The sequence below is a fragment of the Schistocerca americana genome, chromosome 5, assembly GCF_021461395.2.
Source record: "Schistocerca americana isolate TAMUIC-IGC-003095 chromosome 5, iqSchAmer2.1, whole genome shotgun sequence".
Classification (NCBI taxonomy): Eukaryota; Metazoa; Arthropoda; class Insecta; order Orthoptera; family Acrididae; genus Schistocerca; species Schistocerca americana.
The window spans coordinates 62,902,967-63,047,145 of record NC_060123.1 but is presented as its reverse complement, the minus strand read 5'-3'; the positions used below and the strand labels follow the sequence as shown (position 1 = coordinate 63,047,145).

At 42.6% G+C, this 144,179-nt stretch overlaps 1 pseudogene; it reads right to left on the bottom strand.

The window, feature by feature from the left end:
- Positions 1 to 110,526: 110,526 nt before the first annotated feature.
- On the bottom strand, positions 110,527 to 110,644 carry LOC124617137 (annotated as a pseudogene).
- Positions 110,645 to 144,179: the final 33,535 nt, after the last annotated feature.

Sequence of the window (144,179 nt, the reverse complement as noted above, 5' to 3'; positions counted from 1 at the left end):
TAATAACAACGCTCTGCGCTACTAAATATTTTATACGTACATATATTTTGTAAACTAAATACCTGATCTGTTAGCTGATAAGGCAATTGGTTTGAAACTTTTTTTTAAAGAAACAAGTGGACTTGATGGTCAGTGACTGGTTATTCTGTGTTTTTCAGTTATTTATTACTAATGGTGTTGAGACTTTGGTTTGGATGTGGATGAAATACTGAAGCATTTTATGTAAAAGTTGTGACAACGATTACCAAAATACAAAGAGCATCCAATTTACAAGTTTTGTAAACTAGATGTAAAGACAGTAATGCCATACCTCAAGTAGGAACTCTAAACAGTTAGCTATGGGGTGGAATATTTGAACGAACTGAGACTGAGGTTTATAAAAATAGTTGACTAATCAGTGGAAATGGAAGGGACTTTCCAATATTTAACGTCGCTTTAAAGAAACTTCTAAGGAAACAACTGTGGCGTACTAGTTGCAATACAAAGCTTATGGCTGTAGAGAGAGAAACCTACATGAAGCATGTTTGGCTGTCAAAATGGTGGTGCGTAAAGCTTTCGGTAACTAGCGTAACAGACTCAAAAAACCCAAAGGAATTCTGGCCATACGTAAAGGCTGTCAGTGGCGCTATATGTACTGTATATACGGTCATGATTGACACAAGAACTGAAAAGAAAGATACAGGAGTACTGCAACAGATTGTCTTACCACTGGAAAGATGAATTATGCTGTAGAGATACTGGTACCAGTGGCGTTGGAATACAGCTGAAATCACTAAGTTAAAGCAGGCTCCAGATTTCGAAGGAATCCCTGTCAGATTCTACGCGGACTATACAGGGTGGTCCATTGATCGTGACCGGGCCAAATATCTCACGAAATAAGCGTCAAACGGAAAAACTACAAAGTACGAAACTTGTCTAACTAGAAGGGGGAAACCAGATGGCGCTATGGTTGGCCCGCTAGATGGCACTGCCATAGGTCAAACGGATATCAACTGCGTTTTTTAAATAGGAACCCCCATTTTTATTACATATTCGTGTAGTACGTAAAGGAATATGAATGTTTTAGGGGGACCACTTTTTTCGCTTTGTCATAGATGGCGCTGTAATAGTCAAAAAATATGGCTCACAATTTTAGACTAACAGTTGGTAACAGGTAGGTTTTTTAAATTAAAATTCAGAACGTAGGTCCTTTTGAACATTTTATTTCGGTTGTTCCAATGTGATACATGTACCTTTGTGAACATATCATTTCTGAGAAGGCATACTGTTACAGCGTGATCACCTGTAAATACCACACTAATGGAATAAATGCTCAGAATGATGTCCGTCAACCTCAATGCATTTGGCAATACGTGTAACGACATTCCTCTCAACAGCGAGTAGTTCGCCTTCCGTAATGTTCGCACATGCATTGACAATGCGCTGACGCATGTTGTCAGGCGTTGTCGGTGGATCACGATAGTAAATATCCTTCAACTTTCCCCACAGAAAGGAATCCGGGGACGTCAGATCCGGTGAACGTGCGGGCCACCTGCCATGAAACATGCTATTCAATACCGCTTCAACCGCACGCGAGCTATGTGCCGGACATCCATCATGTTGGAAGTACATCGCCATCCTCTCATGCAGTGAAACATCTTGTAGAACATTACGTAGGAAATCAGCATACATTGCATCATTTAGATTGCTATCGATAAAATGGGGGCCAATTATCCTCCCTCCCATAATGCCGCGCCATACATTAACCTGACAAGCTCGCTGATGTTCCACTTGTCGCAGCCATCGTGGATTTTCCGTTGCCCAATAGTGCATATTACGCTGGTTTACGTTACCGCTGTTGGTGAATGACGCTTCGTCGATAAAGAGAACGCGTGCAAAAAATCTGTCATCATCCCGTAATTTCTTTTGTGCCCAGTGGCAGAACTGAACACGACGTTCAAAGTCGTCGCCATGCAATTCCTGGTGCATAGAAATATGGTACGGGTGCAATCGATGTTGATGTAGCATTCCCAACACCGACGTTTTTGAGATTCCCGATTCTCGCGCAATTTGTCTACTACCGATGTGCGGATTAGCCGCGACAGCATCTAAAACACCTACTTGGGCATCATATTTTGTTGCAGGTCGTTGTTGACGTTTCATACGTGGCAGAACACTTCCTGTTTTCTTAAATAACGTAACTATCCGGCGAACGGTCCGGACACTTGGATGATGTCGTCCAGGATACCGAGCAGCACACTTAGCAAACGCCCGCTGGGCATTTCGATCACAATAGCCATACATCAACACGATATCGACCTTCTGCGCAATTGGTAAACGGTCCATTTTAACACGGGTAATGTATCACGAACCAAATACCGTCCACACTGGAAGAATGTTGCGTGATACCACGTACTTATACGTTTGCGACTATTACAGCGTCATCTATCGCAAAGCGAAAAAGTGGTTAAACTAAAACATTCATATTTCTTTACGTACTAGACGAATATGTAATAGAAATGGGGTTTCCTATTTTAAAAAAAACGCAGTTGATGTCCGTTTGACCTATGGCAGCGCCATCTAGCGGGCCAACCATAGTGCCATCTGGTTTCCCCCTTCAAGCTAGGCGAGTTTCGTTCTTTGTAGTTTTTTCGTTCGACGCTTTTTTCGTGAGATATTTGTCCCGGTCACTATCAATGGACCACCGTGTATATTTCAATGAGCCCCCATTTTAGCTACAATATGCGAAAAAAAACCTGTTTCACAGTGAGTGTAAGGAAGTGTAAGTAACAGCTATTTGTAAGTCTATAAGGAGAGTAACAGAAGTGTTCAACAAAGCTACCATCCAGTATAAACTGACATCGGTGTCTTGTAGAGTCTTCGAACATATTCTGAGCTTGAATGTAATGTCTCTGAAACTAAATGAGCTCGTGTATGGCAATCAACACGCACTGCGGAAAAATCGGCCTTTCGAAACCCAACTCACACATGTTTCACATGACATCCTGAAAACAATCTATCAGTGGAATCAAATGGATTCCAAAGTGCATTCGGCTCAGTGCCAAACCTACGTTAATTAACAAAAGTTCGATAGTGTGGGATATTAAGCAATATGTGACACTGGACGGAGGCTTTCATGGTAGAGAAGACACAACCGGTTATATTGAAAGAAGAGTCATTGACTAAAGTAGAAGGAGTGCCCCTGGGAAGTGTATTGGAAGCAAGGAAGGAAGAAAGGGACACTAGAGTTGAGCAGCCCTTCGACGTCGTGGTCATTAGAGGCGGAGCACAAGCACGGAATGTGTCAAGACGGGTGAAGGGATTAGGAATTCGGCTGTGCCCTTTCAAAGAAACCGTCCCGCCATTTGCCTGGAGACATCTGGGAAATAACGGAAAACCTAGACGAGGTGGCCGTACGTGGATCTGAACAGTGGTCCTCCCGAATCTGAGTCCAGTATACTAACACTACGACACCTCGCTCGGTAAGTGTAGTTCGATTGGTTTTCGTACAGTATATTATTGACCTGACATACATTATTAATAACTTCAGACTTTATGCAGAATGTACATTTTCTATGATAAATTACTATCTAAAAAATGCCATATACATACCCAGGAGGATCTTAATAATTTTTAAAGTGATGCAGATATTAGCAACGTGCTTTAAATACTCAGAAATGTAAAATTGTGCAATTCGCAAAACACAGAAACTGATTGCCTTTGACTATTATGTCAATGAATCACATCTGGAAACACTCAACTTACACAGAAACGTGGGTGTCAGCAAGCCAGATGGGACAGTGTTTTCACTCTGGACTCGCTTTCTGAAGGACTGTGGTTCAAATCCTCCCTTAGGCTTGCCATGGTTTTTCTAAATTGGTCCAGGAAAATGCCGGGATGGTTCCTTTGAAAGGGAACGGCCGATTTTCTTCCCCATCCTATCATAATCCGAGCATGTTCTCCCCCTCTAAGGACCTAGATGTCGACGGGGCGTTAAACTTTAATCTTCTTCATTTTTACTTGGGTGTAACGATTTGTGGGGGGTATGAAACAGAATGGTCACTTGGAACCAATCGTTAGTTAAGCATGTAGCAGGCTTGGTTTCATTGGTAGGATACTGAGAAAATGTCATCGGTCAACAAAGGAGATTACATCAGTCTCCCGTCGTAGAATGTTGTTGAAGTACGTGGGACCCATACCAGTTAGTGCTAATAAGGTATAATGAACGAATACAAAGAAGCGCAACACGAATAACCAAACTTTTGTTTCACTAATGGAAGAATGTCACGAAAATTCTGACAAACCTGAATTCGCTATCGCCGGAAGATAGAAGCCAGTGTTAACTGCAGAATGTAGTAACATACTTCAGCCTTGGACGTACCACTTACGTAGCGACTGCGACGACAAGATTAGAATGCAGTGTGCACGGAGGCATTCAGTCATTCTTCCGCCATCCATACGAGAATGGAATGGGAATAAACCAGAATATGTGGCAGAATGGAAAGTACCATCTGCTAAACACTTCACAGTGGTTCGCATAATATAACGTAGCTGTTTGGACATTAATTTTAAATCCCTAGATGAGACTATCCTCTTATCAATTCGAAAACGTAATCGTCCATCGCAGGAAGATGCCTGTTTGTGTGGTCATGCTAGGAACTTGAAGAGAAAATTTACCAAATGAACGAAGTGCATTTCTCACCAGTTTAGTGACTTTCGAATCGGCGTTATTGGTGAAAATCTATGTACAAAGCAAATGTGATGTCAGTTACACATCAAGAAAAAAAAAACACCATGAAGGAATTATCCGAATGGGACGGAGATCAGTAGACCTGATGTAGCTGTACAGACAAATAGATGATTACTGTTTCAGAAAAACTGGATGGTTTAGTCAAGAGAAAGAGCTACAGAAATTGAGCAAATCAGTAACGCGTTGGTCCTCTTCTGGCCGATTTTCAATCAGGTATTCGATTTGGCATTGATTGTTAGAGTGACAGGATGTCGTCCTGAGACATATCGTACCAAATTCTGTCCAACAATCGCGATACATCGTCAAGATGCCGAGCTGGTTGAACGCCCCTGTCCGTAATGCTTCAAACGCTCTCGACTGGGGAGAGATCTGGCGACCATTCCGGCCAAGGAAGGGTTTAGCAAGCACGAAGACAACCAGTAGAAGCTCTCGCCGCTGTGAACGGGCATTATCTTGCTGAAATGTAAGCCCAGGATGGCTTGCCATGAAGGCTAACAAAACGGAGCATAGAATACTATCGACGTGCCACTCTGCTGTAAGGGTGCAGCGGATGACAACCAAAGGGGTCCTACTATGAAAAGACATGGCATCCCAGACCATCATCACTCGTGGTTGTCGGGCACTATGACAGGCGACAGTCTGGTTGCCGGCCGCTGTGGCCGAGCGGTTCTTGGCGCTTCAGTCCGGAATCGCGCTGCTGCTGCAGTCGCAGGTTCGAATGCTGCCTCGGACATGGCTGTGTGTGATGTCCATTGGTTTAAGTAGTTCTAAGTCTACGGGACTGATGACCTCAGATGTTAAGTCCCATAGTGCTCAGAGCCATTCGAACCATTTTGACAGTCGGGTTAGTATCCCGCTGCTGTGTGTGCCGTCTCCAGACACATCTTCGCTGGTTATCGGGGTCCATTTCGAAGCTGGTGTCATTAGCGAAGGAGAATCTATTCCAGTTAATGACATTCCAGGCCAACTACGTGTCTGATGACGCCTGTGACAGCGGCAGGATACCAATTTGACCGTCGGCCGGTATACGGCCCGACAGCCACGTGTGATGGTCTGGGACGCCATTTCTTTCCATAGCAGGACCCCTTTGGTTGTCATAGGCGGCATCCTTACAGCAGAGCGGCACGTCGAAGGTGTTCTATGCTCCGTTTTGTTAACCTCCATGGCAAGCCATCCTGGGCTTACATTTCAGCAAGATAATTCCCATTCACACCGGCGAGGGTCTCTACACATAGTCTTCGTGCTTGGAAAACCCTACTTCTAGAAAGTCTGGAGCACTATGAGCAGGGCTTTCCATCATCTCGGGATACTGACGACGCAACGTGCCAATTGGACAGAATTTGGCACGATACCGCTCAGCAGGACATCCAACAGTTCTATCAATGCCCAACCGAATAACTGCTTGCGTAAGGCCGGGGCCTGAGGTGGATCAATGCGCTGTTGACTTGCTCAATTTGTGAAGCTCTTTGTCTTCAATAAATCATCCATTTCTTCTGAAAATTTAATCGTTTGTTTTCCCTTACATCTACAGTAGAGCTGCCGATTTCCATCCCATTTGGGTCATTCCTTCGTAGTGTGACAATAGCGTTGATTTATGCAGCTATAAGAGGTTTTGAGACTCTAGTTATCTCTAGACTGCCTTGTCTTTCATCTCTAAAATTCCTTGATCCGTCCAGAGAATTCGCTTTCTAAAGGTGCCACAAAACGACTCTGAAGTTGCTAGTCATATACGAATTCGTATTACGTTATCTGAAGATGATGTACCGTCGAAAAGCCTCGAGATAAAAAGAAAAAAAAAAAAAAGATTTCATTCCGACTTAAAGACACTGGTATTGGGATGTAAACATCTGAACACCAGGGACGGAAGTAATGACAGAAATTCTTTCTTATTAATAGCTGAATAATTGGTACAGCATAACAAATGTATCAGATACCCACATGTTAGGACACGCACCTTTCTACTGCAGTTTTGTGCTTTCTATTTCTCTTACTCACAGCTTGGTGGAACTTTACTGCCACAAGCTGCAAGAAAACATTCATCTCCGTCCAGAAGATAACAGTTGTCTCCATGTTGAAATATTTATCAGAACGTTTTTTACGGCAAGCGGCGGCGCAACTTACCTTTGCTTATTACTCACATATTTTAGTAAGAGCAACAAACACGCTACCTTGTTTAGGAGAACGATCAATGTAACTCTTTCAAGAAATGATGAAAAAATTTTCCATCACGGCTCTCTGATGACTGTTAGACGTGAAGTGTAAAACAAACAACAACAACAACGATCTAAGTTCACTAACTAAAGGAGTTAAGCTCTTTGAGGAATAAGTGTGTTCGGTTTACATACCAAAAGATCAGACACTGCCATTAAATCCGTCCAAATGGACTTAGAAATTTCTCTAAAAAATGATGTTTTATGAATACTGCATTGGACAGTAATAATTATTAGTTTAATACTTTTATCCATTCTGGATTTTGATCATTATTATTAGTTTTATTATTTTTCCCAAACATGAATTGGAACTCCCTGAAAATAAAAGGAAGGATGTGACTGATCTAGTATCAGTGAACTATGTAACATCTTTCATGGACGATATGAAGCTACCACCGACTATTGTTCTCTCCCCTTCGGCATCTTGAGCCAAGCATGTGAGCATCTGCTTTAATCCACTAGTGTACTTCCATTAGTTAATAATAATTAGTTCATATAATAACTTGTTTTATTTCAAGGAGAATGACACTGCATCCTATTGATAAATGTTAACAAGGACCTGTTTTTAGCTCCTCAGTATTTGGTAGTATTACGGTGACTGGAACCTTTGCTCAGAAGACAAGTCACAGATCGAATCTTCACAGAACGTGGGGTTCGAAGGATTGTCTGCTCTGTAAAATAATATAGATGGTGATCTGTGGCATCTGTGCCGAAAAAGCACAATGCTGGTGCACGCACAAGTGTTTCGGAGCACACCGTTCATTGTACATTGTTGAACATGGAGCTCCTCAGCTGACCATCCCTACGTGTTCACATGTTGACCCAACGACATAGTCAATTGCGATTGCAACGGGCAAGGGACCATCGCGATTTGACCTTCGATCAATCGAAACAAGTCGTGTCTTCGGGTGAATCGCATTTTTGCTACACTAGGTCGCCAGTCGTCTCCACAAACGGCGTCGTCGAGGTGAACGGCGGCTGGAAACGTGCAGCGCACCACGGCTGCAGGCTGGTGGGAGCAGAATTACGCTACGGGAGTCATTCTCCTGCGCTTCCATGGGACCTGTGGCAGTAATCGAAGACACGCTGGCAGCTTCGAACCACCTGCATCCCTTCATGTTTGATGTCTTTCTCGATAACGATGCCATGTTTCAGCAGTTCGTGTCTCGGAGCAGGAACCTTGCTACAGTGGTTTGAGGAGCATTGTAGTGAACTCACGTTGATGTCTCAGCGACCAAATTCGCCTGATATAAGTCGTGGGAAACCCATCTGTGTCGATATCGGCCGCCATCTCGGAGTACGCAGGTCAGCGGCCCGTTATTTACGCGAATTACATGACCTGTGCGTAGACATCTAATGCCACATGCCTCCACAAACCTGGAAACAATCTGTCGGACCCCTGATACGCAGAATCAGTGATATATTTAGTTCCAAAGACGGACACGCCTTGAAACAGGTGGTCATAATGTTTTGGCTCATTTGTTTTCAGTCACTTTGCTTTTACAGCCAACAGCCTTTCACGCTTCGCAGTTGAAAGCTGGCAGTGGAGGTTCGAATCCTCCCTCGGGCATGGGTGTGTGTGTTGTCCTTAGCGTAAGTTAGTTTAAGTTAGATTAAGTAGTGTTTAACAGGCTGCGTGGTTCTGGGCTAAAAATGGAATACCGTGAAGATAGAAGAGATAATAGGCATTGGGGTTGAGGATAATGGTGAGATAAGGCGAAGAGGCGAGCAGTTGTGGTAAGAATTATGGGAAGCAGAAGAAACAGGTCGCAGAACATTAGAACTTCTTCCTAACGTCAGGGCACGACTGGGCATGAAATACTTTGAACCTACCAGAAGATTGATCCATTTTCTCACTGGTCATGGGCCATATCCGACATATTTATGTCGGTTCGGGAAAAGGGCCACACCCGCGTGTGAATGTGGTGTATCAGAGGGTACTCCCGATCATGTGGTCTACGAGTGCCCCCTTTTCAAAGATGTAGCATCCACATTACGTGACCAATTACCGGACCATGACACCTACCACTTACTTGGACAAGAAGATACTTTTCAAACTCTTAACCAATTGGAGTATCAGGTACCACGAAATGTGTTAAAAGAATACATTAGAGACATAAATTAACAATTTGAGACACACCAAACACTAGCTGAATCTAGCACCCTATTCCCATACCGCCTGTGCGTGGACAGGCCGACTTTCCTCATAGTGTGGAATCCGCCGCGTACTGGACTAGGGGGGGGGGGGGGATACGAAACCCCCGATACAGGACAAAGCAGCGGACTTGACTTAGATCAGAACTAGTTAGTAGGACTTAAATTAGGAAATTAGCTATTTAGGAACCTGCAGCGATTACATCCTTGGCCTGCCCAGTGTCAGGGGCACGCTCATCTGGATTAGCTCGATTAGCAAGGCTCTAAAAAGTAGGTTTATAAACTACTGACACAACTGTGACGCTGCAGGCAGTAGAGTTTAGTTAAGCGTAGGTCATATAAAGTTAACATTAATAATAATAAATAAATTAGTTGCCCATTGTTATCTAGCTATAGCTGTAGCACACTAATTAATTAAAATTGTATCTAGTTGCAATTACTGTTGGATAAAATTAGGACCCACTAATCATTTAAGATAATGATGATGAAAAAATTGATGAAATGTATGATGAGATAAAAGAAATTATTCAGGTAGTGAAGGGCGACGAAAATTTAATATTCATGGGTGACTGGAATTCGAGAGTAGGAAAAGGGAGAGAAGGAAACATAGTAGGTGAATATGGAGTGGGGGTAAGAAATGAAAGAGGAAGCCGTCTGGTAGAATTTTGCACAGAACATAACTTAATCATAGCTAACACTTGGTTCAAGAATCATAAAAGAAGGATGTATACATGGAAGAATCCCGGAGATACTAAGAGGTATCAGATAGATTATATAATGGTAAGACAGAGATTCAGGAACCAGGTTTTAAATTGTAAGACATTTCCAGCGGCAGATGTGGATTCTGACCACAATATATTGGTTATGAACTGTAGATTGAAACTGAAGAAACTGCAAAAAGGTGGGAATTTATGGAGACGGGATCTGGATAAACTGACTAAACCAGAGGTTGTACAGAGTTTCAGGGAGAGCGTAAGGGAACAAATGGCAGGAATGGGGGAAAGAAATACAGTAGAAGAAGAATGGGTGGCTTTGAGGGATGAAGTAGTGAAGGCAGCAGAGGATCAAGTAGGTAAAATGCCGAGGGCTAGTAGAAATCCTTGGGTAGCAGAAGAAATAATGAATTTAACTGATGAAAGGAGAAAATATAAAAATGCAGTGAATGAAGCAGGCAAAAAGGAATAAAAACGTCTCAAAAATGAGATCGACAGGAAGTGCAAAATGGCTAAGCAGGGATGGCTAGAGGACAAATGTAAAGATGTCGAGGCTTATCTCACTAGGGGTAAGATAGATACTGCCCACAGGAAAATTAAAGAGACCTTTGGAAAAAAGAGAACCACTTGTATGAATATCAAGTGCTCAGATGGAAACCCAGTTCCAACCAAAGAAAGGAAAGCAGAAAGGTGGAAGGAGTATATAGAGGGTCTATACAAGGGCGATGTACTTGAGGTCAATATTATGGAAATGGAAGAGGATGTAGACGAAGATGAAATGGGAGATACGATACTGCGTGAAGAGTCTGACAGGGCACTGAAAGATCTGAGTCGAAATAAGGCCCCGGGAGTAGACAACATTCCATTAGAACTACTGACGGCCTTGGGAGAGCCAGTCCTGACAACACTCTACCATCTGGTGAGCAAGATGTATGAGACAGGCGAAATATCCTCAGACTTCAAGAAGAATATAATAATTCCAATCCCAAAGAGAGCAGGTGTTGACAGATGTGAAAATTACCGAACTATCAGTTTAATAAGTCACAGCTGCAAAATACTAACGCGAATTCTTTACAGACGAATCGAAAAACCGGTAGAAGCCGACTTCGGGGAAGATCATTTTGGATTCCGTAGAAATATTGGAACAAGTGAGGCAATACTGACCCTACGACTTATCTTAGAAGAAAGATTAAGGAAAGGCAAACCTACGTTTCTAGCATTTGTAGACTTAGAGAAAGCTTTTGACTATGTTGACTGGAATACTCTCTTTCAAATTCTAGAGGTTTCAAGGGTAAAATGCAGGGAGCGAAAGGCTATTTACAATTTGAACAGAAACCAGATGGCAGTTATAAGAGTCGTGGGGCATGGAAGGGAAGCAGTGGTTGGGAAGGGAGTGAGACAGGGTTGTAGCCTCTCCCCAATGTTATTCAATCTGTGTATTGAGCAAGCAGTAAAGGAAACAAAAGAAAAACTCGGAGTACGTATTAAAATCCATGGAGAAGAAATAAAAACATTGAGGTTCGCCGATGACATTGTAATTCTGTCAGAGACAACAAAGGACTTGGAAGAGCAGTTGAACGGAATGGACAGTGTCTTGAAAGGAGGGTATAAGATGAACAACAACAAAAGCAAAACGAGGATAATGGAATGTAGTCGAATTAAGTCGGGCGATGCTGAGGGAATTAGATTAGGAAATGAGACACTGAAAGTAGTAAAGGAGTTTTGCTATTTGGGGAGCAAAATAACTGATGATGGTCGAAGTAGAGAAGATATAAAATGTAGACTGGCAATGGCAAGGAAATCGTTTCTGATGAAGAGAAATTTGTTAACATCGAGTATAGATTTAAGTGTCAGGAAGTCGTTTCTGAAAGTATTTGTATGGAGTGTAGCCATGTATGGAAGTGAAACATGGACGATAACCAGTTTGGACAAGAAGAGAATAGAAGCTTTCGAAATGTGGTGCTACAGAAGAATGCTGAAGATAAGGTGGGTAGATCACGTAACTAATGAGGAGGTATTGAATAGGATTGGGGAGAAGAGAAGTTTGTGGCACAACTTGACAAGAAGAAGGGACTGGTTGGTAGGGCATGTTCTGAGGCATCAAGGGATCACAAATTTAGCATTCGAGGGCAGCATGGAGGGTAAAAATGGTAGAGGAAGACCAAGAGATGAATACACTAAGCAGATTCAGAAGGATGTAGGTTGCAGTAGGTACTGGGGGCTGAAGAAATTTGCACAGGATAGGGTAGCATGGAGAGCTGCATAAAACCAGTCTCAGGATTGAAGGCTACAACAACAACAATCATTTAAGGAGGTGCGTTCTGTCTTTCTTTCTTCATTTTGCTTGTGCCGTTTGTCCGCGGATATACAGGGTTGGCATGGTTAATCGGATGTGGCAATGTTAGTTTAAGGGGTGGCCAGATGCCCTTCCGGCCACCTCCCTGCACCCCCCCTCCTCCCCCCGGGAAGGAATTAGTGTACCCCAACTGTCTGCGACGAGTGTAATCCATGGAATAGTGCGAAAGTGTTCAGATGTCTGCCAGCCGTGTAACTGAGGCGGGGACGTGGGGGCCAGCGCGGTACTCACCTAGGGGGATGTGGAAAACCGCCTAAAAACCACATCCAGGCTGGCCGGCACACCGGCCCTCGTCGTTAATCCGCCGGGCGGATTCGATCCGGGGCCGGCGCGCCTACCCGAGTGCAGGAAGCAGCGCGTTAGCGCGCTCCGCTAAGATTTAAGGAAGTGCCTTAAGATTGTATAATTATTATAAATTTGTAATTTTTTTAAAAAGTAGTGTTTAAGCTTAGGGACCGATGACCTCAGCAGTTTGGTCCCATAAGACCTTACCACAAATTTTCAATTTCCAACACTGTTGACCATACGCAGCTATACGAAATATTTGCTAAATTAATTCACTGACTCTGAACACCTTGACATCATCTGTATTACGTATAGATCTAGTACCAAACAGTGACATCATTTTTTCCTCGTCATTGGTGTGACCGAACGCGCTGAGCCGGAAACCACTTCGGTTATCCGTGCACGCTCCCTGGACAGACCGTGTCACGTGTCACGGCTTTTGCGTCAGATTCCATGTCCGCCCCGGCAGCTGAATGGTCAGCGCGACGGAATGTCATGCTGAGGGGCCCGGGTTCGATTCACGGTTGGGTCGGAGATTTTCTCCGCTCAGGGATTGGGTGTTGTGTTGTCCTAATCATCATCATCTGATCCTCATCGACACGCAAGTCGCCGAAGTGGCGTCAACTCAAAAGGCTTGCACCAGGCGAATGGTCTACCCGACGGGAGGCCCTAGCCACACGACATTTCATTTCATCAGATTCCGTATCAAACCAACGTTCTTCCGATTAGAAACTGCAACTAAAATCAGTTTACCAGCAAAATAAGCTCACAGCATTCGATGATGAGATTTGTTCCCAAGATATTATAGAGTTACTTACTTCTCTGCGAACAAGTGACTCTAAGCCAACTTTGTACAACCGATAATGCCCCCTCCCCCTCTATTCTTTAAAGAATCGTACGACAAGCATTAAACGTGTCATTACTTTACAAATGTATTAAATATTTGGAGTTAACCATTCAGAACCTTTGCGTATGAAGAAGCAAAATGTGTTGCTAATTGAGTTACTAGTGAAAAAGGAAGAAAGTGAAACTAACATTAGAGTAACGTACAGGTACACATATGTATTTGGTGTTGTATAATACTTGTCATTTTAAAGTTCAGAAATTGTTAAATCTTGCTTGGAGGCTGGTCAAATATGTACTTGCTCGAAAGCAGTTAACATAACAACAAAAAGGCGGCGGGTTTCCGAAGTACTGTCACCCAAGGAACTTCCGCCACAACAGTTAACATCGTATGTACATCACAATGTAATTTTACGTGTGAACAGTTGCCTGAGGACGAACTTGCCGGCGTTCTCGCTTCCCGCGCCCCGGTTCCCGGGTTCGATTCCCGGCGGGGTCAGGGATTTTCTCTGCCTCGTGATGACTGGGTGTTGGGTGATGTCCTTAGGTTAGTTAGGTTTAAGTAGTTCTAAGTGCTAGGGGACTGATGACCATAGATGTTAAGCCCCATAGTGCTCAGAGCCATTTGAACCATTTAAACTTGCCGGTTCAAAACCGGCACTATTTATACGTAATGAATAGCATTATGAACAGTATCTGGTTGTGTTTCTTAGTTTATCGTAAGAGTTAACCTCTATCTTACTATATCGCTACGCCACAAGCAACTCGTTGGAAACCACGGCTCGCGGTGCCACTCCGGCCCGGTCCGCCGTGCCGCTAGATGCGGGTTCACTTTCGCTGCAGGTGGGAAACCCGGTTTCGGCCACTGCGCCACCTCGCTGGACGCGCGTGACGTCACTCTGCTGCAACCTCTGCGATCGACGACCCGGTCCACGCACTCGCAACCTCTCGATATCCATTTGGAGAGTGGGCCTTAAAGAAACATCCGGCGCGGCAGTAAAGTCGGATTCGCAGCGCGTGGCGCCGCTGCCGCCGCCGCTGCCTCCCGTGTCGCCTCCGGTCGATCGGACAGCCGCCTCCACCGCCGCCGCCGCCGCCGCCGCCGCCGCCGCCGGACGCTGTCCGCCATGAATTTATTATCGCAGAGCGCGACGCTGCTCAATGTTTGATGACCCGCACAGGCGCCCACGTTCGCTACAAGCGGTCGCCCGCCCCCGCCCACAGGGTGGGTGGAGGGGGTGGCGGTGTGTCCGTCCTCCTCCCACACGCAACACACGTTTTTGGGACACCGTAACAGGCTGTCGCTATGCGACGACTCTGCTTCCAGAGGTCCGTAAAATGAGGGACGGCGCGAGACTGCTGGGGCGGTCTTGTTGCACTGCAAGATTTAGGGACTCTGGACGAAGTTAACAGCTCCTGTACAGACCGTTAAATCTGCTCTGTTGCAGGTCGCTTTCATGCTAAGCTTTAGAGGGAATTCCCTTTGATGACGTATGCATTCGTCAGCAGGCTTTGATGAACTGTGTCTGGCTACCGGTATGGGATGATGCTCTCTACTCGGTGCGATATCTAAACTTGTGTGAGAGTGTTGTTAATCTACATAAATTTCCCACATACTTCTGTAATATAAGGCCTACATTTTAAGAATACTTTGTAAGTAGGCTGTTTAGGTTTATGTGTTGGTAACGCCACGTAGCGCTCTGTATGAAAATCACTGACTGTGCTGTGTGCAGTCTGTGGCTGGTTGGCATTGTTTGAATATTCACTATTGTAATGTTGGGTTAGTCAGCGTCATTCTTTTTTATGGATTATTGAAAGTCAGACCACGTTGCGCTTAAAAAAGTATTGTGTGTCAGTTTAGTGTTGATCAGAATAAGTGAAGAGAAAAATGTCTAAGTATGTTCAGTTTCGCTCAGCTGTTTGAAAATCAAATAACGTAGAAGCTTTCCAGCACTGTCATTTATAAAATTTTCCAAGGGGACTTTTCATCTTCAGTCAAAAGTCGGGTCTGATGCACCTTTCCATGCCAGTCTATTATCTCAACTCTCTACATCTCAAAATAACTACTGCTTCCTAAATACATTTGAACGCACTTACTGTAGTCAACCCGTCGTCTTTCTCTACAATTTTTACTCTCCACACACCCTACCATTACGAAATTGACGAGTACTTGATATTTCATAACGTATCCAATCAACGGGCCCCTTCTTTTAGTAGAGTATTTCCGTAAATTTGTTTTCTTCTCAATTTGATTCTGTACTTCCTCATCAGTATCTGTACTACCCATCAGATTGTTATGATTTCGGTGCTCGCTTTGTGGTTCTTTAGTGTATGCAGGAGCAAGGAACAGATGCTGTTCATGAACGGAGTATTCACATATTAATTTATTCCAAATGTAACTTTAAACAGTAAAATTTTGTTGCTGTAATTCTAGAGTCAGTTGCGAACAGTAGCTCTCAATGTTGAAATACATATAGACACCGCAGATTTACCAATCAGTCAGTATTCAGTACAGTAACTGTTCAGTAGATTACGAGCTCTGGCCACTATGGAAGTCTGTAAGCCGGCCGGAGTGGCCGAGCGGTTCTAGGAGCTACAGTCTGGAACCGCGACACCACTATGATAGCAGGTTCGAATCCTGCCTCGGGAATGGATGTGTGTGATGTCCTTAGGTTAGTTAGGTTTAAGTGGTTCTAAGTTCTAGGGGACTGATGACCTCAGCAGTTAAGTCCCATAGTGCTCAGAGCCATTTGAACCATTTTGAGCCATTCATAAAAGAGTTTTTAACACTTTAGGTTATACTCTACGCTAAAAAGAAGCCTTTTCTAGAATCGATTTTCTTGCTATTTTTCTGAATTTTATATCCTGTTTACTTCGACCGTCATCAGTTACTTTGCTGTCCAAATAGCTAAACACATGCACTACTTTTAGCGTCTCATTTCCTAATCTGTTTCTATCAGCATCGCTTGATTTAATTCTACCTCCAAAAATGATTCAAATTGCTCTGAGCACTATGGCGCTTAACATCTGTGGTCATCAGTCCCCTAGAACTTAGAACTACTTAAACCTAACTAACCTAAGGACATCACACACATCCATGGCCGAGGCAGGATTCGAACCTGCGACCGTAGCGGTCACACGGTTCCAGACTGAAGAGCTTAGAACTGCACGGCCACACCAGCCGGCAATTCTACTTCCCCCCCCCCCCCCTCCCCCATACCCTTGTTTCAGTTTTGATGACATCCACGTATAATATGACAGAATTATAACGTCTTCGCGAAACCGTGACCAAAATAAAGGACAGGTTAATAGGGCATCCTCTAGGTCATCTAGGAATAGTTAACTTAATACTAGAAGGAGCAGTAGGGAAGAAAAGAAAGTAAGGGCAGACCAAAAGCAGATTATGCAAAATAAGTTATACAAGATGATGGATGCTACGGTAACGTAAGATGAACAGATTACGGTAAGGCTGGAACACAAGTGGAACAGTGTTAAACCAGTGGAAAGTCTTAAGCCCCCCCCCCCCATCCGAAAAATAACTGAGAAGGATTTGATGTAGACTGGAGAACCCAAACATTGTCACCAAGTCCTTAATAGCATTGCTAGTCCACTTTCGAACGCAATATAGAAGCAGTTGTATGTGGTGTAGGTCTGAAAAATCTTTCTTAGATTTCCGGAGGTACGTGGCACCAGATGCAGTTCTTGTGAATTACGGGCCGATGTTTTGTGGGCGGGGGGCAGCGGTCCGATAACCCCTCTACTGTATTTCGTGCGGTTCAGACCAGACGAATTTGGTGGCCTAAACATCAACGTGAGTTGATTCCCCTCAATCCCTTGTAACACGGGCCGTTATGCTACTGGAATAAGCCGTCGCCGACTTGAAAGACATCAGGCGTGAAGGGATGCAGGTGGTCCTCTATAACGTCAACGTGGTCCACAGCTAGCAAGGCGTTTAAAATTACTACCACAGGCCCCGTGGCGGCCAAGATGAATTCCTTACATAACATAATACTCCCTCCCCCCTCCCCCACCCCTCCACAGACCTGTATCCATGACGCGCTTCGTGTTTCGAGCAGCCGTTCATTCGCCTGGATGAGAGGGTATATGGGCACGACCATATCGATCTGGCGTAGCAAGACAGTCATTCATCTGACCGGGCAACGTACACTACTGGCCATTAAAATTGCTACACCACGAAGATGACGTGCTACAGACGCGAAATTTAACCGACAGGAAGAAGATGCTGTTGTATGCCAATGATTAGCTTTTCAGAGCATTCACAGAAGGTTGGCGCCGGTGGTGACACCTACAACATCCAATGACTGTTACCAGAATATGGAATCGGTGGCTTCAGGAGGGTGATACAGAACGCCGCTGGATCCAAACGGCCTCGTATCACTAGCAGTCGAGATCTTATCCGCATGGGTGTAAGGGATCGTGCAGCCACGTCTAAATCCCTGAGTCAACAGATGGGGACATTTGCAAGACAACAACCATCTGCACGAACAGTTCGACGACGTTTGCGGCAGCATGGACTATCAGCTCGGAGACCATGGCTGCGGCTACTTTTGACGCTGCATCACGGACATTAGCACCTGCGATGGTGTACTCAAAGACGAACCTGGATGCACGAATGGCAAAACGTAATTTTTTCGGATGAATCCAGGTTCTGTTTACAGCATCATGATGGTCGCATCCGTGTTTGGCAACATTTCGGTGAACGCACATTGGAAGCGTGTATTCGTCATCGCCATACTGGCGTATCAACCGGCGTGTTGGTATGGGGTGCCATTGGTTACACGTCTCGGTCACCTCTTGTTCGCATTGACGGCACTTTGAACAGTGGACGTTACATTTCAGATGTGTTACGACCCGTGGCTCTACCCTTCATTAGATTCCTGCGAAACCCTACATTTCAGCAGGATAATGCACGACCGCATGTTGCAGGTCCTGTACGGACCTTTATACAGAAAATGATCGACTGCTGTCCTAGCCAGCACATTCTCCAGATCTCTCACCAATTGAAAGCAATTGGTCAATGGTGGCCGAGCAACTGCCTCGTCGCAATACGCCAGTCACTACTCTTGATGAACAGTGGAATCGTGTTGAAGCTGCATGGGTAGCTGTACCTGTACACGCCATCCAAGCTCTGTTTGACTCAATGGTTCAAATAGCTCTGAGCACTATGGGACTCGACTGCTGAGGTCATTAGTCCCGTAGAACTTAGAACTAGTTAAACCTAACTAACCTAAGGACATCACAAACATCCATACCCGAGGCAGGATTCGAACCTGCGACCGTAGCGGTCTTGCGGTTCCAGACTGCAGCGCCTTTAACCGCACGGCCACTTCGGCCGGCTGTTTGACTCAATGCCCAGGCGTATCAAGGCCGTTATTACGACCAGAGGTGGTTGTTCTGGGTACTGATTTCTCAGGATCTATGCACCCAAATTGCGTGAAAATGTAATCCCATGTCAGTTCTAGTATAGTATATTTGTCCAATGAATACCCGTTTGCCATCTGCATTTCTTCTTGGTGTAGCAATTTTAATGGCCAGTCGTGTATTTCAATTGAACCAGGGTCCAACCTCAGTGGTTCTGTGCCCACTGCAGTTGCAATTGATAACGTTGTTGGTTTAACAGAACAACACTTAGGAGTCATCGGCTGCGTAACCTCCAGTTCAACAATGAGCGTTGAACGGTGTGCTCCGTAGCGCTGGCGCCCGCACCAGCAATGAACTCTGTTGTCAGACGTGCCACAAGTAGCCTCCTGTCTTCCTTTGCAGAACGGGCAAACCTTCGACCTTCACGTTTTGCGTTGAGGCGTGGATCTCCGACGTCCTGTCGCCTACTCATGACTTCACTGTCCTTCAAACACTTCCCATGCCCACGGTAGTACCACGCCAACAGCTGACCAGCTTCGCTGGTTCTCGGGCGATGGGTAACGACACCTTGTCCCCGTTTTCAAAGTCACTTATGTAGGAGGATTTCCCAATCTGTAGCTCTTTTCGTCGCTAGGGTGACTCCCCATTCGTCTTCGCCCGGCTTCTATTCTTCCCTTAGCGCTCCACATACTGGGAATGCCACCAGGCAGCATTATGTTGTGCAGTGAGCGGTAGTGATTAGGTTGTGGCTCATCGGTGTATGTTGTGTTGAGGCATGGCTGTCTCTTTCACATCACAATATTCACGAAATTAAGTTAGAGAATTTGTGTATTATCATCTGCCATCCATATTTTTTTTTAGTAATTCTTACTCGTTATGAACTGTATGAACAGATTTCATAATTTTCTTGTAGATGTCGAAGCAAAATTACATGTGCTCTGGTGGTACCGTGTGACCACACTGCCATATAATTTCCTTTTTGTTAATTTTAGTCAGGTCAGAAGGACATGCGGCTAAGTTGAACTACTACGTTTTGACTGAGGCTTTCGTGGCTCGCGGCGTAGTATGCGACCTGATCGACGCAGCGGATGACGCTCTGCTTCTGAAGGCTTTCTCACAAGTGGTGAGCCTACGCAGATTCATATGGACTGCCCTATCTCGCCGCGTGACAAAGGAGCGTGTGCCGAGCTGCACTCTCTGGGCGCAATAAAAGGGCACCTGCGAATTACGAAACACTCTCCTACCTGCGTGATTAAGTTTCTGTTCTCCTAACACCCACCAAACCGTACACCTCACCACTCTTACTTTGGATTTTGTCTTTGGACTGCAACTGGGACGCCTGCTGCTGCGTGGGACGACGCGACTTGGAAGATTGACTCTTATCTTCCGTTTCTCGTTAACATGGTCATAGGCTACGCCCTCAGGGAGCAGTAATAAACCTTGTGGGGACTGGTCTCAAAGTGTCAGCACTGTATTATTACCGCATAGGCTGTTTTACATTTTAAGTCGTAGAGTCATATTTTGTGTTTGATTTTCTGAAATAAAATAGGTTATTTTCACATTCACATGTATTGGAAAATAGCGGTGCATTATTCGGCCCTTTCACTGTTGTTCCAGCTATCCTGTCATTAATTAACTTTCCCGTTCAGGAGCTGCTTCCCATTTTGTTGAGTCATCAGTCCTCTCATCGGTTTGATGCGGCCTGCCACGGATTCCTTTCCCGTGCCAACCTTTTCATCCTTTCCTGTGCCGACCTTTTCATCTCACAGTAGCAACTGCAACCTACCTCCTCAATTATTTGCTGGATGTACTCCAACCTCTCTCCTCCTCAACAGTTTTTACCCTCTGCAGTCCCCTCCAGTATCGTTCGCGTTATTACTTGATGTCTTAACAAATGAACTAGCATCCTGTCCCTTCCCCTTGTCAGTGTTCCTTTCCTACCCGATCATACGGAAAACCTTCTCATTCCAAACCTTATCAGTCCACTTAATTTTCAACGTTCTTCTGTGGCACCACATTTCAAATGCTTCGATTCAGCTCTGTTCCGGTTTTCCCACAGTTCGTATCCCACTTCCAAACAGTGCTGTGTTTCAAACGTAAATTCTCAGAAATTTCTTCCTGAAGTTGAGGACTATATTTGACACTAGTAAACTTTTCTTGCCCATGAATGAATTTTTTGCGAGTACTAGTCTTATTTTTACATTCTCTTTCCTCCGTCCATCATGGGTCATTTTGCTGCCTAGGTTGCAGATACCATAACTTCTACACTACTGGCCATTAAAATTGCTACACCAAGAAGAAATGCAGATGATAAACGGGTATTCATTGGACAAATATACTATACTAAAACTGACATGTGATTACATTTTCACGCAATTTGGGTGCATAGATCCTGAGAAATCAGTACCTAGAACAACCACCTCTGGCCGTAATAACGGCCTTTATATGCCTGGGCATTGAGTCAAACAGAGCTGGGATGGCGTGTACAGCCCATACAGCTTCAACACGATACCACAGTTCATCAAGAGCAGTGACTGGCGTATTGTGACGAGCCAGTTGCTCGGCCACCATTGACGAGACTGTAAGTAGGCTGCTTATGTTTTCTCTATGTAAGTACGCTGTTTATGTTTTCTCTATGTAAGTACGCTGTTTATGTTTTCTCTATGTAAGTAGGCTGTTTATGTTTTCTTTATGTAAGTAGGCTGTTTATGTTTTCTTTATGTAAGTAATCTGTTTAGGTTTTTTTATTGGTAACGCCACCTCTGTATGAAAATCACTGGTTGTGCTGTGTGCAGTCTGTGGCTGTTTTGCATTGTTGTAATACTCGCCATTGTAGTGTTAGGCAGCTGGATGTGAACAACGCGTAGTGTTGCTCAGTTGGAGGTGAGCCGCCAGCAGTGGTGGATGTGGGGAGAGAGATGGCGGAGTTTTGAAATTTGTCATGAACTGCTATATTTATATATGATGATATCAAGGTAAATACGTTGTTTGTTCTCTATTAATATCTTTCATTTGCTAACTATCCCTATCAGTAGTTAGTGCCTTCCATAGTTTGAATCTTTTATTTAGCTGGCAGTAGTGGCGCTCGCTGTATTGCAGTAGCTTGAGCAGCGAAGATTTTTGTGAGGTAAGTGATTTGTGAAAGGTATAGTTTAATGTTAGTCAGGGCCATTCTTTTGTAGGGAATTTTGAAAGTCAGATTGCGTTGCGCTAACAAAATATTGTGTGTCAGTTTAAGCACAGTCTTGTATAAATTTTTTCAAAGGGGCGTTTCATATGTCGACCCTTAGCCGAGGATACCTCACTGGAATCTTCTGATTTTTTGTTGTAGTTTGTGTAATTAGTGTAGATTTTGTTTATTGCTAGCGCGTAATTGTAGAGAAAATCTCCTTTGTAGTTGCAGACTTTCATTGTTGTACAGTAAAACAGTTGTGGCATGCATATAGATTTGTACCAAGTATTTCGCAGCTGCAATTAACTTGATATTATTTTCAATGCTATGTTAATGTGTTCTCTTATTTTTGATCTTCAAATTGTGTTTTTCTGTGTTGTCGTGTGAAATACTGTGACCATAATGGCGTGTGAAAAACGTAATACTAGGCTCCAAAGCAAACTGAGAAATGACAGTGAAAATGAAAGCAGTGTGTTAGCGCCACCGAGTAATGAATTAACTGATGTTCAAAGTAGTAATTTGGTAATTGTGCATGGGGAAATGGAGCGGGCGGCAAACAATGGCGTGGACAGTGAAACAATTAGTGAAGAGGGAAGCATTATCGATCGATCGGTCGGCAACAGCTTGCCTCAGGAATCGGGAATGACAGAACACAATATTGCAAATACTGTAGACTCAGGTTTTGGGTTCTCACCGTTTTCTCAAATGAGTCCAGAAACATTTTCTGCTTGTCAAAATGTGAATGTTGCCGGTGCAACTTCACTGCCGAAAAGCACTGAGGAACATGTTTCAGACACCAGTGCATTGTTATTACAATTAATGCAACAAATGGGACAAAAGCTTCAAAAGTTAGACATAATGGAACAACACCAGAGACAAACACAGCAAAAGTTAGACACAGTGGAACAAAATCTCAAAAAGTTAGACACAATGGAACAAAATCTTCAAAAGTTAGACACTACACTTGAACAAACACGTGAAGGTTTAACCACTGAGTTACATAACATCGAATCGAAATGTCAAAAGGTCTGTAATGACGTAAAAACACAAATTTGTGAGCATTTCCAACCTATTTTTTCGCGTCATGAAAATGTATTACAGAATCACGAAGCAGCCATAAAAGAACTGCAAACTATTGTTCATGAAAATCATGAGACCTTGCAAGCTAAAATTGACTCAGTTGCATCTACCGATTCGGTTACGCAACTTGCAAGAACTCAGGAAAACTTAAAGGACACAGTAGATACCCTGAAAGTTGGTTCAGAAAGACACATGGAGGAAATAAGTACACTATCGGAGAAAGTAGCCGAACTTTCGGATCAGGTCACTAACTTATCTACAAAGGTAGATGATGATCTGAATGACACAAGACCCGTAGCCTTCACTGACACAGAAGAGTATGAACAAATTAGAAAATTCAAACAAAATCAAAATCAAATCAATACACAGTACAAAAGAGAAATCCGGGAAGTACAAGATCAGTTGACGCAGGTAATACAAGAATTACGTATTTCAGAGGACACTCGCGCTCCAATACGGGAAGAGGGACATAGAAATACGGAACAACCAGAAAATAATAACACAGGACACTTCGGAAATTATGAAAGAAATTGGCAATGTGCACCGAATTTTGAGATGGAACGGCCGACACGACCTAACAATGACCGATATGCGACTCGGCGACATGATGATTTTGACTATAAGCTGTTCATTACTACACGTAAATTCAAAACATTTAAGAATTCTGGCAACGACATTCATCCACAAGCATGGCTCCATCAATTCTCTCATTGTTTTCCTCCCAACTGGTCGTTAGAACACAGATTAGAATTTATGTGTGGCTACTTAGAGAATGAACCAGCTGTAAGAATGCGATCGGTCATTCACGATTGCCACAGTGAAGGAGAATTTTACCATGCCTTCCTCTCAGCATATTGGTCTCAAGCCACACAAGACCGAGTAAAACATGGCATCATAATGATGAAACATTTCGAACAATCTAAATTTTCCAGTCTTGTGAAATATTTTGAAGACATGTTCCATAAGAATCAGTATCTTTCAAACCCATACAGCCCCTCAGAACTCATCCGCATTTGCTTACTCAAATTGCCTGAACATTTACGACATATTATTTTAGCAGGACGTTGCAAAGAAGACATTGAGGCTTTTCAGGGACTGTTACAAGAACTGGAAATTGACACAGACAGTCGCGGAATGCGAAAACAGGAAAACAATCACTACAGGTCACATCTGTCACAATTCCGTGACGACAGAAGCAATAACTGGACATGACAAGCCTATTCTCACAACACATATCGCGACCAAAACAGACACCACCCGTATGACAACCGTTGGCAGAGTAATAATAGTTACAGAGAAAGATCGCATTTCCATAGTAATGAATATGACAGAGACAATCATAGAAACAGACAATATGGTAACCAGAACCATTTTTATCAAGGGAGACAGAATAACTTTAGACGCAACGGTCCAGCGCGCAGTTACGATTCAGGGAGAAGTTCTCCTCCACTGAACCGACAAGAAAGAAATTACAGGAACTACCGACATGACGACAGACGATATACTCGTAACGACAGACCTGAATTGCATCAGAACTGGCGGGATTCAAACAGGGCAGGGCCTTCTCGTCAGAGTGAATTTGTAGAAGTTAGGTCTCCTAATCCCAATAGTGATGCGCGCCAACAAAGACAATGACTCGCACCGCAGGTAGCCGCGTGCGCCCGCTGGCTCCGAGAAAAATAACATAAGACTCTAGCCTTGAGAAAAATTTTAGCATTCTTTACCGATGTATACAACATGATAATTGCTTTGAAGTTGAAACCCTGTGCACTAGGAAGAGTAAAGGTTTACACCACATTTCACATGTAAAACCGTTTATTGAAAGATAATCTGCTTTTTAACTTTGTCTTTGCCATAAAACGTTTCACTTCACGTTACTAGTATGCTTTAGAATCTGTTACCATGCAACAATGTTTGAAGTTAAATATCCAGTCAAGAACCAAGATAACTTATTTAAACAGAAATTACGAATCCATTGTTATAGTGAACAGACGACGCAATGTTATTTGTGCATTCTTGCTTGTTAGTTGCACGATTACGTAAGGACTATCAGGCTTACATACTTAGGACATTTACCAGTACTGTTAATGAGATTTTAATGCAACATTTTGGTTACCTGAAAATACATGCTATATTTAAAGTACTTTCTGTGAGATACCAGATGACACAGTGGTTAGTTTATGGGACAGCTACACAATTTATATCACGACGTTACTAATGTGTGACAATTTACATTGTTGCTTTTGCGGAGTATCTGTTTTATATCTGCACAGTTTTTCTGTATTATTCTGGAAAGTAAAACATGTTTTAATAGTAACTTTTGTGGTATAGCAACAATGAGACAGCCTTTTTCGTGGCATAACAATACGTTACTGTACAGTACTTTCTTCATCACGCCAATAAGCATAATAACTACGATATCTATACGCAAAGCATTTCACTTTTGTTTATCATGTGGTAAGTACATTGGCTTCTGCAGAACTTAGCTTTTGGAGGACGATAACTACGACACTTCCACAGAGATTATCTTACAACAAGATGCACATTTAGCGCTACAGGACACGCATTTCAGTGATTAATGTTGTACTTAAAACATTTATTTTTAAAGATTTTTGAATTACAAAGAAAGTTTTCCGTGATACATTTCATTCCATTGCTGTAATCTGTAACACCTGAGGGTATAATTACAATAATCCTCAGGGGGGCACACGCTTACTTTGTGTACCATGTGTGTGGCAACCACAAGGAACCCTAGCTAATATGGTATTTGCTTATACAACTTTACACATCGGTACCATATTTCTCTAACACGGAATTACACAGCTATCTGATTATTTGACAGAGAAACAAACATTCTTTTTACTACATCAGTGACAGATGTTTACGTAATTACACAGTTGGATAACTTCACACTTACGAAATTGTATTTTGTCTGTACTGTGTGAACTCTTCATATTTTTTCGGAACCATTGTGATACTATGAGAGCTTTGAATGATGTATTTGGTATGAGATCATGATTTTTAAAGTACGTTTGAGGTAGGTGACACTATTTAAATGAGCAGAGAATTCTTTTTAGGTTTTGAAATTATTGCAGCAAGCTACGACGATTTTGAGATTTGACTGAGGTCTTATGATGTTATTTTTACGATGACGATATGTATTATGCTGTTGAGGTATGTTTATAATCAATAAGATGATGATACCGTATATGAGGAATTTGATTATGCTACGTATTTCTTATGATGAAATATGGAATAATGGGTTGTGATTAGGGACTCTGATTTGTGAAAAAGGTTTGTTGGAAACCAAGAATCGTACTTTAAGAGTTATGAAATGTGTGTATATGCGTGAATGTATCACAATGCCGGCGAAAATTTTTTGGACACTGTTATATTTATAGGGTTTTGTTTCTACACATTTGCAACGCAAATTCTCGACCCGTGAAATTTTGTATATGAGACTGTGACTGTAGCGGAAACTGCTGTCGTAAATATTTCCGTAAGAAAGTTAAGTGACCACCTGCACGTAATGCGTCGCGGGCACCCACCTGGGCGACAGCCGCCCGAAAAAAAAGCCATTAGCCTTTCAGCGGCACAGGTAGAAAAAACAAAAAGGGGAGGCCATCCTCCTCGCTATTGACGTTCCTTTGTAGAAAGCATCGCAAAAACGACACAGTCGAACTTGAAAACATATGTTTTTATGCTTTGGTTTGCGTAATTGCTTATTTCATTTGACATCTGTTTTCTAGCTGTGTTGCAGCATTGGTTTTATAAAATAAACTTAAATGCATCTGCTAATGTGAACACTTTCTGTCAACAGATTTATTAAATAAGTATTTTCTGATCCACATTCTTCGAAAAAGGAGCTCTTGGAATGGAGAGAACAATAAGGAGGGACTAATAACAGGAACTGCATACATAATTTACTTTTCAAGTACTTGGTAACGTTTTTGGTAGAATAACTTCTTGTGGTGCACCACTTTAATTACTTAGACATTAAGATGTGATTATACATTTCCCTTATCTGCATTGTTATCTTTAGTGTACTATTTTTTCTGCTTGAGCTATGTCATGTTTAGATATAAGCTGCTGTTTGCCAGGCATAGTGCTACTGAACTTTAATTTATGTTACTCTGCTAAGCCAGATTTATTTTTTTTGTTTGCTGCGCATTGCCTCATATTAGTTGTAATGTTGAATTGCTTGGTAATTTAGATTTACTGTAGCTTGCTTTGCGATTTTCCATTTTTTTTCATTGCTGTTTATATTAATTGTTTTATGTGCTGCTGCATTGCCTCGTCCCTTAGTTTAGCATCTGAGCTCAGTAGATTTAAGTTAGCTTAAGAGGGGGTAGACTATATAAGAAACGAACTATGGAGAATAGGGGAAGAATGCTTTGAAAGTTACATGAAAACGGTTTGGGCCTAAATGAGTATTGTACAATGAGCCATATTTATTTTGAAAGAAATATGAATAGAATACAGAAAGCAGGTATAGATAGGACTTTTTGGGAATAATGACGAAAGAAGGGAGATCTCCGAGAAATAAAGAAAGTTTTGTTTGCAAAATACTGCAGTACAACAAACCCTGTCCTTTCCTTTTGTATTATTCTGCTATATGTTTATGTACCCTTGTGTATTTGTCTTTTTCCTGTCTTTATGTGTTTAGCTAATAAGATTTATGTTGTAGAATTTTTCAAATACCATGTTATTTTCTTTGTAAAGATGTTTATACATTATTTATTCTGTTCTGTCTTAATGTTGATGTGTGAAGTTGGTGTTTCGAAAGTTATTCTGATCTTTTATGTATGTACTCATGTCATAATTCCTGGAACACTGACGTATATGTTATTTTGATTCTTTTGTAAAGCTTGTACTACAAATGTTCTCTGTATTGTTATGTTCTTTAATGATATATTTTGTACCTTTGTTATTGTATTTTTATGTTATCAAATTATAATTGTTACCAGTTCTTCAAATTAAGTATCATTTCACTGCACACATTTCTGTTGGCCGTAATATATGCACAGTATGTGAGAAGTTGGGACTGTTAGTGTTTGCACGTGTGTTAATAATTCAGCAAGGGACTGGATAACAGCATTGCTGGTTCTAAGGACAATTTCAAAAACTTTGTGAGTGCACAAGTGGTGGTTTATGGACTTGCTATATTGTCCACAAGACTCTTCGATGGTGATTGTGCACCTGCACATTTGCAACAGATGGCTGCTGGCCGTCTCTACAAGGACTACAGTGGGTCTGTGTCTTTGCTGACTCACCAGTACCATTATTTCTACAAGGACTGCAGTGGGTCTGCACGTCTGGTGGCCCGCCAATACCGTAATCTCTACCAGGACTACAGTGGGTCTGCTCTGTGATGACCTACCCACCAATATTCTTCAAACTTCGACTGACTCTGCTGTGGGTTTGCTCTGTTGTGGCACATTACCTGTCTGCATGTCAAGAGTCAGCACTGTCTTTCCGTTGGAAGGACAACACTACTTCTTCAAGACTGCATGGAAATCCACTACTTCTGTGTGCATTTTCTTTTACTGCTCAGACTTTGAGAAAAACTCTGCATTTTTACTTTGATGAACAATCTGGACTGTCTTTATGGACTGTGAGAAATTTTTAGCTTTTGACCAACATTGTATCAATAAGTGTGTGCATTTGATTTCTTTGTTATTGTAATTATGAAAAATTTTATCAAATCATTATTGGCCACTGCCCAAAAAAAATTTGTAAAATTTTTTGTGGGGAGCATGGGGGCTATGTAAGTAGGCTGTTTATGTTTTCTCTATGTAAGTAGGCTGTTTATGTTTTCTTTATGTAAGTAATCTGTTTAGGTTTTTTTATTGGTAACGCCACCTCTGTATGAAAATCACTGGCTGTGCTGTGTGCAGTCTGTGGCTGCTTTGCATTGTTGTAATACTCGCCATTGTAGTGTTAGGCAGCTGGATGTGAACAGCGCGTAGCGTTGCTCAGTTGGAGGTGAGCCGCCAGCAGTGGTGGATGTGGGGAGAGAGATGGCGGAGTTTTGAAATTTGTCATGAACTGCTATATTTATATATGATGATATCAAGGTAAATACATTGTTTGTTCTCTATTAATATCTTTCATTTGCTAACTATCCCTATCAGTAGTTAGTGCCTTCCATAGTTTGAATCTTTTATTTAGCTGGCAGTAGTGGCGCTCGCTGTATTGCAGTAGCTTGAGCAGCGAAGATTTTTGTGAGGTAAGTGATTTGTGAAAGGTATAGTTTAATGTTAGTCAGGGCCATTCTTTTGTAGGGAATTTTGAAAGTCAGATTGCGTTGCGCTAACAAAATATTGTGTGTCAGTTTAAGCACAGTCACGTGTAATTGTTCAAAAGGGGACGTTTCAAGACGTTTTCAATTGGTGAGAGATTTGGAGAATGGGCTGGCCAGGCCAGCAGTCGAACATTTTCTGTATCCAGAAAGGCCCGTACAGGACCTGCAACATGCGGTCGTGCATTATCCTGCTGAAATGTAGGGTTTCGTGGAGATCGAATGAAGGGTAGAGCCACGGGTCGTAACACATCTGAAATGTAACGTCCACTGTTCAAAATGCCGTCGATGCGAACAAGAGGTGACCGAGACGTGTAGCCAATGGCACCCCATACCATCACGCCGAGTGATACGCCAGTATGGCGATGACGAATACACATATCCAATGTGCGGTCACCGCGATGTCGCCAAACACGGATGCGACCATCATGATGCTGTAAACAGAACCTTGATTCATCCGAAAAAAATTAGTTTTGCCATCCGTGCACCCAGGTTCGTCGTTGAGTACATCGTCGCAGGCGCTCCTGTCTGTGATGCAGCGTCAAGGGTAACCGCACCCATGTTCTCCGAGTTGATAGTCCATGCTGCTGCGAACGTCGTCGAACTGTTCGTGCAGATGGTTGTTGTCTTGCAAACGTCCCCATCTGTTGACTCAGGGATCGAGACGTGGCTGCACGATCCGTTATAGCCATGCTGATAAGATGCCTGTCATCTCGACTCTAGTGATAGGGGGCCGTTGGGATCCAGCACGGCGTTCCGTATTACCCTCCTGAACCCAGCGATTTCATATTCTGCTAACTGTCATTGCATCTGGACCAACGCGAGCAGCAATGTCGCGATACGATAAACCGCAATCGTGATAAGCTACAATCCGACCTTTATCAAAGTCGGAAACGTGATGGTACGCATTTCTCTTCCTTACACGAGGCATCACAACAACGTTTCACCAGGCAACGTCGGTCAACTTCTGTTTGCGTATGAGAAATCGGTTGGAAACTTCCCTCATGTCAGCACGTTGTTGGTGTCGCCACCGGCCCGAACCTTGTGTGAATGCTGTGAAAAGCTAATCATTTGCATATCACAGCATCGTCTTCCTGTCAGTTAAATTTCGCGTGTGTAGCACGTCATCTTCATGGTGTAGCAATTTTAATGGTCAGTACTGTACTTCATGATCCCCAAGTCTAATGTTAAGTTTCTCGTTGTTCTCATTTCTGCTACTTTTCGTTATTTTATCTTTCTTCGATTTACGCCCGATCCATATTATGTAATCATTAGCTTGCTATTTCTGTTCAACAGATGCTGTAATTCTTTTTAACATTCACTGAGGATAGCAATGTCACCAGCGAATCTTACCACTGATATCGTTTCACCTTGAATTTTAATCCCACTCTTGAACCTCTCTTTTTCATTTCCGTCATTGTTTCTTCGATGTACAGATTGACCAGTAACAGCGAAAGACTGCATCCCTGCTTTACATCCTTTTTAATCCGAACTCATCGTTCTTGGTCGTCGACGCTTATTGTCCCCTTTTGGTTCTTGTACGTATTATATACTACCCGTCTTTCCCTATAGCCTACCCCTGTTTTTCTTAGAATTTCGACATCTTGCACCATTTTACATTGTCGAACGCTTTTCCCAGGTCGACAAATCCTATGAATGTGTCGTGATTTTTCTTCAATCTTGCTTCTATTATCAGTCGCAGCATCAGGACTGCCACATCCGTGTCTTAACCTTCCCTTAAGTCAAGCTGACCGTCATCTAACAGATCCTCAATTTTCTTTTCCATTCTTCTGTATATTTTTCTTGTCAGCAACATCAATGCGTGAACTGGTAAGTATGTTGTGCGATAATTCCTGCAAATGTTGACCCTGGCTATCTTCGGAATCGTGTGGACGATGTTTTTACGAATGTCTGATGGTATATCACCGTCTCATACATTCTATACATCAAATTGTGTGGTCGTTTCGTTCCCACTTCACCCAATAATTTTAGAAATTCCGATGGAGTGTCATCTATTCCTTCTGCCTTATTTGATCCTAAGCCGTCTAAGGTTCTCTTTAAATTATGATTCTAGCACTGGATCCCCTATCTTTTCCTTGTCGATTCCTGTTTCTTCTTCCATTACGTCATCAGACAAGCCCTCATCCACATAGAGGAGTTCCGTGTATTCTTTTCGCTTATCCGCTCTCTTGTCTGCATTTAATAGTGGAATTCCCACTGCATTTCTACTGTTGGCGCCCTTACCCTTAAGTTCACCCAAGGTTTTTCGACTTTTCTGTATGCTGAGTAGTCGTTCCGATAATGATTTCTGTTTCGATTTTTCCACTTTTTTCATGCAGCCGTTTCGCCTTTGCTCCCCAGCACTTTCTTTTGTTGTTGTTGCGGTCATCAGTCCTGAGACTGGTTTGATGCAGCTCTCCACGCTACTCTATCCTGTGCAAGCTTCTTCATCTCCCAGTACCCACCGCAACCTACATCCCTCCGAATCTGCTTAGTGTATTCATCTCTTGGTCTCCCTCTACGATTTTTACCCTCCACGCTATCCTCCAATACTAAATTGGTGATCCCTTGATGCCTCAGAACATGTCCTACCAACCGATCCCTTCTTCTGGTCAAGTGTGCCACAAACTTCTCTTCTCCCCAATCCTGTTCAATACTTCCTCATTAGTTATGTGATCTACCCATCAAATCTTCAGCATTCTTCTGTAGCACCACATTTCGAAAGCTTCTATTCTCTTCTTGTCCAAACTATTTATTGTCCATGTTTCACTTCCATACATGGCTACACTCCATATCAACACTTTCAGAAACGACTTCCTGACACTTAAATCTATACTCGATGTTAACAAATTTCTCTTCTTCAGAAACGTTTTCCTTGCCATTGCCAGTCTATATTTTATGTCCTCTCTATTTCGACCATCATCAGTTATTTTGCTCCCCAAATAGCAAAACTCCTTTACTACTTTAAGTGTCTCATTTCCTAATCTAATACCCTCAGCATCACTCGACTTAATTCGACTACATTCCATTATACTCGTTTTGCTTTTGTTGATGTTCATCTTATACCTTCCTTTCAAGACACTGCCCATTCCATTGAACTGCTCTTCCAAGTCCTTTGCTGTCTCTGACAGAATTACAATGTCATCGTCGAACCTCAAAGTTTTTATTTCTTCTCGATGGATTTTAATACCTACTCCGAATTTTTCTTTTGTTTCCTTCACTGCTTGCTCAATATACAGATTGAATAACATCGGGGAGAAACTACAACCCTGTCTCACTCCCTTCCCAACCACTGCTTCCCTTTCATGTTCCTCGACTCTTATAACTGCCATCTGGTTTCTGTACAAATTGTAAATAGCCTTTCACTCCCTGTATTTTACCCCTGCCACCTTCAGAATTTGAAAGAGAGTGTTCCAGTCAACATTGTCAAAAGCTTTCTCTAATTCTACAAACGCTAGCAACGTAGGTTTGCCTATCCTTAATGTAGCTTCTAAGATAATTCCTAGCAACACTTTCTATGTACTTCATTCCTTAGCGACTTGTATTTCTCTATTCCTGAATTTTCCTGCACCTTTTTGTATTTCTTCTTTAGTCGGTCAGCTGAAGTATTTCCTCTGTTATCGATGATTTCTTCGCAGTTATCTTCTTTGTAACCACGTTTTTCTTTCTAACTTCTTTGATCGGCCTTTTTAGAAATGTCCATTCCTCTTCCACTGAACTGCTTACCGAGCTATCGATTGTCGCAGTACCAATAGCGTCGGAAAAATACAAGCGTATCTCTCCATTCCTTGGTACTTCCATATCCCACTTCTTTGCATATTGATTGTCAACTGTGCATCATTACTGAATTGTGATCAGAGTCTATATCTGCCCCTGTGTAAGCCTTACAATCCAGTATCTGATTTCGGAGTCTCTGCCTGACCATGAAATAATCTAACTGGAATCTTCACGCATCTTCTGCCCTCTTCTTGTGAGTTTCGAACAGAGCATTCGCTAATACTGGCTGAAATTTACTGCTCTCTTATTCCTACTACCTAGCCCTTATTTTCCCGAAACCCTTTGTTATATGCCTTTCCCTAAAACTGCATTCCATTCCCCCACGAATATTAGATTTCCATCTCTCTTCACGTATTCAACTACCCGTTCAGTATCTTCATATACTTTCTTTGTCTCTTCATCTTATGCTTGCGATGTCGGGATGTATACCTGAAGTACAGCTGTCCGAAGCGAAAGTTTTATTGGTTTGAGTTGTATTCACTGTATTTTGGTGTGTTCGTATCTTAAATTCAAACAAATGAAACTAACTTCCTGAGATAAACATCTAATGTAATACTTGTTACCTACCTGGGTTGCACTGAAATTAATGCACTCTCAAAGGAAATCACTTAAAAGTGTGTAATTTAGTCACTAATTTGAATGCAATGAACACATCCTTCGAAAAGGTTTAGCTTTAACAGAAGTTTACTGACAGAATTATGCCCCGCAAGTGAAAACGGTTCTTATTTCACCGTAAAAGGTTGTACGCTGTGTAACCCTTTTTTAATTCGGCATGAGTACTGGAATGTCTTTCATTCCAGCGCATAACACGCCACTGTGCCGCCCTCACTATAAGGCACACTTGACTTGGTTGCTGTAAACGAACGCACTCACCCGTCACAGCTGTTTGTGTATGGTTAAAAACCAAGTGCTTAACACAGTGCTTACTTGCGAACAAAGTATGGTAATCGTAACTACACCGCAAACGTTCAGCGTTGTTCAATCTGTGCTCTGTGAAACGTGTACCGGTAATCGTATGAAGACAGTTTTTACGCTGATGGAGTGTGTTGAACTCCATAGCTATGTCACTTTTGGGACAAGAGGCGACTAACGAGAAATAATGGTTTATCATAAAGATTATTAAAAGGCGACAGTATGCATGTTTAGTTTCTCAAAGTCATGAAGAATTTTTAAAGGACATCATATAAGGCCGTTCAGTGTAGAAATGTTTTATTTCACATTTGCAATTTCAGCTTCTGGGCCATTTTGAAGTGGTAGTGAAAAATATTTACTTCAGCACATGTCAGACTTTAAAATCCTCCGACATGTATACATGCCATCGTCAAAAGGCTTCTTTTTGACGATAACATGTATATATATCAGGTTACCCTCCATTCAGAGGCTGCTGCATCCAGCGACTGTTATCTTGACTTGTAAATAATACATTTCATCTATCAGTCGTCCTTTGGAATTTTTATTGGCAGATCTAGATTTCAGCTAGAAACTAGCCATTCTCAATGCTAAGAACACAACATGTACATAGTTAGATGGTGTCATAAAAAAGTTGCAATTAATGGCTTAACTCATATGGTTTATATATTACATACCACTATCAGTTTTGATCAATGCATGTAATGCCTGTTGGTCGAGCTTCATCCACAGTTCATTGAATACTAATGTTTGCGGAAGGCGGGCTGTGTGGAGAACACATAGGTTGGTTACATGGCGCCATCTATGTGCATCTTTGTATACATGTGCCTTTTGACGATGACACGTATTCATGTCGGAGGATTTTAAAGTCTGACACATGGTGAAGCAAAATCTTTCACAGTCCAACCTGAAAATGACCAAACGGTCGAAATTTTAACTGTAAAATAAACAATTTCTATAGTCAACGGTGAATATGATATCCTTTAAAAATATGCGGGTTGCTGTCAGCATGCCGACGTGTTGCATAGCATTTTTGGAAGCATAAGGTTATGCCAGACTGTGGGCGTTAAGGCAACGCCCCACCTCGGTACGCTTGGTGCTCACTTGGATGGAGGTGATGGAAGTAAGTGGCTTTATGACGGCAGTGTAGTTGTGTACAGCTCAGATCGCTTCATTGCGTGGATGTTGGTTGTCAGCAACGTACCGAGAGATGAGCTGTGGTTTCGACTACGGTGTTTTCTCCCATGGTGAGCAGATCTCTACGCTAAGAGAAGTAGACAATAAGCTTTCACGAAAGTTACTGGCTATAATTTGTAAAGGCCTGTGTGCATCTGAGATAAGGAGTTAATACAGGAGCGTAATGCGCCTATTAATCAGAATAAAAGTATCAATATTAACGATTCCGGAGAAGTTATGCTGGGCGTACGTCCTCATGGCGCCAAGTGCGAACGCGTAATGCCCCCAGGAAGACTGTCGCACATAGTGGTATCGATGGTCCAAGTGTCATGGTGTGTGAAGGTACTATGTACACTTGGGCGTAGTGACCTCCAAATATCTGAATACTAGCCACCCATTGCTCACCATTATTGGGAGTCTCTTCAGGAGCGCACTCAGCCGTGCCTTTACAACACCCTCATTGGCATTGTAGCAAGAAGGAAGTACTTCTCTGGGCGGTATCACTAACCTGGCGTCTTCCTGCTTCGGTACGTCACTCGTAGCACAGTAGTAGCGCTCAGTCGCCAGGTTCCATGTAGGTGGTGATTCTGCTGAAGTGGAGTGTCTAGGGATGCCAGTTGTTAATTGTCAACAAAGTTTGTACTATAATTGTTCTAATACAGAAATTTATTTGTCACACACGTCACAGAATCAGCATATGCAATATGGCGGCTCTGGACTACGCCGTTATATTCGACCCTTTACACTCATTAACACAGTTTTCTGACTTTACATAACGATAGACACTGCCCACGACAGGTGGCGTTCTTATAACTAATAAATTCATTTTATACGTTACTTAACATCTGAAATATGCACCGTTCTTTTAGAGCCGCCCCGGTTACTCGACCGTGCGTTTTGAGTGGCTCCTCGCGACTAACTCGCCCTGTCTTCCCGAAGGACCAGAGAGACCACCCTACCTTTCTCTCTCAGCCAGTGAGGACACTTCTCTCGTTTCTTATATATACAGGGTGTTACAAAAAGGTACGGCCAAACTTTCAGGAAACATTCCTCACACGCAAATAAAGAAAAGATGTTATGTGGACATGTGTCCGGAGACACTTAATTTCGATGTTAGAGCTCATTTTAGTTTCGTCAGTATGTACTGTACTTCCTCGATTCACCGTCAGTTGGCCCAACTGAAGGAAGGTAATGTTGACTTCGGTGCTTGTGTTGACATGCGACTCACTGCTCTACAGTACTAGCATCAAGCACATCAGTACGTAGCATCAACATGTTAGTGTTCATCACGAACGTGGTTTTGCAGTCAGTGCAATATTTACAAATGCGGAGTTGGCAGATGCCCATTTGATGTATGGATTAGCACGGGGAAATAGCCGTGGCGCGGTACGTTTGTATCGAGACAGATTTCCAGAACGAAGGTGTCCCGACAGGAAGACGTTCGAAGCGATTGATCGGCGTCTTAGGGATCACGGAACATTCCAGCTTATGACTCGCGACTGGGGAAGACCTAGAACGACGAGGACACCTGCAATGGACGAGGTAATTCCTCGTGCAGTTGGCGATAACCCTAATGTCAGCGTCAGAGAAGTTGCTGCTGTACAAGGTAACGTTGACCACGTCACTGTATGGAGAGTGCTACGATAGAACCAGTCTTTTCCGTATCATGTACAGCGTATGGAGGCACTATCAGCAGCTGACTGGCCTCCACGGGTACACTTTTGCGAATGGTTCATCCAACAATGTGTCAATCCTCATTTCAGTGCAAATGTTCTCTTTACGGATGAGGCTTCATTCCAACGTGATCAAATTGTAAATTTTCACAATCAACATGTGTGGGCTGACGAGAATCCGCACGCAATTGTGCAATCACGTCATCAACACAGATTTTCTGTGAACGTTTGGGCAGGTATTGTTGGTGATGTCTTGATTGGGCCCCATGTTCTTCCACCTACGCTCAATGGAGCACGTTATCATGATTTCATACGGGATACTCTACCTGTGCTGCTAGAACATGCGCCTTTACAACTACGACACAACATGTGGTTCATGCACGAAGGAGCTCCTGCACATTTCAGTCGAAGTGTTCGTACGCTTCTCAACAACAGATTCGGTGACCGATGGATTGGTAGAGGCGGACAAGTTCCATGGCCTCCACGCTCTCCTGACCTCAACCCTCTTGACTTTCATTTATGGGGGTATTTGAAAGCTCTTGTCTACGCAACCCCGGTACCAAATGTAGAGACTCTTCGTGCTCGTATTGTGGACGGCTGTGATACAATACGCCATTCTCCAGGGCTGCATCAGCGCATCAGGAATTCCATGCGACGGAGGGTGGATGCATGTATCCTCGCTAACGGAGGACATTTTGAACATTTCCTCTAACAAAGTGTTTGAAGTCACGCTGGTACGTTCTGTTGCTGTGTGTTTCCATTCCATGATTACTGTGATTTGAAGAGAAGTAATAAAATGACCTCTCTTTCTTTGTGTGTGAGGAATGTTTCCTGAAAGTTTGGCCGTACGTTTTATATATATATATATATATATATATATATATATATATATATATATATATATATATAGGGTGAGTCACCTAACATTACCGCTGGATATATTTCGTAAACCACCTCAAATACTGACGAATCGATTCCACAGACCGAACGTGAGGAGAGGGGCTAGTGTAATTGGTTATTACAAACCATAAAAAAATGCACGAAAGTATGTTTTTTAACACAAACCTACGTTTTTTTAAATGGAACCCCGTTAGTTTTGTTAGCACATCTGAACATATAAACAAATACGTAATCAGTGCCGTTTGTTGCTTGTAAAATGTTAATTACAGCCGGAGATATTGTAACCTAAAGCTGACGCTTGAGTACCACTCCTCCGCTGTTCGATCGTGTGTATCGGAGAGCACCGAATTACGTAGGGATCCAAAGGGACCGGTGATGGACCTTAGGTACAGAAGAGACTGGAACAACACATTACGTCCACATGCTAACACCTTTTTATTGGTCTTTTTCACTGACGCACATGTACATTACCATGAGGAGTGATGTACACGTAAACACGTGGTTTCCGTTTTCAATTACGGAGTGGAGTAGAGTGTGTCCCGACATGTCAGGCCAATAGATGTTCAATGTGGTGGACATCACTTGCTGCACGCAATTGCAATGTCTCTGGCGTAATGAATGTCGTACACGCCGCAGTACATCTAGTGGAATGTCGCCGCAGGCTGCCACAATACGTTTCATATCCTCTGGAGTTGTAGGCACATCACGGTACACATTCTGCTTTAACGTACCCCACAGAAAGAAGTCCAGAGGTGTAAGATCAGGAGAACGGGCTGGCCAATTTATGCGTCCTCCACGTCCTATGAAACGCCCGTCGAACGTGTACCTCACCCCTCATGGTAATGTACATGAGCGTCAGTGAAAAAGACTAATAAAAAGGTGTTAGCATGTGGACGTAATGTGCTGTTCCAGTCTCTTCTGTATCTAAGGTCCATCACCGTTCCCTTGGGATCCCTACGCAATTCGGTGCTCTCCGATACACACGATCGAACAGCGGAGGAGTGGTACTCAAGCGTCAACTTTAGGTTACAATATCTCCGGATGTAATTAACATTTTACAAGCATCAAACGGCACTGATTACGTATTTGTTTATATGTTCAGATGTGCTAACAAAACTAACGGGGTTCCATTTAAAAAAACGTAGGTTTGTGTTAGAAAACATACTTCCGTGCATTTTTTTATGGTTAGTATTAACCAATTACACTAGCCCCTCTCCTCACGTTCGGTCTGTGGAATCGATTCGTCAGTATTTGATGTGGTTTACGAAATATATCCAGCGGTAATGTTAGGTGACTCACTATATATATATATATATATATATATATATATATATATATATATATATATATATACAGGGTGAACTCCACTACGCCGGTCCCAAGCCCGGGGCCTCACCATACAAGAGGTGAGGAAGGAGGAGGGGGAAGAGTAACAACCTCGTTAAAAAACCAAGGTTCACTTGGCCCGGGTGATGATAGCACCTTGTAAGGGCTCCTTGCTAGGATTACAGTGAAGACCTCAACGGTAGTGAAGGCGGAGGGAATAGTTCTCGGTACGGCGGAACTAGCGGAAGAGGCAACCAAAGAAAAAAAACATCCACTTGGCGTCTGTCTTGAAACAAGCGGCTGAGAGGTCAGCGTCTGTCCACCAGTGGTGCGGCTGAAAACGATTCCTCGGAGCTAATAACCTCGAGTAGAATCCTTAGGGGACTTGTTCCCCTAACCCAACAAACAATCAACAATGGATACGCACCTTGTAAGAGATTTTACCCCAGGGAGTAACCAATCTCCAATTTCTAAGGAAATTAAAAGTAGGCATTCGGATTCTGGAGGCCTACAACAATGTGTGAAGGATGAGTCGGAGCATCCTGAAACCTACCTTAAGCAAGCAACAAATAAAATTAAACACATAAATATAAACTACTTGGTAACGTTCAACGTAAACTCACTTCTAAAAAGAGGAAAACTTAAAACGTTAATAAATTTTATAAAACAGAAAAATATAATTATAACTGCACTCCAAGAAACAAGGTATACTGATGAACATTCATTTGATTCAGAGGGATTCAGAATCTTCAAAGGGAAGCCAGGAAAAAGAGTTATGAAGAATGTACCCCAATTTGGAACAGCATTCATTGTAAACCAAAATATATTAAACTCGATAGTAGAATTTAAATCTGTCAATGAAAGGCTTTCAACATTAACCTTCAAATCAGTAGACAAACTGTATACCATTGTAAACTCACACGCACCAACAAATGAGAAAAACAGAACACAAAAAGAACAAACAGAAATTTTTTGGCAGGAACTGTCAAACACCTTAGACCAGATTTCATCCAAAAACACAATAATATTGTTGGGAGACTTTAATGCTCAAATCGGCAAAGAACGTCATCACCAATCCATATTAGGCAAATTCCCTGCACATAAAAGAACCAATGCAAATGGAGAAAGACTTATTAGTTTATGCAGAGAACATGACATAGTTCTAAAGTCTACATATTTCAAAAAACTCCCTAGAAAACAAACTACATGGGTATCCCCGAATCCAGTCTGTGGGGAGAAACAACTTGACCATGTTGCTATAAGCAGACTATCTGCATCAGAGATACTCAATGTAAAAGTTGCTATGAGTGCAAGTTTAGATTCAGATCACTATCTATCTGTCGTTAAATTCAAAATTAGACCAATATATAAAAGAAAGAGCGAATATCAACCTAAAAAGTTTGACACTCAGAAATTAACCAAGGAACACAATTTCAGGACACTTTTGGAAAAGAAAACACCTAAAACATGGGAACAACTTCAAAAAGATATAGCACAGACAGCAGAAGAAACCATTCTCCTTACCAAAAAATGGAAACATGCCTGGTGGAATGATGAGTGTGACAAACTAATCCTAACAAGACAACGAGCTTGGAACATTTGGAATGCCAACAAAAATGATAAAAATAGGAACTCCCTAAAAGAAGCCCGGAAACAAGCTTCAAAAGGCCTTAAAAAGATCAAGTTCAATACATAAAAGACCAACTAGCATCAATAGACTCTAACTTCAAACAGAACAATGCTAGGGACTTTTACAAAACTTTCAAAAGTAACTTAAAGAAATACTCTCCTCCTAGTCTATTTTTCACGGACCCAAAAACGCAGAAAACTGCATACAATAGCATAGAGAACTGTAGAATACTTGCTGAATATTTTGAAGAACTACATAACTGCTATCGACCGAAAGAAAAATTTAATTTCGATATTGTAAACCCAACACCACCAGACTCCAAGCCGCCAACCACAGAAGAAATAAAAGAAATCATAAAAGAGCTTAAAAATAATAAAGCCCCTGAAGAGGATAATATAGTTGCTGAACCATGGAAGTACTCTAGTGACAACATGATACAGTTTCTATCAGAAATACTAAAAGAAATCTGGGCAACACACAGATTACCACCAGACTGGACATCTGCATTAATACATCCACTACATAAAAAAAGGGAAGAAAACAGATCCTAGCAACTATAGGGGAATCTCCCTCTTACCAGTGACCTATAAGATCTTGTCTAAGGCGCTTTTAAAAAGAGCAGAAGAGATACTTGACAAACAGCTAGGAGAGTATCAGGCTGGATTTAGGAAGGGAAGATCATGTGCAGAACAAATACTAAATTTAAAGAACATAATAGAAATGAGGATAATCAGGAACTTAAAATATGTAATTACTTTTGTGGATTTTAAAAAAGCCTATGATTCAATCGACAGAAATACACTGCTTGATATCTTAAAAGAATTGGGACTCGATGCTAAAACAACTGCAATAATTAAAGATACTTTGACAAATACAAAATCGAAAGTAAAATTTAGGGGAGAGCTCTCAAAATCGTTTGAAATAAAGTCAGGTGTTCGACAGGGAGATGGTCTGTCACCTCTGCTTTTCAATTGTGTCTTGGAGAAGGTAGTTCGAGAATGGAGGAAGGCCATCAATACTAAAGGGATTCAACTAGGGAGAAATCCAAACAAGATCACTGTCGACTGTTTAGCCTTCGCAGATGACATGGCATTGATTACAGATTCACTAGACAATGCCCAAGAACAAATAAGAGAACTACAAAAAGAAGCAGCCAAAGTAGGACTACAAATATCCTATGAAAAAACAAAGTTTATGACAAACATCTGTGATGCTCCTCAAAATATTGCAGTTGACAACAACACAATACACAAAACAGATTCCTTTAAATACCTAGGAGAGTGGATTACATACAATGCCAAAGAAAAGATAGCTATAGAAACTAGAGTGCACAAAATGGAAAGAGTGTTTCAAATGACCAAAAACGTTTATAATAAAAAATCCTTGTCCCGGAACACGAAATTTAGACAATACCAAACAGTGGCCAGACCTGAAGCTCTCTATGCGGCAGAAACACTTAAACTAACAAGAAATGGAGATCCTGAGAAACTAGAGAAGGTCGAAAGAAGAATTTTAAGGAAAATACTGGGAGCTAAAAGAAACGATAATGCTGAAAACAGGTTAAGACCAAACAGAGAGCTATATCTGAAAACGGAGAAACTAACTGATGTAATGAGGAAGAGGAGACTACAGTTTTTTGGACATATATTCAGAATGGATAACAACAGACTAACCAAGCGGATATTCACATTACTCAATAGCTACAAATAAGGCGGCTGAAGATCATCTTGGCAGCGTTGCCATGTATGTTGATTTGCCAAAGTCTTTATTTGCATTTTCACATATGTGGAATGTGCGGTAGGCTATGACGTCACGGTCGATGAAGCTTTCCAGTCCCGATACATTGGGTACGCCTGTACCACCTCGTACAATTGCAACGGTTAGCCAGCCGTTGCCATGAGAAAATGTATCATTCAGATCAATACTGAAATTCAGTCTACATCCACAGAAGACAGCAGGTCCATCTAGTAGAGAGTGTGCAGCGACAGATTTTATGGTATTTTTCTTCTTGTCAGCGGCAGATGTTGTCATTTCGACGTCTTCAATTGTTTTATATATTGTCTGTCTTGGACTGTCATAGAGACTGAAAAGGACATTGAAAATGCTGGAGTTACAATAGACACAATAGAAAACAGAACACATTTCAGAAAGGCAGTTCAAAAGGCAGAATTTCAGGAGAGAAGGAAAATAACTAGACGAAAGTGGACTCAAGAAGAAAGGGAACGACACAGTAAATGGATGAAGGAAATTTGGAATTTGGAAACTGAAGAAATCTAATACAATGAAGAGTAGCCAAAGTTGATTCATCGTACCCTCAAAATGGGTTATTCGAAAGAAAATTTGAAACAGAGATCTATATCTGAAAACGGAGAAACTAACTGATGTAATGAGGAAGAGGAGACTACAGTTGAAGGATCCCCGGATCCAAACATATTTCACAAAGATACACAGAGCGTCGAGAATATCGTAGATATATATCGCTGTTGCTAGGCGGATCTGACGTCACGTTTGCGGACATTGCGACGGAAGTTTGTCTCGGAACATTGTCTCAGATCCTACTCCCGAAGAGTGCGATCCTGTCCCTACTAATGTTGGACAACATTGCCTCCTATGATTTCATCACTAATGCTCTTGCTGACGCTTAGTTGTTAAATGTACATGTAGCCTGGCTGCTACTGAGCATTCCCTATTGCATAAATGTGCGTAATACTTGGCTTAAACACGTGAAGGGAATGCATATATGCATTACACCTATATTTTTTATGGGTGACAACGCGCAGCTGCATCGAACAGCATGGGTGGATGTGCTCTTGGATCGAGAGGATGTTCGGCGAATAGGGCGGCCTGTCCGTTACCCGTCAAGCACGTGTGGGATGCTTTGGTCAATCACAATGTAGCAACCCCACATGCCCCAACGAACATCCAGCAGTAAGTTCTCAACAGCGCAGGTGGAGGATTGCACGCCGTATCACGAGAACCCCTTACCAGTCTGGTAGCCAGCATGAGAGCACGCTGCAGGGCATGCTGTGGTGATCACACCGCGTATTAACACTCTGCCGTCCGGCGACACCTCAGTGATGTCCTGCGCGAAATAGCGGTCAACGGCCGGCGACACCACAGTGGTGTCGTGTGCATAGTACCGCTCAGTGGCCAGCGACACCATAGTGGTGTCGTGAGTACAGGGGCCGGCGACTGCACTTCAGTATCTTTTGAATTCTGTTGGTGTTTTGTTTAGGTAACAATAAGTTACAGACGCCAACAAGTTTTTTGGTTTTTATAAGTACTTGTGCTCTTTCATCTTGGCGCACGAAACAGATAATAGGATTACTTACGATGAATGCGCGGACGTCTTGTCTGACGTTCCGGACGACATGGGCGATTGGGAAGAAGACATTGGATATCAAAAACAATGAAAGTGAAGCAGAATCGTAGGAAGATAGTGAAATACGTCCAAGTTGAATTCGGCGAACTCTACGGTTGCCAAATGATTCGGCTGAATCAGATGAAGAAGGCAGTGTACAGTGGTCAGACTCTGATTTATCGAGGACCAATAATAAATTTGAAGGATCAAATGGCTCTGAGCACTATGCGACTCAACTGCTGAGGTCATCAGTCGCCTAGAACTTAGAACTAATTAAACCTAACTAACCTAAGGACAGCACACAACACCCAGCCATCACGAGGCAGAGAAAATCCCTGACCCCGCCGGGAATCGAACCCGGGAACCCGGGCGTGGGAAGCGAGAACGCTACCGCACGACCACGAGATGCGGGCAAATTTGAAGGATCCCCGGATCCAAACATATTTCACAAAGATACACAGAGCGTCGAGAATATCTTAGAATTATACCGGGTGATCAAAAAGTCAGTATAAATTTGAAAACTGAATAAATCACAGAATATTGTAGATAGAGAGGTACAAACTGACACACATGCTTGGAATGATATGGGGTTTTATTAGAACCAAAAAAATACAAAAGTTAAAAAAAATGTCCGACAGATGCCGATTCATCCGATCAGAATAGCAATAATTAGCATAACAAAGTAAGATAAAGCAAAGTTGGTGTTCTTTATAGAAAATGCTCTATATGTCCACCATCATTCCTCAACAATAGCTGTAGTCGAGGAATAATGTTGTGAACAGCACTGCAAAGTATGTCCGGAGTTATGGTGAGGCACTGGCGTCGGATGTTGTCTTTCAGCATCTCTAGAGATGTCGGTCGATCACGATACACTTGCGACTTCAGGTAACCGCGAAGCAAATAATCGCACGGACTCAGGTCTGGGGACCTGGGAGGCCAAGCATGACGAAAGTGGCGGCTGAGCTTACGATCATCACCAAACAATGCGCGCAAGAGATCTTTCACGCGTCTAGCAATATGGGGTGGAGCGCCATCCTGCATTTTGGTTATAACAAAATCCCATCTCATTCCAAGCATGTGTGTCAATTTTTACCTCTCTATCTACATTATTCCGTGGTTTATTAAGTTTTCAAATTTATACTGACTTTTTAATCACCCGGTATATTGCGAATGATCTATTTGAATATATTAGCAACGAAACCAACAAGTACTACAGTCAAAATTTCAATAGAAAGAACCTGGATTAAAAAAAATGCCAAATTTGTCGACGTTACGGGACCTGAACTTAGAAAATAGTTTGGGCTTGCTATCCTTATGGGAACTGTAAAAAAAGCAAGGATCGATGATTATTGGTCAACGAATCCGTTGACAGACACACCGATATAACGCAAAACGATGCCCCGCAACCGATTCAGACAAATATTATCATTATTACATTTTTCCGACAGCAACAATAAACCGGATAATGCCGTCCGGCTTGTCAAAGCGCATTTCATAATTGATTATTTTTCCAAAAAGTTTAAAGAAACGTTTAATCTAAGTCAAACCATCTCAATTGATGAAGGAATGATATCGTGGCGTGGACGATTAAATTTTAAAATTTACAATCCGTCAAAAATTACGAAATACGGCATACTCATTAGGATGCTGTGTGCTTCGATTACGGGATACATTTCCTCATTCAAGATGTATTCCGGCGCTGGACAGCCTTTAGCAAAAACAGTGATGGAACTATTGACACTTTCTGATGGAAAGTGGTATCACCTCTGCATGGATAATTATTATAACAGTGTAGAACTTGCAGAGAAATTACTTGAAAGGAAAATTCGTGTTTGTGGAACGATACGGCAAAATAGAGGATTTCCGAAAAATTAAAGCTCACAAAAGTCAATGTGTTTGAAGCTTGTCATCAACGGAAAGGTGACAAGCGGCCGGCGACAAGCCAAGTAATCCGACTTAGCGATGCCGGCGACAAGAGAATAAATTTGTACGAGACGTGCGGACGGCAAAGTGTTAAGAACCATGCCTCGCCGTTTGTACTGTCGAGGGGACCACCACGAATGGTGATAACTTCAATGTAATTATTGTCTTTGAATAAAAGTTCCATTTCTGTTCGTCTCATTGCATATATCTTCAGTTATCTTCCGAACTATAGAGTAGCAGTCCTTTCTACGTACGGTCCAAATTCCTTCTAGTTAGCTACGTAGACGTGACACATCGTGGTTAAAATTTGCACACCAGTACGATACTGGTGTTACTCATATTCTGTTATTGCAATCGATATTCGATTTTATAGAAATAAACAAGTACTTACTTTTCTCACTTTTCGTCGCTTTTGCTTATTACCTCCTGCCTTATCAACGCATCCTTCACGTACAGTCGTTGGAAGCAAATGGAAGGTGATTTTCTTTTCACAACTTGAACGTCGTCTTCGTTTCGTACTTGCAGCAGATCTTGTCAGTTTGCATAAATCTTGCCAAACATGATGAGTCTTATCGTATTCCAGAAACGATATAGGGTCACGATTAGTGACACTGGATAGTATAAAAAGAACTATTTGCTTGATGTACAGTGACAATTTTGTGTTTATTGCATTATAGCTCTGCGAACTCTGCTGACAGAAGTCTTCAGAATACTGAAGCATGGACTTCTGTCGACCTATGAGACCGAGTGAGGTGCCGTAGTGGTTACCACATTGGACTAGTGTTTGGGAGGACGACGGTTCGATCCGCGTCGGATTATCATTTAGGTTTCCCGTGTTTTCCCTAAATAGCTGAAGGGGGGGGGGGGGGGGTAGGACGTCGAAAATTTAAAAAAAATAATTAGATTTTTCGAAAATATGCCTTTTTGTAGCGCACATCTTCTTGGATCGTTCGATGTATAAAACATATATATTTCAGAGATTATGAGGCACGCTATTTGGTCTCAAGTGTACCAAGATACAGCGCCACACCCATCTGCACAGCATTCTTCTGTCATACGTAAGTAAAGAATATCATCACAGGAATTCTCTACCAACTGCTGTAATGGAAACCATCAAACCTATATTCAGGGACGTTAGAAACGAAAACTTATTGAAGAAATGTCTTCATGGCGGCACCCAAAACCCAAATGAAAGTTTTATCCAATGTGTATGGGAAAGATTGCCAAAAACCATTTTTGAGGGAAGAAATGCACTTGCTATTGGCGTTTATGATGCAGTTTCATGTTTTAATGGTGGTGTGCAAAGCAGGAAATATGTTTTAGAGAAAATTGGAACCAAGCCTAGAGTGAACTACATCATAGCTTTGTATGCGATATACAGAGAGCGTGTAGTGAAAGTAGATAAATCATTTTTGGAGGTGATAAAAGTCAAGAAGAGTGCATCATAGAAACGGGAAAAGGAAGAAAACTGATTTACAAAATTAAAAAGAACCTGCTTATGGTGCTGGACATATCTAAAAGAATGCCAAATACAAGCAGAAACTTTAACAGCCATTTTCTGCAAAACACAAATTTCTGTACTTAGGTACATGTAATATCCATTAGTATCTTATTATTTTCAAACTTGGTATGCTTATTAAACACAAACTCCTTAATGCAAAACTCTAAAATTTTCTAAATATATTTAAAACTGTGATAAAAATTGAGATAATTAACTATTAAATTTGCATTTTTTCTAAAGATGAAGTTTAAAACGTAACAGTTCATTCATTTTACATAAATTAAATAAATTCTAGGGTTTCACACACCTGTAAGTATCTTTTGTATGCTGTGCAAAATTCATCGAAGAATCTTTCTTACTTATGAAGAAAAGTGTACCTATAGCAACAAATGCAGCCAGTAGTAAGTAAAAAAATGATGCCATTTCACTTGTAAAAAAAATTATTTTCTGATGTTTTTGGACTTCCAATGTTATGAGTGTGAATTCGGAATCCTTCCTTGTTATGCTGGCAAAGTTTTAGGAATTTATTTATAAAAATATAGCCAGTGGAAATTAAAATGTGCTGTTGTGCCTCTCCTGCTACAAGTCTGCCCGTTTCACGTCCTACCTCGCTTAGGCAAATGCCAAGATGCTTTCTTTGAAAAAGGCACGACCAATTTCCTTCCCCAGCCTGTCTAATCCGAGCTTGTGCTTCGTCTCTCTTGACCTCGCTGTTGACGAGATGTTAAAATATAACCTTCCTTCGATCTGTAAGTGCATCCAACACACGGAGGTTTAGAAGAGTGAGAGGGTAAATTGTATAGTGTTAGAAATGAGACTTAGAACGGATTGATCGGAAACACAGTGTACATACATCTGAAAATTTAAAAAAAATCTTTGTCAGGAAGTTGATTACATGCTATCAAAGGCATGCAACGCCCTCCTGTTGCTCCTCCCACTCACCCTCCACCCCTACACGCCACCACGGGAGTCACCTGGGATGGGAGCGAGACAGGCATCGACGGCGAACAAGCTTGACAGCTTGATTGATTGTCGGCTAGAAAATAAGTACACAGATAGTGATTTCTTTGGCGGATGGCGGCTCCAATATTTTAGGGAAAAAAGTTTCGAACTCCAGCTCAGGGTCTAAGGACGTCGTCTTCAAAGTGGGTTGCTTCCAATAAATCATGCCACACTAAAGGAAAACCTTTTTTCAGATTCGGAGAGGTGTTTGGCATCGATTTTAACATAGTGACTGTTACTGTTCTCAGCACGCATTAATGTGCGCCTCTGACATTTTTCTGTGTAGTAATTTATCACCAGTGATGTTTGATAACATTTCTAACAAACATTAATAACGTGCGCGTATTTTAGCGTTTTGCACCTCATCTATATTTAGGGCGAAAGATATGGGAATAACTTTTGACGTTTGTGAACTTGCATTCTGCTTTTGCTTCATTTATTACGCTCAGAACACTTAAAAGTCGTGTGAATGTCAGAAGTGGCAAGCAAGTAAGATAAATTTATAAGAAACACGAAGATGGAATAGTGTTGTCTTTCACAAGGTAAACATCAGCACCGTTTTATTTAATTAACTGCCTTTACAGTTTCTGTGTTTACACAATGGTTTAAGAAATAAGCTGCTCGCTTCTTGTGTCCACAAAAAGAGGCTAATTGGCCTAGAAGTTAGGCCTGTGGAAGTTGACATTAATCTCAGCGCGAATTCTCGCTTCAGGGTTTAGAGCTCTCTAACTTCCCAGCCGAAGTTAGGAAGTGAGCTTTTAGGGTGACGCAGTGCGTCACGTTACGGAAAAGAATTTTATGAATGAGACCTTAAAAACAGGATAAATTGTGACACCTAAAAGAAATGGGTGCCTCTTAGATCAATACCGAAAGGATGTGATCAATTATTTCGATCTGTGACAGAGAACAGATTTCAAGAGAGAAACATTGTAATTTTGTTTTACTTATTTATTTTCTCCAGGTAACTGTGGCGAACTATTCTACAAAACATGCTTTTCCTTTCTTCGTGTATCGGGTTTAGTGACTTACAAAAAATAGTTCAAATGGCTCTGAGCACTATGGGACTTCTATGGTCATCAGTTCCCTAGAACTTGGAACTACGTAAACCTATCTAACCTAAGGACAGCACACAACACCCAGTCATCACGAGGCAGAGAAAATCCCTGACCCCGCCGGGAATCGGACCCGGGAACCTGGGTGCGTGAAGCGAGAACGCTACCGCACGACCACGAGCTGCGGACTTAGTGACTTAGCTCATGGGAACGTACACTTCTAGCCTTACGATATTGCAGTGCCTGTGTTATTCTGATTACGATGCAAAGTTCCTTTGGATACCGGGCAAAGTGACTTTCAAATACAACGTCTGACCTGTAAGGGAACAGACATAATGGATGTACCAGTACGGGTCGTAGACGCATGGTTGACGACATATGGAGACTTAGGTCTAGCTATGAGCCGTACACGGATAGCCAAATCGTAAAACGAGCACTCGCAATAAGCGCGAAATTCTGATTCGCGTCCCGGTCTGGCATAAAATTTCATTGTCATCATTCTATTCTGCAGCCAATGGTTGTCCCAATTCGCAACTGAAAATTCATTTAATGTGCATCTAGTGTTGGTTTAAAGCAAAATATCGAAGAAAAGTGTTTACGTAACGAAAGGAAAGTGAGAACTCTGATTCGTTGCTGGCTGTGTATTTAGTTCGGTATGAACAGACTACGCACAAATAGTCCGACTCAGACTGAAGTCATAATGGAGTACATAAGAAAGCATGCATAGTGTAGATACTAATTTTTTACTTCGATGATACTGCGACACTTAGTTCCAGCAAGCGTAGGTTCTTAAATTGAACTTCAGTTGGAACATGTCCATTTGACTTAACTTTGTACCATCAGCAGCGCCCCAGTTGTAGAAAAGAGAGGCACTTAGCACCTCTATTACGTTCGTATATATCATTTTGTTTAGTAGTTTTCTGACGTACGTCTGAGTAGAAGCGAACACTTGATGGTTATTTATGCGATTTCAGTAGTATTATTTATTTTGTAGTTAAACTCTGTGCATTTTGTGATCAATAGCTTACAGTGAGGTAATTTTATAGTGCACATTTTAATTCTAGTTTTCTGGTGGCTCTTGTTTATACTTCGTGTGTATCGTAATTGTAGTAGTTTCACAGCTGTATACACTACTAGCCATTAAAATGGCTACACCACGAAGATGACGTGCTACAAACCTGAAATTTAACCGACAGGAAGAAGATGCTGTGATATGCAAACGATTAGCTTTTCAGAGCATTCACACAAGGTTGGCGCCGGTGGCGATACCTACAACGTGCTGACATGAGGAAAGTTTCCAACCCATTTCTCATACACAAACAGCAGTTCACCGGCGTTGCCAGGTAAAACGTTGTTGTGATGCCTCGTGTAAGGAGGAGAAATACGTGCCATCACGTTTCTGACTTCGATAAAGGTCGGATTGTAGCCTTTCGCGGTTGCGTTTTATCGTATCACGACATTGCTGCTCGCGTTGGTCGAGATCCAATGACTGTTAGCAGAATATGGAATCGGTGGGTTCAGGAGGGTAATACGGAACGCCGTGTTGGATCCCAACGGCATCGTATCAGTAGCTGTCGAGATGACAGGCATCTTATCGCGATCCCTGAGTCAACAGATGGGGACGTTTGCAAGACAACAACCATCTGCACGAACAGTTCGACGACGTTTGCGGCAGCATGGACTATCAGCTTGGAGACCACGCTGCGGCTACCCTTGACGCTGCATCACAGACAGGATCGCCTGCGTTGGTGTACTCAACGACGAACCTGAGTGCACGAACGGCATAAGCTAATTTTTTCGGATGAATCCAGGTTTTGTTTCAGCATCATGATGGTCGCATCCGTGTTTGGCGACATCGCGGTGAAGGCACATTGGAAGCGTGTATTCGTCATCGCCATACTGGCGTATCAACCGGCGTGATGGTATGGGGTGCCATTGATTACACGTCTCGGTCACCTCTTGTTCGCACTGGCGGCACTTTGAACAGTGGACGCTACACTTCAGATGTGTTACGACCCGTGACTCTACCCTTCATTTGATCCCTGAGAAACCCTACATTTCAGCAGGATAATGCACGACCGCTTGTTGCAGGTCCTGTACGGGCCTTTCTGGATACAGGAAATGTTCGACTGCTGCCCTGGCCAGCACATTCTCCAGATCTCTCACCAACTGAAAACGTCTGGTCAATGGTGGCCGAGCAACTGGCTCGTCACAATACGCCAGTCACTACTCTTGATGAACTGTGGTATCGTGTTGAAGCTGCACGGGCAGCTGTACCTGTACATGCCATCCAAGCTCTGTTTGACTCAATGCCCAGGCGTATCAAGGCCGTTATTACGGCCAGAGGTGGTTATTCTGGGTACTGATTTCTCAGGATCTATGCAACCAAATTGCGTGAAAATGTAATCTCATGTCAGTTCTAGTATATTATATTTGTCCAATGAATACGCGTTTATCGTCTACATTTCTTCTTGGTGTAGCAATATTAATGGCCAGTAGTGTAGTTCAGTATGCACAAAATACGTACAAATAGTCTGACTCGAACTGCGGTCATTATGGAGTGTATAAGGAAGCATGCATAAGGTAGACACTAATTTTTTACTTCGATGCTACTGTGGCACTTAGTTCCAGCAAGTGTAGGTTCTTAAATTGAACTTCATAAATACGGAAATGAATTGAGCGGTTGGAACATGTCCCTTTGACTTAACTTTGTACCATCAGCAGAGCTTCAGTTGTAGAACAGACAGACGCTTAGCACATCCATTATGTTCGTATATATAATTTTCTTCAGTAGTTTTCTGACATACTTCTGAGTAGAAGCGAGCTCTTGCTCGTTATTTATGTGTGTTCAGTAGTATTATTTATTTTGTGGTTAAACTCTGTGCATTTTGTGATCGTTAACTTAGGGTGAGGTAGTTTTACAGTGCACATTTTAATGCTAGTTTCCTGATTGTTCTTATTTATACTTCGTGTGCATCGTAAATGTAGTGGTTTCACAGCCGTATAAATTCACATGTTACCGGTTGTTCGTTCACAATTACTCCTTGTTTTTTTTCATTATTTTATGTGGTTTTTACGAGGTGGGAGATAGATACAGATTGTTCTTGTTGGGTGCGGAGGAGAGGTGAATTGAGCGCTGTCTGGAAACAGATGGAAGCTGTGTTGGCCAGGGTTGACAGGCATCAGGCTGCTGTTCTAGACTCCAGGATGTGGCGTCACCACAAAGGCGAGAGTAGCTACACCCTTGGTGTCTCTGGAATCCCCTGGAAACTCCGATGGTACTGAGTGTTTCATTGCCCAACAAATCACCAGTTTGACCTGCTGAACGGCTGATAGTGATGGGTTTGTGTATCTCTGGGTGGAGAACGAATGTATGAAACTGACCGCACGGCTATAGCCTCTGACGTTGGTTACAGGTACCATGTGTGTTGATAACACCTGTGAGCCTGCGGGGTATGCCACATCTTATGGGCTGGTAGCCAGTTTCCCTCATATGTCAGACAAGCATAGGGAATATGCTTCTTGGTCATTGGTCATTAGATGAGTAATAGAGCCCATCAAGGAAATAACTGTCACATTGGGAAAGGAGGCCCATGAGCATTCAATATGATAGCCGGAATGTCTCGTCCAAGACATAAAGGAGACTCTACCGGCTCACTGGCTGTAGCTGTCTGCACGAATGACGCTTGCCGCTTGGGTTCTGAGGCCATCCTTGGTTCCTTTACACCAGGGATGCCCCAGAATTCCGCACATCAGCCGCGCCCTGGCACGGATGTCCCATAGCGCTCAGCGTAGCTGCATACTACCCTCCCCTCCCCCCTTCTTAAACCATGCCAAGGCACGCAGTGAGGCAAAGTTGGAAACTGCAAACGCGCCATATTTCGATGGCAATGCAGATGCACTGCGTCAGACTTCGTTTTATATTTTACGTTTCTCAACGATATAGATGACAAAAAAAAACAAATTTTCAGTATTATTTAGTTATTTTTGGTGCACTGAAGACAGCCAAAAGTGGACAATTTCACAGGTTTTCGCAGTCAGGTTGCCACATAATCGTGGCTATTTAGTTTCACAATGGCCAAAAGAACTTTCACATACATATGTTGAGTCACATATTACAGCACTTTTGCAACCTCATAGTGGAAACATGGCAACTCTAACTCGGGAAAATAAAGTAGATGTCGTCGATGATTTTAACATAAAAAGATTTACTTTTAAAATGGGAATTACACTGGAGATCAATCGGTTGCATTAGCATATACACGGAACGCTTTCAACTAAAACGGCAAAAGGTCTCGAAAACAGATGTCCTCAAAACATTTAGAAACATTTGAAGGCCACAATAAATTCTTAAAAGCTCCCGTTTTCTTTAATGGTAGAGAGCTTAGAGAAATGGACAGTGTTATTTTTATCAGAATTGTCCTTTCCATAAAACGAATTTCTTTTTAATTGCATCCGCAGCCAATCAGAAATTATTTGAAACTTCCTGGCAGATTAAAACTGTGTGCCGGACCGAGACTCGAACTCGGGACCTTTGCCTTTCGCTGGCAAGAGCACTTGTCCGCTAAAGCACTTGCCCGCTATAGGCTCGGTCCGGCACACAGTTTTAATCTGCCAGGAAGTTTCATATCAGCGCACACTCCGATGCGGGGTGAAAATCTCATTCTGGAAACATCCCCCAGGCTGTGGCTAAGCCATGTCTCCGCAATATCCTTTCTTTCAGGAGTGCTAGTTCTGCATGGTTCGCAGGAGAGCTTCTGTAAAGTTCGGGAGGTAGGAGACGAGGTACTGGCAGAAGTAAAGCTCTGAGGACGGGGCCTGAGTCGTGCCTGAGTACTTCAGGTAGTAGAGCACTTGTCCGCGAAAGGCAAAGGTCCCGAGTTCGAGTCTCGGTCCGGCACACAGTTTTAATCTGACAGGAAATTTCATATCAGCGCACACTCTGCTGTAGAGTGAAAATCTCATTCTGCATAAATTAGTTGTTTCTCACCTTGCAGTGTTTAAAGTGGGCAGTGTGCAGTCAAGTCCCCTTAAAATGCGAGTTCTGCAATCAATTCTGGATGTTCTAATTTTCGTTCTCGCACTGCTTTTTAATTCATTAAGTCCAAAAATCGTTCCAGCCACGCGTTCTGAATTTAATCCCGTACTTTGCTGTAAGGACTATTCTTTCGTTTCTATCGAAAACTATTGCAGTTGCCAGTGAATTAATGTATGCGACTTCAGAAATTTTACTGTTCGTGCCACCAATTTCTTCATATGCTCCACGTCTGCAAATTTAGCACGAAGTCCTTCTTAAGGTACAGAACAATGGATCCCATCTAGTGATCATTGTAATTTTTTGCTCTTTCATTATCAACTAAATCATTAATTTTTTTCGGGTTAGCATTGTAATGTAATTTCAAACAAATGTGCAGTGGCCGTCGATTTTACGACACCATAATAGATATTGAGGCTTGTCATCCCTATCTTCTGTCACTACTATTCAGTTTTAAAAGGCTTATGATGATAGATCGCTAGACTGCCTCTTTTTGTGCTAACAGATACTGGATCTGTGAAAGTGCTTCATATCACGAACAAACAGCGAGGGATAAAAACCGCTGACACTACGATTCTGCCGAATTGAAGAGAGTTCTACCGCCTGAAAAATACCACACCCCAATACTAATTGAAATATGGCGTACTGAGTACTTCCTAGAAGGACAGAGAGAAGCCGACACAGGCCGAGATTCGGGCACGCGGAAAGGTTTACTGTTTGCCAAACTGCGATCACTACCTCAGCAAACAGGTCGACTACACACGATGAGGTGTGTTATAAACAGGTCGACAGAGCGCGAATGTTTTCTTTGCTACTTGGTAATGTTTACACTGAATTGTTAACAGCACTGTTATCAATAGTCACTTTCTCCGAGTGTGACAGTTCCTACTCCTCGTAGGTGACTAGTACGTCAGAAACGTTCCGTATCGTTCCAGTGGAGCATATGGCAAATGAGAAAGGCCATACATTAATTTTTGTTGGACGAGACACATTTTGGAAAGACAGAAAAACACAGCGTGGAGTATCGTAAGGTGCACAGTAACAACAAGTAAGTCTTACATGCACTTAAATGATTCATCAACCCACATTCTGTTTACCAATGAAGTCAGTGATAACCATGAAGCCATTTATAACTTAATCAGGCATACAACTTCCAATAGTGTAAAACGGAAAGCTGTTACTGAATTATGCGAAACACATTTGAAATTAATTCGTAAAAAAATTTACCTCCGATGGACTCCATATTTCCAGCCAAGATGTTAGTAATATTAAAAAATGTATCTATCGGGTCAGATGGTCTATTTTGCCGCCATTTTCGAAAACGTTAAACGAAGTTCAAAGAGTTTTGTAGGCTATGTCTTTTTTAAATATAAGAAAAAGGAAATATGCTTCTCATCAGCAGCTCTGACTTTAATATTGCGTGCTTTTCAACTAAAAGTAATTTGTGAGTGCTTTGTGACATTGACTAAATTTTTGTTGACGGTACCTTCGACTACCTCTGCAATATTTTGATCGGTTCTTACGAGTCATGTTTCAAACAATGCTCAGTGCATCCTCATGGTATTTTGTTTGTTGCCTAATAAAACAACATTCACGTACGAAAAGTATTAACTTTAATCGGAAATGGCGGTGACGAAATGAATATTAAATTTCAACCATCAATCATCGTGTCCAATTTTGAAGCAGGTATATACAAAGCAGTTAGTTGGTGTGGCTTTTTCATCAGTAGGATGGTGTACATTTTATTTGACGCAGACCTGGATGAGGAAAATTCAGCGTTAGTGCTATCTTCCGATTGTAAACAAAATAACATTGGTGTAGATAAATAGTTACCCTGGATGTCTGATTTGGCTTTCCTCCCTCCTGAAGAAGTTGTGGGTGCTCTTGTTGAACATTTAATGTGCGTTAAGCCGCAGAGTGAAAACATTACATATTTTTCTGATTATTTGGCAACGCAATTCATAGATTGATTGGCGACTCCATGGAGTGCTGTGTTCACAACGACCATGTATGTTAAATTGAAAGGAAGGTGAGCGTCGGCCGTAAGACATGTAATAAAATTATCTCCTTCATATGAGTATCCAAAACCGTTTGCATGACAGTTTTCATTTCTGTTCTGTGAACTATAAATATATGATGGGTTCTGACCCAGTGCTTGTGCAAAAGGGTACAACTAGAGTGAGATGTATTTTTTTGAGACAAAGCTTTTATACTTTAAAGAGTACACTGTTTCCCTATACTCAAGTTCTGTTTGTATCATATGAGAAATTTTTCTATAAATAATAGGTGCGATAGTGGAGGTATCTACTAAGCTAGCGTATTTCGTACACTTGTCTCTAACCAATATATAATTAATTCTTTGCAATTTGTAACAGTAGTTTTCACTCACGAGGGCGCTAAACGTACTCTGCATCCACAATGTGCTTTTAAAACATTCTGCTTTCACAATTACGATAATTTTTTAAATTTATATAAAGTGTTCACATGTCCCAACGGGACGAATGAGACGTGTGTATCATCACGTCGTTAAATACGATAGAAAATTGTTAGTCTGCACCCTATAAAAAAATTACAACACGTAATGTTTCATGGCATTTTGACCTGCTATATTGTCACATACATTGTATAATTACCACTAGTTATGTGTTTGACATCTTGGTTTCAATGTAATATTTTACGTAAATTAAGAACTTTATATCTCTGACTCCCTACGCCAGATGGCGGTTACTGTGTTATAACAAATTCTGTTATATTTGATGTCATGTTGTTGTTGTTGTGGTCTTCAGTCCTGAGACTGGTTTGATGCAGCTCTCCATGCTACTCTATCCTGTGCAAGCTTCTTCATCTCCCAGCACCTACTGCAACCTACATCCTTTCGAATCTGCTTAGTGTATTCATCTCTTGGTCTCCCCCTACGATTTTTACCCTCCACGCTGCCCTCCAATACTAAATTGGTGATCCCTTGATGCCTCAGAACATGTCCTACCAACCGATCCCGCCTTCTAATCAAGTTGTGCCACAAACTTCTCTTCTCCCCAGTCCTATTCAATACTTCCTCATTAATTATGTGATCTATCCATCTAATCTTCAGCATTCTTCTGTATCACCACATTTCGAAAGCTTCTATTCTCTTCTTGTCCAAACTATTTATCGTCTATGTTTCACTTCCATACATGGTCACACTCCACACAAATACTTTCAGAAATGACTTCCTGACACTTAAATCTATATTCGATGTTAACAAATTTCTCTTCTTCAGAAACGCTTTCCTTGCCATTGCCAGTCTACATTTTATATCCTCTCTACTTCGACCATCATCAGTTATTTTGCTCCCCAAATAGCAAAACTCCTTTACTACTTTAAGTGTCTCATTTCCTAATCTAATTCCCTCAGCAGCACCGGACTTAATTCGACTACATTCCATTATCCTTGTTTTGCTTCTGTTGACGTTCATCTTATATCCTCCTTTCAAAACACTATCCATTCCGTTCAACTGCTCTTCCAAGTCCTTTGCTGTCTCTGACAGAATTACAATGTCATCGGCAAACCTCAAAGTTTTTATTACTTCTCCATGGATTTTAATACCTACTCCGAATTTTTCTTTTGTTTCCTTCACTGCTTGCTCAATATAAAGATTGAATAGCATCGGGGATAGGCTACAGCCCTGTCTCACTCCCTTCCCAACCACTGCTTCCCTTTCATGTCCCTCGACTCTTATAACTGCCATCTGGTTTCTGTACAAATTGTAAATATCTTTTCGCTCCCTGTATTTTACCCCTGCCACCTTCAGAATTTGAAAGAGATTATTCCAGTCAACATTGTCAAACGCTTTCTCTAAGTCTACAAATGCTAGAAACATAGGTTTGCCTTTCCTTAATCTTTCTTCTAAGATAAGTCGTAGGGTCAGTATTGCCTCACGTGTTCCAATATTTCTACGGAATCCAAACTGATCTTCGCCGAGGTCGGCTTCTACCAGTTTTTCCATTCGTCTGTAAAGAATTCGCGATAGTATTTTGCAGCTGTGGCTTATTAAACTGATTGTTCGGTAATTTTCAAATCTGTCAACACCTGCTTTCTTTGGGATTGGAATTATTATATTCTTCTTGAAGTCTGAGGATATTTCGCCTGTCTCATACATCTTGCTCATCAGATGGTAGAGTTTCGTCGGGACTGGTCTGCTGTATAGGTGAATGTAAACAGCTGCTTCAGTTATTGTGATCGTTTCTCAGTTTTGGTTGCTGATAACGTGATACCAGCGCTTATGAGTTTAATATGTACATCACAGGTATGTTCTTTCCAACAATTGGTTTATGCTCAGGTGTATTTGTGGTTTTTGTTTTTTATTCACTGATCGCTACGTGAATTTTTTAACTTCCAGCGCAGAAGATGATCACTATGTGATTGAAAATCGATTTTGCTATCAATAAACCATCAATATTACGGTCAATGCTCGTGAGGCATTTCACAGGATTTTCCGCCTTGATTTTCAAAATGTACATCCACACATATACGTAATTTTGTTGACGCAGTCATTCAAACTCAGTCAACCACCTACATTAAAATGAATGACACAGATAGGCCTCGCCGATCTAACGATACATGTGGAAAAAATGTGCAGTATATATAAGGAATTGATTTTAAAGTACAGATATGGAACTGTGATAAGGTTGAATTTTTTTAAAAGTGTTTCGTATGGAGCGAGGATTTAGGTTGGGCGGTAAGCATCTAGGTCACGCAAATATTTAACAGAACTAAACATTCTCTTTATTGATCCTTGAGAATATTTAATACACCCAGCGCAAGTGAACCAATGAACAAAGAGGACAACATCTCATTATCAAATTTAGCATTTCATAACAGGAAGAACACTTCAAATTTAACAAGTTTGTTTGTGTTGCCTTTTTCCGCAGCAAGCGCAGAAATATTTGCTTTGTAAATAAAAACCGCCTTTTACTTCTGCGCTGTATTTTATTCCTCCCAGACGCGTTTCGCCTTTTTTATTTTAAGATATCTTCAATGGGCTCTAGAATGATACAGTTTTGTTTTGGTATGTGTTATTTGTAGATTATAAAACAGTCCATATCTCGTTTATTATGTAAATAAGTGGTTACTAACAGTTCTACGAGGTTTTGGTTGGCATCTGTGTTTCCTCCATCTGCTCACAAGCTGGACGTCGTTCTAGAGCTCATTTATGAAAAACAAGCACTTCCTTCTCACAATTTTCATATTGTCTGCCCCTAATTGTTGTGTCGCTCTATTAGTCTTCTTTATTTAGTTGTAGATATTTGATCGAAAATTATAATTAAAAGACATAACGACCGTGAGTTTACTATGTGACTCATCCCATTTGGTTTGCTTATGTACGTGTTGCCAAACTAACGAAGTATATGCTACAAACTATTCTCTCTCTCTCTCTCTCTCTCTCTCTCTCTGTGTGTGTGTGTGTGTGTGTGTGTGTGTGTGTGTGTGTATGTGCGTGTGTGCCGTGTATCTGACCATTCAAAAGGGCTTTGAGTTCCTGTATGTGGTGTGGTACTTTTCTTGCAAGGTTAGGAGCTGTTCTCATTGTTGATTCTAATTATTTTCATGTCCGCTCCTGGTAGCTGAGTGGTCAGCGAAACGGAATGTCACACCTAACGGCCTGGGTTCGATTCCTGGCTGGGTTGGAGATTATCTCCACTCAGGGACTGGGTGTTGTGGTGTCCTTATCATTACAGGAGAGAAAACAGCAGTGTCAACATTGATTTACAAGACAACTAGCAGAAAAAAAATCCATATTACAATAACCAACATGAAAACACAATAACATAAAAACAACACAAACACAGAATCTGTATCACTCAGAAAACTTAGGAAAAAACGTCAAAATAAAAATGTGATCATTCCAAAATAAGACAAGGGGAACACAGTAGAGCTTGCAGTCAGAGAGCAATACAATGAAAAAACAAGAATTCGTCTCACAAAATAACATTACAAAATTAAAACCAGAGCCAACAAACACATTCCAGAGAAAAGTAAAAAATGCTCTGAAAAATATAGGCATCAACCAAAGATCCACAAATGAAATCTTCCTGTGAGGCCAATACTGGATTTCAGAAAAACCCCCACTTACAAACTTGCAGCATACGTGTTAAAATTACTGTCTGAAAATTTCAAAGTACTAGAAGAGAGAACTATCAAAAACACTACACAGCTAATACAACAAATAAAAGATATAAAAATCCCAGACACAGAAGCAATCCTCTCATGTGATGTAGAAAGCATGTATTCCAACATATCAGTACCAGGAACAACAGACATCATAGATAACACCCCGAAAACAAATAGTCTCCCCGTTGAACAAATTAATCAAATACTCAAATTAATAAAGCTCATAACAGAGCAAAATTACTCCCAATTCAATAACAAATTTTAGTTACAAGAAGATGGAGTACCAGTGGGGTTCTTAGTTTCAGGAGCCTTAACAAATATTTTTACAAACCACACCGAATAGATCATTTTCACAGAAATAGTAGCAAAAAAAAAAAAGAAAAAAACATATTGTATTGGTTCAGGTAAATGGATGACAACCTCTGTCTAATAGAAGAACTACATTCGAAACTGAAAAATTACATACTGACATCAACAAGGTACATAAAAATATAAATTCACAACTGAAAGAGAACAGAATAACCAAATTAACTTTCTGACTACAAAAATCAAAAAATAAAACGATAAGCATGAGTTTGAAATTTACAGTAAACCCGCAGCAACTGACATTATCATTCCCCAATCCTCAATCCCCCCTCACTGAGAAAAACAAGCAGCACTTTGATGCATGCTCCATAGAGTTAACACAGTATCCTCAACAAAGAAAGCTACCATAATGAACTTGGCATAATAATACAGATAGTCAAAAATAACGGTTACGGTGGTAATACAGTCACAAAGCTAAACGACAGAACTAAAAGTAAAATAAATGTAGAAAACACAAAACCACACACAACAACACAACAGAACGTAACACAATCACAAACACTCAGTACCATAACCATTATGTAGAATAATCAGGAAACTACAGGATGTTAAAAAAGTGTCGAATACTTTCAGAGGTGATAGTACTCATCGAAACAAGAAAAATAAGTCCAATAAACGGGGTTCCAGAAATACGTACTTTCTGTGATAAACACGTGTTTACATGAGGTGTTCAGCGTAGCTCCCATTCAGGACGACGCACCCCTCTGCCCTCTGGAATAAGGAATGATGCACCCTTTGAAGTACACCTGATTGTTGTTGTGCCTGCTGGCATGCAATGAAGACGTGACCCTGTAGTCTCCACACACTGTTCATTGGTGTGGCGTGGACCAATTCCTTCAAGTATCCCCATAATAAAAATTCTACGGGATTGAGGTCTGGGGAACGAGCAGGCCAAGATGTAGGACCCCCACAACCAACCCAGCAGTCCTGAATGGTCTGTGTCAGATGTTCGGAGGCATTGTGATGAAAGTTCACTGGTGCGCCATCATGCATGAACCACACATGAATTCGTTGCTGCAATAGCACAGCCTCCAGCAGGGTACGCAATACATTAATGACAAAGTCCAGATAATGCTCCCCAGTTAACTTCTGTGGTGACATGTATGGCCCTATTAATCTATCGCCAAGTACATCTGCCAATAAGTTGATTGAGAATTGGTGTTGATGCCCTCCTTCCTGAATTGACTGGGAATTTACATCTGCCCATACATGCTGGTTGTGGAAATTCACAGCACCATCTCTTGTAAGCGCTGCCTCATCGGTAAATAAAACCGTGTGTGTGAACAGTGGATCTGTGGCACACCTCTGAAACAGCCATTGACGGAACTGCCGTCTGCCACGGTGATCCTGTGGCCTCAGGGCCCGAAAGCGCTGTAGATGATATGGGCACAGCAATTGTTCATGAAGTACCACCCCCTCCCCCACCCCACCCCCTCCCTCCCAAGATAAGCGAGTGAGATACGCGTTCTGCTGTTGCTGATCGTCGCACACTGGTCCCAGGGGTTTCTTCGACCGATCGTAGCACATGTCAGGTGTGTGGACCGTGTGGGACCTTCCACTGTCAGAGTCTTCTGAGGTGCAAGGGTACCTGTGTCCCTCAGACGCTGGAAAAGTCTGCCGAACAGCCTATCTGAGGGCACTCTGTGCTACAGATATTTGCAGCGTAGAGGTCATGGGCTCGCAAGCTAAGTCTATTTGCTAATAAGTGGTGGAAGAGAGAAAATATAAATGTACTACACCACTTGCACATACAAACAGCGCAGTAACAGTAAACACGTAAGGGAATCTGTGTTTGGAAGAAAGGCGTGCCACAGGGGAGTGTTGGGGGACCGTTGCTTGTCACAATAAATGACCTGCCAGCCGGGGTGGCCGAGCGATTCTAGGCGCTACAGTCTGGAACCGCGCGACCGCTACGGTCGCAGGTACGAATCCTGCCTCGGGCATGGATGTGTGTGATGTCCTTAGGTTAGTTAGGTTTAAGTAGTTCTACGTTCTAGGGGACTGATGACCTTAGAAGTTAAGTCCCACAGTGCTCAGAGCCATTCCATTCCATAAATGACCTTGTAGATAGTGTCGGAAGTTCCATGTGGCTTTTCGCGGATGATGCTGTAGTATACAGAGAAGTTGCAGCATTAGAAAATTGCAGTGAAATGCAGGAATATCTGCAGCGGATAGGCACTTGGTGCAGGGAGTGGCAACTAAACCTTAACATAGACAAATGTAATGTATTGCGAATACATAGAAAGAAGGATCCTTTATTTTATAATTATATGGTAGCGAAACAAACACTGGTAGCAGTTACTTCTGTAAAATATCTGGGAGTATGCGTACGGAGAGATCTGAAGAGGAATGAACATATAAGATTAATTGTTGGTAAGGCGGGTGCCAGATTGAGATTCATTGGGAGAGTCCTTAGAAAATGTAGTCCATCAACAAAGGAGGTGGTTTACAAAATAATAGTTCGACCTATACTCGAGTATTGCTGATCAGTATGGGATCTGTACCAGGTCGGGTTGACAGAGGAGATAGAGAAGATCCAAAGAACAGCGGCGCGTTTCGTCACCAGGATATTTCGTAAGCGTGATAGCGTTACGGAGATGAATCTTCCTGGCAGATTAAAACTGTGTGCCCGACCGAGACTCGAACTCGGGACCTTTGCCTTTCGCGGGCAAGTGCACTACCATCTGAGCTACCGAAGCACGACTCACGCCCGGTCCTCACAGCTTTACTTCTGCCAGTATCTCATCTCCTACCTTCCAAACTTTACAGAAGCTCTCCTGCGAACCTTGCAGAACTAGCACTCCTGAAAGAAAGGATACTGCGGAGACATGGCTTAGCCACAGCCTGGGGGATGTTTCCAGAATGAGATTTTCACTCTGCAGCGGAGTGTGCGCTGATATGAGATACAGTGTGGTGTGCGCTGCGCCGTCTGTGCTTCCGCGTGGTGAATCTCGTGCTTGCTGCAGCTTAAAGCTCAGTTTATCGAACACTCCGAGAAGTAATGAGTAGTATGCAGTGATGGTTCAACCAAGTCGAAAAGATACGTTGAAACTTACCTTTGATTCTCGATACGCCAGACATAAGTCGTTTGAAGCAGAGAATTGGTTAGAAGAAGATGTGAAACTCTCCTTTAATGATATAATCGGGATCCACCTGTCGATTGTAGCTTGTGTTGTGTTTGTTAAAATGCGTAGCTCAGAGTTGTGCGAGAAAATAGTTGAGTCTTCCGGAGGTGTCATGAAATTTAAGCACTCAGATGGAAACGTTGGTGAAGTCAACGTTGCACATGCTGGTTTTGGCATTCGCACAGTTCGAATCTTCGAGTTGCCTTTTGAGATAACAAAAAAAAAAAAAAAAAAAATGGCTCTGAGCACTATGGGACTTAACATCTATTGTCATCAGTCCCCTAGAACTTAGAACTACTTAAACCTAACTAACCTAAGGACATCACACAACACCCAGCCATCACGAGGCAGAGAAAATCCCTGACCCCGCCGGGAATCGAACCCGGGAACCCGGGCGTGGGAAGCAAGAACGCTACCGCACGACCACGAGCTGCGGGCTGAGATAACAACAGACCAAATTAATGCCGTAATTTCACCCTTCGCGAAAGTGCTCAGCAACTTCACCGAGAAATGGTCAAGCGCGCATAAATTCCCAGTACTAAATGGAGTACGGCAGCTTCGAGTAGAGTTACAGAAGCACATCCCGTCGTACATCAATGTCTGCGGATATAGAGGGATTGTGATTTATGACGACCAACCGCGAACCTGTGCTGCCTGTAACAATCCTGGGCACGTTCGCGCAGAATGTATACAGCGGCGCGTTGCACAGCTGCCGGACGGCGAGGCCGCCAGGCCACCGGCGATGACAACGCTGCCGGGAACTTACGCCGCCGTGGCACGCGAACGGCCGACTGCTTCCTCAGCCCCTGAATCGTGTGCAAATACAAATTCTCCTAACACTAAAATTCCGATGGACGTCAGTGCCGTCATAGCTGACGACCTACAAGAGTCCCGCCAATCTACGGAAACAGTTGAAGCTCCACCGAAACAGGCACCTGCAACTGTTAAGGCAGCAGATCCGCCGGAAGTTGAAGACCGACACACCTTTCAGGAAATTATTTTTTTTTTTTTTTTTTTTTTTTTTCACTTGCCGCCCTGATTTTACGACCCACCACCTAAGTGCTTAAGGTGGGTCTATTTTGACCACTTGGCCGCTACGACCGGTGTGCGGACTCTGATGTAGTTGATGAAACTCACACCAGTTCCCGCATCCGGTCGCACCGTTGCCCATGTCCCGCCACGTGGAGGCGGGTCTGTGCTTTTTTTTTTTTTTTTCTTTTTTTTTTCTTTACTTTGGCAGCTTTCCCAAAACCGATTTAACAAAAATTTTACAAAAATTAATTTTGAATTGGAAGAAGGAAATACAAGGAATAGTTTAGTCTGAAGAGGAGAAAAGACGATAGGAAAGGAAGAGATGATAGTCCCACCACCGTAGGGGACTGAGTATGAGCGTCTTGGGATTTATCTTCAAGCCTCTGATCCTCAGTCCCCTAACCTTAGCCTAGGAAGTTCTATTCTATTCTAGTTGTGGCGTTTGATATCTCTATTTATGTTCTATCTGGTTACTTGTATACAGGTTTAGAGTGCCGTGGTAGCTGATGGCAATTGCGACGGTGCGCCGACACTGTTTATGTCTAATTTTATACATTAATCTATTGTCAGTTTTAGGTCTACTTATGTAAGTCTATTGCATGTCAGTTGTTTTATATTGAGACTTAGTTTAGTTCTTCCACACTATGGTGTCTGTCTGGGTGCTGCATATAGGTTTATTGTCTGTGTGGTCTTCTGTTCCTGTATTCTTTGTGGCATTCGTCAGAAATTTTGTCTGTTAGTGCGTTCAGTATGTCCCAAAGTTCAGGTGTTCTGATCGCGTCGTATATGTGTTCCTCTGTCTGTAAGTGTTGTATCCCAGGTGTGTTCCTGTGCTGTCTGTATTTCCCGCAGAATAGGATTGTGTGTTCGGGGGTTCCCATACCTCCACATGTACACGTTGATGTGTCTCTAAGACTCACGCGATTTAAGTGCGTGGGATAAGGTCCGTGGCCAGTCAAGAAATGCACCATGCCGCGGCTAGGATCGGCATGTTTCATTCTTAATCTTTCCGTTATGTTCGGAAAAAATGTATAGACTCTCCGTCCCTTATCACTTGTGCCCCATTCCTGTTGCCATGTGTCGATTTTCCATTTTTTGAGGTCCCGCTTATTGTTCAGCGGGGAACCAGTCAATATGTTGACCCGGTCTAGTCTACCCATCTTTAACCAGTACAGAGCGGCCCGATATTTGATTGTGATATCTATCGGGAAAATTCCTAGCACGACACACAGTGCTTCAACTGATGTAGTGCCGAAGGCTCCCGATAGTCGCAGAAGGACGCTTCTCTGCCCTCGCCTAACCGCTGTTCTGTTTGTGACGAGGTTGAGTCTGTGCGCCCATGTACTGGCCGCAAAGCTTAGCACTGATTCGAAGAGTGCGCAGTGGTAAGTTCGTGTGACTGACAGAGGAAGTCTGTATTGTCCTGAATTAATCCTTGCCAGTTTATGTAGTAATTTTTCTGCCTTGTTTGTTGTTATTCTGATATGTTCATGGAAGTTCAGCTTCTCATCTATGTATACGCCCAAGTAGCGGGTTACCGTCATTCTCTTTATGTTGTTGTTCTGTATTTTAATAGATGGATTGCGTCTGAGTTGCCCTTTGAGCAGTGTGTATGTTGTTTTGTTGCCCGCTATCTTGAGTTTGTTTGTGTTGCACCATTGTGTTATTGTCTGCAGTGTGCCACTCGCCTTCTCCTCTAGCTGGGCTCTTGTATTTGCTGAGATGACCACCAGTAGGTCATCTGCATAGGCGACAGCACCGTCTGTCCTCATATCCTCCTCCAGCAGTTGCAGGAGAGGTTCAAAAATTATGTCCCAGAAGATGGGTCCACAGATCGATCCCTGCGGACATCCCTTGGTAATTTTCCTTATTACCTTCCGGTTGCCCACGCGCCATTCCACTATTCTGTCTCTGCAGTAGTCTAAAAGACTGTTGTATAGGGCTGCGGGTACTTCCATCTGGCGTAACCTCAGAAACAGTGCTGGCCACCACAGGTTGTCAAATGCTCCTGCGATGTCTATCATGATTGCCAAAGAGTATGTTTTATCTGTGTTTTGTGTGATTTCTAAATCTCTGTTTATTGCATCATCGATGCTTTTCCCTTTCCGAAATCCAAACTGGTGGGGATTCATTCCAAGTAGGGTTCTGTGAGCCTGCAAGCGGTCACACAGTAGCCTCTCTTGGATTTTTGCCATGGTGTTTATGAGGCATATTGGTCTGTAGGATTTCGGATCTGATTGGTCTCTGTCTGATGATTTTCGTATGATGACTGCATTTGAGGTTTTCCAGACTGTCGGTACACGGCCTAGCCTTAAGGCGTCGTTTAGTAGTTCTGTTAAGTATGGGGTGATCTGTGGTGCTAGCCTCTTAAGCACTTCTGCATGGATCCTGTCGGGTCCAGGTGCTTTTTTATTCTTTAGCTCTCTTATCGCTACCGCAACTTCCTCGTGCGCAAAGGGACAGGTGACGGCGTCGGTGTTATACTGTTCATGAAGTTCTTGTCTGAGTGTGATCTGTTCCTGTGTGTCTGAGTCTGTGGCATCTTCCGGGAGGAGTTTGTTCAGCAGATATTGTGCTGTGTTTCTCCATCCCACTGTCATTGTGCCGTCTTCCTGCCGTAGCGTGCTTAATGCCAATGAGGTCTTTATTTTTTCTGTCAGGATCTTGTATTGTTCCCCCCAGATATTCTGTTGTGTGTGTGTGGTCAAGTAGCTCTCCCAATGTTGTTTCCTGGTCTGAAATAATGTCTTTTTGAAGAGTTCTTTGGCTTCCCTATATGCAGCTAGTCTCAGTAGTTTGTCTCTTTGTATCCATGTCCTCTGGTATAGTTTTCGTTTCCTTGTCATGTCACGTTTGAGTCTGGTTCCTTTCAGGAATGCGAAACTAACTTGGATACTGAAGAAAGTCCAACCCACGACGACAACGTCGACCAGCTTGGCAGACGAAAGCGATCATAACAATGCGGATGAAGAAACTAAAACAGACTGCACTCCAGCCCCAAAGGTGGCTGATTTCTTCAACGAAGACGTCTCCGTGAACGAAATTTCTAAAGACCAAGCACACACCACTGAAACATTTGCTACCAGTGAATATTATTAAAATGAGTTTTAAAGCTGACGCTTGCGAGACAAAACGGAAGAATGTTGTTTAAAGTTTGATCAAGTAGAACGAACAATGTCTGGCATACAAGCGTACAAGATCGCTACAGTAAACCTTAATAAGATTCATAGTTCCTTTAAATTACAGAACTTAAAAGATTTTATATGCTTCTGACAGTGACATTATCCTTTTACAAGAAGTGACAGACATTGAGCTCGGTAACGTACCTGGCTTCAACGCTATTATAAACCCAGGGCATGGAACGGAAATGGGCACAGCTCTGCTCGCAAAGGAGGGCATAGTAGTCCAAGATGTGTTAAAACTACCAAACAGTAAAGGCATAGCGGCCACAATAAACAACATACGTGTCATTAACGCACATGCCCCTTCAGGATCCAGCAACAGGCACCGCAGAGCGGAGTTCTTTAAAGAAGAAGTTGTCTCACTCTTTGCAACTCGATATGAACACCTTATCGTGGTAGGAGATTTTAACTGTGTTTTCATGCCAAAGACCAAACTCCCAATTTAAACAAGTGTACTGAACTGGAACGTATAGTTAATGACCTAAGACTAATAGACTCATGGGAGCATATGCACGGTGCCGCCCCTGGCTTCACCCACACTACAAGTCACTCGGCGAGCCCTCTAGACAAGATATATGTAACTCATAATTTGAAACACCACATTTTGCAGTCCGAAATATGGCCTACTGTTTTCTCGGATCATGCTGCGTACATACGCACAATCAATCTGACAAAACAAGAGACCTACCGAGGTAGAGGCACATGGAAGCTCAACGTGTCACATCTGGAAGACCAAGCTTGTCAGGAGGCATTTTACAAGTTATGGAGAGAGTGTGAAAGCAAATTTAGCTCGTACAACTCTGGCACTGACTGGTGGCTAAAACATGCCAAACCTAAAATAAAGGAGGTTACTCATAAATTACTCAAAAGACAAAAACTTTTGGTACAAATCAACTACAGAATACTACTTTCAGTGTCTAAGGGATTTGTACAAGTCCGATGCAACAGTTGTGGACAACTACGTAAGAATTAACAAAATTAAAGCAAAAATTTTGGCTCTTCTTCGTAAACAACTTGAAGGCTACCAAATACGGTCGCGTCCCCAGAATATAGTACAGCACGAGGTCACTTCCATTTATCATGTCATTCGTGAAAGCAAAAGGGCGTCTCGCAAGATATTCTCTGAAATAACAACTGATGATGGAAGGAAGCTGACGAAGCAAAGAGAGATTAATGAGGCAATCGTACAGCATTTTGAATCCTTAATGTCCAGTCAACCAGTTGACGAACAGCTTCAAGACGAGTCAACGATCAACCTCCAGGGCAAAGTATGCCACGCGGAAGCACAAACTCTCATCTCGGAAGTGACTGAAGAAGATGTCGAAGAAGCTATATATGGAAGCATGAAAAATAAGGCTCCAGGGGCAGACGGAATTCCGGCATAATTTTATCGCAAATTTAGTGACCTCGTAAAAGCCAAGTTAACTCTCATCTGCAACGAACTACTAAACCCTGAAAATGACATCCCGAAAGAATTTTGTGAGGGACTGTAAGCGCTCTGAGGCCAATTACGCTTTTAAACAGCGATTACAAAATCTTTGGCCGCATCCTCGCTCGCAGGCTGAAAACCAGAATGACCAGCGTCACTGGCCCTTATCAAACAAGTGTGGGCAAAGATAGGAGAATTCTCCAGACCCTTTGTGATTACAGGGACCTAATCTCTACGGCCGACGTCTGCAAAATAAAATGTGCACTCATCTCACTCGACTTTGATAAAGCATTCGACAGGGTAAATCATCGTTTTCTCCTTAGGACCATGGGCGCAATGGGCTTCCCTCCTAGATTCATTGCAGTAGTAAGAAATACATTAACGAACAACTCAGCCAGATTTGTCATCAATGGGCACATTAGCCGCCCGATTGACGTCACCAGCTCCATTAGGCAAGGGTGTCCAATGTCAATGGCACTCTTCGCCATCGCCATCGAGCCCCTGCTTGCCTCCCTTATGAAACATCTACAACGGCTACAAATACATGGAGAAAAGATCGTGTGCAAGGCGTACGCTGATGATGTTGGCTTCCTAGTCGTGAATGGCACTGAAGTAGAGAGCGCACTACAAATAGTAACAAAATATGAACGGGCATCTGGTGCAAAACTAAATAGAACAAAGTCGGGGATTTTCAGCATCGGCCATGGAATTGGGGCGCAAACGCAGGGTCTGTTACGCGAGCTTGTAACCATGAAATGTCTCGGCATAGATTTTAAAAGAAATATCAAGCACACTATTGCTGCGAATGATCGAAAATTACTTAACAGCATACGCGCCTCTGTACAAGCACATAGTATTAGGAAACTAGATGAACTTCAGAAAGTAATAGTGGCAAATGTATATATCACATCCAAAGTCATTTACGTAGCACAAGTTCTGCCTCCACCTGCGCCCTTGTCGAAAAGTATCGCATCTGCACTAGAACATTTTGTCAGCCGCGGTCAGATTTTCAAAGTCAAATATGACATTCTGATGCTCCCTACGAAATGCGGTGGGTTAAACCTCACTGATATCAGCAAAAAAGCGCAAGCCTTATACCTTTCGACCACATACAAACAATGGAAGGAACCACGTGGCACCCTTGCTGCACATTTGCTGAATGAAATAGCTCCTGCTGACATCAGTGCACCTATAAATGTCCAACACATACCCAACGGACTATACCACTTGAAATACTTTTTAGTGGAATACATAAAGGCAATGATCCCTGAAAAAGACATCATGAAAGTGAAAGAACATTACAATGACTTGATGAAAGACAAACCCAGAAACGACGTAGAACAGAAGTATCCTTGTTGTAACTGGGAAACAATATGGCAAAATATTCACTGCCGGAACCTGCCAACGTGTGTTAGATCGACCTGGTACTATGCTGTAAACAGGAAAATTACGACGAACTCTAAACTGCACTCTATTCGATTGGCCGAGTCACCGCTGTGTACATTATGTGGTGGTGGTGGTGGTTAGTGTTTAACGTCCCGTCGACAACGAGGTCATTAGAGACGGAGCGCAAGCTCGGGTTAGGGAAGGATTGGGAAGGAAATCGGCCGTGCCCTTTCAAAGGAACCATCCCGGCTTTTGCCTGAAACGATTTAGGGAAATCACGGAAAACCTAAATCAGGATGGCTGGAGACGGGATTGAACCGTCGTCCTCCCGAATGCGAGTCCAGTGTGCTAACCACTGCGCCACCTCGCTCGGTGTACATTATGTAAAATACCAGATACTGAAGAGCATAGATTGTTGTGTGACAAGGAAAAAGACATATGGCTCTACATAAGACAAAAGATAGCGAGCATCAGCAGAACTACGCCCAACGCCGTTACGCCTGCTGAATTTTTAAACCCTGACAGTATACCTTACCCTAAAACAAAACGAAACGCAATCAACTGGTTGAAAGGCCAAACGATGCATTACATCCTAACAAAAGAATCAAGCAATAGGGAGGACTTCTGGGTATACCATACAACTGAGCACCAAAAGTTGATGTGTACTAAAAAATACAAAGAAAACTACGTAAATTTTTTTAACTAAAAAAATACTGTAACCAATAGAAGTGCGTAATTTACATTATCCACCGACGAATTTCGTTTATTAGACGAATGCTTTGTGGTACAAGGTTGCACTTCACGTAGCAAGGGGAGGATATCCAACAACCAGTAATCAGAGAAGATCATCAATATAGACCAGTTAAGCCTATATGTATATATTACTTTGTTTTGAGGGAAGCATACGACACAGTGATGAAACTGGTATCTACCCTTTATTTAGTTTCTTTCTTTCATTCCTTCTTTTCACAGGAAGGCATATTTATGTTATTTATGCGTAAAATCAAGCAGCAGAAGCCTACTTTAATTCATTACCTTCTAAAGAAGTGAATTTTACTTATCAGCAATAATGAGTTTGCTTCTTTCCGTTTTACCACGCCCGGAGAAAGAAAGTTATAGATGCAGTTACGTTTCTATAACAATTATGTGAATGCCTTCTCAATGGAATTTACATTTATTTTTATTCATGCCATGTTGCAAACAAAGGCAGCAGAAGGGGTATACTTAGGTTGTCGGCCAGAAGAAGCGCGTTTCCACATCATCAAGTAAATAAATAAATAAATAAAAAAAAGATGGTAGAGCACTTGCCCGCGAAAGGCAAAGGTCCCGAGTTCGAGTCTCGGTCGGGCACACAGTTTTAATTTGCCAGGAAGTTTCAAATCAGCGCACACTCCCCTGCAGAGTGAAAATCTCATTCTGGTTACGGAGATGTTTAGCAAACGCAAGTGGCAGACTCTCCAAGAGAGGCGCTCTGCATCGCTGTGTAGCTTGCTGTCCAGGTTTCGAGAGGGTGCGTTTCTGGATGAGGCATCGAATATATTCCTTCCCCTACTTATACCTTCCGAGGAGATCACAAATGTAAAATTAGAGAGATTCGAGCGAGCACGGAAGCTTTCCGGCAGTCGTTCTTCCCGCGAACCATACGCGACTGGAACAGGAAAGGGAGGTAATGACAGTGGTACGTAAAGTGCCCTCCGCCACACACCGTTGGGTGGCTTGCGGAGTACAAATGTAGATTTAGAAGTAAAACACCACGTATCGGTTATACGAATGCATGATGTCTGTTCTTTCGAAGATGTCCGAAGAAACAGACACCTTGCATTCGTATAATTGGTATGTCTATCTGGGAAATGGATCCACTTTCTCCACTGTGGATGCACAGATACGTCCGATCTTTTGTGGGAATCTCAGAGTAGCGGACGTGGAGTCAATAGACAGGGACTGCGGATAAGTGGCAATCGGTAGGAATGTGGATCGGCCGTTAGGTGTGCCGAGACAGTCCACGCTGCTGCGGTGACGCTGCGTCCTGGATGGCGGAGTGGTTAACGCATATGCCAAGTAAGCGGAAGAGCCCGGGTTCGAAGCCTGGTCAGGTACACATTTTTACTCGTTGCCGCTCACTCCGCGAAATGTCCCGCTACAGCTGACAGCAGTGATCCCCTTTAATTTACATATCATGTTTCACAGCTGCGCATTCTACCACGCATACATGTTGGCTGAGCGATTTCGGACTCTTCTTATTTGTAATGGATGAATTCATTTTGTGTTATAACAACTCATGGTTACGTCACTATGACCAAGTTTCGTATGTATAGCGTTACTTACATAACCATGCATCGGTCTCTTGAGGAGTTATAGGCCAAAACAAACTGGCAGTTCTTTGTTGCGCCTTATGTAGTCAATGAAGCTCAGACACACGCGTCCTCCTCGTCTGTTCCTTTAGCCACATATGGAACTTAAAACTGCAGTACTATCCACTTTAATTCTTCTGCCTTACTCTTTTAGAGTAAGCCTATGGATAACAACAGCATATGCCGGCCGGAGTGGCTGTGCGGTTCTGGGCGCTACAGTCTGGAGCCGAGCGACCGCTACGGTCGCAGGTTCGTATCCTGCCTCGGGCATGGATGTGTGTGATGTCCCTAGGTTAGTTAGGTTTCATTAGTTCTAAGTTCTAGGCGACTGATGACCTCAGAAGTTAAGTCGCATAGTGCTCAGAGGCATTTGAACAACAGCATACTGACATTGTGAGGCTGTCAAACAGAAAAACACTTCAAACAGATTGAAAAATTTTTACGCCGATACTGTCCCCTTATCTTCTTTTACTCCTTACATGGTATAGTTCCTCCCTCGATAAGTTCCATGTAAACATTTCAGTTCAAGGTTCATTATCCCGTACATAATGAAATATATTTTTTTTTAGGTTCAACCACTCTTTTGTTTTTTTCTTTATTGAATTTCGATTCCCCCCGAAGGGGGCACGCTGGGCTATTTTGTTCTCAACTCACCTTACTACTTTTCATAGCTCGAACTTACTTTCAGGACTGTCTTGCATATTCAGCTACTGTCTGTCACAAGCTTTCTCCTTCCCTGAGTTCACGTTATTAAAGACTTATACAGGGTGGTCCAGTGATAGTGACCGGGCCAAATATCTCACGAAATAAGCATCAGTCAATAATCAAAGAGACAAATTGGTCTGTAGAAAAAAACGTTTACTTTTACAAAACAATACTTTTTCTACTTTCCAACGTAATACCCTTGAACATTTATGCACTAGTTCCAATGGGCTACAAGTTTTTTTATTCCGACTGCAAAGAACTCTTTATCTTGATGTGTGAACCAGTTTCCCACGCTCTCGTTGTCCTGGAACCTCTTCCCACGTAATGACTACTTCAGTGCACCAAACAAATGGAAATCACTAGGTGCTAGATCAGGACTGTAAGGGGGATGAGGCAGTACTTGGCAGCCCATTTTGTTCACGGGTTAGTCGAGCAATATGACGACGTGCTTTGTCTTGCTGGAAAATCGCACATCTGGCTGGCTACACTTGGTTTAAAAGCAAATCCGAGTAGTATTGGCTGTAAATTGTACCCTACTCTTCGAGATTATCACAAAAAACTGGACCTTGAGCGTCCCAAAACACCGTCAACATGACTTTTCCCGCTGATGCTTGGGTTTTGAAGCTTTTCTTGATAGGTGAGTTGGTGTGCTTCCACTCCATGCTTTGTCTTTTCGATTTTGGCTCATAATAGTGAAACCAAGTTTCATCAAAAGTTAAACTTTTGTTGAGGAGGTGCTCAGTTTCTCTTTTGTAACGTTCTTTTAGCTTTGTGCATGCTCTCAACCTCGTTTCCTTGTGTAGCAGAGTCAACTTCTTTGGGACCCATCCTGCATATGTTTGCGGTACTTCAATCGTTAAAGATAATGTCATGAACTGTACGTAATAACTTGAACCTTATCAACTATCATTTCCACAATCACACGGCGGTCGGCACGAATGTCATCAATTCGAATTTCAAGTGAGGAAGTTGAAATTGCAACTGGTCGGCCAGAACGGTGTTCGTCAGTCACTGAGTCGAAACCATTTTTGAACCGCTCTACCCACATGTAAAAATTTGCACGATTCATACAGCCTACACCATAAACTTTTGACATTCTGGAGTATACAGGGTGGTCCATTGATAGTGACCGGGCCAAATATCTCACGAAATAAGCATCAAACGAAAAAACTACAACGAAAGGAGCTTGTCTAGCTTGAGGGAGGAAACCAGATGGCGCTATGGTTGGCCCGCTAGATGGCGCTGCCATAGGTCAAACGGATATCAACTGCTTTTTTTAAAATAGGAACCCACATTTTTATTACATATTCGTGTAGTACGTAAAGAAATGTGAATGTTTTAGTTGGACCACTTTTTTCTCTTTGTGACAGATGGCGATGTAATAGTCAGAAACCTATAAGTGCGTGGTATCACGTAACATTCCGCTAGTGCGGACGGTATTTGCTTCGTGATACATTAGCCGCGTTAAAATGGACCGTTTACCAATTGCGGTAAAGGTCGATATCGAGTTGATGTATGACTATTGTGATCAATAATGCCCAACGGGCGCGTGCTAGGTATGCTGCTTGGTATCCTGGAAGACATCATCCAAGTGTCCGGACCATTCGCCGGATGGTTACGTTATTTAAGGAAATAGGAAGTGTTCAACCACATGTGAAACGTCAACCACGACCTGCAACAAATTATTATGCCAAAGTAGATGTTCTAGCTGCTGTCGCGCCTAATCCGCACATCAGTAGCAAACAAATTGCGCGAGAATCGGGAATCTCAAAAACGTCGGTGTTGAGAATGCTACATCAACATCGACTGCACCCGTACCATACTTCTATGCACCAGGAATCGCATGACGACAGCTTTGTAAGTCGTGTACAGTTCTGCCACTGCGCACAAGAGAAATTACGGGACGATGACCGATTTTTTGCACGCGTTCTATTTAGCGACAAAGCGTCATTCAGCAACAGCGGTAACGTAAACCGGCATAGTATGCACAAATGATAAACGGAAAATCCACGATGGCTGCGACAAGTGAAACATCAGTGACCTTGGCGGGTTAATGTATGGTGCAGTATTATGGGAGGAAGGATAATTGGCCTACATTTTATCGATGGCAATCTAAATGGTGCAATGTATGCTGATTTCCTACGTAAACTTCTACCGATGTTACTACAAGATGTTTCACTGCATGACAGAGTGGCGATGTATTTCCAATATGATGGATGTCCGGCACATAGCTCGCGTGCGGTTGAATCGGTATTGAATAGCATATTTCATGACAGGTGGATTGGTCGTCAAAGCACCATTCCATGGTCCGCACGTTCAGCGGATCTGACGTCCCCGGATTTCTTTCTGTGGGGAAAGTTGAAGGATATTTTCTATCGTGACCCATCGACAACGCCTGACAACATGCGTCAGCGTATTGTCAGTGCACGTGCGAACATTGCGGAAGGCGAACTACTCGATGTTGATAGGAATGTCGTTACACATATTGCCAAATGCATTGAGGTTGACGGACATCATTTTGAGCATTTATTGCATTAATGTGGTATTTACAGGTAATCACGCTGTAACAGCATGCGTTCTCAGAAATGATAAGTTGACAAAGGTACATATATCACATTGGAACAACCGAAATAAAATGTTCAAACGTACCTTCGTTCTGTATTTTAATTTAAAAAAACCTACCTGTTATCAACTGTTCGTCTAAAATTGTGAGCCATATGTGTTGTGACTATTACAGCGCCATCTGTCACAAAGCGCAAAAAGTGGTCCAACTAAAACATTCATATTTCTTTGCGTACTACACGAATATGTAATAAAAAAGGGGGTTCCTATTTAAAAAACGCATTTGATATCCGTTTGACCTATGGCAGCGCCATCTAGCGGGCCAACCATAGCGCCATCTGGTTCCCCCCTTCAAGCTAGACAAGTTTCGTTCTTTGCAGTTTTTTTCGTTTGATTCTTATTTTGCGAGATATTTGGCCTGGTTACGATCAATGGACCACCCTGTATATTCACTGGTTTCTCGCCTTCATCAGGTAAAAAACGAATAAAAGAACGTTGTTCAACTAATGTGGACGTTTCAATCGGACTCGCCATCTTGAAATGTATTTTTGAGGTTATAAACAAAGCACTGTTGATACATCAGATGATCAGAGGTCATCCCAGTGATACCAACGTAAAGCTGTAAAAGTACCAAACTTGCCCTACTTACAGTTTTTTCCCCAGGCCAATTTGTCTCTTTAATTATTGAATGACCATCGTAACCACCAAATATTGAATGCAAAAACAGATAGTGTTGTGTTGTCTCGCTTTCACATATCTCGACGGGGTGAAGAGTACTGTCGGGGCATAGAAAAAGTTACACTTTCACTGATCGTGGAAGTGCCAGCAGGCAGCAATAGGACGTGTCGCAATAGCCCCTGTATCTGTTTGTTTTCTGTATCAGTTGCCACTGATGGAGGGCTACATGCCGAAATACCGATCTGGCAGTTAACCGTGATTTATTTTCAAAGAATATTCTCAAGAATTTATTTTATTTACTAGCGATTCATCAAGAACATTAACACATTTAACCACACTACGCAAGCATGGAAGTAGTTGCCATGGAGTAACTGATGAAATCATAACAAAATTCGTTTTAACAAATGAGAATTTTATTCCCTTTAATAGTGCCTTAAAGCATTTTTTAAAAGAAACAGATTTAAAATTATAATCAGGGAGCACCCTCTAAATATCGAAGTCACAATTTATTCAGGGGCAGAAAGAAACAAATTTCGACTGTATGAGCTTTCAGGCAGACAACCTTGCCGCTCCCTTTTGACAGGGCCATAGTTACGACCGCTCACAACAGCCTCTGAAAGACTACACTGGTGCATATCTGCAACACATCAGATAACTTTAAACTAAGAGTTTTAACAATTTAACAATTTACATAAGCATACAACCTATGCACCCCCCCCCCCCCCCCCCCGTAGGAGGGGTGGAAATGGTACAAAACACTAACAATTAATATATTAACCTTGCCATCGATGGTGCAACTTGATTTTAACTTCTAAGAAAAGTCTTATGGTGAAATGGTGGCAACTTTTTTATACTAAAATGGTCATTTAAATAAAGGCCCATGGAATGCAGTCTTATATAAAATTCTACAAGGTTGACAAAACAATAGTTAAGATGCTCTACAGTACACAGATACCGCCTCTCAAGATCATAGGCAATAATATCAAAGTTTCCAAAGATCAAAAAATATTTCAGATATTAGGCCGTTACACTACTAGCAATAAATTCGTTAACACACCAAATCCAACAAAGCTGACAGAGGCAGCTACTAACGTGCGGTAGGTTGATAAGGAGATTATCGAACAACCCGAACCGCAGGTTGCTCTAACCAGCCCCTACTCCACAAGGGAAAAACGGACCACCCAATTTATAAACAACCACCTTCCCGCGGGTGAGCAAACGGAGAAGAATGGTGGGACGACCCCAAAGCAAAACGGCTGGTGTCCTCATCAAGAAAACAAGTAGAATTTAACAAGAGTAAATCAACCAACATATCACCAATCCCTTAACTTCTAATAAACTACGATGTCTCGAGAAGACCTGGTGCAGCATCCCCAAATCGCTCTCCCAAACCGTCCGCTGCCAGCCGCTTCAACAGATGCAGGAAGGCGCGCCGATCTCCAGTCTCACGGTGTCGCAGCTCGCACCGGCCAGACTGATGTCGTGGGTTGACTCCTGTTGCTCTCGTGTCGACCGCGAAGTCACTACCCTTCGCTATACACCGCAGCCCACTGGACTCACGTGGCGACCTCACACACGCCGACGCTCAAGACGGACACGTCATCTTGTGTCTCAGTGCGCAACCGATCAACCGATTGACCCAACCGCCAATGACCATTACCTGAGCAAACTCAAGCAGACTGGCGGCCTAACGCGCAGACTCAGATGCAGGAATTAAGCCCCCGTCCGAGCGACCACTTGCTGAGTTCCCTTACTGGCGGAGAGGAAAGACTCTCATTCTGCCGACTTTAAAGGTTAATCCGAATAACAGACATACTAGCACTCCGAACGACAGACAGACACTTACTGCCTAACAAATGCGGACCGGAGACAGACTAGCAAGCTGGGGACGACAGACTGACCCAGACTGACCCCTGGCGAGTTTTTTCTTTTTTCTTTATTGCGATTTCATTCCCCTGCGCCATATTGGCAGGGGAGGGCTGTCAGCGGTACAATACTCCGCTCTTCAGCCGAGTGACATGACAACTAAAATAAGAATAAAATGTTACATCATAAGGCGAAAAATAGGGGAACATAAAACAGAGTAAGGGGAGAAAATGGAGGTAAAAATACACTGACATTGAGACGTTCATGGGGGACAGTTAAAAAAGTCACCAGAAAGTTAAAAACACAGTTGGCGATTCTTAAAACGCAGAGAAGACACTGAACGCGCATGCACAGGTTAAAAGTTGGCCACAGTATTAAAAACACTCTGAAACAACACACTTCAAACCCACTTGGAGCACACACGACGAAGAATAAAACTACCAGGTGGGACCTGGTGAGGGAAAGGTCAGAGAGGACGGGAAAGGTGGGGAGAGCAAGGGGCAGCTGGGGAAGCGGCGAGATGAAGAGAGGAGGGGCATCAGTGGGTTCACGAAGAGGCAGGAGACACGTGGGGCGGGAGAGGAAAAGGGAAGACAGGGCAGGAGGGAGCACAGAGACACTGAAAGAAGGCACAAGAGATGGAGGGGGAGTAGGAGGGGGAAGCTGCTCAGGAGGAGGGAGGGGGAGGAGAGGGAGCCCTGAGGAGGAGGCAGGAACTGGGGGTTAGAGTTGGTAGGAAGGGTAGATGTCAGGGCGAAGCTCATCATCCGGGAGGGGTAGACAGTGGAAGTTGTGTTGGGAAAGGAGATGGGGGTGTGGAGACGGAGAGAGGGAGGGACACAATGGTGAAGGCGCAGCAACTGGTTGGGGGGGGAGAGGAAGGGAGACGCCAGGGGGTGAGGGGGATCAAGGCGGCGGACAATATATAGTGTGCGGACGTGTTCAAGGAAAAGGAGAAGGTGGGGGAAGGGGATGAGGTCGTAGAGGATGCGTGTGGGGGACGGAAGGCGGATGCGGAAGGCGAGCAGGAGTGCATGGCGTTCGAGGATTTGGAGGGCTTTATTGAACTGGGGAGGGGTGGAAATCCAAGCGACGCTGCCATAACAAAGGATGGGGCGGATCATGGATTTGTAGGTGTGAAGGATGGTGGAAGGATGCAGACCCCAAATCCGGCTGGACAGGAGTTTCACCCCTGGCGAGCTCATAGCGCCCCTTAAATGCACGTGAACAGGCAACCTTTCCCCTTTCCCACCAGAGGGAGGTACCAAAACTGCGATTGCCACAGCGGCGCCACCGCCAGAAACAGAGGGCGACTGCTTTACACTACGTGCTGCGGCGCGCTCTTCAAAACAGCAATTTTTACCACGGCTCAGGCAGCTAAATATTTTCACACGGAGCTGGCAGCATACAGCGGAATGTCAACGGAAACGACAGAACCGGAATCTGCTTCCCTGCAGACGTAGCGGCCCCTGTTCTCGCCCGGGTGACATGGCCAGCAGGCTACACCTGCGGAGCAGAAATCTTCTCTGCAGCCCTCCGTGGCACGGCCGGCTCTTCACTCAAGGGGTCACCATGTAGAGCGCCGGAGGGAAACAGCCTCATCAGCTCCAGTAGCCCGCCCACTGCGGCTCGGTCAGTGAGGGAGGACAGCCCTGCATCCAGGAGATAATGCAGCAGCTCGCAGTCCACCCAGTGAGCGGAGGCTGCCCACACCCGTGTAGGGCCTCACCACGGCTGCGATGCACCCTTACTGCGGAGCTCGGCGGCTGATTCAGTTGGCCAGTAGATGGTCTTCGTTCTCTCCGGATCCAGACGCAGGCAGAATGGCGGCACGACTGCTTGCCTTGAGCCTCTGCGCTCCCTCATATAGACTTATTTTCCCAAGCCTCTGACGTAGATCCCTCTGGAACAGAAGAGTCGAAAATTCCTTAATAATTATAATTTCAGAATTTTATAGCCCACTGTGGCCCCTGCATACAGGGCTAATCGGTGCTGTTGTAACTGAAGCATACGGGTCTCCCATACCGCGTCAGTGCCGTGTGTTGCGCCTGACTACTCCACACCCGTCTGCACACTTGTTTACAGCGTCCGCCAGGTCTCGCTTCCCCACCTGCCTGCGGTGTTTTAAACCTGCCTCGCACAGCCGTTTGCTTAATATCAACACTGCCAGCGCCTGCTACCCTATCAGTCCACCGGTCCCTTAACTTCTACCTTCTGGTCACAGCGGTCCAAAATTTTCAAGAAAACCACAACTTCATACCTATACTTATTCGTGGCGCAGCATTTCCCGTCCCTTACGAGAAGATTCGTCCCGAATCTTTAATATCAGGTTCCCACTATACCACTCAACTACAGTAATTTATTTATTGAGGACAGTCTCCTCAATTCACAATGTGGTGTTGCCAAACGAAACTTTCCCCACGTTTGTATTGCCCCGTTAAATAAATACCTTGTACCCCTGCATGACCCTTGTTGTTGTTGTGGTCTTCAGTCCAGAGACTGGTTTGATGCAGCTCTTCATGCTACTCTATCCTGTGCAAGCCTCTTCATCTCCCAGTACCTACTGCAACCTACATCCTTCTGAATCTGTTTAGTGTATTCATCTCTTGGTCTTCCTCTACGATTTTTACCCTCCACGCTGCCCTCCAATGCTAAATTTGTGATCCCCTGATGTCCTACCAACCGGTCCCTTCTTCTAGTGAAGTTGTGCCACAAACTCCTCTTCTCCCCAATTCTTTTCAATACCTCCTCATTAGTTATGTGATCTACCCATCCAATCTTCAGCATTCTCCTGTAGCACCACGTTTGGAAAACTTCTATTCTCTTCTTGTCCAAACTATTTATCGTCCATGTTTCACTTCCATACATGTCCACACTCCATACAAATACTTTCAGAAACGACTTCCTGACGCTTAAATCTATACTCGATGTTAACAAATTTCTCTTCTTCAGAAACGCTTTCCTTGCCATTGCCAGTCTACATTTGATATCCTCTCTACTTCGACCATCATCAGTTATTTTGCTCCCCAAATACGAGGGCAGTTCAATAAGCAATGCAACATTTTTTTTCTGAAACAGGGGTTGTTTTATTCAGCATTGAAATACACCAGTTAATTCCCCAATCTTTTAGCTACACAACACTATTTTTCAACGTAATCTCCATTCAATGCTACGGCCTTACGCCACCTTGAAATGAGGGCCTGTATGCCTGCACGGTACCATTCCACTGGTCGATGTCGGAGCCAACGTCGTACTGCATCAATAACTTCTTCATCATCCGCGTAGTGCCTCCCACGGATTGCGTCCTTCATTGGGCCAAACATATGGAAATCCAACGGTGCGAGATCGGGGCTGTAGGGTGCATGAGGAAGAACAGTCCACTGAAGTTTTGTGAGCTCCTGTCGGGTGCGAAGACTTGTGTGAGGTCTTGCGTTGTCATGAAGAAGGAGAAGTTCGTTCAGATTTTTGTGCCTACGAACACGCTGAAGTCGTTTCTTCAATTTCTGAAGAGTAGCACAATACACTTCAGAGTTGATCGTTTGACCATGGGGAAGGACATCGAACAGAATAACCCCTTCAGCGTCCCAGAAGACTGTAACCATGACTTTACCGGCTGAGGGTATGGCTTTAAACTTTTTCTTGGTAGGGGAGTGGGTGTGGCGCCACTCCATTGATTGCCGTTTTGTTTCAGGTTCGAAGTGATGAACCCATGTTTCATCGCCTGTAACAATCTTTGACAAGAAATTGTCACACTCAGCCACATGACGAGCAAGCAATTCCGCACAGATGGTTCTCCTTTGCTCTTTATGGTGTTCGGTTAGACAACGAGGGACCCAGCGGGAACAAACCTTTGAATATCCCAACTGGTGAACAATTGTGACAGCACTACCAGCAGAGATGTCAAGATGAGCACTGAGTTGTTTGATGGTGATCCGTCGATCATCTCGAACGAGTGTGTTCGCACGCTCCGCCATTGCAGGAGTCACAGCTGTGCACGGCCGGCCCGCACGCGGGAGATCAGACAGTCTTGCTTGACCTTGCGGCGATGATGACACACCCTTTGCCCAACGACTCACCGTGCTTTTGTCCACTGCCAGATCACCGTAGACATTCTGCAAGCGCCTATGAATATCTGAGATGCCCTGGTTTTCCGCCAAAAGAAACTCGATCACTGCCCGTTGTTTGCAAAGCACATCCATTACAGACGCCATTTTAACAGCTCCGTACAGCGCTGCCACCTGTCGGAAGTCAATGAAACTATACGAGACGAAGCGGGAATGTTTGAAAATATTCCACAAGAAATATCCGGTTTTTTCAACCAAAATTGGCCGAGAAAAAAAATGTGTTGCATTACTTATTGAACTGCCCTCGTAGCAAAACTCATTTACTACTTTACGCCTGTCATTTCCTAACCTAATACCCGCAGCATCACCCGATTTAATTCGACTACATTTCCATTATCCTCGTTTTGCTTTTGTTGATGTTCGTCTTATATCCTCCTTTCAAGACACTGTCCATTCCGTTCAACTGCTCTTCCAGGTCCTTTGCTGTCTTATACACTAACTAAGTCATGAAAACTAATAGCTTTCCGGCCAATGCCGATCAGCCACTTTACCGATGTGTGTGTTGGCATGTGTACAGCTTGTGCATGTTTGTGGTTTAACCAGAAGTACAGTAGGCAAAAGCCTCCTGCAACACACCACAACTCGTAGCCAGTATGATTACTCTTTGTGCTGCTACTGTTTTCGGAAATGGTGTACGCTGCCACGTTTGTTCCATCGAAATTGTCCCCTGCTGGGACTCTATTAATTTGCCCAAGGACTGCATACATTATGGATTGAGTGTGTCATTTAAAAAGGTTAAATCCTGAGTGGGCAAAAGCCTCAGAGATCCTTCCAACCAATACAACATATTATGTGGCAGTGTCATAACACTTGAGGCTGTGAATGTAGTCGGAAGACCAAAGTCCGTCCCTATTATCTCGAAAGTCGTGCCATTAATAATAATTTCACTTTCGCGAAGATCGAGTTCCCTCAACCCTACCCATCTTCCTCCTTCATAGCAATTCAGCCATACAGTTCCCGGTGTGAATGATGAGTACAGCCAGTGTGTTTCCACTGCGGGGCTGCCCGCATTGTCAACCTTGCCGCCCGCGGCAGTCAGCCCGCACGCTATTCGTTCGTTTCTTTCGCCAGTCGACTCGACGGAATCGAGTTATCGAGTAGTTGTACTTTCCTATGCAGCACGCGCGTCAGTGTCATCGTATTTTATACTTTTCTGTCCGGCACATACATAGCTAATACACACCTACGAGAAAAGTCGCGGCCATTCTAATGATCTCGATACGTTATGCTGTCTGGTATTTGTTCGAGAAAATACTACTGTTTTCTTGTACAGAGAACCTTCGATACGTAGCCTTATAAATACCAACTATTCACCGAATAGGAAGCTAGTTTACATTCAGAAGCAGACTGAAAAACGAATAACTAAAAAGTCCTAGCTGTAGCAAGTGCAAGTATGAAGATTAGTCAAGACTGAGAGTAATCTGTCGATTGTGAAGTATTAATAATAGTATTAGTAATAGTAGTGTATGTGTATAACCAGTTTAAATAAAAATTTCCTAAGCTTTACACTTGACTTGATTATATTTCATTGTGGTAAAAGTAAAGGTAGCTCAAGATACCTTTAGTGCCCCCTCCTTGAGGTTTTTCTGTATCCGCCACTGGTTCACATTATCTGGAAGTAAGTTCGAGCTGGCAGAAGCTCCTTCCCACAACTCGTTCGTTTACTTTCGCCAGAAACCAACTCGCTTCACTTGTCGGCATATCAGTCCGTACCTGGCCACCCGGAAAAATCACAACTTTCTCTCTTTCTGAGAACGCGCAGTACACAAAGAACAATGTCAATAGTAACAAAAAATATCTCTGTGTCAATAAAATACACACCCCTCGATATACTAAACCGAAAGAAACCGACCAACTTGAATCCTGCAACTTACTTACGCGACTTTAACCTATATGGAACTTAATGCACCTTATGTTGGTCGTCAACTCCAGATGGCTTCTTTTACCCCTTGTGGCTTTCTCCTGCTGGATGTTTGGCGATAACTGCGGTATCCTCTCGACCATTCCTTTAAAGGGCTTTATGCGACAGACGTGTATAACAGACTTTTTTGTGTGAAGCTGAAACTCCACGTTGACTGGTGAGATCATTTACAAGACCTGGTAAGGTCTTTGGTATTTGGTTAAAAATTTGTTTTCTTCCCCTTCTTGGCCATCAGCCACTGTCCTATGTGATACTGAAGTAGCTTGTCTGTGCGTCTGTTCGGCTGATCCTTCCATTCTAGCGTCTTCATGTTCGCCTTCTGTACAGTCCTACAAACTTCCATTATTCTGCTGGCAAACTTCTGTACAACTTCGTCATCTGGCCCTAACTTAAGCCGTCGGCACACGGACCGTGCTGTCGAACGTTAACGTTGAGCGTGCCAAGTTCAACGTGCTGCTGAACGCTCAGGAACGATGCGACTTGTGCATACGGTACGTGGGCCCCAACGTGGTATACGCGATCGCAACGCACTCCAGCGGCAGTTGAGGGATGTTTCTAGTTCGGAAATCACACTGTTTACTCAAGGGGCGCGCGTAAAATTCCCACGTTAGCTCTATTAAAATGCACATTTCTTCCATCGTCCACGAAAAGGAAAGTACCATGTCCAATTAATAAGGACACAGGCTTACAAAAGTTCCATTACTAGCAGTGCGTTACAAAATTGGAATACTTTCCGCATAAGATAAACATTATTTCATCATTCCCACATTTTAGTAAAACCCCAAGGTCAGTCTTACTTGATCACTGTTCGTACCCAGTAGCAGAATCTTTGCAACATGTCAATTACGAAGCGTAAAAGAAAAAGGAGAAAAAATACCTTTATACAAGTAGCGTAAGCTGTCCTTTAGATTAAGCCAATCGAACAAAGTCACCCCTCAAAAAAAGGTGAACTTGTATTTACATAAAATCAAACATTACAGTCTATACTTATATTAAACTAATAATAAAGTATCAGAACCTAATAAAAACGCGAATGTTAGGAAAAAAAATTTGTCGTGTCAGGACGCGAACCACCGCCCCAACAAAAAAAAAACCTCACTAGTATACAATGATGCTATTCATTACGCTATACCAACATCGCGTCTGCTGCATCTATTGATAGTACCTTACCTCTTCCTAGAAACTTTAATCGTAGATATTTTATTAACTGAAATTTAATTATAACACATTGTACCAAGAACAATGCGTTTTGGGTGGATCTTCAGTGTGTCGCTGCCTTCAGATAGCCTACTCTCATTATACGCAAGTTACAATAATTATTTTGCCGCGAATATGATGTTTCTCATTATTTTATTGGAACGAATCACACAGTTAACAATGAGTTTTGCAGTGATTCTCAATTTGCTGGTGCTCGGAACGGCATGTATACGTATAGGCTTGAAATGAATGACAATATGGCGCGTCACAACTCTGTACTGAAGGGAGACGGCGTGCGTGTGACGTAGGTGGCGTTGTGCCATGTCATTGGTCAACGCTCAGACGCACGCTGAGAATATCTGACATGCCAGATATTGCTCTGCACGTTCGGAAAGACTCCCGAGCGTGCTATTCCATGCTGTGACGTCAGAAACTCGGCACGCTCAACGCTCAACGTTCGGATGCACGGTCCGTGTGCCGACGGCTTTAGGAGTTAATACGTTAAATGGAGATGGCAGCCTCACGGCGTGCACTACCTCATATGTCGACAAGCCCGTTGCAGTATGAACCTTCGAATTACAGGCGCACAAGGTATAGGGAAGATGGGTATCCCAGTCATCCTGCCTGCAATAAAAGGAATAACTCAACGTTTTTGAAACTGTCTTGTGCATATGTTCGGTTCTGCTACTGCTCCACAGATGAAACGGACTCGTCTGTAACTTCTGTATATGCAACACGTGGCATAGTTATTTCGTTAAATCCGAGACTAAGTTTGTACCCTGATCCGTAACTACGGTATCAGGTACTCCAAACTTCATAGCCAGTTGTTGGGTAACACTTGAGCCATGGTACTAGCCCCTTGGTCCGGCATCAGCACCGTTGCCAAAAACTGACACAAATGATTGATGATCGTGAGAACATGCCTATTCCCTGGAGATGTTTTATTAATGGCTCGGGGACATCCAGTCCCAGCATAGAAAATGGATTTCATGGCTCTGGTAATCTTTACAGCGGCACTTTCTGATGCATAATCTCGGCCCTTTGAGCGCATGGCACACCATCCCTCACATACTGTTCCACGTTGTGCTTCCTATCCCTCTGCCAAAACTGCTCTGCTACACGTCTATCCGTCGCACGTCACCCTCCATGACCAGATAAGATATGGTCTTGCTGCAAAACTTACTTCTGAAAAACGGCTGGAACCACCACACGTGGATCACACCTCGTCGGTCTACACAACGGACCTTCGTGAATAACATGTGGTCGTGACTTAAGTGAGTGGCTTCCCTTATCCTTTGTCTGCGCCTCCTGCCACGCTTCCACGCTCTTTCCTAACGCACACAACATCGCTGTCCTATGACTTAATGCATCTCGGCTTGCATGCGATCTTTCTGGCTTAAGGATTGCCTTGCACTTGAATTCACTAAGCTTAAGTGCCTACCTAGTTAGCCTACTAGAGGGATTTTGCAAAGCAACCAAGCACTTCTGTTAGGCGTGATTTGTCACGACTTTCAACTTCCTACCGTATTAGTAACATTGAAAATACCTAATACCATCTATGACCACCAGAATCTTTTTCTCAGACGCCTAGTAGTTATGCTCTGCCTTGTTTAGTTGCCTCGACGTGTAAGCTACTGGATGTTCTTGACCAACGATCATCTGTTCCAAGACACAACCGAATGCCTCATTTGAAGCATCACATCAAAAGATACTCTTTCTCGAAATCCGGAAAAACCGATACTGGATTTGAAACTAATATTTATTTTAATTTTTCAAATGCCACTTAACATTTCTGCGACTCTTCTACTAGTGGTTGCAATTGCCTTGCTACACTACTGGCCATTAAAATTGCTACACTACGAAGATGACGTGCTACAGACGCGAAATTTAACCGACAGGAAGAAGATGCTGTGATATGCAAATGATTAGCTTTTCAGAGCATTCACACAAGGTTGCCGCCGGTGGCAACACCTACAACCGATTTCTCATACACAAACTGCAGTTGACCGGTGTTGCCTGGTGAAACGTTGCTGTGATGCCTCTTGTAAGGAGGAGAAATGCGTACCATCACGTTTCCGACTTTGATAAAGGTCGGATTGTACCCTATCGCGATTGCGGTTTATCGTATCGCGACATTGCTGCTCGCGTTGGTCGAGATCCAATGACTGTTAGCAGACTATGGAATCGGTGGGTTCAGGAGGGTAATACGGAACGCCGTGATGGATCCCAACGGCCTCGTATCACTAGCAGTCGAGATGACAGGCATCTTATCCGCATAGCTGTAACGGATCGTGCAGCCACTTCTCGATCCCTGAGTCAACAGATGGGGACGTTTGCAAGACAACAACCATCCGCACGAACAGTTCGACGACGTTTGCAGCAGCATGGACTATCAGTTCGGAGACCATAGCTGCGGTTATTCTTGACGCTACATCACAGACAGGAACGCCTGCGAAGGTGTACTCAACGACGAACCTGGGTGCACGAATGGCAAAACGTCATTTTTTCGGATGAATCCAGGTTCTGTTTACAGCATCATGATGGTCGCACCCGTGCATGGCAACATCGCGGTGAACGCACATTGGAAGCGTGTATTCGTCACGACCCAGCGTGATGGTGGGTGGGGGGGGGTGCCATTGGTTACACGTCACGGTCACCTCTTGTTCGCATTGACGGCACTTTGAACAGTGGACGTTACATTTCAGACGTGTTACGACCCGTGGCTCTACCCTTCATTCGATCCCTGCGAAACCCTACATTTCAGCAGGATAATGCACGACCGCATGTTGCAGGTCCTGTACTGGCCTTTCTGGATACAGAAAATGTTCAAATGCTGCCCTGGCCAGCACATTCTCTAGGTCTCTCACCAGTTGAAAACGTATGGTCAATGGCGGCCGAGCAACCGGCTCGTCACAATACGCCAGTCACTACTTTGATGAACCGTAGTATCGTGTTGAAGCTGCATGGGCAGCTGTACCTGTACACGCCATCTAAGCTCTGATTGACTCAATGCCCAGGCGTATGAAGGCCGTTATTATAGCCAGAGGTGGTTGTCTGGGTAATGATTTCTCAGGATCTACGCACCCAAATTGCGTGAAAATGTAATCATATGTCAGTTTAGTATAATATATTTGTCCAATGAATACCCGTTTATCATCTGCATTTCTTCTTGGTGTAGCAATTTTAATGGCCAGTAGTGTATATGGTATGGATTCCTATAAACTGGTGTGCTATCCGCCGTCATAAATCACAAAACCTCAACAACAAGTTTGCTATACCTCTTCGATCACTGTCCTTCAAGTGACCCACTTTCCCTCGTAACACTTTCAGTCTGTGGGTGTTGGAGAAAATAATTCCTTTATTCCCACATACATTTAGCAATAACTTAACACTACACACATGAATGAATTGTGTAGACATGAGCAGCACGGAATAACTAACTAAAGCTAAGTCAAAGAATAACTATATCACTGCACGTAAATTAACACATCACGGAATGTTTGTGAAACACTGTACACTTGTAGGGATCGATTGTCAGAAATAGGTCACTACAAGTCTATAGTTTGCTTGTGGTTTTCTTCTAGACTCGTTTTTCTGTAGCTTGTTCAAAGGTTTGGCTATTTTTGCTAAGTCCCACACGAACCGTTTGTAGTAATTCCAAAGGAGGATGGACGACTGTTCCTGCTTAATTGTTTGTGGTGTCAGAAAGTTCTGAACTGCGTCCGTAAGGCGAGCATCGGTCTGTGCGCCGCGTTTACTAATCATATGACAAAATAATTCACATGAGTTTGTGCAAAATAGGACTTTTCCGCACTTACGGTCACATGTACCAAGCGTAGTCTATTAAAAACATCCTCCACACGTGTCACATGCTCCGTCAAACCCTTTGAATAGGCAATTATGTCATCCAGTACATCATACAAGATTCGGTTTTAATCCTCTCAATACCCGGTCTAACAACCGCTGAAAAGTTGTCGATGCCTTCTTTAGTTCAAATGGCATGTGTTTGTAATGAAGATGGTCACCGTAAATGCTGTTATTGGCCTATCCTCAGGATCACTTCCAATTGATGGTACCCGCTCCTGAGGTCCACAATTGTAAAGATCCGACACTGAACCAGATTACCCAAAGTTTCTGTGATGCTTGGAATTAGATAAGCATCGTAAACGGTTCATGCATTTAAATATCTGTTCTCTCCACTGATTTCTTCCACACGACCGCTACATTCGTGCTTCAGGGACTGTCACTCGGTTCTATGGCCTCATCCTGTAACTGTTGGTCAATAAATTCTTCTACTAATGGTTGTAGTGGCCTTGGTGCACGGTATGGCTTCCTATAAATTGACGTGTTACCCTTGTCAGTATATGATGATGTGTCACCAAGGTTGCCCGTAAACCTCCGTCTGTACAAAATAAATCACTAAACCTCAACAACAAGTTTTTTATAGCCTTTCGATCGCTGACCTTTAAGTGACGCACTTTTTCTCTCAATACTTCCTGTCGATGGTTTGCTTGTGTCTTTCCTCTAGACTTGACTTATCGAAGTGCCCATCTTCCAAGATTTCCACAGAGGCTAATCCTGCAGCCATGGCAGAGTCACTTCCACTATAACACGAATCAACAGTTCCCCATTAATGCCACTCACACGCGTCTTACTCCTGATACTCCTAAGGACAAAACAGTCGGAACTATCCAACTCTTCATTGCTTCAGAGCGGTTCAAGGAAATACGACCTTCCTCTTGGCAGATCGGTCTGCACACTTGTTTACAGAGCTCGGCAGTGCTGTGAGCGGTGTCGTCAACCTGACTTGCAGAGCCGTTTGCTAAATATCAACATTGCCAGCGACCGTTGCCCTGTGTGTCCACTGGTCCCTTAACATATATTTTCTGGCGACAGCTGCGCTAAATTTACAAAAATTCCCCAAATCCATGTCTGTACTTATTCGTGGTGTAGCATCCTTTCGGACAGCTAGAAAGATGGATCATCGATTGTGTAGGGCTTGTTCAGGTACACTCTTGAATTCCGGTATCGACACAAGTTCTGGACGCAGGACGTTGTTCAACATTTCGATGTAGTGTGCTGAATGCAAAGTAAATGCAGTTTTCCCCATTCCCTCCCCTCCCGGTCTTGAAGAAACAGCACAAAATTGTTACTTTTGAGCTTTGGAGAGGCTATGGGTTCTCTGAACCCTAGTACTGACAGTTCTGCACAGTACATAGCCGTCAAGATGGGAACGGGCTTCCTAACTCATCACTGTCAGAACGCCTGCATATTCCATAACAATAGCGTCCATTGTGCTACAAAATTCTTTGCACTGAAAAAATCTATTTCGTTTAGCCGCTGAACGACCATTGATTTCTATGGGTTAAATCTGAGACCATCATGTAAGGTGCACTGAAGCGAACGCCTTGACATACCCAGCGCTACAGACTGCAGCCTAGCCGATCATTTCGGACTAGCAAGAACTGTCCTCACTCTGTCTACCTTTACCAAAGTTTCGAATGAAAGCGAAAGATCAGGTGGTGTTTCCTCATCATAGATACAGCCAATACTTCTAAACACTTCAACTCATTGGATTAGAGTGTTCCGATCTGGGATTGCATCTCGACGTTCGACAATACAGTTTTGCCGTAAAATACGTGGAACTGTGACCACACAATCATTGTTTTTAAAAGAACTGCTCGACATCATTCACGCGACGCTCTGCGCTTCAGTGCTCAGTAGCGACTGAAACTGCGTCGTCTGAGCTGTTCCTAAGAGGTTGCCAAAGGCCGATACCCCACTCTCCGCTGAGTGCTAGCGGTCTAAAGAACATGCCTTTCCTCTGCTCTACCCCATTTTATTGAGTTTGATGCGGTGCACCTCGAATTATGTGCCAATCTCTTCACCTCAGAGTAGCATTCGCAACCTATGTTCTCAATTATTTCCTGGATGTATTCCAGTCTCTGAGGACAATATTATGGAAATGGAAGAGGAGGTAGATGAAGATGAAATGGGAGATACGATACTGCGTGAAGAGTTTGACAGAGCACTGAAAGACCTGAGTCGAAACAAGGCTCCAGGAGTAGACAACATTCCATTAGAACTACTGACAGCCTTGGGAGTGACAGTCCTGACAAAACTCTACCACGTGGTGAGCAAGTTGTATGAGACAGGCGAAATTCCCTCAGACTTCAAAAAGAAGATAATAGTTTCAATCCCAAAGAAAGCAGGTGTTGACAGATGTGAAAATTACCGAACTATCGGTTTAATAAGTCACAGCTGCAAAATACCAACGCTAATTCTTTACAGACGAATGGAAAAACTGGTAGAAGCCGACCTCGGGGGAGATCAGTTTGGATTCCGTAGAAATGTAGGAACACGTGAGGCAATACTGACCCTACGACTTATCTTAGAAGAAAGATTAAGGAAAGGCAAACCTACGTTTCTAGCATTTGTAGACTTAGAGAAAGAATTTGACAATGTTGACTGGAATACTCTCTTTCAAATACTGAAGGTGGCAGGGGTAAAATACAGGGAGCGAAAGGCTATTTACAATTTGTACAGAAACCAGATGGCAGTTATAAGAGTCGAGGGGTACGAAAGGGAAGCAGTGGTTGGGAAGGGAGTAAGACAAAGTTGTAGCCTCTCCCCGATGCTATTCAATCTGTATACAGAGCAAGCAGTGAAGGAAACAAAGGAAAAATTCGGAGTAGGTATTAAAATCCATGGAGAAGAAATAAAAACCTTGAGGTTCGCCGATGACATTGTAATTCTGTCAGAGACAGCAAAGGACTTGGAAGAGCAGTTGAACGGAATGGACAGTGTCTTGAATGGAGGGTATAAGATGAACATCAACAAAAGCAAAACGAGGATAATGGAATGTAGTCGAATTAAGTCGGGTGATGCTAAGGGAATTAGATTAGGAGATGAGACACTTAAAGTAGTAAAGGAGTTTTGCTATTTGGGGAACAAAGTAACTGATGGTGGTCGAAGTAGAGAGGATATAAAATGTAGACTGGCAATGGCAAGGAAAGCGTTTCTGAAGAAGAGAAATTTGTTAACATCGAGTATTGATTTGAGTGTCAGGAAGTCGTTTCTGAAAGTATTTGTATGGAGTGTAGCCATGTATGGAAGTGAAACATGGACGATAAATAGTTTGGACAAGAAGAGAATAGAAGCTTTTGAAATGTGTTGCTACAGAAGAATGCTGAATATGAGATGGGTAGATCACATAACTAATGAGGAAGTATTGAACAGGATTGGGGAGAACAGAAGTTCGTGGCACAACTTGACTAAAAGAAGGGATCGGTTGGTAGGACATGTTCTGAGGCATCAAGGGATCACCAATTTAGTATTGGAGGGCAGCGTGGAGGGTAAAAATCGTAGAGGGAGACCAAGAGATGAATACACTAAGCAGATTCAGAAGGATGTAGGCTGCAGTAGGTACTGGGAGATGAAGAAGCTTGCACAGGGTAGAGTAGCGTGGAGAGCTGCATCAAACCAGTCTCAGGACTGAAGACCACAACAACAACAACAACAACATTCCAGTCTCTGGCTTCCTCTATAGTTTTTGACTTCTACAGCTCCCTCTAATACCATAGAAGGCAGTTCCTGATGTCTTAACATATGTCCCATCATCTTGTCCCATCTCCTAGTCAATGTTTTCCACATATTCCTTTCCTCTCCGATTCTGCGCAGAACCTCCTCATTCCTTGCCTTATCAGTCCACCTCATTTTCAACCTTCGTCGGTAGCACCACATCTCGAATGCTTCGATTCACTTCTGTTCTGATTTTGCCACTTTTGTGGACTGGCAAGACAGCCAATCCACTAGGAGGAAGCCGAAAGGCACGCGTTTAAGCTCATGCAGGCTGGCATGAGGTCTGGAACAGGTAAAGGAGTTGAGTCTAGTAAAAAAAGTACGTAGCTTCTGGAATACTTAACTTTAATCCATAATTGGTGAACATCGGTCTGATGGTACATGCATCACAAGATAAATAGCAAATGATAATTGCGCCTTGCTAGGTCGTAGCAAATGACGTAGATGAAGGCTATGCTAACTATCGTCTCGGCAAATGAGAACGTAATTTGTCAGTGAACCATCGCTAGCAAAGTCGGCTGTACAACTGGGATGAGTGCTAGGAAGTCTCTCTAGACCTGCCGTGTGGCGGCGCTCGGTCTGCAATCACTGATAGTGGCGACACGCGGGTCCGACGTATACTAGCGGACCGCGGCCGATTTAAAGGCTACCACCTAGCAAGTGTGGTGTCTGGCGGTGACACCACAGCCACAGTCCATGTTTCACTACCACACAAACCTGTGCCATACACATACATTCCATTAAATTTATTTCTCAAATCAAGGCCAATGTTTGATCCTAGTAGACTTCTCTTGCCCAGTAAAGCCCTTTTTTCCAGTGGCAGTTTGCTTCTGATGTTCTCCCTGCTCCGTCCGTCATTGGTTATTTTACTGCCTAGGAAGTAGAATTCCTTAACTTTATCTACTTCGTGACCATCAATCACGATGTTAAGTTTCTCAGAGTTCTCATTTCTGCTGCTTCTTATTACTTTCGTCTTTCTTTGGTTTACTTTCAATCCATATTCTGTACTGATTAGACTGTTGATTCTTCTTCACTTTCACTCAGGATAGCAATGTGTTCAACAATTCGTATCATTGCTATCCTTTCACCTTGAATTTTAATTGTACTCCTGAATCTTCTTTTTATCTCCATCACTGCATCTTCGATGTACAGCTTGAACAGTAGGGGACTAAAGACTACATTCCTGTCTTACAACCTTATCAATCCGAGCACTTCGTTCTTGGTGTCCACTCTTTTGATTCCCTCTTTGCTCTTGTACATATTGTACATCTCGCTATAGCTTACCCTATTTTTCTCAGAATTTCGAACATCTTACACCATTTTACACAGTCAAAGGCTTTTTCCAAGTCCACAAATCCTATGAACGTTCTTGATTTTTCTTTAGTCTTGCTTCCATTATCAACTACAACGGTAGAATTGTCTCTCTCGTGCATTTACCTTATATCCAAACTAATCGTCATCTAGCAAATCCTCAATTTTCTTTTCCATTCTTCTGTATATTACTCTTGTACGTAACTTTGATGCATGATCTGTTAAGCTGATTGCGCGATAACCCTCGCACTTGTCAGCTCTTCGGAATTGTGTGGATAATATTTTTCCGAAAGTCAGGTGGGATGTAGCCAGACTCATACATTCTACACACCAACATAAACAGTCGTTTTGTTGCCACTTCCCCCAATGATTTTAGAAATTCTGAGGGAATGTTATGTATCCCTTCTGCCTTATTTGATCTTGCGTCCTCCAAAGCTCCCTTAAATTCTCATTCCAATTCTGGATCCCCTACCTCTTCTAAACCGACTCCTGTTCCTGCTTCTATCGCATAAGACAAATTTTCCACTTCATAGAGGCCTTCAATGTACTGTTCCCATCTATCCGCTCTCTCCTCAGCATTTAGCAGTGAAATTTTCGTTGCACTCTTAATGATAGCACTCTTGCCTTTAATTTCACCGAAGGTTGTTTTCACATTTCTATATGTTGAGTCAGTCCTTCCGATAATCATTTCTTTTTCGATTTCTTCACATTTTTCATGCAGCCATTTCGTCTTAGCTTCCCTGCACTTCCTGTTTATTTTATTCGTCAGCGACTTGTATTTCTCTATTCCTGAATTTCCCTTAACATTTTTGTACTTTCTTCTTTCATCGATCAGCTGAAGTATTTCTTTTGTTACCCATGGTTTCTTCGCAGTTACCTTCTTTGTACCTATGTTTTTCTTTCCAAATTATGTGATTGCCCTTTTTAGAGATGTCTGTTCCTCTTCTCTTGTACTGCCTACTGAGCTATTCCTTATTGCTGTATCTATAGCTTTAGAGAAGTTCAGGTGTATCTCGGCATCCCTTAGTACTTCAGTATCCCACATCTTTGCATATTAGTTCGTCTTGAGTAACTTCTTAAACTTCAGCCTACGCTTCATCAATACTACATGGTGTTCTGAGTCTATATCTGCTCCTGGGTACGCGTTGGAATCCAGTATCTGGTTTCGAAATGTCTGTCTGACCATGATGTAATGTAACAGAAATATTCCCGTATCACCAAGTCATTTCCAAGTATACCATCTCCTCCTGCGATTCTTGAACAGAGTATTCGCCTTTACTAGCCGAAATTTATTGCAAAACTCAGTTATTCTTTCTCTTCTCTAATTCCTTTCCCCATGCCCATATTCTCCTGTAACCTTTTCTCCTACACCTTCCCCTACAACTGCATTCTAGTCCCCCACAGCTGTTAGATTTTCAGCTCCCTTTACATACTGTCTTACTCTTTCAATATCCTTATATACTTTATCTATCTCTTCATCTTCAGCTTGCGAATTTGGCATATATAGCTGAATAATGTTGTCGATGTTGTTTTGCTGTCGAATCTGACAAAGACAACTCTGTCACTGAACTGTTCACAGTGACGCTCTTTCTGCCCTACCTTCCTATTCATAACGTATCCTACGCCCACTATATCATTTTCTGCTACTGTTGGTATTGCCCTATACTCTTGTGACCAGAAATCCTTCTTTCCATTTCACTTCACTGAACAGTACTGTATCTAGATTGAACCTTTGCGTTTACCTTTCCAGATTTTCTAGCTTCCTACCACGTTCAAGCTTCTGACATTCTACGCCCCGACTCGTAGAACGTTATCCTTTCGTCGGTTATTCAATTTTTTTTCTCATTGTCACTTCCCTCTTCGCAGCCCCCTTCCAGAAATGCCAGTGGGGGACTATTCCGGAATCTTTCAGCAATGGAGAGATCATCATGACACTTTCTCAATTACAAGCTGTATGTCCTGTGGATAGACAGTATGTGTCCTTAATGCAGTGGTTTCCATTGACTTCTGCATCGTGATACCACTGATCATTCCTGATTCTTCGGCCTATAGGGGTAGTTTCCTCTCCCCGAGGACAAGACAGTGCTCTGATCCTCTATTCGCTCCTCTGTCCTCCTTGACAGCCGTTAGTAGAATGTGTTTGACTTCTTATGCCGGAAGTCTGCGGTGGCGAGTTTCTAACCCAGGAAATTTTGATTAGTAATCAGAGACGCTACCTCTAGACCCATAGACTGCGGGTCTGTAACACCATAGCTTAACACTACATACCTTTTGTTGATTCATTTAGCTTTCTGTTTTGTTTAACATCCCATCGTTGAACTTCTGTAATTAGTATACTGTCATGAAGTGTAATCTCTGTAATATGCACAATATAAGCAAATGATATGTTTTGTCTTTCTCACATAATCTCTGTGGTTATCTTCGAGGTTGAATAATTTTGTTTAAATAATTTTTTTGTAGAAATGTCAATATGTGCAAATGTTATGTTTCATTTAGTATGTTTGGTTGCTGTTATGTAAACTGCTGACCTTCACTTAGGGTTCTTAGTTATTTTGTAAGTAGAAGGTGGTGTGGTTCCCCTCGGGAAAGGGACTGTGTAGTGCGCGCAAAATGTGGTGGACATGGACAGAAAGGTGGAACCAAGAGTCGGTCAGGGATGAGCTACTGACCCACCAATAGCTCACGAAAAGGTTGTGAATTGTGCTGGTGCCGAGAGTGGCATTTTGTGCCGTTTCCCAACGTGCCAAAGCCTCGGATGGATGCAGTAACTAGCTGGAATTATGTTGGAATTGATATCTATCACCGCGACCAAGAAATGACAGAGTCCAGCAATTCCACCTGGAAATCCACCTACCAACATGCACTCGCCACCACATTGAGCAATCACCGTAATGGAACAGACGAACTATAGTAATGTACCGTGAAAGATCAGCTCATTGGATGTTATAGTGTACTTAAATATAAGGTAACTTATAACTGAATTTATGTACCTACCTTGATTTTTTCCTTATCACAAAACCTCTCAGGTTTCTCTCCATTTGAACTATGATTACCGAGTGTCCTTGTTGTGGAAAAAATGAAAGCTTCAAAGCCAAACAGTTAATTAAATAATGTTGTTTGATATTTGGTAAGAAGGGAGTATTCAGATTTACTGTGGATTTGGTAAAATTGTGGGAGGTAGAACATGTAGCATTGTGAAAGCCTTTCAGTGACTGAAACAGCCCAATTTAAAGTTTTGTGGACTTTCAAAGTTACCTGTTTAATAATTAACTTGAAAGTTGAAGACTGTGATAATAAAGACAGGCAGTAAACCATCTTGAGGTTAGTTCCAAAAGTAAATATTACTAAAATTTGGCTTGAAATGTTCTTCTTAGTAAACAATTTTCTGTTACTTTTAAAAATTAAAAGTTCTTAAAACTGAGGCTTATAAAGTTTTGCTTAGTTATAGATCACAGTGCAGTCTGTTGAAAATCACCCAAAGGTGAGCTATTGTCTTATAACCACGTCAAGTTGTATTCTACTGCAGTAAAAGTTGAGAACTAGTACTGTTGAAAGTTACATGTTCATGCTTGTTAAGGGGTTGTTTCTCTAGTGTATGGAAAGTGTGTTTAGTTTGCTCTGCTACAGTGGTCAAGATTAAGGGCCCCCCCTCCATTAAAGTGGTTCAAATGCACAAAGTTACTTAATCATAGAAAATTTGAATTACTCTTCCTATTCAAGTCTAATTCTGTACAATATTGAGTTCCTCTTGTGTACTAAAAGTGCATATTAATGGTGTAACAGGATCCAGTGCTTGTCTATTGTGCTCATGCTAGATAATGATTAATAGAAAGACCACTATCTATGAAAACAGTAACTCCTTTATTCAAAGGACAGTGAGAAGTAATTTGTTAGTGAACTCCTTCTAATTTTCATTCTACGTAGAAAGGTGTTTAGTAGTGTGAGAGACTTAATCTATGCACAATAACTTATTTTCTGTGAACCATATCCATATTTCATGTCAGATAGGAATATGTTTGAAATGCAATATTGAACCTATGTCCAGTTTACGATTGTACAGTGAATATTAATAGTTAAGGTTTTCAGAAATTACTGCAACCAGTCGCCTTTTATGTAGATGTATTTTATTTAACCATGACCGGTTTCGAGCTGCCTGAATATTAATAGTAACGTTATTGAAACCATTCAGTTTGACTAAGTCCTCAAGGCAATAGCCTGTTTCGATAACTGTTATATTTATGCAAATAGTTTGTTCTGCTCCGTCAGCCCCAGCCTTAACGTGAACATTTGCAGGTGCCAGAGTTCATTGCACTCCCGTGTGACATAGTATAGCCTGTGTTTACCCATTGAAGTTACTTATTTTCAGTTTCTTGATCAAGAATGTTACGCATTCTTATGCCTAATTAGGCTGGCGACCGTTTTTTATTATCATTTGGACAGTGTGGATAGGTAAATTATTGTTTGTTACTGTTTAAGTATTTACGTAAATCTGACTTCCGATAAGCCACCTCCGTTGGGTACGTCACGATCAACATAACAAAATTTCTTTCAGAGGGTAACACTGCACTGTTGCTTTATACCATACTAGCTTTAACAAGCTAGTTTCATTATATGATCTACCTCCAACTTTAAGGTTATGGTGTAGCAGTAGTAGCGGGCGGCAGTGTTATAGGTCTACCCTGTACACACTCTCAAAAGAAGGGCAGAAGGCACCCTGGTGAAAGAAAATGAAACGGTTCCCTGGACAAAAACAAACGAAAGATGTAAATGGAGGACACTGTGCGATAGTCACTTGTTGACGCCTGACAGCTCCTCTGGTGCCGTTTATGAAAGCGCCCGCTGTCGGTACAAACAGAGGCACGGCCCGGCCGCCGGCTTTCTTTAGCAGGAAAGCCAAGCTGCGCCGCAGCTCACGTCGACCCGAAGTATCGACTGCCGATGGAGGCCTGCCAAATGGCGAACGGTGCACGACGCGCCATTAATCGTGGCCCGCGAACCTATCATCCGGAGAACAACGGGCCCCGCGCTGTCAGAAAGTTTGAAGGGCCTGCCCTTCCGTTCTTGCCTCTCTTCGGTGGCAGCATTGTGCGGCGGCTGATCGACTAATGGATGGGAATGCGACACGCAGCTACATCGAACGGTTGCAGCTCTTTCGCTAGTTTCATTCCGAGCCGCTGCGTATTGTAGTTACCCAAGTCTTTCTGCATTTTTCGGAGTGACCTTTTGAGGGAGTTTGAATCTCCTAAAGGACGAGAACTTCTGACAGATGATAATTCTTCCAATTTTTTTCAAGATATCCAGCTCTGATATCGGTTTCGCGATCGTGAGTAATTCAAGTCCAAGAAATGTGCGCTGACGTACAGTGCGAACCGGAACACCAGTTGAAACCTTCCCGTCTCCTCTATATCTCTTTTGTTACGCAACCTTCCCTTTTACAATAAGCTATGAAACCTTTCCTTAGGATTTCTATCTCTTGCTTAATAATAATAAATTAAATCTTCCCTTTGAAATTTATTCTCTTTCTCAATCTTCTCATACAAATTTAATTGCTGCTTATTAAAACTGATTTTCTAATTATTTCGTCGAAATATAGAACGTTTCGTCGTCGTGGCCCTCAGTCGTTATCTGCAATAACCCAAAACTGTTCCTTAGCTTTATTACTGTTACTGGATCGCCATTTGACTGCTAGATCGAACTGCGACATGACTATACGTACTCTGTTTTACTATATTAGCTACTGGTGGGCTGTCATAATAAGTGGCTGTATTTATTGCCAAAGCTGACGTTATTCTTTAATTAATTTGACTGAAGTTACGTAGTTCATAGTTACACTTTTTTTTGACAACAATAAAATTTTTGCAAAGTTTTACGTTGATGGTTTTTGGGATGGATTATAATCAGTAATGCAGCATTGCTGGAATAAATTAATTATATTCTGAAAACGTTTCTTCAAACGTTTACTGCTGGTAATGAAATGATTTTACAAACGTTCAAATGGGACTTACTTTTTACAATAATCTTACAACTAGCATTGCGCAAACATACCTTCAGTAGTCTTTAGTTTCGCAAAGAAAATAATTCAATAATATTAGTTCCTCTTATGATAATAGTTAGCTGATGTCTCTGTACATCCGTTTATAATCTCTTGTAAATCATAGCTGGTGGCTGGCAGGCACACCGCTCCTCTCAACCTCTCACTTCAGACCTGCTACCGCCTCGGTTCACTTCTCGCTTACTTCTGACTTCCTACGAACGCCAAAGTGCGGTTTCTCCCACCAACAATACTTTCTGGTGCAGACAATCCCTGCTACCATTACAAAATGTATCAATGCGCGGTCTTTTCCACTCTTTTCTTAAAATGTATCCATACGCTGTCTCTCCCGCCCTTTTTAAAATCATAGCAATGTGCGGTCTCTCTTGCCAAAAATACTTTGGTGCAGACGTTCCCTGCTACCACGATTATTTCCAACATGACAAATATTAATTATTCCTACTTAATCCTATTTATAAAATATAAACATCTTTCATAAATTGTGGTTTGACAATAGACAATAGAAATATACACGTTTTACACAATGAAAAGTTTCGGACGTTCTTCAGGGATATTTTCTGAGTATTTTGGCGTGAGGGGCACTTGGTGTTCAGTGAAGTCTTAGAGAGGAATTGTCTTTTGTTCCATTTCTTACATCAGGCCGCAGTGGCCGAGCGGTCCTAGACGCTTTAGTCCGGCACCGCGCTGCTGCTACGGTAGCAGGTTCGAATCCTGCCTCGGGTATGGTTGTGTGTGATATCCTTAGGTTAGTAGGTTTAAGTAGTTCTAAATCTAGGGGACTGATGACCTCAGATGTTAAGTCCCATAGTGCTTAGAGCCATTTTGAACCATTTCTTACAAACTTTTATCCTTGTCTCTCTCCTGTATTGAAAAGAACTACAAAATCATGCAAATGTCGACTCTATTCGCTATGCGTCTTGTTTGAAAACCAACTCGTTCCATTCACTCACGGTACTTGCTGTTGACAACATTTACCTCAGCTGTACTACACTGGAAATGTGTTAGACCTTGCAGTTACGAATAGGCCGGCCTGTATCATAATGTCAGTATAGAAACGGGGATTATCGATCATGATGTCGTTATAACAACTATGATTACCAAAGTTAATAAATCAGTCAAGAAGGCTACGTAGAGCAGACGAGCAGTTATTGGCATCTCACTTAGTCAGTGAATTGGCATGACGTAGTTCCAGTAAGATGGAGGTGGCGGAATTATGGCCAACGTTTAAGCAGATCGTAAATCGTGATCTGCAGAGTTACTTGCCAAGTAAGTGGATAAAGTATGGAAAAGACCCATCATGGATTAATAGCGAAATTCGGAGGGTGATGAAGAAGCAGAAGCTGTTACACTGTAGGTTGAAAAGGGAGCGCACAAACGACGACAAGTAAACTTTAGTTGAGTTTCGTGTGTCTGGGAAAAGACCTATGTGCGAAGCATACAACAACTACCTCTGTCACACCGTAGCAAAATACCTAGTAGAGAACCCGAGAAAATTCTGGTCTTATGTAAAATCGCTAAGAGGGTGTAAGGGTTTCATTCAGTCCCTTGTTGACTAGTCTGGTGTGGCAGTTGAAGGTAGCAAAACGATAGCCGAAGTTTTAAATTTCACGTTCAAGAAATCGTCCACGAAGCGTACAACCATACCATCATTTTACCATGCGACTGACTCTCCTATGGACTACATAGTAATAACCATCCCAGGCTCAGAGAAACAACTGAAAGATTCTAAAAGAAATAAATCACCAGGTCCAGATAGAATCCCAGATTTATTTTACAAAGAGCAGTCTACGGCATTGACCCCTTACCTAGCTTGCATCTGTCGTGAATCTTTCGCGCAGCACAAAGTACAAAGCGATTGGAAAAAAGCGTAGATGACTCCAGTATATAAGAAAGGGAAAAGAATGTACCCGCAAAATTACAGACCAATATCCCTAACTTCTGTTTGCTGCAGAATCCTTGAATATACTCTCAGTTTGACTATAATGAACTTTCTTGAGACTGAGAAGCTTATGTCCACGAATCAGCATGGTTTTAGAAAGCATTGATCCTACGAAACTCAGCTTGCCGTTTAAATCGTGATATACTGCGCACTATGAATGAAGGGTAACTGGTAGATTGCATATTTCTAGATTTCCAGAAAGCATTTGACTTGGTGCCCCATTGCAGGCTGTTACGGAGGTACGAGGATATGGAATAAGTTCACAGATCTGTGAGTGGCTCGAAGATTTCTTAAATAATAGAAACTAGTATGTTGTCCTCGAGACAAGGGCATCGTCAGGAGTGACCCAGGGAAGTGTGATAAGACCGCTGTTGTTTTTTATACACGTAAATGATTTGGCGGATAGGATAGGCAGCAGTCTGCAGTTGTTTGCTGATGATGCCGTGGTGTACGGTAAGGTGTCGAAGTTGAGTGATTGTAGCAAGATACAAGAAGACTTAGATACAATTTCCAGTCGGTGTGATGAATGGAAGCTAGCCCTAAATGTGGAAAAATGTAATTTAGTGCGGAAGAGTAGAAGATCCAGCCTGTAATGTTCGGATGTAGTGTTACTAGTGTCCTGCTTGACAGAGTCAAGTCTTTTAAATATCTGGGTGTAACACTGCAAAGCGATAAGAGGCGGGACGAGTGTGTGAGAACTGTGGTAGGGAAGGCGAGCGGTCGATTTCGGTTTACCGGGAGAATTTTAGGGAAGAGTGGTTTACGCGTAAGACAGTCAGCGTATAGGACACTGGTGCTACCTATTATTGAGTGCTGCTCGAGTGTTTGGGATCCGTACCAGGTCACACTGAAGGAAGACGTCGAAGAAATTCAGAGGCGGGCTGCTAAATTTGTTATCGGTAGGTTCGAACAACGCCTAAGTGTTACAGAGATGCTTCGGGAACTCAAATGGGAATCCCTGGAGGGAAGGCGACGATCTTTCCGAGGAACACTACTGAGAAAATAGAGAACCGACATTTGAAGCTGACTTCCAAACGATTCCACCGTCACCAGCATACACTGCGCATCATGAATATAAGAGACGAGAGATTAGGGCTCATACGGAGGGATGCGGACAGTGGGTTTTGCATCGCTATATTTTCTAGTGGAACAGGAAGGGAAATGACTGGAGTGGTACAGAATATCCTGCACCACCCAACGTACGGTGGTTTGCGGAGTGTTTATATAGATGAGGATGTAGATTAAGTTTGTGATAAAATGGAACACCTACGGCAGTCCTTTCGATGCTATTTATTACATGGCTACCAGTCTCTGTGATTCAGTACGCCATCTTCAGGCCTGAGAATGGTGTACCGAAGCACCGAAACTGGTAGCCATGTAATAAATAACATCGAAAGGACTGCCGTAGGTGTTCCATTTTAACACATAAGTGAACAGCCGAAGTCCCTTAAACCTCCAATCGGAATGATGGACATAACCTCCAATCAGAAGGATGGACATACAAAAAATTTATTAACAATTGCTCGCTACTGTCCCGTGTGGGTTCCTCCGGCAGTGTTAAGCCGCGTTCAGAGTGGCAGCGACAACGCCAGACGAGGACTCCAGAGGCCACCCGGTAACACCGGCTGACAGTTTGATCACTGAGCGTCCGATTTCCCTCTTCAGTTTTTGTCAGGATCAAGGAGGACAGTTTAGGATAAAATCTGTTCTGTCAAGGAAGTTATAATCTACACAGACGGAAAAAATTGCAACACCAGGAAGGAGTTGTACGACATAAGCGAAATTTAGTAGGCGTTGTAATATCCACGACACTATGTTCTAGCCACAAGATGTTAAAATGAACTAAGTGTACAAACTTCAACAAATATTACCAATACTACGTATAAAAAAGACTGTATCGTGTAAAAACGACGATAATTATTTCATTATTTCTGTAATCATTTAATTTCTGTGTGAATTAAAACTATTATCAGAGAACTAAATTCATAGACAACGACAATTATAATCTTTATTTTAACTGTGATAATTATGGTTCAGTTGTTTTTCCTGTGCTAACCGATGAACTGTTCGGACGTGATACGTGCGCAGGCCGGTGTGGCCGTGCGGTTCTAGGCGCTTCAGTCTGGAGCCGCGTGACCGCTACGGTCGCAGGTTCGAATCCTGTCTCGGGCATAGATGTGTGTGATGTCCTTAGGTTAGTTAGGTTTAAGTAGTTCTAAGTTCTAGGGGACTGATGACCACAGATGTTACGTCCCATAGTGCTCAGAGCCATTTGAACCATTTGAACGTGAGACGTGTGGAGGTCTGCAAAGAGAAAGCCTGTAACTATATTGTTAATTATTATTTTAAAAATAGAGTCGCTATTGTCTAGACATGGATTTGTATTTATTTCAATTGTAATCCTATCTACTTAATGTTTTGTAAGTGTTAATTTTCAGCTCCGCAATTAGGAGCGCAACCATTAGCGCTAGTAACTTACAGCGGAGTTTTCTAGTAGCTGGTATAAAAAATATGAAATATTTTTCATAGAGGATAATTTTAAATGCTAAAGAATAGAGAGCAAAAGGCTTAAACACTTTCATCTGAATATATTAACCAGAGTGACACAACGGAGTGTTACAAATCGGTTACGTCAAGGGCATCACCGAGTCGGACGCCCTGTACCGTACGTTCCAATGGCTCCAGACCACCGCCATCTTTGACTTCAGTGGCGTCACGCGAGAGCTTGTTGCAGGGAAAGGTGGAGATCTGTTGTGTTTTCTGATGAAAGCTGGTTCTACCTCGGTGCCGTGTGTTGGTTACGAGGGGCCCAGTTGGGAGCCTGCAACCAATCTGTCTGCCTGCTAGACACACTGGATCTACATTGGGGTGTGATTTCGTATGACAGAAGGAGCACTCTCCTACTGTGTGTCCACGAACAATACGAGACTGAAATAGAAGGGGAACCTATAGAGGTACTCAAGGTACCCTCCGCCACACACCGTCAGGTGGCTTGCGGAGTATAGATGTAGATGTGTGTGTGAGTGAGTGTGTGTGTGTGCGTGTGTGTGTGTGTGTGTGTGTGTGTGTGTGTGTGTGTGAATTCCTACGGGACCAAACTGCTGAGGTCATTGGTCCATAGATTTTCACGCTACTTCACTTATACTAAGAACAACACACACACACACACATACACACACACACACACACACACACACACACACACACACACACACACACACACACACATGCCTGAGGGAGGACTCGAACCTCCGGCGGGAGGAGCCGCGCAATCCGTTTCATGGCGCCTCAAACCGCGCGGTCGCTCCTCGCGGCCCTCTCCTCGTTATCCCAAGCACGCTGACTGCAAGTTTTTGTCATTCTGGCCATTCGGCCTATTGTGCTGCGATTCACGAATAGCATTCCAGAGTGTTTCCCAACAGGGCAACTCTCCCCACACACGTCTGTCGTCACAACATGCTCTGCAAAGTGTCTGCATGTTGCCCTGGCCTGCTCGATCACTAGACCTGGCTTCAATCGAGCACATGTGGGACATCGTGGAACGACAACTCGAGCGGCACCCACAAACAGCATTAACCGTCCCTGTATTGACCGACCAAGTGCAACAGGTATGGAACGCCATACCACAAACTGACATCCGGCAGCCGTAAATCGCAATGCATGCACTTTTGCACGCTTGCATTCAACATTCTAGCGGTTACATCGGTTATTAATCTACCAGTATTTCACATTTGCAATGGCTTGGCTCACGCTTACTTTAAAATGTTATGTTGCAGTGGTCATCACTTACATATGGAGGGCTTATTTCAATAGTGGTAAAAGTCCATTTTTGTTCATCTTGAGATACAGAATCCTAAAGTTAAATGAGCGCTGAAAATCTGCAGTTGAGATACCAGAAATATTGATTCATATGGCTTCTTGCTGGACATGAACCTTTCTTTCTGTTTGTTTGGATCATTAATTTCAGAAGCATTATAGGCAGAAAAGTGGAGGTAATGGACTTGCACCACTGTTGAAATAAGCCCTTTGTATGTTACCTAGGCAAATGTGTTCCAGAAATTCCATTAATTATTTTTTGATTTTGCAAATTTTGTTCTTTCCGTATATTTTAATCTCCGTAGTGGGAATGTATGTCACGACGCCTCTGTGCTTGGTGTCGAGTGCTGCTTTACGGATTTTGCTATTAAATCGACACTGAATGCATTTGAATGAGTTAACTTTAACATGTTATAGCAACGAAACTAATTAACATACCCACACCATATTTGACTTACCTGACACACTGTCTCACAAGTTCTTACGTCATTCAATCAATATCAACGTTTCATCTTTGGTGGGACGCACAACATCCAGTCAATATTCAAGTTTTGCCCATATATCCGTATCGACTGTGACAATGCCATCAAAAACTAGTTTCTTGAAATTATTTATGTGGTTGACAGGCGTCTGGTAGACTATGTCCTTGGCATACCCTCACAGGAAGTAGTCCATCAGTGAAGTGTCAGACGACCTAGGACTTCCAATTAGCGGTATGGCGACACCTTGTTAGAACATCTCGCACAGTCGGAGCCCAGTGTGGTGGTCCACCACTATTGCGTCTTGGCAGTCAGCCGGTTGTGGTGACGCAAACAGCCCAAGCATTCCAAGCTAATTGTTAGAATTAACTATTTTATCCGAAAAAAAAGTAGGGTCCCAGAATGCGAACAACCGTCAGAGAAACGCCACACATTCACCTTCCGGCTGTCAGGTACCTCGTAAGTCACAGTATGCCAATTGGTTGTGCCCCAGATGCGAACATTGCGTTTGTTTACCTTACCACCCAAGTGAAATATTGCTTCGTCAGGAAATATCGGGTGTTTTACAAAATATCCATCATCCTGTAAACGGTGAAGGACGTCCACACAGAATTGCATACGTTCTGGCTTGCCGTCTATTTTCAGTTCGTGCTACAGTTGAAATCGGTGTGAATACACCTGCATCCGTTCAGAAGGACGCGGGGTACGGTCGCCCTATGAATCTGCACCTCCTGCTTCGCCCTCCGAACAGACTTCTGCGGTGAACATTGAAAAGCCCGCAGTATCCGTTCTGTACCGGCTCCTCTTGTTCCACGTCGACCAGTGTTATGCTTCACGTCAACGTTTCATGTCTGCGCAAAATTCCGATACTACCGGCGTATCGACGTCCGAGAGGATGGGTGCTTTCTCTACAGTGTTTGGAAGTTCCTTTGAACCTGCTTCTCCGATATGGTCTGAGTAAACCATCCCACACAGAGAGCCTTTCCTTGTACCTTTGTCATTAGGCGTCACTCCCGTAAACCTGGAAAACACACAAACAAAACTTCGTGAGTTTGTCACATAAGCGAAACATGGTGTGAATACCTTCATTAGTTTGGATGCTATAACACATTGAAGTTGTTGCATATCTGTAAATCTGTCTCAAAAAGAAAGCGTCGAGTAGTGCTCACTCTTTCCTCAGTTATTCGAATAAGTAGACACGTCCCTTGTCACAGGCCCATTTTCTCCTGTAAACTTTTCTTCTACACCTTCCCCTACATCTGCATTCCAGTCCCCCACAGATATCAGATTTTCAGCTCCCTTTACGTACTGTCTTACCCTTTCAATGTCCTTGTATACTTTATCTACCTCTTCATCTTCAGCTTGCGACTTTGGCCTATATAGATGAATAATGTTGTCCATGTTTGTTTTGCTGTCGAATATGATAAAGACAACCCTATCACTGAACTGTTCACAGTAACGCTCTTTCTGCCCTACCTTCCTATTCATAACGGACCCTACTTCCATTGTGCCATTTTCTGCTACTGTTGATATTACCCTATACTCATGCAACCAGAAATCCTTGTCTTCCTTCCATTCCACTTCACTGACTCCTACTATATCTAGATCGAGTCTCTGCATTTACCTTTTAAGATTTTCTAGCCTCCTTACCCTTTTAAAGCTTCTGACATTCCACGCCCCGGCTCGTAGAACGTCATCTTTCCGTCGGTTCTACAGTAGAAAAACTAAATTTTAAATATCTGCTGGAACACCTGAGAAAGTGCTCCTGACGCCTTTTAGGAGAGACGTCCAGTGTACCTAAGTAACATTTCGTTTCCTATTTTGTTGTGCTACTAGTATGAAACGTTTAAAATTGATTAGTTTGATGTAGGAATCCAGCGATTTGTGGTAAGTTTCATGTAGGAATCCAGCGATTAGTACGTGTTACGCCAAGACCCCAATATGTAAACTACGAGACTTATCCCATGATTTTTCTTTGTCAGTAGCAACATGCAAACGCTGTGGACACCATTTTTCATATTATAATCTTTGGCAACGTAGATAAATTCTCGTATTGCTTCTTGTGTTTCATCCTCAGTCGTCTTTTAATATCATGAATTCGCATTTTTATAGTGACACTAACAGTTGTGCTATTGTGAAAGACTACCAGTCTACACAGTATTGTTGAATCTTATAGTAGACATAATAAGTATATACAGGATGTTTAAGTTGAGATAATTAAATATCTCGGAAACGTCGCAGCTTACGAAAAAAATTTCTAGGTGAAGAGTTAATATTAGTGAGAGGGACACATTGTAAAGTCGTAAGTATGTGGGCGAGTAATTCGTGCAGCTAGGCCAGGTACTGAGGAGAGATGAATTTGTTTGTACGACTGTGCGTTAGCGGCCCAAGGCACAGGATGTGCCGTAGCCAGTCTGGATGGTTGACTGTTTCGTTCCCAGGCTAGCTCAAATGCAGAAACAATGAGTAGTAGATCCCAGGGCTGGGGATTTGGACTGCTGAAGCTCGCGTTGCCTTTCTGCAGAATATGCTCCAGCAAATGGTGGAGTGTTAGACACTCTTAGAGATTAAAAAAAACTAACTCCGACTGAACAGGCCATGAAGTACCCAACGGAACCGACCGGCCGCCGTGTCATTCTCAGCCCTCATGCGTCAGTGGATGCCAAGGGGCATGTGCTCAGCACACCGCTCTCCCGGCCGTATGTGAGTTTACGAGACCGGAGCCGCTACTTTTCGATCAAGTAGCTCCTCAGTTTTCCTCACAGGGGATGAGTGCACCCCGCTTGCCAACAGCGCTCGGCAGACCGGATGGTCACCCATCCATGTGCCAGTCCAGCCCGACAGCGCTTAACTACGGTGATCTGACGGGAACCGGTGTTGTCACTGTGGCAAGGCCGTTGGCTGATCTTAAAGAGAATCGACAATAACTTACATCAAATATTAATACAAATTTGAATACATTTGCGATCTCAGAATAATGACACGCATTCAGTGACACAATAATATCTCCATATCTTACAACTGCAGAAGTTAATATTTTACAGTGAATAAACATTTTCGCAATGACCCTCGGGATTAACAATTTTTCGTCGCTTCATGCGAGTTCAACGAACGTCATCTCAAATGACAGCTGAAAGCTACTTATCTGTATCTATCTTATTTATTGATTTATGGCGTCTTTTATAATAATTCATTATGAAAATGTTTGTCAGAACACCGTATTCTCCACAATTACATATTAAACAAATACAGCATGAATACCTCAAACATTGTCGAACTTGTGAGCAGTTTATCATTTTGCCAATAACTTAATTTAAATGTAGACTGTAAGTGCTATTTGAAAACTGTGCTGAATTTAAAGTGATCAGTCCCATGTGTTAGCGGATACCACAGTTGAAAAGACAACCAAAAGAAGCTTCAGCTGAGAAGGCAAAAATAATTGTTTAAATACCATAATGACAATCTGTCGTCATTTATCATGAGCGCAAGTGTACAAGAATACTGGCTTATTTATTTCTGGACAAACACCAATTGGCATACTGTGACTTACGAGGTACCTGACAGCGCGAAGGCGAATGTGTGGTGTTATCTGACGGTTGTTCGCATTCTGGGACCCTACTTTTTTTCGGAAAAAATGGTTAATTCTAACAATTAGCTTGGAATGCTTGGTCTGTTTGCGTCACCACAACCGGCTGACCGCCAAGACGCAATAGTGGTGGACCACCACACTGGGCTCCGACTGTGCGAGATGTTCTAGACAAGGTGTTTCCATATCGCTGAATTGGAAGTCCTAGGTCGTCTGACACTTCACTGATGGACTATTTCCTGTGAGGGTATGCCAAGGACATAGTCTACCAGACGCCTGTCAACCACATAAATAATTTCAAGAAACGAATTTTTGATGCCATTGTCACAGTCGATACGGATATATGGACAGAACTTGAATATTGACTGGATGTTGTGCGTCCCACCAAAGATGAAACGTTGATATTGATTGAATGACATAAGAAGTTGTGAGATAGTGTGTCAGGTAAGTCAAATATGGTGTGGGTATGTTAATTAGTATCGTTGCTATAACATGTTAACAGCACGACCTTGGTTTAAAATTATTGTAAATGATCTGAGTGTGACAGAATATTTATAACGTTTCTTCGTTTAAAATTGGTGTAATATACTAGTTTAGTACGGAAAAGTGGTCAATATGCGTCAAATCATGTGCGTCTCAAGTAAGAACGACGTATTTTTGGTGGGGATGGCCTTCAAGCAATGGGAAGCAGAGAGTAGCGGTGCGCTATGGGAGTTAAGTGGGGAAGGACTTTTCTGGTGAGGAGCTCAAGGGAGCGATTTGGGGCACTTCATTTGGACTGCTGGAAGAAGTCAGACCGGTCTATGGTACCTGCGTGACTCATTAGCGGAGGTGTTTGATTCTGGCCGGTGAACACCCGCTGTCGTATTTCTGAAGGTATTTTATAATTCAAGAGTTCTGAATGTAGTCCAGAGCAGCACTCTGTTTCCGCTGTATTTACGGAATTGAGAATAGGCAGAGTATGAGTTAATACTCTTTGTATCGCATGTGTTAGTTTCTGAATCATTGTGTTGAACACTGAACTATTTAGAACTGGTGAATATTTTGTGGACTGTCATCACGAAATGGACTTAGTTTTCCCGAGTCTCTGATGGCTGTTTAGATTGGGGATTTTGCTACCATTCTCTTAACGCTCTCAACACAGCATTTGGTAAGGGTATTTTCCGTCTGTGTCTTAACTGAATATCACAGTTCCGCTTCGCGTTTATTTGAGATGTTCTTTTCTGATTAAACGTTGTTCAACATAATTATCTGTCGTCTACATAAGTTACGAACATTAGAATACTGCTCTTGTTGTTCAGTTAGGTATTTAACTTCCATTTTGTACTTCTGTGTATTTCATTAACCCGCGATTGTAGTCAATGGATAGGGTATTTGGGTGCAAGATCAAAACTACAGGTTATTACGCTACTGGCCATTAAAGTTGCTACACCACGAAGATGACGTGCTACAGACGCGAAATTTAACCTACAGGATGAAGATGCTGTGATATGCATATGATTAGCTTTTCGGAGCATTCAAACAAAGTTGGCGCCAGTGGCGACACCTACAACGTGCTGACATGAGGAAAGTTTCCAACCGATTTCTCATACACAAACAGCAATTGACCGGCGTTGCCTGGTGAAACGTTGTTGTGATGCCTCGTGTAAGGAGGAGAAATGCGTACTATCACGTTTCCGACTTTGATAAAGGTCGGATTGTAGACTAACGCGATTGCGGTTTATCGCGACATTGCTGATCGCATTGGTCGAGATCCAATGACTGTTAGCAGACTATGGAATCGGTGGGTTCAGGAGGGTAATACGGAACGCCGTGCTGGATCCCAACGGCCTCCTATCACTAGCAGTCGAGATGACAGGCATCTTATCCACATGGCTGTGACGGATCGCGCATCCACGTCTCGATCCCTGAGTCAACAGATGGGGACGTTTGCAAGACAACAACCATCTGCACGAACAGTTCGACGACGTTTGCAGCAGCATGGACTATCAGCTTGGGGACCATGGCTGCGGTTACCCTTGACGCTGTATCACAGACAGGAGCGCCTGCGATGGTGTACTCAACGACGAAACTGGGTGCACGAATGGAAAAACGTCTTTTTTGTCGGATGAATCCAAGTTCTGTTTACAGCATCATGATGGTCGCAACCGTGTTTGGCGACATCGCGGTGAACGCACATTGGAAGCATGTATTCGTCATCGCCATACTGGTGTATCACCCGGCATGATGGTGTGGGGTGCATTGGTTACACGTCTCGGTCACCTCTTGTTTGCATTTACGGCACTTTGAACAGTGGACGTTACATTTCAGGTGTGTTACGACCGGTGGCTCTACCCTTCATTCGATCCCTGCGAAACCCTACATTTCAGCAGGATAATGCACTCCCTCCTGTTGCAGGACCTGTACAGGCCTTTCTGGATACAGAAAATGTTCGACTGCTGCCCTGGCCAGCACATTCTCCAGATCTCTCACCAACTGAAAACGTCTGGTCAATGGTGGCCGAGCAACTGGCTCGTCACAATACGCCAGTCACTACTCTTGATGAATTGTGGTATCGTGTTGAAGCTGCATGGGCAGCTGTACCTGTACACGCCATCCAAGCTCTGTTTGACTCAATGCCCAGGCGTATCAAGGCCGTTATTACGGCCAGAGGTGGTTGTTCTGGGTACTGATTTCTCAGGTTCTATGCACCCAAATTGCGTGAAAATGTGATCACATGTCAGTTCTAGTATAATATATTTGTTCAATGATTATCCGTTTATCATCTACATTTCTTCTTGGTGCAGCAATTTTAATGGCCAGTAGTGTATTTGCCCGTAATTAGCTGCAGAACATGAAAGCAGACGTGCGTGGCTCGACCCTATGATTACATCGAGCTATTCTTTTTAAACAGAGCGGTGAATAGCCCCAATACCTATACTACGAGTAATTGCAAGTAAAGACACAACTGGTTTGCTGGTATGGACTGCTGTTAGGAAGAGCAACTACACTTCGCCGTAACCATTAGGTACAGTTCCAACAAGTCTGTGCTGCAACTGTCCACCTCCTAACCACCGCTTCTACGTCAGTGTGGATAAATTTGTGTGTTTAAATGGACTGCTGCACCATTTTATTGCATCTTCGGATTCTACGCCAAAAACGAAGTGCGGTTTACTTAAACTATTGTTTTCCATTGGTAACTGATGGCATTGTAATCGATAAATATCAGTTGTGTCTGTTTTTGCAATTACGAACTGACGCATTTGATTTCTCATTTTATTTACGACGTAAATGTAAACCTTCGTGTTCTAACGGGTGATATTTATGTTCGAAATATACTTCAGTATAGGAAATTTGATTGTGCAGACCTATATGCTCAGCCGTTTCAGTGATTGATTAAAAACTACTTTTAGCGTGATCCTAAAACAACGACGTGGATTTAGTAATTTTCTGTTTCGTCCGAACACTTGATATCAGTGCGTCCCCTTGCCTCTCACCATTGGGGTGCTTGATTTATGTGAGTATCCATGACAGGTGCACGTCACTATGACTTCATGTACATTTTGCCTTATTACAATAGCTGTGGTTGTAATCCTCCGGTAGCCGCTTAGTGGCCATCATAAGAGTTAAAGCGGTTGGATGGGAACACAAACAGAAATCAGTCACGCTGAAGGTGGTATTCGCGGGTGCCCACAGAAATCAAGCGTTCCGATGGTTCACCACAACCGGCACCTTAGGGAACAGTAAACTATGTTTGATACAAGTATCTTATCTGCCAGAAATATCAGTGTGTAGCCGTACTATTTGCACTTTACAATCGCATTTGAAACACTCAAGTAACGCTTGCTCGTCAGTATCAACCGATACAATACAAAAGTTTACAATTACATAGTAAATCAAATGTAGAATCAGATGTGTCGATTCTTAATTGCAAAAACAGGCACACTATATATTTGTCGATTACAGCGCCATCTACCACAAATGGAAAACAATTGTTTGAGTGAACTGTACATATTTTTTAGTGTAGAATATGAATGTGCAATGAAAATGAGTATTCCAGCACGAAACACAAAGTTGATCCCATCCACGCGAGAGGGGTGTTCAGGAGATTGCCACTTGCAGCACAGACAGATGATCTCTTTACTAGCATTAATTTTTCACCTGGGACATTTTTTTCTTACGATGCGTCGTTTTCGAGGTATTTAGTTGTCTGAAGTTAAAACAAACAACCTTTATATATTTCCTCTCGGTGTTATCAAAGGAAATTCACTGTCTGTACTAAGGCAAAAAGAGGAAAAAGCAGCTGCATAGAGCGTGAACCTCCTTTGTGATGCTGCCTGCGTTTATATTCTCTTAAAATACGTTACTCAGCAATATAGCAGAGTGATCCGTGCACTTGCTAGCTGTTTACAGCCTTTTTAACTGCAATTGTCTACAGATAATTTCGCGCTGTATGGATTAACGCTCAGCGGAACATAATCCGGTGAGCGTTGGAGTGGCGTGCGCTTCGGGAGATTGGCTGTTGCATCTCCCGCCGTGCATAAAACTAATTACGTAACGCTGTTTGCTCGCGTATGTAGACCAGAAATTACACGCGGAACAGCGCGGCGAACGCCGAAAGGTTTGTAAATGGAACTACAGCTGCCACATTAAAGGCAGTCTGCCCATTTGTTCAGCAAATAAACGGTCAAATATATGCGACTCCTGCAAAACGCGTCTGCGACTGTTCTTCGGAAGCGCGATATTACTCCCACGCGAGAGAAGTGAAATGCATTGCTAGAAGCGAGGCTGTTTAACTACATAAATCAGCAAAAACATCATGCGACTGAGATTTATAACGCAGTTCTATCGCGGTAAAATATTTGTAATATGCAGAAGCATTCCCTAGAGTGTGTAATTGCTACACCAACGATGTAAATCTGTAGGGTAAGGCTGTTATCCGACCGGCAGCACTGAAATGTCACCACGTATCTAGGATGTTAACACTGCTTCTAGAAACCTCGTTTCTGGTTTCGTTGTGTTTGTCGCAAGTTATTTTGAAAAGTCCAGAAATCCGTATATTTCGTTATCAGCACAATTTCACCTATTTTCGAAATTTCAGTTCATCAAATACACTACTGGCCATTAAAATTGCTACACCAATAAGAAACGCAGATGATAAACGGGTCTTCATTGGACAAATATATTATACTAGAACTGACATATGATTACATTTTCACGCAATTTGGGTGCACAGATGCTGAGAAATCAGTACCCAGAACAACCATCTCTGGCCGTAATAACGGCCTTGATACGCCTGGGCATTGAGTCAAACAGTGCTTGAATGGCGTGTACAGATACAGCTGCCCATGCAGCTTCAACACGATACCACAGTCCATCAAGAGTAGTGACTGGCGTATTGTGACGAGCCAGTTGCTCGGCCACCATTGGCCAGCCGTTTTCAGTTGGTGAGAGATCTGGAGAATGTGCTGGCCAGGGCAACAGTCGAACATTTTCTGTATCCAGAAAGGCCCGTACAGGACCTGCAACATGCGGTCGTGCATTATCCTGCTGAAATGTAGGGTTTCGCAGAGATCGAATGAAGGGTAGAGCCACGGGTCGTAACACATCTGAAATGTAGCGTCCACTGTTCAAAGTGCCGTCAATGCGAACAAGAGGTGACCGAGACGTGTAACCAATGCCACTCCATACCATCAAGCCGGGTGATATTCCAGTATGGCGATGACGAATACATGCTTCCAATGTGCGTTCACCGCGACGTCGCCAAACACGGAAGCGACCATTATGATGCTGTAAACAGAACCTGGATTCATCCGAAAAAATTACGTTTGGCCATTCGTGTACCCAGGTTCGTCGTTGAGTACACCATCGCAGGCGCTCCTGTCTGTGATGCAGCGTCAAGGGTAACCGCAGCCATGGTCTCCGAGCTGATAGTCCATGCTGCTGGAAATGTAGTCGAACGGTTCGTGCAGATGGTTGTTGTCTTGCAAACGTCCCCATCCGATGACTCAGGGATGGAAACGTGGCTGCAGAATCCGTTACAGCCATGCGGATAAGATGCCTGTCATCTCGGCTGCTAGTGATACGAGGCCGTTGGGATTCAGCACGGCGTTCCGTATTACCCTCCTGAACCCACCGATTCCATATTCTGCTAACAGTCATTGGATCTCGAGCAACGCGAGCAACAATGTCGTGACAAGATAAACTACAATCGCGATAGGTTACAATCCGACCATTATCAAAGTCGGAAACGTGATGGTACGCATTTCTCTTCCTTACACGAGGCATCACGACAACGTTTCACCAGGCAACGCCGGTCAAGTGCTGTTTGTGTATGAGAAATCCGTTGGAAACTTTCGTCATGTCAGCACGTTGTAGGTGTCGCCACCGATGCTAACCTTGTGTGAATGCTCTTAAAAGCTAATCATTTGCGTATCAGAGCATCTTATTCCTGTCGGTTAAATTTCGCGTCTGTAGCACGTCATCTTCGTGGTGTAGCAATTTTAATGGCCAGTAGTGTATTTGACATACTATGGAGTAGTTTAAATTGTGATAAAAAATTTTTAGAATTGCTTTCAGAATACGCTGCAGAGACTAACGAGCTACTGAACCCGATTTTAGGTACAGTCAGCGCCGGCTTTAGGGTGGGGCGACTCGGGCGGTCGCCCAGGGCGCCGGGGCCCAAGGGGCGCCACGTACTAAACGCACGTAAAAAAAAAAAAAAAAATTACAATTTACAATCACCCATTTCGCGAAACTAAAATATTATTCAGTCTCATTCAACATACGTCGCTAACCTCACGAATGCGCGATGAATTCGGGGTAGCAGAAGAGAAATCATGCTGAATGCAATCTTCGTATTGTCTGCAACCATCCATGTTTGACGCGGGCTAGCACGGGCTCTACCAAAGCGCCTCTCTTATTTGTTTCAAGAACTGCAACAAGGAAGAGCCCATGCAGCCGCACCATCTCTCGTTTACAACAGAAACTACCGGTCGCTCCAAATAAAAGAAAATACAGACTGCGAAATATACATTACATTATGATTTAGTTAATACGAATGTATTTATATCGAATATTTGTGACTTAATGATTCATGTACATTAATTAATAGATCATGCAATGCGTGCACTGCATTCATGGAGAATTCTCCCCTAACTTACTGAAATAATACAGCGCCACACAATGTTCGTTAGACTGCATATGTTGGCAGCGCTACGATTTGCACCCGCATGTTAGTAATTGTCAGTAAGAGTCGGAGGCAGCGGTCATGTTTTCGTGGCTGAATAATTGTGAGTGAAACGAGTGTCGTGACTGTGTCAACATTTTAATTTTCTGGTAGGTGCGAAAAACATTTTTATCTTTCAGTTCAGGTTTTTTTCTAGTTACGTCTACTGATAGGTGAATTTCTTTATTTGTTATAGATCGAATATTGTGGTCGCGAAATAGAGCAGTGTCCAAGCAATAATTTGTCAAATTATTAAATCATGCCAGAAGAGAAGGAAATGATTAAAAAAAAGCTTTCTGGTTCAGAAAATCGGAAAAGAAAAGCTGAAAAAGAAAAAGTTCTTGAAGAAACTAAAAAGCACATGAATATTTATAAGTACCTTAAAGGAAATTCTAAGGCAAATACTTCAGATATTGAATCAAAAGTCCATGTATCAGCAAATATTTCTTCAGACTGTGAACAATTATACACAAAAAATATACAATCACCTATTGAAGGTGATCAAATTGACCAGCGCAGTACATCTTTGCATGAATCCTCTGATATTTCTCCAAGTCAAAATCAACACATGACATCTGTGGTCGATGAAAGTATCAACGTTCTTGCAATAAAAGAATACAATGTTTCTGATGTAGGTACGTGGCCAAAAGTACTTAATGCTAGAGATATAGATCGCATTATAATATGTGGACCCTCACAAGTATGTCTAAATAACTTTCCAAAAGATGAAAATGGGCGTCATTTCTCTTCAACTCATTACACAAGAAAACTATCAAACGAAGAAACTATCAGACGACGGTGGCTAGTTTATTCTGTATCAAACGACAGTGTCTTTTGCTTTTGTTGTCGACTGTTTGATTTAAAGTCAACTACTAATTTGACTACCACTGTGGGTTTCAGAAATTGGAAACATTTAAGTGAAGCTCTGAAACTGCATGAAAATAGTCCTAACCACAAAAAAGCATTTACTCAATGGACTGAAGCTGAAATCAGGTTTAAAGCTGGATTAACTATTGACAAGGAAGAACAAAAGCTAATTTCTAAAGAAAGTTTACGATGGAGCAATGTGCTTCAAAGATTGATGCACATTACTTTGTATTTGGCTGAAAATAATATGGCATTCAGAGGGTTATCAGATAAATTATTTACCCCAAATAATGGAAAATTCTTAGGTCTTGTACAGTTATTGGCAAAGCTTGATCCAATCATGGAAGAGCACGTCAGACTGGCATTGAATGGTGATTTGGCTGACCATTATTGCGGCAAAAATATACAAAATGAATTAATAGAACTCATAGCATCACACGTTATGTCTACAATCGTATCCCGCATAAAGGGTTCAAAGTATTATGCAATCATAGCTGACTGTACTCCAGATATAAGCCACAAGGAACAACTTTCGATAACTTTAAGATGCGCCGACATAACAGAGGATGGCGTAAGTGTAAAATAACATTTCATCTCATTTCTGCAAATAGATGATACAACCGGTGAAGGCCTCACAGAAAGCATTTTAAAAACATTGAGTGATCTTGACCTTAACATTAATGACTGCAGAGGACAGGGCTACGATAACGGCGCGAACATGAAGGGGAAAAATAAAGGCGTCCAGAACAGAATTAAGAAGTTAAATCCACTAGCTTTTTTTGTGCCATGTGGATGCCATAGTTATAATTTGGTATTGTGTGATGCGGCAAAATCATCAGTAAAATCCGTGACACTGTTCGGAATGTTACAAAAAATGTTTAATCTATTTGCTGGATCGGTAAACAGATGGAAAATTTTGACCGACCATTTGAAGATATACACCCTGAAAAATGTAAGTGACACACGCTGGGAAGCTCGAATTGATAGTGTCAAAGCGGTTCGTTATCAATTATGCGAAATGCATGACGCTTTGGTTTCCTTGGCCGATGCTACTGAACAAAGCGATGCTGCGGTGTCACACGAAGCGACAACACTAGGAGGACAATTAAAAGACTTCAGCTTCATTGTTTCTCTCGTGACATGGTATGATGTTCTGTTTCAAATTAACGTTGTGAGTAAAGCAAGTCAGTCACCCACAATCAACTTTGTCGAGTTTATGGGAATCCTTGACAAATGTTGCTCTTATTTGGAAACATATAGACAAACAGGTTTCGAACAAGCTATTGTAACAGCAACTGAACTGACTTCGGATCTTGATACGCAGCCATTATTTAAACCACAAATGCAATTAAGACGTATTAAACGCAGGCCGGGTGAAGAGGCTGTTGATGATCAAATAACTGACCCAAAAAAGAAGTTTAAAGTAGAGTTTTTCAATGCACTGTTGGACACCGTGCACATATCCATGAAAGAAAGATTTGAACAGATGCAAGAATTTTCTGCGACGTGGAGTTTCTTGTTTGACATTAAAAAAAATCAAAATAAAGAAGAACTAATACAATGCTGTTCTAAATTACAAGAAAAGTTAACTGTCAACATGAAGTCAGATATTGATGGAAATTTGCTGTGCGACGAAATTTAGGCCTGCAACACTATCTCGAAGACAACCAGGCAACGCCTATTGAAGCCTTAAACTTCATAAAAAAGCATAATCTTCAAGAGTTGTATCCCAACATCTGGATAACGTTACGTATTTTGCTAACAATACCAGTGACTGTCGCAAGCGGCGAACGCAGTTTTTCCAAACTGAAGTTGATAAAAACGTACTTGCGGTCTACAATGTCTCAGACAAGACTAACCAGTTTGGCCTCACTGTCCATTCAAAATGAAGTTGCAGAAAACCTGGACTTTGCTAATCTGATCAGAGACTTTGCCGACAGAAAAGCGAGAAAAGTAAAATTTTAGTCGTTTATAATTGTTTTTCATTAGGCGTAATATGTTTTGTGTTCAGATGACTGACAGAAAATATAGGTTTATGGCTTACAGTTATATTAAATTCAATAAAAATATGGTACCCAATTCAAAATTAGTGTTTTTTCGTTATGCATATTACCTCCTATATATAAAGATCAATTGTTGTGTGTTAGTCTCACCAAAACAAAGAAATGGCTTGACCAATTTGAATAATTTTTGTTTTGTTTTGTTCGCTTTAGTACAGGGGTGCTTCAGAAAAGAAAAGAAATATTTGGGATATACGAGCCTGTTTCAACCACATTTTACGCATCTTTTATTTGTTTGGAACACGCAAAAACAATTTTCTGGAGTTGTTGTAGATGTACAGTGCAGTACTACGCAATATTTTTAGACAATTTCCCAAAACGTGAATGCCCAAACAATATATCACTGCTATACTGACTGTTACGGCAGCGACAGCAGCATGCTGGACTGACGTCACAGGCTACACAAGACTCACATGGAGCGTCTTAGCGGGCTTTCAGATTATTTGGATTTCATTTCCATTTAAAAAAATAAAATACTCAAATTTACGATGGAAAAAACCATGTTATGATCATAAGATGACGCCATTAACCACTTAAGACGATTTCTAGAAAACAGTCAAATACCGTGTTGCAAAGCACTGCCAGGTTCGCTATTTATACAATAAAGGGCGCCAACTGGAAGACTCGCCCGGGGCACCTGGATGGCTAAGGCCGGCCCTGGGTACAGTAATCATGGTTTATACACATGCTTTCGGAAATCCTCTTTTTGGTAAGTCCTCGGATTGTCCAAGGCTGTGTAGACCGTTAACATTACGGATACGGTTCGAAATATTCTGCACAGATCTGGTGTTCGGACGGGAACATTTCAGCTCCGTTTCACGTACTACATTGATGCATAGTCACACTTAGGCTTTTAGGATAGTGATTCTATTGCACAACAGGGGGTAACCTCTGTCGCTGAAGTGCGTTGTTGTTGACTTCAGTCCGAAGACTCCTTTGATGCAGTTTGAAAGGTGGCTACACTGTGCCACTGCGCCAGAGATTGCGCCAAAGAGTACTATTAAGCCGCCTCCACAGTGCGTGTTAAGAGTTCGTAGCAGTCAGTGCTTGTGAAGAGATCGTAGAAGTCAGTGCTAGTAGAGAGCTCGTAGAGGACAGTATGTGTTAAGAGTGCGTACCGAGATGTGCTAGTGGGCACTGCTTGTCGTGAAGTCGGAGTGAGATGTGGTAGTAAAGAGTGTTGTTCCATGTTTTATGCAGTTATTTGATGGGAGAGATAGCAGATGTTATTGTAATGAGTGCATTTCGTCAATATATATGAAGGTAAAAACTACAATGTTCTTTTATTAATTGTGTGTCTGAAATAATGCGTCACTACAGGTTCAGTCAACAAAGCATCTGGCTTGTGTTCTTGTATTAGAGTGAATTCTGGTTTTCTTGCGTAATTATAGTTTTTCTAATTTTCTTTTGTCACGTCAGCATAGTTGGTATTTAAAAAATTCTTGTCTTGTTGGAAAAGAACCGTGCCAGATGTGGACGTTGAGTCACACTCCCACATACAGAACAGTTACTCTTGTGCTTGTTGGCTTCGTAGATTTTTATAGTTGCTGGGGACTTAATTAATTAACTGTGTTTACGAAAATTTTCTTACATTGTTTGTTGCAGTCAGATAGCGTAAATATACTAGTCAGGGCCAGCCGATTACGAGACACAGCGTAATCGGACAGACAGCTAAAAACTAAATATCATTTTCAATCTTGCATTTAATTAAGCCCCCATGCACGTGGCGACCGCTGCTTCGGACCGTCCCTTGGATTCTTCTGATTGTAAAAATAGTAGACTGTAGTATTGTTGTAGTAATTTTGAGTTTAGTGATTGTAGTCTGTATTGAGTGTGTAGATTTGGTAATTGGCATTCTTCTAATGATATTTTTTTCTCAGAATTTAAATTGTTGTCTTGTCTACGGGTTTGACGATTTAGTGCAATTATTTCAATTGTTCGATTGATCGTGTTTGAGGGAGACATTGCATGTAAATGGTATTGTTGGAAATAAGGAGTCCTTGTGTGTAATTTTCGTACAGTGTCGAATTTTTTGTATGTTTTGCAAATGATTACGCGATCGATGAAAAAGGGAAAAATGATGAATAGTGAGAATGACGAAATTGTTGACATGGCGAACTCGCCAACAGAGGAAAACAGTATGGTGGATAATGAGGTGGAAAACAGTGTAATAAGTCGGGAAAATAGTCCGGAACCATTTCAAAATTTTTCGCAATCAGATAATCCACAGAATCCGAGATTAACGATAGAAGATTCTGGAATAGTATCGAACACTGATAGCTTTACAGCTATGACGAAGGAAAATGGTTTTGCGGGAAATGTTAGGGGCGAAAAGAATTTAGAACAAGTTAATATGGAGCAGTTGATGGGTGCAATATTAAATCTGGGATCACAAATGGGAACAATGGTAACACGAATGGAAACAATGGAAACACGGTTTGGATCTGAGTTAAAAACACAAAGGGGAACAATGGAGCAGTTTCGATCTGAATTTAAAACAGAGATAGGAACAATTAAAACTGAGATGGGAACAATGGAAACTCGGTTAGGATCTGAATTTAAAACAGAGATGGGAACTTTGGAAACACGGATAGATTCACGAATAGGGACATGTTTCAAAAATATGAAAGATGAATTAAAGAAAGAAATCAGGGAAGAAGTACAACCGATTCTGAATTCTCACAATAATAGATTAATCGCAGTAGAAATCAGACAAAGGGAACAGGATAGAGAACAGGAAGAAAGAGATCGCGTGATAGTACAGAATTTTTCAGAGTTAAATTTACAACGTGCAAAGGATAAGGAAGAAATATTTGAGAGAATCGAAGGATCCGTACCAAATGACAGATTAAATAACCTAACACAACAATATGAACAGCTAGCTACCAAATGTGACAATACTGAAACCCGAGTCGCGACACTTACGGAAGACGTAAATAAACAGAAAGAACAATTAGGTGACTTATCGGAAAGAGTTGAGGAAATTTCAGATAAACTGACAAATCTTAGTTTACATGGGGACAGAGATTCGGATGATACAGCTCCATTGCCATTTGCAGAAACCGAAGAATACCAGAACATAAATAAGCATGTTGAAAATCAAGGAAAATTCAATGATCGCGTGAAAAAGGAATTTGAGGCATTACGGAAGCAAGTCAAACAAATCGAAGGCGAAATTGTAGGAAAAGATAGCAGAAGAAATTTAGAATCACAGGTAGCAGAGGGGTATGAAGAAAATAATTTGTTTCATTTACGGGATGCAACAAGAGAGCGCCAGGCGCGCGAACTTTACAATAATCGACATTCGGACTGGGACAGACGCGGTAGGTCTTTGTCGCCACGAGGCGAAAACTTTGACTATAAACACTTTTTGACTGTTCGGAAATTTAAGATCTTCCGCAACTCTAAGAATGACATACATCCATGTGCATGGTTAGATCAATTTATGTACGCACTTCCACCAAATTGGCCACTAAGTCACAAACTGGAATTTATGTGTGGATATTTAGAAAACGAACCGGCGACGCGGATGCGCGCACTCATTAGAGATTGTAATAATCTAAATGATTTTTATCATGCATTTCTATCGGCATATTGGTCCGAAAACACACAAGACAGAGTCAAACATAGTCTGATTATGCAGCGTAATTTTAAACAGTCTGAGTTCCGCACGCCGGCAGAGTACTTTGAAGATATGATTCGAAAGAATCAGTTCCTGTCCAACCCTTATAGCCCGACTGAATTAATTCGCATTTGTTTAACTAAGCTGCCACAATCTATAAGACAAATTGCTTTGGCCGGAAGATGTAAAGACGACATTGAGACTTTTAAGACTTTGTTGCAAGAACTTGAGTATGACAACGACGACGGGACCTCTTGTAACTTTTTCAGTAACAGTAATTACAATAGACTTTCAGAGAAAAGAGATAGTGATCGGAACGGGCGTTATATGGGTAATTTTGAGAATGACAGACGTAACAGACACGACAATAGATACCAGCCCTATGACAATAACAGACGTTCTAACAGAAATTACACAGACAACTATAACAACGGTAATTCGTATCGGGATAATCAATCATACGGAAACAGTAATCGGTATTATCAAGACAGAAATTATTCAAACAGTAATAGAAATTCTTACTACAGAAACAATCAGGGTAGTAGATATAACAATAATTTCAGAAATGACAGTCGAAATTACACAAGAAGTAGTTATGCAGACAGACAGGAAAACAGAAATTTTAATAACAGACACAGCCAAGAATTTGCATCCAACAGACAGGAGGGACGTAATTGGCATCCTCCACTTGACAGAACTTCAGAGAGACAAGTGCAAATCGTAGAAATTGATCCGCGAAATGACGCGAATACTCAAAGACGTGACGCAAACAATCGACAATGACTTGCAGCTTCGGCTTCTGGCAGCAATATAGACGGTTCAGAAAGTAATGACACTACGACTTTACACTACGTACGCCTGGAAGACATGAGAGACATTTTGTTAGATGAAAAGGAAAATAATGTAGACGCATTTTTACATCCTGTTATTGAAGTATGTGTGGGTAAGAATAAGTTTACTGCAGTTTTAGATTCTGGGAGCCCATTGAATGTCATTAGTGAATCAGTTTTTCGTATATGTGAAAGAACTATTGCTTGTCCTGTGTTACCTATTTCTAAAACTACAATTCGAGGTGCGATTTCTGGAAAAAGTGTGGAGGTCAGACAACAGACCAATTTAAATTTCGTTTGTCAAGGATACGAATTTTCTGCTAATTTTATTATTGTTCCATTACTCAGTACACAAATTATATTAGGTATGGAGTTTCTTAACGCACATAAGGCAATTTTGAACTTTAAAGAAGGAAGTGTGAATTTGACTGTTGCTGGAATGCCGAAATGTTTAAAATTTTTCGAGTGTTTAACAAGATCTGAGTCAGATACAAAATGTTTAAGGTTTCTTACTTCTGATGTTTTCGTTGAGCAATATGACGACAATGTGTTTATTCATGATAATGACAATAGATACAGAGACGCGATGGATGATATAATTAATAGCGAAGAATTAATTAATGAAAAGGTTAAGAAAGCTGAAGTGCCAGATGACGTTGCAAGAGAAGAGCTGCACTACATTTTGACTTCACATGCTACAGTGTTTAGTCATCACACAGGAACTATACAAGGCTTACAATATTTATTTAAAGTGAAAGAACACACACCATTTCGCGGGAAAACGTACGCTATTCCTTTGGCTTACAGAGACAAGGTTAAGAATGAACTTCAGTACATGTTAGATCAGGGCATTATTGAGCCTGCAGTCAGTCCTTATACTAGCCCATTACACGTTGTTCTTAAAAACGATGGATCAATTCGTCTGGTTCTGGATTCCAGACAGATAAATAACATCATCATTCCTGAAACTGACCGCCCACAAAATTTAGATGAACTTCTTCAACATTTCCATGGAATTAGAGTTTTATCCACGATTGATATGCGCGCAAGTTTTTGGCAAATAGAACTCCACCCTGAATGTAGAAAATACACCGCCTTTTTAGCCTTTGCTAACTGTTACCAATTTCGGAAATTACCGTTTGGACTTACTGTATCTTCTGCAGCTTTCATTCGTAGTTTAAATGAAATTTTACCTGTTTATCTTCGTGACAACATTACTTCTTATGTTGACGACATTCTTATTGCTAAACGTTCTTGGAGTGAGCACAACAAAATTTTGGATTCATTGTTACGTATTTTTGCACGAGTTGGCATTACAGTGAACTTAGAAAAATCTGAATTTGGTCGTCCTCAGATGAAATTTCTCGGTCACATTATTTCTACAGAAGGTATTCTTCCTGATCCAGAAAAATTAGACGCTATTCGTAATTATGCTGTTCCTACTACAAAACGTGATGTTCGTAGTTTCCTTGGTGTCTGTAATTTTCTTCGACGCTTTGTTAAATTGGACGATTTGGCCACACCTCGTTTTTGCGATCTATCTGGAAAGTTCTTTTTAAACGAAAATCGCTCGACAACTGTGTTTGGTTAGTTTGTATTCCTGATGAGTGGGTCAATAAATTGATTTGGTATACGCATTTCAGTTATGCACACTTTGGTCCCAGAAAATGCTTTCATAAATTACGAGAAAATTGTTATTTCAGTAATATGGAAAAACGTATTCGATCTGTTCTTGCCAAATGCAAATTATGTCAAATGGCTAAGCCTCCAACGATTTCTCACAGAGCACCGTTGTTTCCCATCTTTCCAGCGAAATTAAAGGAGATGGCTGCAGTCGATTTGTTTGGTCCAGTGGTTCGTTCTACTAATGGTTTTGCGTACATTTTCGTAGCAGTGGAACTGACATCAAAATATGTGTGTTTTACACCGTTACGCAAAGCAACAGCTCGTTCAGTATCTAATGCTTTCATCAAACATTTTCTTAAAGAAGTCGGTCACGTTGATAAGGTTATATCAGATAATGGATCACAGTTTCGTTCTAAAATTTGGCTTCGTACTCTTCAGCGTCGTAAAATTAAACCAATCTTCATTTCACTTTTTCACCCTCAATCTAACGCTTCAGAGAGATGGATGAAGGAAATCAATAAATTGTGTCGTCTTTATTGTCATCAGAATCACAGAACTTGGGATCAGTATCTTCATATTTTTCAAAACATTCTGAATGAACTCCCTAATGATTCAACTTCTTTACCACCTATACTGGTATTAAAAAATAAAGCACCGACAAATCGCATTTCTGAAATCGTTCCTTTTCCGCCTTCACGGAAACTGCGACATTCTGAAGTTGTCAACCTGGCTCTACAAAATATTGCATCTGCGGCTGCTAGAAGAGAGAAATCAGCGAAACGTCCTGGTCGTTTAAAAATTTTTTCAGTTGGTCAAAAGGTATTAATTAAGTCCCACCGTTTGTCTCATAAAGGAAAAGGCTTGTGTCGCAAATTTTTTCTGCTTTATAACGGTCCATATAGAATTCGCAAAATTATTCATGATAACACTGTCGAAGTAGAAACTCTTAAATCACGACGCTCTAAAGGAATACATCACATATCAAACGTTAAAATTTTTGTGGAATAACATACTTTAGAGAAACTAACAGCTACATGTAAACATGCGGAGAGTACAAGGATACCGCGCTGTGTTTTGGCGGCGGCACATACTCAAAGCAACAGTCAAGTCTGCGCGCCGCACAAGGCAGTCGTTGACCGCAAACAATGACTTCCTACGTCACGCGCCTACAGCTGATCGAGCGCTCAGTGCGAATGCACTGACAGACGTAAACAAATACACAGTCTAATTTCTCCGACTAAATTCAGTATAAAGCTATAGTGACTTGATGAATTATGTTATTAACATTCAGTATTTTTCAGGATACGGTTCTATAAAATATTTAAGAACTTCAGGTAAATTCTGTGTGTCTCCGACGTTAAGAGGACTTGCCATCGAGAAATTTCCAGGAAGAATGTAATTTCGAAGAAGAAACTAATAAACTAAAAAAGGGTAACTATTAATTGAGTTTATTTTTCAGGTAACATAAATTCACTTAGGTACGTACTTTAGACGTAATTTGCTGCTCGCGATTACGTGATTCATACTTTGTGCTAATTTCATGTTCTATGAATTTACGTGTGAAGCGACGCGCTTGCGTACGTTAACTGAATTTGACAATGATTATTAATGAACTGGGTTGTAACTTGCGTATATTATGCATCGCTTGGCTGCACTGCTTTTTCACTGATGTCATATTTTTTAATTATGTGCCTGCTGTGCTTATTTATTTAAATTATAATTGTAACCTGATTTATTGTGCTGATGTGGTTAGGTATGTAAGTTATACTTTGTGATTTATCTGCTTGCGCCTTCATGTTTACTTATTAAGATGACATATGAACATTTATTTGCTTATGCTGATATGATGCTAATGACCTGTTTATTACGTAAGATATATGTTTACTACTATGCGTATGGATTGCATATTTATACATTTCTGTTTGTCGTCACAACTACTCTTTAATTTGGTATATAGAAATGCTGATGTACAGTGTACAAACATAGAGTTTAGGTCACACTACTGTATTAATTATAGATTGTTCGCTTGGCAGAGCCTCGTTGTAGGAATTGTGCTGCATCCACTTGTTGACATTCTGTTCTCTACTGGTATATTTACTCGCTATTGCAAGTTTTGCTTACGCTCAGTGCCTTATATTTTAAGATAAGAAAATGAACTGCTATAATACGACGAACGACATTAGTACAAGAAAGTCATAGAAGTCACATGAGCTGAGGTTTTATGGAAGCTGTATAACTTTATGCTAATAGGAAGGAAGCTAACGACATGACATACCATTACTAGGTTTAGACCATTGACAATTATTACACTGCATTTTTCGTGAGCAATTGAAATAGGAAGTGACACTTGACACAAAAATACTCCACATGTTTGCTTCTGTCTGCCATAATTCTTGAAGTAGTGTACACACTGTGAAACATTATGATTATTCACACTCCGTAATCGTACTTAATTACTGAGAGTTATTCGAACTAAGTCTGTTAGAGGTCAGGTATGCATTTCTTTTATTTAATGATGGACAAGGAACCAAAATGTATCTTATAATTTATAATGAGTAGAAAATTTGGGTCAGATGGATTACACAGAGGTTGTGTGTGGACACTGTGTCTTCGGATTGTATGGGATGCTGAATTGAAGTTGCATTAGGATTTTATCTGTACTTCTTCGAGGAGACTGACTAGAGGAAAGAGTTGTTATGGAAGTGAAATGATATTGGTGCTAAGGTTCATATTTATCGACGTATTATTGAGGTATAGAGATTATATGAAGTAGATGATTATTGGAGTTTTCGTGGACAAGAGGTAAGGTAAATGATATTGATGATCGATGTATTGAAGAGGTATTAGTGAAGTATTGAGATTAAGTTGATGATTATTGGAGTTTTGGTGTATATGTATCGACGTATTGAAGAAGTATTAGTGAAGTATTGAGATTATGTGATGCTGATGATTATTGGAGTTTTGGTGTATAAGAGGTAAAGTAAGTGAGGAGCATATTTTTTTGTTGGTCTTATGGAACAAGGAGGATGAAGAGAGCAGACTAGAACACTAAAATAGAAGGAAGATAGTCTATACACACACTTTGTTAAATAACTAAGCAGTATATACTTTTTTTTGAAGAGAGGAAGTAATTGCATATCTTGGCTCACTGACAGTTGTTTAACAACAGTACATTTTGATCTGGCTTGGCAAACATTGGTCTTGACATGATGACTATGACGTTGACTAACTATTATTGACTATTATACATTGCTGCCAGTACTACTTGATACACATGATGAACATCAGATTTAGACAGAATTTCATTTACACAATTAACACTATTCAATTACACAGTAGTACTTAATGTGGATGAAAGATGAGTGAGTGTGTTTTGTGTGTTTTCCTTTCCTAATCCTACCCACCTATCTAGTAAATATTATTTTATTTGTTTGTAGTGGCTTGCACTGACACCCATAAATATTATAGGTTTACTGGTATTTGTGTATTGTAATAGTTAATAGGACAATTATCTGATATCATTTGTGTGTTTGTTATGATTTATATGTTACTGTAAAAGCATTTGTATGTGCATTCAAACTATTGTTCATGCCTGAACTGTCTGATTAGTGAAGATAAATATTCTGAACTGTTACCTGCACTTTTTCAACATGATGTGTGACATTTAGTCATGTTTAATTTCTGCTGAAGAACTGTGTGATCAGTGATTCTAAAAAATTATGGACTGTTATTTGTACCTTTTCTACATGATTGGTGCCACTAGGACATGTTTAATTTCTGCTCATAAACTCTGATAAACAGTGTGATCAGTGCTGGTGAATTTTTTGGAACTGCTTCTGCTGAGAGATGTGACTTTTTGCTGTCTGCACCTACTCAATATTGCTGGGTGCCACTGATGGACTGCTTCTACTGAAAAAATGTCCCCTGTTGCTGTGTGCACCTGATCAACATTGCTGATGCCCCTAATGAACTGCTTCTACTGAAATGGTGTCACTTGTTGGTGTCTGCACCTACTCAACATTGCTGGGTGCAACTGATGGATTGTTTTTACTGAAATGATGTCACTTGTTGGTGTCTGCACCTGCTAAACTTTACTGGGTGCCACAGATGGAACTGCTTCTACTGAAATAATGTCACTTGTTGCTGGGTGCACCTGCTCAACATTGCTGGGTGCAACTGATGGACTGCTCCTACTGAAATGATGTCACTTGTTGGTGTCTGCACCTGCTCAACTTTGCTGGGTGCAACTGATGGACTGTTTCTGCTGAAATGATGTTGCTTGCTGGTGTCTGCACCTACTCAACATTGCTGGGTGCCACTGTTAGAACTGTTTCTACTGAAATGATGTTACTTCTTGCTGTCTGCACCTACTCAACATTGCTGGGTGCAACTGATGGACTGTTTCTGCTGAAATGATGTTGCTTGCTGGTGTCTGCACCTGCTCAACATTGATGGGTGCAACTGATGAACTGTTTTTACTGAAATGAAGTCACTTGTTGGCGTCTGCACCTGCTTAACATTGCTGGGTGCATCTGATGGATTGCTTCTACTGAACTAATGTGACTTGTTGCTGGGTGTACCTGCTAAACTTTACTGGGTGCAACTGATGGACTGCTTTTACTGAAAAGATGTTACCTGTTGGTGTTTTTTTTTTTGTATAAACTAATCATTGAAAGCATTTTATGTGAACATTTGTATAAACTGATTTTTTGTATATTGTGTAAACTATTATGTAAAGTCACATGTATGAAAAGAAGTTGTATTGCTTACTGTATTTCATATATTAGGTTAGTAAAAGGTCAGTGCAAAGCCAAAATTTTTAACTAATTATGTGATATTTAGGTATTAATATTATCTTTTATTTTTGTCTGTATTTTTCTGGACGAATTTGGTGGTATTTTCACCACCAATGCTGGCAAAAATACCATCAAATTCTGGCCTGTGGAGGAGGGGCATATGAAAGGTGGCTACACTGTGCCACTGCGCCAGAGATTGCGCCAAAGAGTACTATTAAGCCGCCTCCACAGTGCGTGTTAAGAGTTCGTAGCAGTCAGTGCTTGTGAAGAGATCGTAGAAGTCAGTGCTAGTAGAGAGCTCGTAGAGGACAGTATGTGTTAAGAGTGCGTACCGAGATGTGCTAGTGGGCACTGCTTGTCGTGAAGTCGGAGTGAGATGTGGTAGTAAAGAGTGTTGTTCCATGTTTTATGCAGTTATTTGATGGGAGAGATAGCAGATGTTATTGTAATGAGTGCATTTCGTCAATATATATGAAGGTAAAAACTACAATGTTCTTTTATTAATTGTGTGTCTGAAATAATGCGTCACTACAGGTTCAGTCAACAAAGCATCTGGCTTGTGTTCTTGTATTAGAGTGAATTCTGGTTTTCTTGCGTAATTATAGTTTTTCTAATTTTCTTTTGTCACGTCAGCATAGTTGGTATTTAAAAAATTCTTGTCTTGTTGGAAAAGAACCGTGCCAGATGTGGACGTTGAGTCACACTCCCACATACAGAACAGTTACTCTTGTGCTTGTTGGCTTCGTAGATTTTTATAGTTGCTGGGGACTTAATTAATTAACTGTGTTTACGAAAATTTTCTTACATTGTTCGTTGCAGTCAGATAGCGTAAATATACTAGTCAGGGCCAGCCGATTACGAGACACAGCGTAATCGGACAGACAGCTAAAAACTAAATATCATTTTCAATCTTGCATTTAATTAAGCCCCCATGCAAGTTTTCCACACTACACTATGCTGTGCTGTGCAAGCTTCTTCTTCCCTGAGTGACTACTGCAAACTACATACATTGGAGTTAAGACACAAAGGAATTACAGACATTGGCTGCGAGTGGGTACTGATTTGTATCATGGGGAAATTTGAAGATTTGTGGTTGGTTGGTTGTTTGGGGAAGGAGACCAGACAGCGAGGTCATCGGTCTCATCGGATTAGGGAAGGACGGGGAAGGAAGTCGGCCGTGCCCTTTGAAAGGAACCATCCCGGCACTTGCCTGGAGCGATTTAGGGAAATCACGGAAAACCTAAATCAGGATGGCCGGACGCGGGAGTGAACCGTCGTCCTCCCAAATGCGAGTCCAGTGTCTAACCACTGCGCCACCTCGCTCGGTGAAGATTTGTGGCTGACTTGAATTCGAACCCGTGTCTCGTGCTTACTAGGCTCTGGCACTGACCAGTGTGCCATCCGGACACAGTGGTCATCTCAACTGCACGGACTGTGGTAGGATAGCTACCCTCATACCCATATTCTCAACTTATAACACAAACTACTGATGTAGTGCTCCTTGCCCAGTATCCTCACCACTCGCTACATTTCGCGGATTCCCATAAGACTTCGAGCCTGGTGTGCATCTGCACTGAAGATATCATTGGATGTCCTCGCCTTAATTATGTGTATGTTGTGTCTGTTCTTCCGGACATATTCCGAAGAACAGACGCCACATATATACATTAAAATCTTTTTACTGTGTTCAAATTTTGTTCTTCAACTACAATTCCCCCCCACCCCATCCGCCAACAATTCCCGCCGCCATTTCCAAACTGACGATTCTTTGATGTCCCAGGACGTGTCCTATCATCCGATCCCTTCTTTTACTCCGGTTGTACTACAAGTCTCTTACACCGGTAGTGCCAGAAATTTGTTTCTTCTCCAGTTCAGTACAGCAGTTCATCTCTGACAATGGGAAGCCTGGTCGTGGGGGAGTGGAGCGTGTAGGTTGTTTCAGTGGACTGATGTCAAAAACTGACAAGTACGAGAATTAACGCATATCAGATTAACAGTTCATGCATCCAAGTTACTGACATGACTAATATAGAGTCGGACAAGTATTTCTTCAGTTGCCTGAGGGTAGTAGGACACACTTCAGAATTGATCGTTTCGCCATGACGGGGGACATCAAACAGATTGAGCCCTTCGCAGGCTGCGAGTCTGGCTTTGAACTTTTTCTTCGGAGGTGGGGTAGCGTGGCGCCACTCCATTGATTGCTGCCGTGTTTCGTCTTTGGCGTGACGAATCCATGTTTCCTCACCTCAGACGATATTCGGCGGTAAACTGGCACGAGCATGTAATGATATATGCATTCCCTTCACGTGTTTAATCCAAGTATAACGCACATTTATGCGATCTGGAATGCTCAGTAGCACCCAGGCTACATGTACATTTAACAATTAAGCGTCAGCAAGAGCATTAGTGATGAAATCATAGGAGGCAATGTTGTGCAACCTTAGTAGGGACAAGATCCGACTATTTGGGAGTAGGATCTTACAATCTGAGAAATCTGAGACAGTGTTCCGAGACAAACTTCCGACACAATGTCCGCAAACGTGACGTCAGATCCGCCTAGCAACAGCGATCTGAACGCCCATTGGCTGAAGGTTTGGATATATACAGGGTGAGTCACCTAACGTTACCGCTGGACATTTTTCGTAAACCACATCAAATACTGACGAACCGATTCCACAGACCGAACGTGAGGAGAGGGGCTAGTGTAATTGTTTAATATAAACCATACAAAAATGCAAGGAAGTATGTTTTTTAACACAAACCTACGTTTCTTAAATGGAACCACGTTAGTTTTTTAGCAAATCTGTACATATAAACAAATACGTAATCAGTGCCGTTTGTTGCATTGTAAAATGTTAATTACATCCGGAGATATTGAAACCTAAAGTTGACGCTTGAAACTTCCGACGTTCAGTTACCTGCTGTAACAAACACGGGCCACGGTCGGCGAGCAGCATCTGCAGGGACATGTTTACGATGACGACCGTGTTTACGAGTGTGGCTGTAGTGCTCTGTTGTGGTTTGGTCTAGCTGTCCAGTGTCCGCATGTAGCGCTTGCTGCTATTGTTATTCTGCATTCGTCTACGCACGCAGACCAACTGTAGAACACCGTGTTACCAGACGTCTGTGATAGTGTAGTGTTGTAGGAACTGTGACCATGGTGTATTCGAACTCTGAAAAGGCGGAGATGATACTCATCTATGGCGAGTGTCGACGAAATGCAGCTGAAGCCTGCAGGGTGTATGCAGAACGGTAGCCGGACAGAGAGCATCCAACGTGCCGCACATTGCAAAACATTTACCGCCAACTGTATGCAACAGGTATGGTCGTAGCATGCAAACGGGTCCGTAACAGGCCCGTCACAGGAGAAGCGGGTGCAGTTGGTGTGTTAGCTGCTGTTGCCATGAACCCACACATGAGTACACGGGACATTGCGAGAGCCGGTGGACTGAGTCAAAGTAGTGTCATGCGCATACTGCATCGTCACCGCTTTCACCCGTTTCATGTGTCGCTACATCAGCAATTAGATGGTGATGACTTTAATCATCGAGTGCAATTCTGTCAATGGGCATTAACAGAGAATGCGTTGCAGTTCTACCTGTTTACCGATGAAGCGGGTTTCACAAACCGCGGGGCAGTGAATCTATGGAACATGCATTACTGGTCCGTGGACAATCCTCGCTGGCTCAGACAGGTAGAGCGACAGCGACCGTGGACTGTAAATGTATGGTGCGGAATCATTGACGACCACCTCATTGGTCCTCACTTCATTGCAGGGGCCCAAACAGCTGCAACATACATCGCGTTTCTACAGAATGATCTGCCAACGTTGCTCGAAAATGTCCCACTGGAAACGCGTCGACGTATGTGGTATCAGCATGATGGTGCACCTGCACATTCCGCAATTAACACTAGGCTGACCCTTGACAGGATGTTCGACAGGCGTTCCATAAGACGTGGAGGACGCATAAATTGGCCAGCCCGTTCTCCTGATCTTAAACCTCTGGACGTCTTTCTGTGGGGTACGTTAAAGGAGAATGTATTCCGTGATGTACCTTCAGCCCCAGAGGATATGAAACAACGTATTGTGGCAGCCTGCGGCGACGTTACACCAGATGTACTGCGGCGTGTACGACATTAATTACGCCAGAGACTGCAATTGTGTGCAGCAAATGATGGCCACCACATTGAACATCTATTGGCCTGACATGTCGGGACACACTCTATTCCACTCCGTAATTGAAAACGGAAACCACGTGTGTACGTGGTCCTCACCCCTCTCGGTAATGTTCATGCGCGTCAGTGAAAAAGACCAATAAAAAGGTGTTAGCATGTGGACGTAATGAGCTGTTCCAGTCTCTTCTGTACCTAAGGTCCATCACCGGTCCCTTTGGATCCCTACGTAATTCGGTGCTCTCCGATACACACGATCGAACAGCGGAGGAGTGGTACTCAGCTTTAGGTTACAATATCTCCGGATGTAATTAACATTTTACAATGCAACAAACGGCACTGATTACGTATTTGTTTATATGTTCAGATGCGCTAACAAAACAAACGGGGTTCCATTTAAAAAAATACGTAGATTTGTGTTAAAAAACATACTTCCGTGCATTTTTTTATGTTTGTATTAACCAATTACACTAGCCCCTCTCCTCACGTTCGGCCTGTGGAATCGATTCGTCAGTATTTGATGTGGTTTACGAAATATATCGAGCGGTAATGTTAGGTGATTCACCCTGTATATATATATATATATATATATATATATATATATATATATATATATATATATATAGAACGATGTAAGTGTCGTTATGGGCTGAGAGAGAAAGGTGGGGTGGTCTCTCTGGTCCTTCGGGAAGACAGGGCGAGTTAGTCGCGAGGAGCCACTCAAAACGTACGGTCGAGTAACCGGGGCGGGTCTAAAAGAACAGTCGCGAGTGCATATTTCAGATGTTAAGCAACGTGTAAAGTCAAGTTATTAGTTGTCAGAACCCCACGTGTCGTGGGCAGGGTCTATCATTATGTAAAGTGAGAAAACTGGATTAATGTGTGAAAAGGGTCGAATATAATAGCGTAGTCCAGAGCCGGCATATTGCAAATGCTGATTCTCTGACGTGTCTGACAAAGCAATCTCTGTATTAAAAGAAGTATAGTACAAACGTTGTTGACAATTAACAACTGGCATCCGTAAACATTCCAATTCAGCAGGATCACCACCTATATCGAACCTGGCGATTGAGCGCTACTTCTGTGCTACGAGGGACTTAACGAAGCAGCAAGACACCAGGTTAGTGGTACCGCCCAGAGAAGCACTTCCTTCTCGCGACAATGCCAATGAGGGTGTTGTAAGCAGCGTCGTAACGCGCAAGCAATTCCGCACAGATGGTCATTTGTTCCTCTTTATAGAGTCTTCTGTTACGCGGCCAGGAACCCAACGGCCACACACCTCAGAGTGTGCCAACTGGTGGACGTGTGTGTCAGCACCACCGACACACGTCGAGCTGTGCAGCGATGTAATTGATTGTGGTTTCGTCGATCACCTCGAACGAGCGTCCGCCAGTTCCAACGCTGCATGAGTCACAGCTGTATGTGTTCGGCCGGCGCGCAACAGATTGGGCAGGTTTGCGCGACCTTGTTGCCCAACGACTCACCGTGCTTTTGTTCACTGCCACGTCTCCGCAGACATTCATCAGGCGCCTATCAATATCTCCAATGCTCTGGCTTTCCGCCAAAGAAACTCAATGACATCTCCGTGCTTAGAACGCTCCTCCCTTAGAGACACCACTTTGAAAGGGACTTACAGTGCCGCTACCTATCGGAACTTCATGAAACTATAGAGGCTGAAGAGAGAGCATTCCACTAGGTCTCACAATAAATTACACATTTTTTCAGTCGAAATTAGCCGAGAAAAGGATTTGCATTACTTGTTGAATGTCCCTCGTATTAAGAGAAAAAGAGAAAGTCATTCCTCTTAGCAAAGCCTCTGTAGTAGACGCTGCATTGAACTGAAAATATTTTAAGGTATCAGCTTCTTATTCTTTAGTGGAAAATACTTAAACGTATGTAATGGGAAATGCTAGCTAGTGTATTTGACATTTTCACCAAGGCAAACATACTGAACGGTAATGATTAAGCATTTTAAGTCACTGTTAACTTTAACAACTTTACTAGTAAATACTCACCTATCATAAAGGCGGCGATTAAAGCATGTTTAATCGCTAATATATTCTGTCTAGAAGTGCGTCTTGTTAGGACACGGAAACCGTTCACCTTCCCTCAGTCGTCAGGGATTACTCTCCTCTGACGTTACCGAGCGAGGTGGCGAAGTGGTTAGCACAATGGACCAGCATTTGTGATGGCATCGGTTGAAAACCCCGTCCAGCCTTCCAGATACAGGTTATCCGTGATTTACGCAGGCAAATGCACCCCAGGCAAATGACTTGATGAATCCTTTGAAAAGGGCACGGTCGATTTCTTTCGTAATTCGGGATTGTGCTCCATCTTTAATGACCGACCGCCCTGTCGACGGTTCGTAAACTCTAATCTTCCTTCCTTCCTTTTCCCAACATGTTGCCAACCTGGTAGATCTCTGTAGGCTCGTTGACATAGGAATGACAGAAAAACTTGTCTCTAGGAACTAATTCGTTGATCTGCACAAGGTCTACGACTGGTATCACTTGCGCCTTCTTGGCCCAGTTTGAACTTAAAGGCTTCGTTTTCATTTCCTGTCCCAAAAGGCGATCATTGTATAAATTCGTCTGGATACACAAGCAGGGTCAATGTGTAGCCACTTATGCTCCATGTCCTTCGCCTGTTATCTATCCTGCTCACGTGGAAAAAATCACAACAGATCAACACACTGTCTTGTTTATATTAAGAGCAGAGCCTGGCTCTAGTGCATCTGTGTATCTTCCTTCTTTAATTACGAATGAACAAAATTAGTTTCAATCGGTATTACACTACTGGCCATTAAAATTGCTACACCACGAAGAAGACATGCTACAGACGCTAAATTTAACTGACGGGAAGAAGATGCTGTGGTATACAAATGATTAGCTTTTCAGAGCATTCGCACAAGGTGGGCGCCGGTGGCGACACCTACAACGTGCTGACATAAGGAAAGTTTCCAACTGATTTCTCGTACACGAACAGCAGTAGACCGGCGTTGCCTGGTGAAACGTTGTTGTGATGCCTCGTGTAAGCAGGAGAAAAGCGTACCATCACGTTTTTGACTTTGATAAATGTCGGATTGTAGCCTATCGCGATTGCGGTTTATCTTATCGCGACATTGCTGCTTGCGTTGGTCCAGATCCAATGACTTTTAGCAGAATATGGAATCGGTGGGTTTAGGAGGGTAATACGGAACGCCGTGCTGGACCACAACGGCCTCGTATCACTAGCAGTCGAGATAACAGGCAACTTATCCGCATGGCTGTACCGGATCGTGCAGCCACGTCTCTAACCCTGAGTCAACAGATGGGGACGTTTGCAAGACAACAACCATCTGCACGAACAGTTCGACGACGTTTGCAGCAGCATGGACTATCAGCTCGGAGACCATGACTGCGGTTACCCTTGACGCTACATCACAGACAGGAGCGCCTGCGATGGTGTACTCAACGACGAACCTGGATGGACGAATGGAAAAACGTCATTGTTTTGGATGAATGGAGGTTCTGTTTACCGCATCATGTTGGTCGCATCCGTGGTTGGCGACATCGCGGTGAACGCACATTGGAAGCGTGTTTTCGTCATCGCCATACTGGCGTATCATCCGGCGTGATGGTGTGGGGTGCCAATGGTTACACGTCTCGGTTACCTCTTGTTCGGATTGATGGCACTTTGAACAGTGGACGTTACATTTCAGATGTGTTACGACCCGTGGTTCTACCCTTCATTCGATCCCTGCGAAACCCTACATTTCAGCAGGATAATGCACGACCGCATGTTGCAGGTCCTGTACGGGCCTTTCTGGATACAGTAAATATTCGACTGCTGCCCTGGCCACCACATTCTCCAGATCTATCACCAATTGAAAACGTCTGTTCAACGGTGGCCGAGCAACTGGCTCGTCACAATACGCCAGTCACTACTCTTGATGAACTGTGGTATTGTGCTGAAGCTGCATGGGCAGCTGTACCTATACACGCCATTCAAGCTCTGTTTGACTCAATGCCCAGGCGCATCAAGGCCGTTATTACCGCCAGACGTGGTCGTTCTGGGTACTGATTTCTCAGGATCTATGCACCCAAATTGCATGAAAATGTATTCACGTGTCAGTTATAGTATATATGTCCAATGAACAGCCGTTTATCATGTGCATTTCTTCTTGGTGTAGCAATTTTAATGGCCAGTAGTGTATAAAACACAGATGTCCTATTAAATATGGCAACGATCTGTATTTCAAATCAGATCTTTGTAGACACAGACAGGGTATATTATTTTACTAAAATAAGAAAATGTGATTGGATTTTTTTAAACTACAGATCACTTCTATCTTGTCTTCCGTCTTCGGCGCGGCGGAGTTGAGTTATTTTGTGTCTGCCCATGTACGTAAGATTTACTGGTTCAAACAAGATTAAGGTTGTGTTCAAGTATTCCACTGCTTTCATTTCTAGAATGTTTGATGGTGGAAGCTGTCGCCAACACACCAGGTGGCACAGAGGTTTCCAGAAGGTCGATAGGAGGTGCAGGCAACGCGCCTATCAGGAGAGAGGCCAACGACAGACTCACAAACAACGCGCCGCCAGCGCCCTCTCGCGCGGCCAGTATTTAGGTCGCTGCCACGGGCCGGAGTCCCGGTCAGTCATCCAATGAATCAACGACTTGAGTCATCAATAGCATCCCACTGCGAGTCGCAGTCGCAGTTAGCTCAGCCTCTAGCTCAGAGTCACTCAGAGTAGCGTATATAGCGGGACTTGTACTTCACCGGCAGTGAATCCAAAGTAGACTATTACGGAAGAGCTTGAACCACAAACATGGACTAGGTTAAGATAAGTAACTTCATGTTCTTCTGAATAAAGAACCCTGTTAATATATGCGTGCAATTGTGTCCTATGGGGAGGATACTGCCATGGGAAGCTCCTTGCTTCCCATGGTATAAGCCTACAGTGACAACGAGGCGGCACAAAAGTATACTTTCCTTTCCTCGAATTTTGAAATGCATATGTATCGATTGACAGCTTCTCAGAATATTCAACGGCTGGAACTGCGAGGTCACAAAGGAATTGTTGGGAGATGTAATGACCGACCACATCCCGTGTTCAGTGGACCTGAAATTCATAGCCGGTCATTTAAAGTATCTTGCTGTAAGTTATGCGCAAGCTATGATGAGGATGAACTGGTCATTTGTCTCCAAACAATGACCTTGTTGATCTTCAATTACATTCAGACAGAGGCCTCGCTGTATAATTTTAATCGCTGGCTGAAGAAAAAGGGTCACGATTTCTCATACGGCACTGTGTACTGCACACATGTACTTTCTTTTCAAAGCACGAACCCCGTGCGGTAGCAGAATCACTTACCACTATCGAATGAAGTGTTGTCCTTCGTGGCGGTTATTCTCTGCACCTGTTGTATACATGTCATTTAATTTAATTCAATTGAATCGCCTCTCTGAAAACTTTCAATACTTCAGAAAAAATGGAGGGAGGAAACATTTCAACTGACTCGCATTCCGAAGGAATTCCACCATTTCAGAAAAAATGGAGAGAGGAAATATTTCAACTGAATCGCATTCGGGAGGACAACTGTTGAAATCCGCATCCAGCAGTCGCGATTTTTCGTGATTTCTCTGCATCACTCCAGGCAAATGGCCGGATATTTCCTTTGAAAGAGCTCGGAAACTTTCTTCCCCATTCTTGAAACGATTCTAGATTTTGTTCCGTCTTTAAAGTCCTCGACGTCGCCTGGGCGTCAAACCCCAATCTTCGTTCGTTCCATCCTTCCCTCGTTACACTGCATGCAGATGAAGAGAAACCTCTATCACACACTGTCTGGTGAGGACTCCTGTGTTCCTAATAGGCAAGATGCACGTCCCAAAGTACAGCGGCGTATATGATGTCAGACTCAAATGAACGTAATATAATTTCTTCGTACGAAACGGAAATCGGATATTTACCCATCCAAATTCCTGTCTCAGCAGACTTAGAGATATTACTGTTGCGGCATCAATTGGAGGCCAAAATACGCAACTAGCCGAGGGGTATGCAAGCGAGCTGTCCGTGAAATCTTGTTTGTATACAATTAGTTTTATACATGGATGCGCCAAAACATTTGACCACAGCCCACTGCGAGTCTGAATACCACTTGGTAGCTCTGAACGCACGTGAACACGGTAGGGGATGTGAATAAGTAGAGCAGAGGCGATGAAGAAACCATTCTACGGACTGTAGGAGCTGTAAATGTGGAAATACACTCACATACGCGATTTCTAAAAATACTAAATTCTAATGGCCCGATGACTGGGAGCGAGCATCTCAAAACACGAAGCTGGTCGGCTGTTCGCGTGCTATTGTCGTGAGAATTTAGGAAAGACGTTGAAGTAACAAGTACGAGAGAAAGTGTTGGACGTTGACGCCTCCGTAAAGAGGATTGGCTTTGAGACCACACCTTTCAGTTCACACCAAGACGACCCCAAAGTGTTCCCATGTCGATCCATTGACACAGTTACGACTGCAATGGTCTCAGGGTCATCGTGACGGGACAGTGGACCAGTAGAAACTAGTCGTCTGGTCGGATGACTCACGTTTCTTGATACAATACATCGATCGTCGTATCAAATTACGTCAACCGTGAGGACAGCTGCTCGAAAGACGCATCGCGCCATAGACTCAGCTAAGGCGGGGGCTCGGTGATACGCTGTGTGTGACAATGAGCTAGGCTTCCGTAGGGACAACAGTTGTGGACCACGTGAACATTATTGCTGTCGACCTGCATTCGTACACGTTTGATGTCTCCTCTGACATCGAAGGCATCTTCCATGAGGATAATCGTCACTGTCACAAGGTGACGGTCATCGTACAGTGGTTTGAAGACCATGATAGAGAATGCAAGTAGATGTCCTGGCCGCGAAATCCGTCTGACGAGAATCCAGTTGAACCCGCCTGGGAAGTAGACGGGTGCCAGCCGCCGTGCAGTACAAACCACCGGCCTTTAATTTACGGGAATTGTGTGACCTGGATGTGGACGTGTGGTGGCAGACTTCTACAGGAGCCTACAACGACTTGCTGAATCGGCGCCACATAGGATCGGTCCTGTATTGCTACTTAGCAGGTCGCCATAAAGTTTTGCCTCGTCAGTCTATGGTATTGCTGATGGATTTTTGACATTCAGTCTTCTCATGTGAGATCTCACATTGTTTTCCTGATGGTGCATAACACAGCTAAATTTCCTACGCTGCTTTCTTCTATTGCCGTTGCATGTCTTTATCTGCTTCCTCATGGAGTGCCTAACACTTTTTGTAGGTGAATGCAAATTTGTGTTCCGTCCTCTTCTAGTGGAGCGAGACACGTTGCTTATTACAAGAAGTAAGAAGAGTACAACCTCTGAGGATAATGTCTACCGCTACGGTCGCAGTTTCGAATCCTGCCTTGGGCATGGATGTGTGTGATGTTCTTAGGTTAGTTAGGTTAAAGTATTTCTAAGTTCTAGGGGACTGATGGCCTCAGATGTTAAGTTCCATAGTGCTCAGAGCCATTTGAACCATTTATTTGATAATGTCCACGACACTTGACAATTGCAATGTATTGACGAACAGGGAGGATTAACAACGACCCAGTCCCTCGAGGCTGGTAACACTTAGACAGTCTCCTGATTGAGCAGCAAGTGCTGTGACG